A 142048-nucleotide genomic window follows, 5' to 3' on the forward strand; every position below is an offset into this window, starting at 1 on the left:
ACTGAACCTCACTGTACCCCAATTTATTTAATTAGTTAATTAGATTTTTTGGAGACAGGGTCTCTTTATGTATTTCTGGCTAACCTCAAAGTCTCTTTTATTTATTTATTTTTTGGTGGCATTGAGGATTTAACTCAGGACTTGTGCATGGCAGGCAAGTTCTCCACCACCGAGCTCTGCTCCTAGGAGTCCTGAGTTACATGCATGAACTTTGTGAGCCTAACTTAGGTGCCTAACTCAGGCACTGAACTTCTGACTCTGTGGCCCTGACAAGGCCAGGGAGCTGCTAATAACAGGGCCTTTAAAGCACAGCATCCACATACCCAGAGACCTTTCCCTGGGACATTGCTCAGGGATCTCTGGTACCCAAAGCGTGGCTGCCTTTCAGCAGGCTGACCCTGGCCCACTGCTGGGCTCTGTGTCTTTTCGGTTTGGCCACTGGATTCTGGTGCCTAAGGGTTTTGCTCTTTGCTGCCTATTCCTGGCCATACCCCACACTGCACTCTGCTCTGTGATTTACCTTTGATTTTGATCCTGTCCCCGAGACTCTTGGCCCCTGTCCTGCAGCCAGACACAGAGGACAACAGGCTCTCTTCCCTCCTTCTGGGGTCTCTGCAAGGCTGTACCGAACCAGGAGTCATACTGGGGACTTCCACGCCTGTGAGGCTTTACCATATTTGGCTTGGGGAAACACCATATGCTTCGTATCTGAGGTGCCAGCACCCTGTTCTTGGCTCGAGCTTGCTCATTCCAAATTTCTTAGGACTTCTTTGGGTGCAATGGAAATCAACTCTGGTTGGGCCTAAGCAAAACAGGAAATCTTTAGGAAAGACCCCAGAGGTATCCAGAAAATTTCAGGGCAGAGCTACTGCTGGGCCTCAGGCTAGACTGAATCCAGGGACAGGGCACTTAAGGACAGGCTGACCTCTCTCCCCTCTCAGCCCTCTGTTTCCTGTCACATCCTCCCCACTTGCAGCCCCGCCTTCTAGGATGTGCAGGGCCTGAGTTGAGAACTTCCAGTGGACACAGCAGCAGCAGGGTGTATATCCCTCACAGAGGCTGGCCTCACCCAGCACCCTTGGTCCTGAGTCAACATTCCTGGGAAGGCCTGCAATTAATATCGTTTCCATGGTGACAGTCACACTGGTGGCTGAGAGGGATGCTGAATGAGCCCTTGTCAGAGATGCAGAGGGAGAGTTGCTGCTTTGGGAAGTGAACTGCAAACGGCCGGGTTGAGTTGAAATGAAACAGTCCCGGATGTAGAGGGCTTGGCTCAACTCCATTCCATCGAACACATTCTCAGAAGCAATTTCTATAGCTCTTTGCCCTGAGCAGCTTCCCCTCTGATGTGGGTCTCCAACACACAGGAAGGAAAACACAGTGCCTGGTAAGGCTCTCCAGAATCCAGGGCTGTAGGCAGAGGGCCCTGCAGGTGCTGGGTGAGGGACACAGCCAGCCTGTCCCGGCCAGGTTAGCTCAGGGAGCCCCGCGCAGGGAAAGCGGCCCTGGAGCTGGGCCTTGGAGGACAGAGGACCGAAGGAGGCAGATGAGCGGGTGACTACGAGTGCCCCACCACTGGAAGGACTTCACCCCCTTTTCTTCTTTCTTGTCAGCCCCTGCCTTAGTTTCTTGTGATTATTGTAACAAAATGCCACATGCGTCGTGGCTAAAATAACACACATTTTATTGTCTTACAGTCCCACAGCCCAGAAATTAAAAAATGAGTCTTTCGGAGCTAAAATCAAGAGAGAGAACCCAGTTGGCCAGGAGGGATGCCAGGTCCTGGCCTTTTCCAGCATCTGGAGGTCATCACCATGCCTTGGCTTGTGGTCCCGAAGCCATGTTACATGTCACTGTAACCTCTGCTGTCACCCACCTCTTCCTTCCACCTTTGACCTCATCTCCCTCTTTTAAGGCAAGGACCCGTGTGACTCCGTTGAATTCGCCTGGATCACCTAGGACACTCTTCTCATTGCAAAACCCTTAACCCAACCCCACTAGCAGAGGACCTTTGCCATGTAAGGTGACATCGCCACAGGCGCTGGGGTTTGGGGTGCAGACATCTGTGGTGGCCACTGTCGGGCCTCATCCCATTCTTACTTTCCTTCTTTGCGGGCCGGACAGACTGGGGACAGCACGACCCTCCTGGAACAGGCACTGCTGGGTTGTGGAGGTGGTGGGAGATGGGCAGCCGGGGCTCTGTTTCTGCCTTCTTTTTTTTTTTTTTTTTTACGGGTACCAGGGATCGAACTCACGACTGCCTGCTTGCAAGGCAGGCGCTTATGCCACTGAGCTAAACCTCCAGCCCCCTATTTTTTCATTTTTTGAGACAAGGTCTTGTGAGTGCTGTTACCTAGTCTGGACTCAAACTTGTGATCCTCCTGCCTCAGCCTCCCAGAGTGCTGAGATTACAGGCATACTTATTTTATTATTATTACTTTTTTCAGTCCTAGGAGAGTTGACTGGAGGCTTTCACACTGAGCTACATCCCTTTTTATCGTTTTGAGGCAGGATCTCCCTAGTGACTAAATTCCCCAGTCTGGGCTTAAACTCGCTATCCTCCTGCCTCAGCCTCCCAGAGTGTTGGGGTTCTAGGCCAGTGCCGCCATAGGCAGCTTGACAGCTCCCTTGAATACAGGGCGGACTGTCTCCAGAGTGGGTTCTGACCTCTCCTGGCACAGCTGGAGACTTTGGGAGGTGCAGGAAAGCAGAAATGGGGTCAGGTGGATGGATGCAGAACCTCTTAGCCTGGCTCTTGGTTCTTTCTTTTTTTTTGGTACCAGGGACCAAACTCTCAACCTCACACTCACCAGGCAGGTTGTTTATGCCGCTGAGCTAAATCCCCGGCCCTCTTAGTTCTTGGCTTAAAGGCGGAGAGAGTCAGGGACTGCTCTCAGCAGTGGCAGAGTCCGAGCAGGAATTTGGTGGCCCTGGGTGGGGCCTGAAGAGGCGCTGGCAGCAACCAGGGCTGGGTGAGGTAGCGGCGTGTGAGTGGCGGCAGTGTTTGCAGGACCCTTTGCGGGCCTTTTCCATGGGTAAGGGGTGAGCCATGCTCCATAAAATAAGACCTGGTACCAGGTGAGCCTAGCAAGAGTGCAAGATGCCAAGAGGCCACCAGAGGCCAAGACAGTGGCGCCTCCTCATCTTGGGCTGGAACCTCGAAACTCTGAGCCAAGATAAACCCTTTTTTTCTGTCTGTCTGTCTTTTCTTTTCTTCTCTTATTTTCCTGAGACAGGGGCTTGCTGTGTAGTGCAGGTTAGTTTTAAACTTATTATGTAGTCCACGGTGGTCTTGAACTCACAGAGCTCCTATTGCCTCAGCCTCCTGAAGGCCGGCATTATAGGCTTGCACCACCACATCTAAACCTTTTCTCTTTATAAATTAACAATCTCAGGTGTTTTGTTATAATGAAAGAAAGGTGAATACCACATGCTGTCTGAGCTTGTTTTCCCTTTGGTACTAAGAATGGGGTTACCATTGTGCCAGTCCAAAATGTGGCCAGATGGGAGACTCTGAGAGCCCTCAGCAGGGACGAATTTAAGAAACCCTGATTCCTGGGTGCCCTCAGGAACCCTGGGTGGGGATGGAGTCCTGAATCACTGCCGCTCCCCACATCTTGTTGGCTGACTCTGACAGGCCCGACAGGGGCCCTGCCAGAAGCTCCTTGGGCATCACCAGAAGGGCAGGATTCTGAGGAGCCTTCTAGCTCCAGGTTCCTCAGAAAACAGACTCGGGCCAGAACACAGGAGAATGGAGAGCAGCTGCAAATCTGCAGTTAAAACCAGAGAGGTGCAGGGCGGAGCAGGTATGGGTTCCTGGGCACCATGGCATGGAGGAGCCCTAAGTGGATGGGAGTGGCTGCCTTTCTCTCTCTGAGGGCCTGGCTGAGCAGCTGTGCACTTCCTTCTTGTCTACTTTTTCTGTTGTTGTTGTCTTGTGTTTTCTGCAGGCTTTGCAATTTTCTTACCTTGAGCATGTATGAATTTTTTTTTTTCTTTTTTCCGGTACCGGGGATCGAACTCATGACCGCCTGCTTGCAGGGCAGGTGCTTATGCCGCTGAGCTAAATCTCCAGCCCCCGAGCATGTATGATTTTTGAAAAACAATATTTAAAAAAATTTTAAAGCAAAAAGCAGCTGGGTATGGTGGTGAAAGCCTATAATCCCAGCACTCAGGAGGCTGAGGCAGGAGGATCACTGCAAATTGAGGCCAGCCTGGTCGACAAAGTGAGTTCAAGGTCGGCCTGCACTGCATGGTGAAACCCTGCCTCAAAACAAACAAAAAGACAAAAAGCAAAAACATTTATGTTTTAGAAACAGAACGAAAAAAAAAAAGGAGAGGAGTCCCTGTCACCCTCTGTGGGCAGCTCCGTGGCTGTGTCTGTTTGTCCTCTGTCCACCTCCTGCAGGGCCTGGAGCCCACTGGGGCAGGGCTGAGAAGCAAGGACAGTGGCCCAGTGCCCAGGAGTCTCTAAGCCAGGAGGCAAAGATCCTGCACACAAAAAGAATGGACTGAAAAACAGCCCCAGAGGAGCGGAGGGAGGTGAGCTGCGGGAGGAGGAGGCTCTGCTTAATTCCATTGCACCAAGCCTTGTGCTCAATTATTACTCCTGAATTGGGCCAATTGCCAAATGAATGGCGAGGTCAGCAAGTCCTGGAGGAGACAGAGCTGGGACCTGGTGACAAGGAAGGCTGGAGGAGGACAGTTCTGAGCCCTCCTGTAAGCCGGGAGAGCTGGCCGGGGCAGGGCACTGGTGAGGTCAGAGGTGCCCACAAGCCCTGCTCCCCCTTGGCGCATTTGGGAGATGAGGAGGTTGAGATGAGCAGACATCTGGGGCGGGGCTTCTCCAGCTCTGCCGCCAGGGCCAGTTGTTTTCTTTCTAATTTCTAACCAACGACAGGCTGGTTCTTTCATAAAAGAGAATACATAAGAATTGCTAGAAAAATGAAAGGAAAAAGTGACAGGAAATTCAAGCCCAGATTTTCATTTTTTTCTGCAGTACTCAGGATTAAACTGAAGGCTTCACCTACTCTAGGCAACTGCTATACCACTGAGCCCATTTTCTTTTTCTTTTTTTTTTTTTTGTCTTTTTTCTTTTTTATCGGTACCGGGGATTGAACTCACGACTGCCTGCTTGCAAGGCAGGTACTTATGCTGCTGAGCTAAATCCCCAGCCCCACGAGCCCATTTTCTTAAAAATTTATTTTGGGACAAATTTTCCTTAACCCAAGCTGGACTGGAATGTGGAATCTTCCTGTCTCAGCTTCCCAAGTAGCTGGAAATATAAGCGTACACCCGCCAATGCTTGGCCCCAGTTTTTTATTATTATAAAATCAGAACAATAATTCTACATTATTTATAAAATCATCCTATCCAATTATGAGAGCAGCATCTAGCCGCCTCCTGTTGCTTCCTGACCTTATCTCCTTTCAGACCTGCAGCAAGCTCTTCTCAGAAGGGCGGACGCTGCACCGAGTGAGTGGCCCTGTGCTAGAGGGAACCCTGGGAGCAAGATGCTGGAACACTCAGAGAAGGAGTCCAGGCCCTGCTTGCGCTGGGCCAGCTCCTCCCTGTGGGGTGACTTTACTTATACCAGGAGGGGCTCCTGGGGCAGCGGCGGCCACGCTGGAGCCCTGGTGCATCAGTGATTCCTGGAGGAGTTTCTGTGTTTGTCCAAAATCCGGAGGAGGAGCTGAGCGCCGCAGGGAGGTTTGGGGGAGGGGAGGGAAAGGGAGGCCATCCCAGCCTCAGTTTCTCCCCTCTGTCCAATGGGCTGAGGAAGAGAAGAAAAAGGGGAGGAGGGAGAGAAACACAAGGAGGAGGAGGGAGGACAGAGGGAAGGAGGAGATGGAGGAGGAAGAGGAGGAGCAGCATCGTAATAATAAGTTCTCTCTATTGACTCACTTTAGCCTTTATATGCAGTGTCTTGTCTAATTTGCCCAAGACTGCGAAGGAGGTGTGAGTGTTGCTCCCATTCTACATAGAAAGAGTGATTTTTAAAATTTTATTTCATTTCATTTTGTGCTCTTTCTGCTCCACTGTATTGTATCTCCACGTCTATTTAATCTATGTATTTTTATTGGTACATGTTTGTAGCCTGTAAGGTAATGTTTGCCTCCGTCTCCCCACTCTCCTCCACCAGGGAAGCAGGTTAACAGACTGCACCCCAATAGCTCCGACTGAGAGGCCTGCTGGGCGGTTGTCCCAGTCACTACCCCTGAGGCTTGGCCAACTCAGCCACTGGGTGCCATGTAGGGTCTTGCCACGTAATAGTTTAGCCTGGCCTTGGACTCATGGTGTAGCCTGGGCTGGTCTTGAACTCGTGGCGATCCTCCTGCCTCAGCTTCCTGAGGGCTAGGATTGTAGGTGTGCACCGCTGAGCCCTGCAGTGGTTCAGGAGTTTTAAGTAAGGTGACAGAGATGACAGGTGGCGGAGGTAGGGAAATAGCCTATCTGCCAAAGCTCCCATTTGGAGCTATGCCTCACCTGAGCAGGAGAGTGGAGAGGAGAGGTCAGAGCAGAGCTCAGGGGCTTCTTTGGAAAGAGCTCTGCCTTAGGAGACAGAGGGAGCCAGGTTGGGGCTGTCATTTATTTGGGGCTGGGGCTGAGCTGAGAGAGGCCAACGTCTCCTTGGAACAGGAAGAAGCCCCCCCCCCCCCCAATCCACAAGTTGGCTCTGGACCTGAGCTCACCTGCAGGTTCTGAGCACTTGGTGTTAGCTTGTTTGATGACTTCTCCCTCTGTCCTTCTCCCTGGGGTAGGGACAGAGGCAAAGATAGGCAGGTGATCAAACTGAGGATGCCCCTCAGCCATCCAGCTGCAAAACGATGAGGAGAGATGTTAAACTTAGGACACACACACACACACACACACGTGGAGTTGTATGTGGGGTGATCAGGCAAGGCTCACGCAGTATCATCCAGTGCCTGTGGGTCAGGTCAGGAGGGTGATGGCTACACCGGCTACACCAGACACACAGAGGCTGAGGACATGTCATGCCTGGAGCTTCTGCTCCCTGCTTACCTCCCAGTGGGGGGTGAGGGGCTCTGGGTTCCAGTTTTCCCACCACTAACTATGTGACCCTGCTACAGAAGTAGTCCTGCCTGTTTCCTTATCTATAGTGTGACGGTCCTGGGCCCAGTGAGCTCTGAGAGCTCCCATGGAGCCCTGCCTCTGTCTGCAGAATGGGTGTATGTGTGTGTGTGTGTGTTCGTGCGTGCGCATGTGTGTGAATCTTCATGTTTCTTTGCCTCTGAGCACCATTTCAAAGAGTGACAAGACCTGCTACCTCCTGTGTTTTCAGGGTGCCAAATGAGGTGGCCCCTGGCCCAGGGCCAGTGGCTCCTTGTCCCTGAGGCCTGGAGCTCTGCCCTGACCCCCTCTTTGCTCCTCATCTCTTCCTCTTCAGCTTTGGGCCACGCACGGCAACAGACCTCAGACTCAGCCACAGCCTGGCTGAGCTCGCTGTTCAGGGCTGTTCAGCCTCCAAGCCACAATGCAACCTGCCTTCCTCCTCCACTCCCAGGTCCAACCTCTCCCTGTACTCTCCAGCCTGGAGGCCTCCAGCAAAGGCAGCACTGGGTGTTTCCAAGGTAGGCAGAGATGAGGGCGGGACCCAAGATGGCGGGCTGTGCCACAGATGAGGGGCTGAGGGGGAGTAGAGGGCCTGAGTGCAGGCAGAAGAGGAACCCCTGCTGCTACCCTACTGCAGGGCAAGCTCAGTCCTACCCTCCCCACCCCTAGGAGCCCCAAGTCCTACATCACCTTGAGTGAGGTGCTCTTCTATGGGGAGCTGTGTGGCTACCTCTGTGCCACGTCAGGCAGTGGCTGTGGGATTTGTGGCTGCCAGATGAATCTCCCTGGATCTGGCGGTGTCCCCCACTCAGAAGGCATGCACAAGTGGCTTTTGGATCAGTGGTGTCACTAGTGGCTCTATGCAAGGCAGATCTCTGGCCCTGGGGAGGAAGGGAAGGCAGAGTGTCTCCCTGACCTTTAGCAAGTCCTCCCTCCTTGCACAGGGAACTTTGAGGACTTCGAATGCCACTGACAGGAGGACTAACAAGCTTCCCAGCCTCCTCCTCGAGGGCAGCCAGTGTGTTTCTGTGCAGCTACAGTCTGGAGTTCTCTCACCCCATTAGAGAGAAACCCTGCCTCTGTCTCAGCTGGGAGCTGGATGCTCACTAGGTCTGCATTTTAGCACTGGCCCTTTCCTTCCCACCACCTAGTCCTGCAGGGTCAGCTGGTCACCACTTCCCCCAGGAGCTCTCTGGCCCTCCCTGGAGAATTGTCACTTCCTCCAAAGCCCTTGCTGGCTCTTTAAAAGGGGCCTGGCTTCCTTTGCACATTCCTTTGAAACTGCGTTGGGTGTTCCAGGAGGTGACTTCTTTAAGGGAGGATTCTAACCCTGGGCTGATGGACCTACCCACAGGAGATGGCTGTAGAGGCCCAGGGAACCAAATAGATGCAGACCTGCATATGTGTGGGTGTTGGTATTGCTTTTGTGTGTGTGTGTGTGTGTGTGTGTGTGTGTTTTTCGTTTTTACCGGTACCAGGGATCGAACTCACGACTGCCTGCTTGCAAGGCAGGCGCTTATGCCGCTGAGCTAAATCCCCAGCCCTGTAGGATCTTTTTTTTTTTTTTTTTTTGAGGTATTGCATTTTTATGGGTCAAATCTGCAACTTACATCAGGTTCTCTAAAGAGTCTTGACTTACAATGTATTAAGAGTTCTTTAAGAACAGGGACTTTATTTTAGATTTTTTTTTTTTGAGGCAGGTTCTCACTGTATAGCCCAGGCTGGTCTCAAACTCACAGCAATCCTCCTGCCTCAGTCTCCTGAGTGCTAGGATTATAGGTGTGCACTTCTATGCCCTCCTCCTTTAGACATCTTTTTATTCTCTGCAGCACCTCCTACCCAGGGCTTTATAAACAATACCCGTACACATGATGCCAGCCAAAGCTGTTTCTTTTGAAAGGTTATGGTCTCACACAAGTGGGCCGAGCATGTATCAATGGTGCCCACAGTAGGCAAAAAGTTTACCCACAGGCATTGCTTGGTGATAAACTGGCCTGGTCTGTAAATACATGTGAAATGCCCTGAAACTTTTTTTGTTTGGTACCAGGAATTGAACTCAGGACCTTGCGCTTGCCAGGCAGACACTGCGCTGCTGAGCTACATTCCCAGCCCTCCCAGAACTTCTTGGTAAGGCAGGAGAGCACTTTGCAGAGGCTTGCGCCATTAGTGGGTAGAGCAGCATTGGTGAACCTTTTAGAGACTGAGTGCCCAAACTGCTTATGACACTGTCGCCTCTCCAAGCACCCACATGGCCCCTGTGTGCACAATTATCTTGCACTTGGCTGCTGTTGTGATGCTGGGGTGATGTTGGGGTGACTTGGCTTGCATGGCAACAGAGAGGGCTCCTTGTGCCCAATGAGGGACGTGTGCCATAGGTCCACTACCACTGTAGGACTAGAGGATCTGGTAGATCAGGTGATGGGTGGGAGTGGTCTGTAGGTCCCTGTAGAGCCAGATCTATTGAGCTGGTGGCTACAGGTCTGGGCTAAGGGTGGGGCCTCAGGCAGGAGCTGGGTCAAAACAGGACAGAAATGCCAGGTTTGGTGGCGCATGTCTGTCATCTCAGCATTTGGGAGGCTGAGGCAGAAGAATCATTAAGTTCAAGCCAGCCTGGACTACATCATGAGTCCATGTCTTGAGGAACCAAAACCAAAACAAAACAGTGGTCTGTCCAAGCAAGCAAGCAAGCAACCAACCAACCAACCAACCAACCAATGGGAGAAGAGCAAAAGCAGCAGGGAGACTGCTTAGGGGAAACTGAGTCAGCAGAGAGAGTTGGAGTTTCTGAGGAGCAGGGTAATGGAAGTCAGTGGACCCAGGACCCCGTGACTGGAGGCTCCCCTAGAGGTGGCAGTGGGGATCTGGTCTGTTGCCTTCCAGGGCAAGCAGACAGGGCTGGGCTTTGCTTTAAGATGCCCAAAGGCCCTGTAGCACAGAGGCCTGCAGCACCCTGTGCAGGGCAAGCTCTCTAGTGCTTCCTGGAAATGAATGAAGGTGTTTTTTTTAGATTTATTAGTTGATGTTAAATAATAATAATAATAATTATAACTATTATACAAGTCTCGTTATGTAGTCCAGGCTGGCCCTGATTGTGATCCTCCTGCCTTAGGCTCTTGAGTTCTGGGATTACAGGTATGCACCACCCACTCAGGCCCTGTTAAATTCTTTCAATAATAGAAGCAGCTCTCCAGGGGTTAAGGCACCTGGCCACTGGGAAGCTGGGACCTGCTTCCCTGGGGAAAGGTACAGGCAGGCCCAGGGCTCCAGGACAGGCTCTACTCTCTTCCATCCCAGAGTGTCAAAGGACAGGTCCCAGGTCCCGGCTAGCTTGGGTGTGAGAAATGGGCCAAGGATGTCACTGGGTGGTGGGAACGTAAGGGATGCAGCTGGGTTAGGGGTGGGTGGAGTCACAGCTGCTGGTAGGAGGCAGGATGAGCTGATGGGGTTTTCTGTTAGTAGGCACGGCACACCCCTCATAAACCCTGATGGTGCTTGTGCTCAGAGTGACTCTGGGAGAGGCTCTTTCCCCTTTATAGCTGTGCTGCTTGAACTGGATGGTCTTAATGTGATTGGCTTGAGAGCTGCTTGGGAGATTAATAAGGCACAGTTATGTGTGTGTCTGGGTGGGTCACAGAGGAATGACCTTGAAATCTGGTCTCTCTACCCTGCTCTGCTTCTTGGCCACCATGGGCTTTGCATTCTTCCATGATGTTTTGCCTTTGGAACCAGGGACCATGGACTGAACCCACTGACACCATGAGCTAAATTAAAGCTCTCCTTTACATTGTAAGTGTTGGTATTGTGTTCACCAAAGGGAAAACTGATTAATACAGAAAATCAGTATCAGAGAAGTAGTCACTGTGATTATTGAACCTATGTCATGCAGAAACCTTTAGAACTGGTTTGCGGTAGGAGTTTGGTTAAGTCTTGGAGATGCAGGCTATAGAAGCCTTAGAATGATATTAGCAGAGCTTAGTGGGTGATTCCAGGCCCAGCTCAGAAAACCAAATATTGACAGGAATATGGACTGTACAGGCCAGAAGCTTCAGTTAGGAAAGAGGTCATCGGCAGTTGGACCAGAGGCCATGTGCGTTACACTCTGGCAAAACAAACAAACAAACAAACAAAAAATGGTTTTTGTGGGTATTCTTTGCTGCTTTTAGCTAGATTTGTGTGTAAGAATTGAAGGCAAAAAGCAGGACAGAAATATGTGCAAAACTTAAATTTTGGCCTAAAGGGAATCTTGTATGCCATTTGGGTCAAAGGAGGTGTGGCTGCTGAAGAGATTAAATATTTGTATAGGGCCTAGAAGAAAGATGCCTGGAGGGCAGTTCAGGAATCAGCAAGATCCCACCTATCACAGGTTCAAGAGTGCAAACAGTATAAACCCTTCACTTGAGAAGAGCCTCTCTGGAACCCTGCTTAAGAAGGGCTTCCTAGGGAAGGAGTTACCCAGGATTCTTTTCACTGTGCTCAGTCATCCAAGACTCAGAGGTGCTGCCACCATGGGCTAAGGGAATCTGATCACTGCTCCCCTGGCACCATCCATATGATGTTGGCTTTACCAGCAGGTAGAATGGAAGAGGTGTGGAGTCAGGGAGGCTTCAACTCAGATTTCAAAGGAAGGCCTGGCAGACCAGGCCAGCAGCCCCTGAGAGGGCAGTTTGTGAAGCTGTGGGAATGAGATGAAAGGGGCAATGGAGCCCCACAAGTCAGATGCCTGAAACATGGAACGTCTGCAGCGGGAAGCTATAGGCCATGAGCACAGACAGCCTAGGAGAGGCCATAGGAGCTGCAATCAGCAAGACCACAGCAGTGGGGCTGCCCAAGCCTTTTGGAGCTCCCACCGTACCTCCATGTGCCCAGGATGCCAAGTATGGAGCCACAGTATCTAATGTTTGTTCTCCTGGGTTTTGGTCTTGCTTTGAACCTATTGTTTTCTATCTCCTATTTGTCCCTTTTGGAATAGGAGTGTTTACCCTGTGCTATTACACCTTGGGATTATGTAAAGTGTTTTTGATTTTTTACAGAGGTTCACAGTTAAGAGTGTGCCTTGAGTCTCAGAAGAGATTTGGACTTGGACATTTTGAAAAGTGCTGGAACTGTTTAGTCTTTGGGGAAGGGATTAATGGGTTCCTACACTGTGCAAAGGATGGCTGTGAGATGTTAGGCAAAATTATTAGCTGCCATTGTGCTTATTTGGAGGTTAGACGTGGTTTAAGGGATATATTTGGGTATCAAGTGGACAAGGGGTGGAATGTGGTGGTTAAGATTGATCGTGTCAACTTGATGGGCTTGGGCACCACCCAGGGGGTTACTGAGATGCACTTCTAGATGTGCCTGGAGGCGTCCCACAGGAACGACCTTGGGGTCAGTATCTGGTCCCTTGTTGTCCTCTGCTTTCCTTCCTCCATGAGCTGAAAGTCCTTGCTCCACCACAGTGTTTTGGTGTCTGCTTTTCCCTTTGGGCTGGCTACCTCTGGAACTGCGAGCCCAATGAGACCTCTCCTCCTTCAAATTGTGGGTGTCAGCATTGTGCCTCAGCAACAGGAAAGTTGACTAATATAACAGGTGAGACAGTTAGAAATGGACATCAAGGGTTTTGCCCAAGGTCCTGCTGCCGGTACGCTCTGGAGCTGGAGCCTGGTTGCAGAGTGTGCCACACTCGCTCTCCTGTGCCATTGCTGCTTTCTCCTGAGGACTCTGGGAAGAGGGCAGCAGGAGCCCTACCTGTGGGTTGCTACCCTGTTGCTGAGCTGTTGGTCCTGGGTAATATTTCTTTCTTTCTTTTTTTTTTTTTTTTTTGTCTTTTTCATTTTTATCGGTACCAGGGATCAAACTCACGACCGCCTGCTTGCAAGGCAGGCGTTTATGCCGCTGAGCTAAAATCCCCAGCCCCCTAGGTAATATTTCAAGGCCTTGGTTTCCCTGCGTGAGAAACTGGGACAAAACAGAAAAAAAGCGGCCTTTGGCAGCTGGTTAGAGATGGACCTGTGGTTCTGAAATGGGAGTAGTAGGGAAGCCCGCCTGGGGCCCACCTTTGTAAGCTCATCGCCCCTTTTGTGTTTTCCCATCCTCCCTGGCATAAGCAGCACGGGACACCCTCCCGTGCCCTGTTCTCTAGGCTGTACTCAGGTTGGCTGGCCACAAACCTCAACTATGAGGAATCAAGCTTGAAGGACACCGCTGCCCTCTCCTGGCCTCTGAGAATATTGCATTTTAATGGAGAGGGGAGTAGCATTCAGGATCCTAGGAGATGCAGGGGGGAGGGAGTTTCCTGTGCCCCAGTTCTCAGCCTCAGACGGAGGTGGGGTATGGAGGCTGGCCCTGCCCTGGCTCCCGCCCTGCCTTTCTCTGCCAGGGAGGATGTGCTTTTGCAGGGCTGGCTTCTGAGCTGGGTCAGGGTCCAGGCCAGGCCTCGGACAGGCCCCGAGGCTAAGTCTACACTGCCTAGGCCTCAGCTCACACAGGGTGGGTCCCTTTCCCACCCTCTGCTGCAGAGCCTGGATCCTACCCAGGCCTGGCCAAGGACCCAGACCTGCTCCTTTCCAGCCAGCTCATTTCCCGGCACCGCCTGACCCTGGACGGGCTGTGACGGCTGTGGGAGCAGCTGGCCAGCATCAGGGATGTGGAAAGCAGGCGTCTGCTCAGCCTGCTGGCTGGTGGGGAGGAGCGAGGCACACAGGCTCAGCAGTCGTCGGAAGAGTTTCTGAATTACCTCTTGGCTGGGGACCAGAGGCCAGAGTGGCCCAGGCTGTGCTTGCTGGCCAGGCCTTGCAGAGCTTTCCGCCTGGCTCCAGGCCTCTTCGGCACCCCCTTTTTCTTCTTCCTCCCTCCTCCTCCTCCTCCTCCTTTGGGTCCCCTGCTTTCTGTCTCATATCCACAGTGGCTTCAAGTGGCAGCTTCAGCCCAAGGAGCACAAGCTCACTACCATTCACACATGGTGGGGGAGGCCACCTAGGGCCATAATGGGAGGGGGAAGGGGACATACACTCAGGTCCTCTTCTGACCTCTGGGTTCTTTGCCTACTACCTTTTGAAGTCAGGGCTGTTCCTTATCTCTTCTCTCTTCCAGAAACACACATCTGGCAAAGTCAAGAGGAGGCCTGGGCAGGTCTTCACCTTTACCAGGAAAGCTAGGAAAGTTGCAAGCGGGGTGCTGTTGGGTGAGAAGGCGCCCTCCAAGCCCAGCTCCCAGGTCCCCACACAGGAATGTCCTCAGCTAGACAGAACTGGCTATAGAATTGGTGGAGCCATTTAATAATTTAAAAAGTATTAAGAATTAAGGCAAGCATGGTGGTATCCATCTATGATGCCAGCACTCTGGGAGGCTGAGGCAGGAGAATTACAAGTTGGAGCCCAATGTGTGGAACTCAGCAAGAGTGATGAAAAAATTAAACATTTTTAAAAAGAAGTTTGTGGATGTAGCTCTGTGTGAAGGCCCTCAGTTTAATTCCTGGTTCAATTCCAAGGGACAATTGAGCAGGAAACCAAGAACTTATGTGACTACACCGTGCTTCCGTAACACTGATCCCGTACCGGAAAGTCTCCCACCCACCCTAACCCATCCCATGGACTCCAGGATGCCTTCGAGAGCACAGACTGTACCCCACAGAGCTCCTCACTTACTACTGTCCTCAGTGCCCTGCCCCAGGCTTTCAGGGAGACTGAGGCATGAGGGAGGCTGTGAGACTCCCGCTCCCCTGAGACTAGACCTGTCAGCTGCACACGGGCACAGGCCTGGTGCCCTTGAAGGTGTCGCGTGGAGGAGAAGGTCGGCCAGGGCTGCCAGTGCCGTTTTCCCTGTGGGCTGGGGCCAGGAAGAGCAGGGCTGCTTTGTCAGCTTCCTCTGTGGCCCCACAGCCAGCTCAGCCATGACCTAGAGGGTGACTGCGCTCAGGGCTCTGCGGTCCTCTGAGAGGAGGGGGGGCAGGCCTGGATCAGGGTCCAGCAGTGTCCTTCTATTCTGGAGATTTGCTCGATTCTGACAGCTGTGCCAAAGTCAGAGTACCTGGAAATTGCTGCTCTAATGCAAAGCAGGCCAGGCCCATGGCAGTGAGGAGGCAGCTGCCCTGCCTGAAGGGCACAGCCCACAGGCCACGCCAGCCAAGCCCTGACTGCTTCTGAAGCCTTCTCCCAGGCTCCCAGGCCAGCCCCAGGGTGCTGGGTCAGGGTCAGGGCCAGGCAGGGCCATGCGTTACTCTAGGTACTCTCATGGGTCCTAGGAGGTAGGGGCTGGCGTCACAGTAATGAGTTTCCTGCCCACTGGGCACTGCTGCCATGTGGCTCCCTGGCTGTGTCCATCCTTCATGAAGTCTCCACAATGGGGACATTTGGGTGACCATTATTTAATGTGCTCCTCCTTGTCAGGGCTCCGTGCTGCCCGTCCCCGAGTGGAGCTGCCACATGGGAGGTCACGGCTTCGATGTGATGTCCAGGGTGCAGCCCCGGTTGGTGTCACACACAACACCTGGCCCAGAACAGGACTTACATACATAATAAGGGAAGGAAGAAGGCGGCCACGTGGGCCAGTCCAACACCAAGCCCATGTGCCAACCACTGGGCGGCACTTCCTCCCCTTCTTTGACAAATTCTGAGAAGTTAATGAACGTTGGGGGCGGAGAACCCAAAATAGAGCCCATCACCCAGCCTGGGCTGGAAAGGGGGCAGCACCAGACTGGGCATCATAGAAAGAGCTTGGGGCAAGGGAGAAAGAGGCCCTGTCTCCCCTACTCAAGGTGTTGGGCAGGTCCTTCCTTCCGGGAGACCTCTAGTCCAGCTGCACCCTTGGCCCGTCATGCAGAGGTCCTGGGCAGCTGCAGGGTACACACCCCAGGCCAGCCGCTCTGCCAAAGCCCTTGCTGGACCTCGCTAATAGAGGTCCCCGAATGAGTGCCTGCCTTTCTCTGTCTCTGCCCGCCAGCACCCGGGAGCATCTGTATGGTGGAGACTCTCCTCCCAGGGCTCTGGCTTGCCCTGCGGCTGTCTGGGCCGTTGGCTTTCTCCCACCATTGCTGGTGGAAGCCAAAACCGTGTCTTAGGAAACCTGGCTGGCTCTCAGTTCCTTCCGCCCCATGTGAGCCAGCTCCACCTCCTGCCTGGATTACCACAATCACCTCCCAAAGGGTTTTCCTGAATCCCTAAGGGCTGATCCTTTAGAAGGCTGGAGTTTGCTGGCTTCTCTAGGAGACCAGGCGGGTCACCCACACCCATTTAACAGTGGCCTGCGAGGCCCCACCCTGCTGGCCGGCTTCCCCAGAATTCCTTCCCTGCCTGCCGCCTGCCGCCTCGCTGTCCTCAGATGCCCTGGGTGCTCTCAGCTCAGCCTCTTCTCCTCTGAGTTTCCCTTTTCACCCAGGGGCCGTCTGTCCATCCCCACTCTCACCCTTCCCCCCTCCCCAGTCTGCTCAAAACCACTTCTCACCTGTTTTACTGTATCCTTCCCCACCCCACCCCACCCACAGGTCTTAAACCTCCCTTCCTGGCTATTTTTTTGTACAACACAGGGTAAGATTTGTTCATTTACCGAATGCAGTATTTGGTGTCAGTTTCTCCTTGATAGATCACAAACACCTCAATGTAAGGGACAGACGTTTATCTTTTTTTGTGGACTACTTGTCCCAAACACATGCACAATGGCACTGGACACAGGGCAAGCCTTATTAAGTAGGTATTGAATTTAATTGAAATCCTTTCCCTTTCTCAGAAGATTTAATGCTATTTTGTTAGCTTTGGTTTTGGTTTTAGGGACAGACAGTCTCGCTGTGTAGTTCAGGCTGGGTTTGAACTCACTGTGTGGTGCAGGTTACCCTTGAATTTGAGATGGTTCTCCTGCTTCGGCCTCCCGAGTGCTGGGATGTCAGGTGTGTACCACCACACCCAGCAGGATTTATATTCTAGGGTTTTGATTTTCCCTTACTAATTTCAAGAAGAGGTGATTTCTTGAATGCAGTGTCCTGGGAAAGGCATTTTGAGGGTCATTAATTTTATAATTTTGAAAGAACAGTGAGTGAGTGAGGAAGGATGTGGCCCAGCACCGCCTCCCGCTGCCCCTCAGAGCAGCAGGTGTGGCCATGAAGCCTCCCAGGTGTGACAGACAGGTGTTCTTGGCCTGCCTGCAAAAATGGTGGTGAGGAGAGAGTCTGGGAGACCCAGACAAGGCTCCAAGCCCAGGACCTCAGGAGCCAAAGTCCCCTTCTCTCCTCCTGGGGCACAGCACACTGGGGGACGGCCAGGCAGGCCACATCCTGAGAAGCCACCACATTTGGACTTCAAGGCTCCTGGCAGCTGTGAGGCCCTGTCCAAGACCCCGTTGTGTGTATGGCATTGGCAGCTTAAAAAAATGTGTCAGCTGGTCATGGCAATGCATGCCTGTAATCCCAGGCCTCAGGAGGCCAAAGCAGGAGAATTGCTTGGGTAAGAGTACAAGACCTAAATGCAAAAAATAAAAAAAATTAAAAAAAAAAAGAGTACAAGACCAGCCTGTATACATAGCGAGACCCTGTCTCAAAAAATCAAAAATAGGGACTGGGGTTTAGCTCAGCTGCGTAAGCGCCTGCCTGGCAAGCACACGGTCGTGAGTTCGATCCCTGGTACCACAAAAATAAACAAACAAATCAAAAATGAATGAATGAATGTTTCTAAATCCCACACAGTCCCCGTAGAACCTGGATGGTGGGCCTGCTCTCCTGGTAGGTTGAGGGTTCTGGCCCAGGCTCCCCACTGTGACCTGTGGTGCTGAAGTAAATTGCATGGTTGCCTTTTGGGGGGCATTTGATGAGAATCTGATTTCCCTGAGCCAGTATGCTTGGTTTGCTTATCTAGAGTTCTTCACCAGGCCTCTGAAAGCCATGTAAGGATGGACGACCTGTGAGGCTGGCGCGCCCTCTGCTGGGAAAACAGAAGCACAGCCGGGAGTGGTGCGTTCCTGCGGGAGTGTCAGGCTCCTAAAAAGCAGGAGGTCTGGGGTTTACGTACCAGAGAAGTGCCCCCCCCCCCCGCGCGCGCCTTGGGAAATGGACGCAGTGGAGCGCACACTAAAATTCAAATGTGAGAATGCTGTTGTGTACCCGGGTTCCATTGCCCCCCAAGATGGGGGAGCACCTATTGGATGCACTGCAATTTTTGACGCTATGCACCCCACAGTTACCATGACACTCCACTGCTGGGGGCCCAAACCCCCGCAGGTCAGTCCCTGCTTCAGACTCCAGCTGCAAGTGGGATCCCCAAGATGCCTGTGCTTCTGACCACCCAGCTACAACCTTGGGAGTTCTTGTTATCTTCTCATTTTAGATGATTTTCTAAAATAAACCTAGGGACTTAGAGGCGGCTTTTGCTAAAAAGCACCGACTCCACTGCTGTCTGCAGATGCCCAGTGGGTAACCACAAACAGGATAAAGCTCAATATCTCGGGCCTTCATTTTCCGCCTGTCTCCTTTATTTCATTAACATTTAGTTAGATTCCTGCTCAGCTCTGCATGTGGACATTCTGATCACTTAAGGAGAATCTGATTAAAAACCGGTAATACGGGTTAATTAGCCCTAAATTTACCTTACGTTTCTTGTCCACCAAGCTGAGAGGAGTTAAGGTATATTTAAGATTTGCAGGGACATTCAGTGGTCAACTTTTCTGTTTTCTGGTGCCGGGGATGGAATCCAAGGGTTCATGCGTGCTAGGTAAGTGCTGTAACACTGAGCTACACCCCCAGCCTCATTTCAAATTTTTTGAGCCAGGTTTTCACTCAGTTGCTCAAGACTCTTCTCAAACCCATGGGCTACCACTCTCATAAACAGCTGTCAGCTTTTACGACATCCTGTGCTACATCCCTGGGGGCGGTGCCCGGAAGTCTCCAGCTACCGCCCTAAACCTGCAGTTACCTTGGGTTCCGAGAACAGCTGAGCCTCAGACAGATCAGCTAAGATACGACCATGTCCCTCAGGAGCAGTTTCTCTTGGGAACAGGATTGCGAGTTGAAGCCTTGACTTCTTCTAGCTAAATTCAGGATGAGAACTCCACTGGGTCCTTGGATTGGCATGCTGGGCAGGACTGCTGGGACTCTCCTAACACTGGGCACAAGCCCATTGGCAGCACTGTTCCTCCCATCACAGCTGCCTTCTGAAGCATGAGCCCAGGGACAGCCCGGTACAGACTCACACCATGCAAGACCTGGTGGGGTGCGAGGCTCTGCGGGATGGGGCACATCACACTCTGACCCATTAGCCTCAGCGCCCAGGGTTTTACTGGCATCTGATCAGGTGGCAGTGATTGAGGGTGCCCCCCCTTGCACCTTCTCTTGCCTGGAAGTCTAAGGACTGAACCCCCACCTCTAGTCACGGGATAATCTTTCCCGGTGACCAGCCCTCCTCCGAAGCTATCTAGCTGGTGCCTGAGCCTTCTCGTTAGCATAACAAAGACATGGTCACTCAGGAAATTCCCAGGGATTTTGCAGCCTTTTGACAGGATCTGGGAAAAAGGACCAGGTTGTTTTGCTTATTTTTTGGCAGTGCTAGGGACTGAGGCCAGGGTCTCAGGCACAGTAGGCAAGTGCTCTGCCACTGAGCCGCATTCCCAGCCCCACGCCAGCTCTCTTCTTTTCTGACCCTCTGCACAGCCACACTAGCACAAGGGCTGCCTGCCGGGTATCTTGGAAGCCGCAGCAGCCAGCTGGTTATCTGGTCCTGGTTCACCCATGCACTCCCCAAGGCAGTGACCATACAACAATGGGCCTCTGATTGTCACCCTGCTGTCCTTCCAGAAGTGAGACACCCCTGGGTTAGAGCAGCTTTGAGCCAGCTGCCTGTGGGTCCCCTCCCCTCCAGGATGTCTGTTTCCTGAAAGTGAACTGTTCTTTTTCTCTGGTTGGAGGCCACTGGCCAGAGGCCAGCATTCAGGACACAGGCAGGCCTTGCTAATCATTGCTTTCTTTTGTTTGAACAAAACAAATCCCAAGCCCCACTCAGCCAGGTAGGCTGGTGCACTGCAGCCTCTGCAGCTGCTCCCAAAGCAGACGCAAGAGGAAGCAGCAGCTGCCTCCCTGACCTGCAGGTGCCGGAGCCCGATGGCACCCTAGGCGCCACTGCTGCAATGATGCCTCTGGCCTGCGGGGGTCAGAGGGACCGCTGCGTGGCCCTCAACTCCTTGGATGCCTGCGCTTGAATCTGGGGTGGACAGCAGGCCGGGTCCCAGCTGCCTCCCCTGAGGTGTGGAAGGTGGGGTGCTCCCTAGCTGAGGACAGCAGCCAGGAGGTGGGTGGCGTGTCCTGCTAGGAGGTTGCACTGCCCAGCCACCTCCGCATCGCCTCGGGCCACTACCCTGCCTTCCGCTGATTCTTCTTAAGACCCTGGGCAAATCCTTCTTATCACACAAGTGTGAAGCCAAGGCCTGAGGTCTGGATGCCTCCCATGAAGACATTCTCAGGGCCCAGTGATTCATGTGCCAGAGAAGCGGCTGTTCAGTCCCTACTGTGCCCTGCTGGAAGCAGCTGAGTCTAGGAGACTCAGGAGCCATGCTGACTGCAGGCCAGACTCTGGGCTGGGTGTCCATATGAGTGGTTCCATTAAATCTTCACAGCAACCTATAAAGAGGGGTCCTGTCATCACCTCCACTTACAGATGGGGGAAGGGAGGGCACAGTGATGGTGGTTCAAGGTCACAGAACTGGCGATTTGTACAGCCAGACAAAACTCGAATCCGCAACTGTGAAATGCCGGGATTCACATGGGCACTGTCCGCACCCCTCCTCTACCCCTGCGGCCTCCTGTGCAGCGTCTGAGCAGCCAGGCTGGCGGGAGGGCACATTGGTCTGTACTTGGCCACAGCAAAGCATTGCAGCTTTCCTCCATGTCCCTCCTGTTACAGCAGCTAGCTGAGTTAGAAATATCATAGGCAGTCAGACAGGCTGGGCCCTCCAAGGAGCCAGAGCAGAAGTTCAGATACCTTGCAGCCTTGAAAGAGACAGTCCTTCCTGCTGCGGGCCAGATCTCAAGACAAAAGGCAAAGGAAATACAACCACATCCCGAGGATGGACAGTCCACATAGCTCTCTGTCACCCTGAGGAGGTCAGGAGTCAGCATCCCAGCCCCTACAGGAAGGGGCACAGCTGATAAGTATGCCTGCTTACTATGTGACTTGCTTTCCCATTTGCTCCTGATTTAATCAGTTTTACCCGGGCAAGCAATCTTATGGGTTGACCACAGTTCTGTTCCACTTTATGCCCATGTTTTGAGGTGTCCCCCCCCCACTTGGACCGGTTTTACTCTATAATAAAGTCCCTCGAAAAAAGAGTCTTTGGTAACCTGTTGGGAGCCGCGGCAGACACCGGTCGCCTTACTTGGCGGACGTAGGGCCTGTGGGTGGGAGCGGAGCCTGAGCTAGATTGCCCCTCCCATCGAGTGAGTCAAGTTGGCGCCTGCTTCCTGCCCCCTGATTGCGCTGGCGACTTAAACAACCCGCTCTGTAAGATAGTCTGCCTAGCAACAACTGATGTTAGCCAATCAGCCCGCATCGCGCGCTTTGAACTGATTGGCCACTGTTACCCTATAAAAGTAAATGCCTCTCCCGCCACAAGGGAGAAGCACAGAGAAAGCACAGAGAGAGATAGAGAAAGTCCACTGGCGAGAAAGGGCTGGTGGCAGAGAGGAGGCCTCGCGGGGCCCACGAGGAGACAAATAAAGGCAAGGTTGCACACCGCCAGACTTTGTCGTGTGTCTTTCCTGCCGGCTGGGAGCGACCCCGACATTTGGTGACCCGCTCGGGGACTGATCAACCCCGAGACACGGTGGTGGTGTGCAACGCTCCAGCGTGGTGCTGCCGGACAGGTGAGTTGGGGATAAGCCTGGGCTCTGGGTGGCGCGCACCTACAGGGCTTTTAGACTCCCCTCAGGCTCACGCGTAGGTGACGGGTTCTCTAAGTCACACGCGGTGAGTAACAGCCCTTAGAGGTTGAGGATGGGTAATTTACCGAGCGCGGAGGCGCGGCCCTTGGTGAAGGCCCTTAGGAAGCTTTTAAAAGCTAGAGACCTCAGGGTAGGTCAAAAAACACTGAAACTATTCATAGCAGAGGTAGATAGGGTGGCTCCCTGGTTTTTACCCACAGGGCATTTAAACCTGCCGTCATGGGAGAAGTTAGGCGGGGACCTCGCCTCGGCGGAATTGGGAGGCGATATTTCGCCGGCTATTCGCCCCCTGTGGAAAATGATACATGCATGCCTTGACTCCTATGCCGAGTTGCGCCGCGAATTGTGTGCGTGCGCCGCTCGAAAAAAGCAGAGAGAGGAGAAAGGGCCCCCGAGCGCTCTCTGGCGGGGAGGAGATAGAGAGCCATCCGCTCCGCCCTGGAGCTCTTTTCCAGAAGCGGCTCCCCGCCGAGAGGCCGCTACAGGGAACCCTCCCTTCTCTCAGCCGGCACAGGAAGTGACGCCCCGTTCCACTCTGTCTCGACCGCCGTCCTATGACGTTGCGCCGCGGGGCGGACGGTATTTTCATGGGCGGCTACTCTGCCGAGCAGGCTGAGAAAAACGCCGGTTGAGGAAACGGGGGCTGGGGATTTAGCTTAGCGGCATAAGCGCCTGCCTTGTAAGCAGGCAATCGCGAGTTCGATCCCTGGCAACGATAAAAAAAAAAAAAAAAAAAAAAAAAACGAAAAAGACCAAAAATAAAAAAAAATAAAAAATAAAAAATAAAAAACAAAAAGGGGGAGTAAGCCAAGGCCTGCCTCCAAAGGCGCGGTTATCTATGGCATGACAATGGATGGGCCCGGATCCAGTGGTTAGCTGGAACCGAGGCGCGGTTTGTGTTTTTCCGCAGGAACCGGGACGAAAACCACTGTGGGTCCCAGAGAGGTTGACGCGACAAGTCCCTCGACTAAAGATCAGGCCTGTTCCACCAGAGGCCAACCGCAGACCCAACAACAAGATGAGCCCTAAAAAAACTGCAGGACAATCCCTTTTTGGGGAGCCTGGAATGGCTTGCTCCCCTATGTTTTACCATTGTTAGGTCCCCTGTGCTCCTTGCTTCTGTTCTTACTTGTAGGACCATTCTTGCTCCGATGGGTCACATCATTTATTAATGGGTGCCTTGCGGCGGCCCGGCGTCAAGTACGCCTGGTTGCCCATGCAGCCCTGGCAGCAGCCCGTGATGGGCACAATGACCCCCAGGCCTACGCATGGCTCGCTCTGGCCTACGACCGGGTCTAGGTGTGGCGGGTCTTCCGCATTCCTTCCCTAATGACACCACACAGCAGGGTAGGTGAGTCAATGACGGGTAAGAGCGTGCCTCCCCAGCACGACTCGACCTAAGCCAGGCCCTACCCCATGGCGCACGAAAGCCGCTGGATTACTAGAATCTGACCAGATCTAGATGCCTCTCCGAGGGGATCACACGGAGGGGCATGAGTGCATGCCTATGTGCATCCAGGTTCCGTCCAGTTCACTCCTGGCCCTGGAAAAAGGACGAGGGTCTCAAGGCCTTGGCAGACCCGGGGGCGGCCGACCAGGGTCCAAGCCAAGGGCCTACGGTGGGCCTCAACACAGGGCATAAGCCTCTGCACTCGATCCAGGGCGGGCTGCGATGCATACATTCATTCAAAGTAAATAAATTAGGGGGAGATGTTGGGAGCCACGGCCGACACCGGTCGCCTTACTTGGCGGACGTAGGGCCTGTGGGTGGGAGCGGAGCCTGAGCTAGATTGCCCCTCCCATCGAGTGAGTCAAGTTGGCGCCTGCTTCCTGCCCCCTGATTGCGCTGGCGACTTAAACAACCCGCTCTGTAAGATAGTCTGCCTAGCAACAACTGATGTTAGCCAATCAGCCCGCATCGCGCGCTTTGAACTGATTGGCCACTGTTACCCTATAAAAGTAAATGCCTCTCCCGCCACAAGGGAGAAGCACAGAGAAAGCACAGAGAGAGATAGAGAAAGTCCACTGGCGAGAAAGGGCTGGTGGCAGAGAGGAGGCCTCGCGGGGCCCACGCGGAGACAAATAAAGGCAAGGTTGCACACCGCCAGACTTTGTCGTGTGTCTTTCCTGCCGGCCGGGAGCGACCCCGACAGTAACCCACTTGGGACTCCTTCTGTCTCTCTCTCAGACAAGCAGCTTTTTTTCTCTCAATAGGTATATTCTGCTCTTAACCTCCATTGTTCCTAAAATCCATTCTTTGGTTTTAGCGAACACGAACTCGTTCGGAACATCTAGTAGGCTGGGAGTTTCATTCCCATATGTTACTCCTGTTGGTCAGTCCGGCCTGGCCAGAGCTTGTCTGCTATCATTATTTATTCCTCTCTGGGCTCAGAAAGGGAGCCAGTGGAAAGAGTGCATTTAATGCTGCCCCAAGTCGCCGCAGAGGGGCCGGGAAGCATAGTGGTTAAGACCTCGGGGAGTCAAAGCCGCACCGCCAGGGGCTGCTTCTCGACATTGCCCCTCACTTGCTGGGGGACCCTGGGCAGGAGCTTGGTTTCTCCAGGCCTCCACTTTGGCAACTGTAAACAGTCGTCACTGCACGGAGTCTCCCGGGGGCCCCCCTCCTGGTGCTTCAAGATGCACGGAGCTGGGGATGGAGGACGGGCTGTCTGGAGGGCACTGCCAGTCTATGGAGCTCTGCCTGGGCACCTAATTTTCTTTCTCTTTGCAAGGATGCAATGGAGCCATCAGTAACCCTGAATCGTGATGGGAACAATTTGAACACAAGTGTGGCACGATCTGTCCAGGTATCAGCTGCTGGATCTTTGGGGCTCGGATGTCAGGCTGGGGTCTTGGAGCAGAAACTGTCGTGGGGGTGGAGGTCTGAAGAAGTGCACCGCAGACTTAGAATTCAGGGAACTTTTCAAAACGTCCTCGTTGGGACTTTTGGGGCTGACCTGCCACCTAGCGGCCACAGACGGAATGACTTCGGGTTTGGGCAGCTTTAGGGCTTGGTCACTCAGCCCTCGCTTACTTGGGGAGCACCCCGTGTCGAGGGGTGGCCTGCAGGGCCCGGGTTGGGGTGGGGGTAGATTTTAGCCCCTCGTGATCCGCATCATTTCCAAAATCCACTCAAAACAAAAGCAGGGAAGAATAATTGTTGTCTTTTCAATGTTATGTAAAAGGTGTTAAGTATTTTGGAAAAATATCAGTTTTATTGATCTGTAACCATCACAGGCCTGCAATTTGTTCAGTACACATTTGGATGCTGCATGGCTGCTTCTTCTGGCCCCCTTAATTCTTAGGGTCCCACCCAGACGCCAGCAGTTTTTGGATGCCTGGTTAGAGGCAGAGAACAGAGAGAATTTCGTGGATTATGAAAGTTTTGAAAGGTAGACAGGCCAGGTGTGCACAGAGCACTTAACGTGCCTATGAGTTTCTTGTTGCTTTTTTTATTTTCCCCATCCTAATTTTGATTCCGAGCCCCCATTTCACCACCTGGTTGATGGAAATGCACCTGGAGGAATACACGCAGGAGTGAGCCTTACGCAGTGCTTGTGTGTTAGGGGAACCCCTCTGACTATCTGATCCCGTGCCTGCCCTTGTTGGTATCCGGCCATTATTCCCAGCTACTGGGAGGCTGAGGCAGGAGGACGGCAAATTCGAGACCAGCCTGGGATACACAGCAAGATCTAGTTTCAAAATAAAGTTTACAATTGGATGAAGATATACATGGGCTAGGAATGTGATTAAACATGGGCTAGGAATGTGATTCAGTGCTTGCCTAGCATGTGTCAGACTCTGGGTTTCATCCTTAAAGCTGTGGGAAGAAAGAAAAAGAAAGAAAGAAAGAAAGAAAGAAAGAAAGAAAGAAGAATGGAGGGGAGATGAGAGGGAAGAATTCTGGGATGGATCAGGAAGTCATTTCATTGTTCCCATTTCTCAGGTGGAACCACTGAGGTACAAACTTCAGGTGGTGCTGGCCACAGCTTGGTGCCAGGTCTCTTGATCTCCTGCCCTGGGCTCCCTGATTGTGAACCCTTGGGATTTGCTTCTAATCTCCCCCCTCCTCAGTCTCGGTGTCCTCTGCCCCTAACCTCCACCCTGGAACACCTGCGTTTGTGCTCTGGCTTCTTCCTGGTGGCTCATTCTGCCCAGAGAGCCCACTACATTCCCAGTTTGTCTGTGAGGCTCTTTACAAGGTCTCCCAGAACCTGCCCACCAGTGGTCCTAAAAGTTGGAGGCTCGCTGCCCCTGCACAGGGTACACCACCAGCAGCCCCGAGGTGCCCAGAATCAAGCAGGATTTTATTCACTTGTGTGCAGCCCTGGCCATGGCACTTGTCGATTCTTCTCTCCTTGCTGCCACTGTCCCCCTTGCCAGGGGACTCCACCCTCACAGGGACTTTCGCACTCTGAAGGAACCGGCTTGAAAGGCCAGGGAATCAGGAGCAGGTCCATGAAGGTTCTTGGCTGATGGGGGAGACTGTTAGGTGGCTCAGGTTCAAAGAAGACATTTGGAAAACTGTCATCTTGGCAGAAGGTTGAATGTAGTTTAAATTCAGTGTCGGCCTGCGGCTGCAGAGTGATTTACACGACTGGCCTGGGATCAGAGATTTAAATTTTAGAGTGTGCATACTCTCTGACCAGCCATACAGGGTACACCCCACAAACCTGTATTAGGGGAATGCAGATGTGCAGACACTATACAGGTGGCTGTGCGTGACTGCTATTCATAGCAGAAAAATATTAGCTCCAATGCCCATGAAAATGAGATCAAATTGCGGGGTGGCTGTACCATGTGACAGTTAAAAAGTCTGAGATGGATCTAAATAGAAAGGTCACCAAGATGTGCTGTCAAAGGCAAAGCAAGTCCAGAGGTCTGATTCTGTTTATGTTCACACGCCTGTCCTGTGTCTGAAATAATCTGTATTAAGAGCACATGTGTGTGTGCTATGAGTGTACCTACCGTGTGCCAAGCAGTGCTCCAGATGCCCCACAGGCAGCATCTCCTTTGATCCTCAGAAACTCCTGAGCTGCGGTTACAATTATTGGCCCCATCACACAGAAGAGGAATCGAGGCACAGAGACTGACTTGGGGAGCTGGGAGCCGGGATTAGAACTCGGGCAGTGCGGCCCTGGAGCCCATGCTTTTTTTTTTTTGGGTACCGGAAATCAAACTTATGACCTCACGCTTGCCAGGCAGGTGTTGTGCTGCTGAGCTATATTCCCATCCCGAGCCTGTGCTTTAAACTATTCTCTTTCTTACACCTACACTTATGTTCCTGCATGCACATGCATGTGCACACACACACAGTTATGAGTACATGAAAAGGCATGAGACGCTCCCCTGAATTTGTCTCAAGAGCCATTTGTGGAAGCAGAATGAACTGGGTGGGGGAGACTTAAGAGGACCTTCATTTTCTTTTTGCTATTCATCTGTGGGTTTAGATGATTTTTTTTTGTCTTTTTGAGACAGGGTTTCACTATGCAGTTCAGGCTGGCCTTGAGCTCACTTTGTAGCCCAGGCTGGTCTCGAACTCGCGACGATCCTCCCACCTCAGCCTCCCAAGTGCTGGGATTACAGGCGTGAGCCACCACGCCCGGCTTGGATTTAGATTTTTATAAGGAGATAGATTTTTGTAACAAAAAAGGGAAAAGATTCACGCAGTTATAAAGCTACAGTTCTGCTCTTCCAGCAGACTCCACAAAGCCGTGCATGCATTCTTTTTTTTGGGGGGGGTCTTTTTCGTTTTTTTTTATTGGTACCAGGGATCGAACTCACGACTGCCTGCTTGCAAGGCAGGTGCTTATGCCGCTGAGCTAAATCCCCAGCCCCTCGTGCATGCATTCTAAGGGATGATTGGAGGTGGCCCTGAGACCCCTACCTGGGAACCTGGGAACCCAAGCCCCAGTTCTGCCTCTCGGCCACCTGACCCTGTCTGCACACTTGCTGGACTTGGCACCTGCTGCAATCTGGGCACCTCCAGGACCCTCCGCTGGCCCTCTTATTTGTCTCTATTGGTTTTGCCAGAGCCAGCTGAAACATCAATACCCTGGCTGGGAACTGGCACACACCCCAGTTCCTCTCCTCACCTGGGCAGGGCCCGAGCAGGTGCATCTCATCTCTCTCCTGTGGGTGGCAGCGCCTGCCTGGCCCCCAAGGCAGGACCACGGCTCAAGCTTCATTACAGGAGGGAGCTGCAGATGGCAAGGAAGGTGCACAGCGATGAGGCCACTGCACTGGACAGGCTCTCCCTCATAGAGCACAGCCTGGTGGCCCCAGGAACTCATGTGCACCTCAGGATCTCCTTGGAGCACAGGGGTAGGACCTGGGCTTGGGCTCACCTGAAGTTCACCATGCCCTTGGTCTCTTCTAGCTTCTTGATCAGATCCTTGACTTGGTTCCGGTCCATAGGGACCTTGTTTTGCTGAGGGCATGGATGAGAATGTTACAGAGTTCTCTGCTCACCTGTCTCCAGCGATGCCTGTAACATCTCTCTCCTCTCAGGTCTATGAGTAGCAACTGAGAGGTGAGAGCAGACCCAACCCACCACATGGGGGGATGCAGGAAGCTTCCATCCACAGGTCTTTCCCGGACTCCCCTCTTCTGGGGAGCAGTGAGGCTGGAGCTCAGGATCCAGGGGCAGCAGGTGGGCTCTCCTTTGGATCACGCAAAGTTCATCTTGCTCCCAGCTCTGAGTCCTGGCCAGGCCCTCTTGATCATGGCTCTGGGCACTGAGTGTCTTATTCACCCCTGCCTGGGCCACCCAGAAACCAGAATGTCCTCTCCTGGGACCAGAGCCCTCCTAGGATGCTCTGGTGATGGACCTTCCTGAGTGCATTTCAGGGGGCCTTGAGCATCTTCACTGTGTGGGGGAGGTGAGGGGAATGTGGGATTTCAGGCAGGATAGGACCACGGCCAAAGGTGGGGCTCCTGGGCCCCTTGGGTGGGACGGATGGGGCCACTCCTCCTACTCTCCTTCTCAACCTCCTGGTAGCAATATGCCACGGGGAAAGAGAACTCCAGGTTAAAGGATGTGGTATTTTGGGTAATCAGTGGCACTGGGCACACCTAGGGAAGGACTTGGGCAGGGGCTAAGGGAGGGCCTGGGGTTCCCTCTGGGTCAAGATAAAAGAGGTGAGTGTCCACAGCCAGTCCCAGGAAGCTCAGAGAAGTGTATTTCTGTGGTCTTCCCTGTTCTCCTGCTCCTCCTCCATTCCTTCTCTCGCACTCTCTTATTAGTACATGCTTGCTATGCCTAATAACATTCATCATAAGGAGTTGGTATATGTACATAACACACCTTAATTGACACAAACATACACATGCACACACACACGCGCGCATGCGTGTGCATGCGTACACGCATGCGCACACACTCAGAGCCTGCTGCTGCCAGGACCCAGCGCACCTGTAGCAGAGCTTTCCGGAACTCGCCCACAGGCATCTCCATCCTTCTAGCTGGGCTCAAGCTCCTGAAGAAGTCCACAAGTTTGATTTTGTGCTGGTCTGCATAGCTCTGCAAGAGGCAGGACATCCCTTATCGTAGCTGTCACTCCTCCAAACCCTCTCTTCCTTGAGGTCCCCTAAGCCACCACCCAGCCAGAGAGGCTGAGGGAAGAGGAGACAGCACTCAGAGCCACAGTCTCTCAGTGTTAGCATTAGCAGCTGCTGAAGATCTGGGCCAGACTGCAGGCCACCGGAGCTCCCCCTGCCCCAGCCCACTGAGCAGTGGCTCCATGCGGTCATCCACCCATCAGTTTAACAAGTCCATGCTGTTAGGGTGCCACAGCTCCACCGGGGTCGCCATAGTGACCTTCTCTACACACTTTCCTCGGTTTGAAGTGACCTCTATTAAGACCAGTTATAGACAAGCCCTGGGAAGAGTGGGTGAGCTGTTGGTAGCTCAGAGGTCATAGGAGCAAAGCACAGCCACGTCTGGTGTGGCTGGCCAGACGAGGGACCCTTAGGATCCTCATAGATCCCCACAAATGCACATGTGGAGAACAACTTTAAAAATAAAGTTTCAAGGTGGAAGGTATGGTGCATATTTAAAGTCCCGACGCTCTGGAAAGTTGAGGCAGGTGGACTGCAGATTCGAGCCCAACCCAGGCAGTGTGGCAACTTACGGGGTCCTGTCTGGAACTAAAACATAATGAAAGGACTGGGGATGTAGCTCAGTACAAAGGTCCTGGATTCAATCCCTAGTACTACTATTACAAAAGATTTTTTTCTTCCTTTTAAAATATTACATTGGAAGGCAATTTTAGATTAGTAGAATAAAGAAATTAAAAAATAATCCATAAATCTAATCCTACTATCTTGGCATATATTATCTATCTATCTATCTATTATTCATCTGTCATCTTTCTGCAGCCTCTATTTTTTTTTTTCTTTGTATTGGTACTGGCGAACTCACGAGCCCCTGCTTGCAAGGCAGGTGCTTAATGCCGCTGAGCTAAATTCCCAGCCCCAGCCTCTACTGTTTTACAAATGCACTATACTAATACAATATGAGAACTTTTGTTTTTGTTTTGTTTTGTTTTTGAGATAGAATCTTAGCATGTGGTTGAGGCTGGCCTTAAACTCACTGTGTAGCCCAGGCTGGTATTGAACTCACTGTGTACACTCTTTCTTTTTTCTTTTAGGGTACCGGGGATCGAACTCACGACCATGCGTTTGCCAGGCAGGTGCTTGTGCTGCTGAGATAAATCTCTGGCCCATGTATACACTTTTTCTTTTCTTTTCTTTTTTGTCTTTTTCATTTTTATCGGTACCAGGGATCAAACTCACGACTGCACACTTGCAAGGCAGGTGCTTATGCCGCTGAGCTAAATCCCCAGCCCCTGTATACACTTTTTCAACATCAGGAATATTCTTTTGGGCCCTTGTTTTTGTTTCTTTTCCGTTCCCATGCTCAAAGCCCCCCAGCCCAGTCCCTGCCACACTGGTGGCCACTCTCCAGCATCCTCTGCCTCAGGGAGTCCTCAGGGCGCATCTTGGTCCTCTGCTAGCCTTCCCACATGCTCTGTTTGGGAGACACTGCCTCTCACCCTACCGGGGTGACCAGCTCCGCTAGGTAGCCAGCTCCACTCTTCAACAGCCCCTGCGTCTCATCCAACTCAGCCAGCGTGGACTCCCCTCAGGCTCACTCTGCACGCTGTTACTGACCGCAGTGGCAGGGCTCATGGTGACCCTGGGCCCACTCAGGCCTTCCCAGCATGCTGTCCAGGAGGCACAGGCTGGAGAGCTGGGACTCTCCCAGCACAGAGTCTCCGTGGATCGGTGCACCGACACCTGGATGAGATGTGTGTGTACGAGGGTGGTGTGAGGGGTCTGGCTGGGAGAGGGGCAGCACGGGCAGCTGCAGTAGTGTCCGCAGGGGTGGGTGGGTGGGGAGTATATCTCAGTGGTGCAGCTTCCTGCTCAAGCGGAAGCAGCGATCATCTTTTATTTTCCTAAATAAATTTTGCTGTTTATTAATGAAACATCGACTGCATTCATGCCAGAGTAAAGGAATAACTTCAGGCTCAATGGTGTTAGTTTTGTTAGTGGCCTAAGTTGCTCTGATTGTATCCTTTTCAGTTTAGAGGTTTGGGTTTGGAAGATAGAATATGACTGGGATAAAAGCATGGACGGTGTAAAAGATTCAGCAACAAATCTGCTAGACTTCATGAGTGAGCTGCGTTTCTTCCCTTCCTCTTTTTCCCCTTCCTGTCAGCCTTTGACTTGATAACATTAAATAAAATGTTTTGCAAATAGCATTTCTCTGAACACTTCTTTTAAAAAAAATGTATTTCTTTTATAGCCCCTTGGATGGAATGTGGTTTTATCTTTGTTTGATTCCATTATTGTTATTATTATCATTAACATTATACACTAACACAATACCAGATGTTTTGCTATAGTTTTAGTTTCTAAGTGGAGCCTTTGAGCCTGATGATTTGAGAAAATCCTGTCTATGTTAATTTGACTTATCCTTGTTACCAGGGTTCTAGAGGTGCTCCTTCTACAGATGCTTTGCAGATTCTTGTCCTGAACAAAGAACTGGGCAAGACAAGCAACAGAGGTACAAAGGTTGTTATGGTTTGTGCCTAGATGTCCTCCCAAAGCCTTATGTGATCACGTTGGAGGTGACTGGATGTAGGTGTGTGATGCTGGGGTCAAGGGTGCAAAGCTAGGGTTGGTTCATGGTGAGATGCTAGAGTTAAGGCTGTCCCACCTGGGTGTAAGTGCTACCTGCCCTAAGATAAGGCAGATACCCTGGATAGGAGACAAGGGTCAGGAATAGGGCCACTGTTTGTCACTTGTGAGTTGCTGCCTCCTGCCTTAGGATAAGTGAATTTTTATTTTTATTTTTTTTGGTATTAGAAATTGTACCGATGGCTTTGGTGCTGAGCTACACCCCTAGCCTGTTTTTATTTTTAACTTGAAGGCAGAGTCTTATTATCTGACTGTTTGCCCAGGCTGGGCTTGAATTTGTGATTCTCCTGTCTCAGCCTCCTAGAGTGATGGGATTACACTTGCGTGTCACCAAACTCAGTCCTCATGACATCTTTTGCATTTATCCTTCACTTCCATTGTCATTCTCAGGCAAATTATTCCACGTCTAGCATTTGTGTTCTCTTTGGTTTCCCACTCCCACGCTGGCTCCCTAATCCACCAGAATCAAACTCCAACTCAGAGCAGGAAACCCGAGGAGGGCACCACATCCAGCCCAACCTCTCTCTCCAGTTTCGAATTCCAGGTTTCTCTGTAATAAAAGGAACCACATGGATCCTCCCCGGTATTCCTGTAGCTTTGGTCACTCCCCTTTGCCAATGCAGCTGGACCCCAGTCCCTTAGCTGGCAGCAACCCTTCCTAGAACACCCCCATGCCCTCTGGCTCCCAGAATCCTTCCGGCTCCTAAAGGGCCTCCCATCTGCTTTCTGCAGGGAGCCACTCTTTCCTGCCTGCCCAAAGCTACCAAGCTCTCTAGGTGGGATTCTCATATGTCTGCCCTCCTCACTTCTTTATTATTAGGTGATATTTTTTGCTGGTTATTACTGAACCGATCCTGCTTTTCCAACCAGACTGTTGCCCCGAAGGCAAGGCATATGTTTACACTGCACGCCTGCTTTGGTATTTACCCCATGGTTCTTTTTCTATGCCTTTCTTTCTCTCTCTCTCTCTCTCTCTCTTTCTTTCTTTCTTTCTTTCTTTCTTTCTTTCTTTCTTTCTTTCTTTCTTTGTGCCCAAACTGCGTGCACAGTGGCATCTGTGACTTTGGCTCTACGTTCACCACTCCCTTGCAAAGCAGGTTGCCCCTGCTTCCACCTGAAGCCATCAGGCTCTCAAACACACCAGATGCCCCTTGGCCTTCTAGAACTCTTCATGCAACAATAGTTTTCATGCAGGAGCTTTTTCTTTCGTTCTGGAAACTGAGGCAGACCAATGGAGCAGACCAATCAGGTCAGGGGCACACACAGCAGAACCTGCATCTGCACAACCTCAGCCCTGTTCGTCTTCCCAGATAGCACCCAGGAGTGGACGCCTTTCCCACCATGGACAATGAACTCTTTTTTTTTTTATTGGTACCAGGGATCGAACTCACGACTGCCTGCTTGCAAGGCAGGCGCTTATGCTTCTGAGCTAAATCCCCAGCCCCGAATCATGTTTTTTTTTTTGGCAATGAACTCTTGAGTGGCCCTGCTCACGGCTCTAGGAGGCGCAGCTCCCTTTTCAGGTCTAATGTTCTCAGATTTTTTCATAGGTACATCTATTTCCTGTGACTTTCAAGAGACAGTGTAAGACTGGAGCCAGGTGCAGGTTAGAAATAAAGGACTCAAATGTCTTTCTTTAGCTGAAATCACCTAACAGCCATCCCTATGGATGCCCTTACCAGTCATCCGAGAGACATTGCCAGACATTACTTTAAGAACTTTGGGGCAAATTAATTAACTAAACTTCCAAAGCAGCTCTACTTGGGCAGCTACTGTTGTTATACCCGTTTTACAGGTACAAAGGCTGAGGCCCAGAGCGCCTCAGTGAGTGGCCTTTGAGCTTACTGAGGGCCTTCATGGTAAACTCCATTCTGGGCCAAGCCCCATCCACTTCAGCCAGAGCTCAGCAATTCTCTCTTGGGAAGTCAGAAGCACTACTGGGGATCCTATATCCTCAGGGAATAACCCTTGTTATAAAGGTTTGCATAGACGCTTTGGGGAGGGAAGCGCTGGGGAGGCTGATTTGAGGCTGGAGGTGGAGCAGAAGGCCGCACTCACCTGGATCAGTTTCATGGGTCTTATCCGCAGGGAGATGGCTTGTTTCTTTCCGGAGAGGCTCTTCACTGTGTCGTACAGCACTTCCAGCTGCGGGTGGGCAGCGTATACCCCATCCAGGATTTTTGTAAACTGTTCGGTTACCAGCACATTCTGTAGCAGGGACAAATGGACCCTGGTGAGGATGCGGCCAATGTGTCATCTCCCTGTCCAACCAGACCACTCCTTGCTAAGATCAGAAGCTCTGTCTTTTCCCGTTTGTCTCGCACCGAGGCTCCTCGATTGGGATAGTTCCGATGCGTTAGAGCTTGTGGATTGTCTGTGGGTTTCCTACATGACTGTGGCCAGGTGTGTATGTTGAGTGCTGGTGGTTTATCACACGCTGCCAGCTCAGCTCTGATCTCAGATGGACAAGATAGGACTATCAAGTTGGGAGGCCGGTCCTCAAACGCGTACCCTGAGACGTCCATTTGGATGTGAGTGTAGTTCTTCAGGGTGGGTCCCCGGGGAGAACACCCCTCCTTTCCAACCAGCCTGCCGTGGCCCCAGCAAATGGGAGCTCTCCTTTGGAAGTGCCCTCAGAGCTGGTGGCATAGGGGGAAATGTCTCCTGTAAAACAGTGCGTGATCAAACCTGGCTTCCAGCGGCTTGCTCAACCTGTGCCAGCCCCTTACACGGGGTTCTGATTACATTTTGTTTTTTAAGATTTTTTTTTTTTGTCTTTTTCATTTTTTATCGGTACTGGGGATCGAACTCACAACCGCCTGCTTGCAAGGCAGGTGCTTATGCCGATGAGCTAAACACCCAGCCTCTGATTACATTTTGCCTTCTCAAATATTCAACTCATGCTTGCAGGACAAAGACTATGGACATTCTAGAGCAGGAGCAGGCAGGAATTGCAGGGCTCTTTAGACTTATGGCAGCATAATTGGCGAAATGACAGGAAAAGGCCATGCTGTGGTTTATTTCTTTTTGTCTTTTTCCTTTTTATCGGTACCGGTTATCGAACTCACGACTGCCTGCTTGCAAGGCAGGCGCTTATGCCACTGAGCTAAATCCCCAGCCTTTGTGGTTTATTTCTTAAGGGTCATTTATTGGAAACTTGGTGTCTGGGGTAGAGATGAGGGATAGTGAGATCTTTCAGGGCTGGACGCTAATGCAAGGTGGTAGGGTCACTGGGGGTCACTGGGTGATGCGTCTCTGAAGGGAACTGTAGTTCTCTGGGACTTCAGTCACAAAGGAGCAGGACTGGCCCCTCCCTGGTCTCTGTCCTGCTGTCCCATCCTGTGACCACCCCGTCTCACAGGCACTCCAGCCGGGGCCGGCCATCAAGTGATGCAGCCAGGGTGGATCACTTACAGAAATGTCAAGCTCTTCCATCACAGACTTGGGGTTCCTCTTGATGGCCAGGATAAGCAAAACAGCCCCATCCATACTTATAGGGTTCAGGAAGAGCTGTGGGAGGAGAGGTGAGACAGGAAGAGGCTGAGACAGAGGCAGGAGAGGCTGGTTTAGCACACAACTTAAACTTCTTCCCTCCTCTCTCTCTGCAGTTCTGTAGTGCTGAGAATTAAATGCAGGTCCTTGAACATGGTAGGCAAGTGATCTACCACTAAGCTACATCCCCAGCCTTTTTATTTTACTTTGAGATACAGTCTCATGGAGTTGCCCAGGTTGGCCTTGAATTTACAATCCTCCTGTCGCAGCCTCTTAAGTAGCTCGGATTACGGATACGTGCCACCACATCTAATTTGGGGCAGTTTCTTAATCTTATTCAGTTCAGGTTCTCAGGAGTCTCCTTGGTGTCACTGGGCACCGAGGCTGGGTATTCACATGACCTCAGAGGCACACACACACACACACACACACACACACACACACACGGAGGGGCATTCCCAGTTCAAGGCGAGACTACCTTCAGCACTTGGAGGGTCTCGTTGGACTCCAGTCCCCGGCTGAGCTTGGAGGCCCCATCGTTGCTGATGTTGTTACTGCTGACATCCACGTGGGTCAGGCAGCTGTTGAGTCTGAAGACCTCCCCGAGGGCCTGCGCCCCTTCATTGCCAAAGCCGTTCATGGACAGATTCAGTTTCTTCAGGGTCACGTTAGACTCCAGGGAGGGGAAGCAGCACTAGCATCAAGGTCACGTGTGGCCCACCCTTCCTACTGCCCCAACTTCTACAGCTCTCAGTGGTCCCGGGAGTGACAGATCTGCCTGAGCCGTCCAGATCCTTCCCAGCTGGGCTCAGAGACTCAAGTGGACTTGAGACTCCTTCCTTTTGGGTTCTGATCATTCCCTACTCTTCAATTAAACTGTCCTCTTGGAGTGTTCCTAAAGATACCACCCAGGTCTCAGCAGGTGGGATCTATACAAAGTTCAGATGCAGGAAATGCGGGACACTAGCAACTCAGAAAGCATCTGGGGAGAGCTCAGCGTGCCCTCATCAATGGTGACCCCGAGGAAGAGTCAAGATGGTGGCATGGGAGGCCCTGGTCACCCCCACCTGGGCTCAGCACCACCCCTCAGAGAGCACCTTACCCGCAGACCGCTGCACAAGGCCACAGCTCCCTGAATGTGGAAATGATTCCAGCTCAGATCCAGTGACTCGAGCCCTACGTTGATGCCTGGGAGGGAGAAGGGGGTCACCCCGGCACCCCTCACATCCAAAGAACTCTGCCTCAGAGTTCACAGGACTGCTCAGTGTCTCACGAAGTAGAACACTTGGGCAACAGTCTTCAGTTATTCATTTAAACACAAAACCGTGAGAGAATTCCCAGTGTTAGGAAAGATCATATTATCACAGGTGGCAAGTAAGTTGGCGCAGTCTACTTGGCAAAGATTATGTGATCACAGATATTTTTCCATTAAAATGTGTACTCCATCTCTGAGACTGCCTGAGTACACGCATATTTTACTGATAAAGGTAGACTTTCATCTGGTGGATTATTACGCAACCATTAAAATAAATGCAAATAGCATGGGAACCAACTTCTAGGGCATATTTACAGACATAGTATACCACCCCACACAGTGTCCTTTTTATCAAGAGCCTTGGTGGCAATAGTGACCCTGAAACTTGGCTCCCAGGCAGCCTCAGGGACGCCGTCAGCTGAAGGTGGGAGGCATCAGGCTTGTTGGAGATGTGAGTTCACATGGAGATCATTTTATTATTATTATTTGAAGATGATTTTGCTGGGTGCTCCACAGCACTGGGAAACTTCTCTATTTAAGCACATTACCGTCGTATTTATTTTATTTGGGAAGGGTGGTATTCTGGGATGCCACTGGCTATTCTGTGACGGCTTCTCTAAGGCATGTAAAGCAGAATGTGCCCTGCAGACTGGACACATTTCCATCCCACTAGGTACTGCCCAGTCCTCCACAGAGCCTTTATCTAGCTCCCAACTGCAGCGATGACAGTCACAGACTTTAAACCTGTGGCTTTGACAGAGGATGAAGGAGATCTTCATGTTGTTTTATTTTGCATTTCTTTAGTTGTGAGGTTGGGCAGTTGGATTTCTTCTTTCGTTGCCCATATTCCTTGGTTATACTTATATATATATTTTTTTGTTTAAGAGATAGGGTCTTAGGGGCTGGGGATTTAGTTCAGCAGCATAAGCACCTGCCTTGTAAGCAGGCAGTCGTGAGTTCGATCCCCGGTACCGATAAAAAGACAAAAAAAAAAAAAAAAAAAAAAAAAAAGACAAGAGACAGGGTCTTGCTATGGTATGTTGCCCAGGCTGCCCTCAAACTCTCAATTCTCCTCCCTCAACCTCCCAATGCAGCTGGGACCATAAGTGCATCACTGCAGCTGGTGATCAAAAGGATCTTTTATCAACAATCTGAACACTGATCTTTCATATTTATGCAAATGCCACAAATAAGCATTCCTTGTCTGTTGCTAGGTTTAAGGCTGTCCATAGTGTATAAACAAATATAACCTATATATAAGCTTTAATATATTGCTGCCAAACATATGATATCTTTTTTTAAAGATTGAGTCTTTCAATGCAAGAACAACTTACTAACTATATAGCCTATGCTGGCCCCGAACTTGGAGTGATTCTCCTGCTTCAGCCTCCCAAGTGCTGGAACTACAGCTGTGCACCACCACACTCAGCTATGAATTGTTTTTGTTGCAGTTTATTGTCACTGTGCCACATAGGCTCATCCTTGGTCTCCTTCAGGCCAGCAAGTTGTATCTCTGTATGTTCTAATCATTGGAAAGGTTTACTTCTCACATTTAGGTGTTTGCTTCAGTTAAAGCTCATTTTGGGGACACTGTCCAACACTTTTATAATATAAACATTCAAAATTAATTTAAAACTAAAGTGAGATTCAGCACTGATAAGTGAGCTTCCCCCAGCTCCCCCTCCCTTCTTAGGAACATACCTAACATCTGACCCAGGAGTTCCCCTCCTTTGTCAGAGAATTCATTGTGGCTGAGATCCAGCTTCTTAATTCGGTAATTGGACTAGAGGAACAAACAGGGGAAAGGGAGATTATTTTTCTTTTCTGACTGTAAATCTCTTACTCACTTATGCCAGAGAAGTATGCTGGGGGGCTTTCAGGTACCAAAAACTAGATGAGCCAGAGTTCATAGGCTGACAAACAATCTAAAACAATCTTTCTCTCCTGCCTTGTCTTTTTATTGTTGCAGTGCTAGGGATTGAACTCAGGATCTCACACATAGTGGGCAAATTCTCTACCACTGAGCTATATCCCCTGCCCTAAGGTGAACAATTTGTTAACTTTTTGTGTAATAGGTGATGGCTGCTGGGAAAATTTGGTGCCATCCTGAAAGTCTACCATTTGCTGCTTCTTTTGCTGGAATTAATAGAGGCCAAACATTCATCAGCTTCTTAAGCCATGTGGGTAGCCTTGTATCACTCTGACCAGAACAGTCCTCAGCTCACCCCAAGCCCTGAGGAGCACTCCCCTGCGACTCAGCTGCATCCCTGACCCCTTACCGACAGGGCTTGGCATAAGAGGGCTGCAGATTCCTCCTTGAAGTTATTTCCTGTAACGAGGGAGCTGTGTTAGCAATGCACTGCTGCTCACGTCATCACCTGATCAGTTTTCTTACCCTCAGAACAACCAGTCACTGGAAAGGTGGCAAGAAATTAAAGCAAATATGTAGACATAAGCAAGTAGGAGGGACTGTTTGCCATTTCCTTTAATGCTCCTAACTTCATCTGACCTTCAAGTATAAATACCTGTAGCTCAGAAAGAATGCTTAATATTTGGTTGTACAAACAAGTATATATTACAACTGACATTTCTTAGAAGAAAAAATAAGAGGAAACAAATATCTGAAGAAATGTTCTACTTAGTACTAAGTATTGAGCGTCTATTCAATAGATGTTCATCCAATAGTTCAACAACTTAATAGTAATACGGAAATATAATGATAATAATTAATATTATTGAATATTTTTTGCTAGATTTTTAAAAAGGCATTTTAGCTTTAAAATCCTCACAATCACTGTTTGACATGAATGATAAGATTGCTCTTAGAAAAACGAGGCACAGAAAGGTTAACCTTGTCTAGTGTCAAAGCTAGGATTTGGAGCCCAGCACTCTGACCTCAACAACCCTGTCCTGAACCATCTGATTGACAGACATCTTGCTAATAACCCTGTGGAAACAGTATAGGAAGGTGGTCTTTTGGCAGCGTTGTAACCTGTTACAGATTTCTTAAGGGGAAATTCAGAAATCAATTTTTATAAATCCACAGAAGTGGATAATCTTTGTATTCAGTAATTATACTTTTGGTGTTTATCTAGAAATACTAGAACATCTGTCCTTTAAAAGATGCATGTTCAAGAAAGTCATTTTTGAAACAGTAATTGAAAGATTGAAAGTTGGAAATGACCTAAATTCTCCCCATGTATAGTGATGTTAAATAACCAATGTTATATCCAAAACATTGAATACTACTCAGAAAATGAGTAAATCTATTTGTTCTTCATAGTAATTAATCTAGACCTGGGGTGGTGGTACATGCCTATAATTTCAACACTTGGGAGGCTGGGGCAGGAGAGTCCCCATGAGTTTGAGGCCAGCCTGGGTTCCACAGTGAGTTCAAAACCAGCCTAAACCACATAGCAAGACCCTGTCTCAACAAACAACAAACAACAAACAATAAACAAAAGAACAACAACAACAAGAAAGAAAGAAATCTAAGAAACTTGGACTAGTTTCTTTCTTTTTAGAGAAAATTTCTTTTTTAGAAATGTGCCACCTTTCTGGTGACACATAATATTTATATTAAAAAACATTCTGTATGTTTTCTTCTGGTTATTTCTAATATCTTCTCTGTATCGTCTTCCTTCATTTTTTCCTCTTTTTCTTCCTTGTGTACTGGGGCTTAACTTAGGGGCCTTCCCATTAAACTACACCCAAATTTTTTGAAAAAATTTGAAATAGGGTTTCATTGAGTTGCTAGGTTTCCCAGACTGTGTCCTAAGTGATAGGTTGTATGTTGTGTGTGTGTGTGTGTATATATATATATATATATATATATATATATATAGTGTGTGTGTGTGTGTGTGTGTGTGTGTGTGAGACAGTCTCCATATGTAGTGCACCCTGTCCTTGAATTCACTATGTAGCCCAGGCTGGCCTCAAACACATGATGATCCTCCTGCCTCAGCCTCCCAAGTACTGGGCTTACAGTCATGTACCATCATGCCCAGCTTCCTTCTCTATATCTTAAGGGTTTTTTCAGTGATATATCTGACTGTGGATTTTTAAAAATTTATCCTTCTCAGGACTTGCTAGGATTTCTGTATCTGAGAATTCTTCAATTTAAGAAATGTGTTGGCTATTATTTATTCAAATATCACTGTATTCATTCTGTTCTTTTGAAACTCCTATTAGCTATATCAAATCTATTCATTTTTTATATTATTTAATCTTTATGTTCTCTAAATTGTATCTGTTTATACTAAGAGGTAGATAAAATAGTTTCTTCTAATTCTAGTCACTTGTATCTAATATATTGTTGAATTTATAATTTCAGAAACTATGTGTTTTTTACTTGTTTGTTTGATTTTTTGGTACTGGGGATTGAACTCAAGACCTTGTGCTTGCCAGGCACTTACGCTGTTGAGCTAAACCCCCAGCCTTTTATTTCTTGATAATGTTGAGGGGAGAAGCCTTTAAAAAAAACAGTGATTTGCTCTCTTGTGTTTTACCTTGCATGGTTTTTTGTGTCCTTAATCCCAGAAAACATATTTGATGGTTGGGTATAAGATACCTTGTCTTGCCTATAGTTTCAGTTAAAGAGCGTTGCCTCTATTCAGTCTGGGTGATGAGTTACATTCATTATCTGTATCTGCCCGTTGTATGTCCTGGAGTTCTCAAAGTTCCATCCTATATTGCTTGTTGAGTTTGACAGCTCTTGTGTTTTCTTGTTTGCTTTTGCAGCTTTGAACTATGAAGCCATTAATGGGGCTTTATTTATGGGACTCTCAAGAGCCTGAGACCTCCAAAGGGTCCTATTCTCATTAGCACAAGACCATTTTTTATGTTCATTTCTTAGTTAGGGATTCCAGGACCCTGCAGATAGCATGAATCTGCAACCCTGAGTGAATGCAAGTCTTTAGGTACCAGAATTCTCATGTGGCTTTTCCCTCCAGGGCACATCCGTAGTGAACAGTTTTAAAATAGGTATATATCAGAGAATCCAGTGGAAATAACCACCATTAAACAGGATAGAATGATAGTGAGGTACAGTGTGTTTTCATAGAGTGGTCAGAATATTCCATCATGGGGCTGGGGATTTAGCTCAGCGGCATAAGTACCTGACTTGCAAGCAGGTGGTCGTGAGTTCAATCCCCAGTACCGATAAAAAAAAAAAAAAAGAATATTCCATCATGGAGGTGACATCTGAGCAGAGCCATGAGAAGAGAAGAAAGAGCAGAGGTCATGTGAGCCATAATCACACATCTGTGGGTGGAGATGCTCAAGAAGAGGAAAGAGTGTCCCAAAGCAGGTCAGAGTGGCTTGTTGAGGAAAGCAGGAAGCCGGTGAGGCTGTGGGGATGGAAGGATGAATGTGCAGCAGGAGGAAGATACAGTATTCTGGTCTCTGAGACCAGAGAGAGATGGTCAGGTTCAACTAGATTCTGGGTTCTCTCCGTTTTGCTTCTCCCACTCTCCCGGAGGATTCTCTGCCTCCATTCTGTGATCTCACCTGAAAGTTTAAGTTTCCAGAGTGAAGAAATATTTTTCTGGAGGAAATCTGAGATGATCTTGGCCCCCTCCAAACCCAGGTCATTGGTGGAAATATTCTAAAAGGCAAGAACACACTTGGCTAGGTACAAGTCCCGGTGAAGGGCACTCGTTAACAAATGAGGGCAGAGTGGGGCTCACCGAAGGAGCAGGGTTGGGGCTGGGGGAGAAGGCTGAGTTAAAGGATTAGATGGGTAAGGGTCACAGGAAGGGCTGACGGGAGGGAGGCAGGAAAACCTGGTCCCTGTCTGGCTTCTCTGGTGCCTGTCACGAGGCCTCTGTGTTGCTGATGTTGGTTCAGTGACACCCCGCTTCCAACCAGGTCAGCCCTGATGCTTTAATGAGCACATTGTTTTGTTTTGCAACACAAAGCAGCTTCATTGGGAGAGTTTGACTTTGGCATGAAACAATGAAAAAGTGAGCTTGCAGTGAACACTGTGTAAGTTCCATTCACCGATTCACAAAGGGTAATCCCTTTGCCAGAAGGGATAAAGTCTGACACAGTGTGTCACAGTCCTATCAGGCTAGTGGAGCAGACTTTATATAAACCAGCCAGTGTCATCTTATCTGGTTTCCTCCCTTTCTTAAAATTTTTATGGTGATAAAATCATATAACACAACATTCACCATTTTGGCCATTTTTAGGTGTACAGGTTATTGGTATTAACCAATGGTTGCACAACCATCACCAACATCTATCTCCAGGCATGTTGTATTTTATCAAATTACTTCATGCTTTTATTTCCTTTAGGGAAGTTTACTTTAAGACAATCGTGCAGAGGTGAATGTATCCATTTAGGGGCTAATGTGGTGCAGACAGAGTCAGTAGGATTTTCTGCAGCTACAGAGAACACAGGCCCCCGACCAACCTCTGGTGCATGGCCCTCCTTGAGCGGTCGCATCTAGAGGGGAGGAGCCTGCAGACTGGAGCAGACACTCTGAGGCTGACCTGGGCCTGACAGGGGATTGTGGCTTGGCTTGAGTGGGTGGCAGGGGGAGGCAGTGGGGCAGGCACAGCACCAGCTCCTGCAGATAGTAGTTCTCATGCAGCATCTCCACCAGGCTCAGAACGCCCTCCTTCATGATGCGGTTGTCTTCCAGCTCCAGTCCGATGATAGCTGTGTTGGACTAAGGATGCCACAGCGGAAAGGAGAAGTGGTCAGCTCCTCGCCCACTATGGTTCAGAACTCATCCTCTCACTTGAACAACCCAGTTATGGGAAGGTGCTATGGTTCAGGTGTGGCTGTGGCCCAAATGTTCATATGTTGGAGGCGTAGTACCCAAAGTGGCCATTTGAAGAGTCAATGGGACCATTAAGAGGTGGCGCCTAGTGGAAGGTCAATACTGACCCTTCCCAGTGTTCCAATCTCATCACGTCATCGCTTCCTCTCACATGCCCTCTGTCATTATGATGCTGGCCTCCAAGTGGCCTTCACCACAGCCAAGCTGATGTCAGTGCCATGCCCTTGAATGTAGTGAGTTAAATAAACCTATGTCTAAAGTGACCCAGCTTCAAGTGTATTGTTATAGTAATGGAAAATGGACTAATACAGAAGGCTTAAAGGTTCAGGCTAAGAGCACTGACGGAGTGCAGAGGACTAGGAGAGTGGCACAGAGGGTAAACCATCCCACGGAGTTCTGCTAAAACACTGTGCTTTTCTGGCAGAATCTAGAAGAGGGGCATTCATCAATTAAATACCTGAAAAGCAAGAGCCACAGGAACAGTAAGTAGATTCTAACCGTGGAGGAAAATGGATTGTTACCTACCGCAAGATGGAGGGAGCCTGGATACATTTACCAAGGGAACACAAGCATAAAGATTCTTGCAAAGAGGTTCTCTAAAGCATTTGCATTCAAATCCTGTCTAAGAGCTTTTCTTTTAGCTTAACTTAGTTTACCTGACACCGCCCCGCCCCCAACTGCCTTGCAGAGCTAGAGATGGGCTCCAGGCCTCACACATGCTAGGCAAGCACTCTACCACTGATCCTCTGATACTCTCTTAAGAAGAGGCTGTCTCAAGCCTGTTTGGAGGGAGCTGGACTTACATCTTTAGTAAATATCTAAATCAAGCTACTCTGCATTCCTCTTGAGAGCGAGATGAGAGGGAGTGATTCACATCACAGCATAAAAGACCAGGGTTAGCTCTAATCGGAGCTTTTGTTTTTTCTTTCTCCCCCTTGTTTTCAATCTAAATGGTGTCATAAAACAGGTACATCTTCAGATTCAAGAATTTTCAAAGCCAATCTGTATTAGGTAGTAACGAGCCTTAGAGCCTGTCTCCTCTCTCAGCAAAAAAGGAAATGTGACAGTTGGAGCTATTGTAATACAGAACGGTAAGCACAGGCTCTTGCCTTTGGCCCTTGGCTGGGTGTTTGCTTCCTAAATGGGAACAAGGTCCAGGACTATAGCAGCCTACTTCTCAGAGCTCAACGGGAGTGCATGCCCTTGGGGAAAATCATGGCCCCACTATGGCCCCCAAGAACAACCTAGGGTAGGTGGCCACAGAGATTGCCCTTTTAGGCTTCAAATGAATCTTGGGCCTGCCACTTTGTCAATCATGCAGGTTCCATGTGCTGCCTCCCCCAAGCACGCTTACCACCAGGGCTACAGCGATAGCCTTGGTACCGAGGGGGCCCAAACCGTGGTGGTTGAGATTCATGTACGGCTCTTCTATGTTCCGGAGGAAGTAAGAGACAGGCACCACATCCACTATTTTGCAGGCCTCCAGGTACAGCTCCTTTTGTCCAGTGGTGAAGGACTTCTCAGTATCTATGGAGAAAGACAGGGTGAAGTCAGCTTTGCCTTATCTTCCCTGTAGCATCAGGCAATATTTCTGATTGGAATGTCTTCTGCCAGGGATCTGTCCTTATGGGTCTATGCTCTAGATGCAAACACCAGTCCTACGGTCACCCAGTGGCTGGAGAGGAAAACACTGATCCCAGATAATGCTAAATGGGTGTCTTGCTTTGGATAAAATGTAAGGCCTCTGGTCTTAAGCCCAGGCTTTCCTATCAGAGATGAGTGGAACACCCACATCTCACCCTCCCAGGCTGGCTCATTACCAGGGATATCTGGAGGTCCTGTCTTCTGCCACAATGGGACAACCCCAAAAGGTAAAGACAGTAGGCACAGAGCTGGGGACTTTAAAATTTTTCCTCTTACTGATACTAGGGATTGAACTCTGGGATAGTCTATCACTGAGCCTCATCTCCATCCTTTTTTATTAGTATTATTTTTTTCATTTTGAGTGAGTCTCACTAAGGGACCCAGGCTGGCCTCAAATTTGCAATCTTCCTGTCTTCACCTCTTAGAGTGCTGAGATTACAGCTGTGTTACTGTGTCCACCTTGGAGGCTTTTCATGGTTGAGGAAATCTCTGTTTCAGTTTCAATTTGCTAAGACTTTTTGAATAGAGTATTGCCAAAGGAGATATGTACCAAGAAAAAGCCTATCCAAAGATGGCAAATCAGAGTCAGACAGAAAAAAACAATTTTGCACCTGAATGAGTCTCCCTGCTGTCATCCTTTCCTCCCCAATGACAAATCTAGCCCCAAATGACACATGTGATCAAAGATAAAGCCAGTTTACAGAAAAAGGGACTCTACCTCTTCATTTCCATCTTTTGGGTCTCTTATTTCTTAGACTTTAGACCAGCCTGACTCATGACCAACAGGCATTGGGTCTCCGTGAACTTGGGCCCCACAGCTGGTCCCCACTAGGCAAGTCCAGTCACTAGCCAAGCTTCTTGTGGTCAGCTGGCATCTACATGTGCATCTGTTTTCCCGTCAGATCCCAGGGCCTTTAGCCAATGCATACCCAACATTTCGAATGCAGATGAGAGCTTTGCTGGGGAAAAGACAACTTTACAGGGAAGCTGGTTTGGTCAGGACTCTGATCTCTTTTTAGAATGGCCACATGGCAAGATTTCTCAGCATCAAAACTGCTGACATTACTAGTTGGAAACTTCTCTGCTGCAAGGGGCTGTCCTATGCATTGTGGGCTCTTTGGTAATATTCCGTGGCTTGTACCCTCGAGGTGCCTGTGCCCTCTAGGTACTATTAGCAGTCCTTCATACCATAGTTTTCCAAATGTCCCCTGGGGTGTACATTTGCCTCTGGGCAAAACACTGTTGAAACAGAAACAGCCTGTGGTGTGTGAGCAAAGCCCGAGTCCATCCATCCATCAGCTTCTGCAGACTTACCTGCTGTGTGCTTCTCTCCTCCGGAAGCCTTCCTGCCCCTTCCCAGCATCTCTGTGCCAGCAGCAGGGTACCAGGAGCCAGAGCAGCTGAGCTCCAAGTTCTTCTCAAGATAGTGTTTTGGCAGCTGTTAGAGATTCTGGGGGCGTGGTGGGTGTTGTAAGGCAGCCCCTGTTTCATCCTTGGGACCAGTTCTACTCTGACCCTTCACGCTGTCTCTTTCTAGCTGTATTCACTGTGTTGTCACTTGCTAGAGATGAGATGGCAAGGAGGCACAAGACAGAGCAGGAGCCGGTGCTGTCCGCTGCCACCTCCTCCCATCAGGTAAATTTGGCTGTTGAAAGCAGCACGAGTGACAACTTTGAAGAGGAGGAAAAGTCAGAAAGAGACCAACAGGATGTCTGGGGATAGCAGGGAGGAGGTGTGTGTATAAGGGTAGTTGTATGTTTACTATGGTGGGGAGGTTTATAAGCGAACTCCACGTTCATAAGCTTCACAGTTTAATTCCAAGGTCAAAGAGCGCCCCCCCCCCCGGGTGGGGGTGGGGGGCTTTTCACTGCCTCTGCCTAAGCACAAGGGCACGGGCAGGAAGTGTGCCTGGGGCGGCCTGAGGTTGTCCCATCTGAAAGGACCAACATTATCCTCTCCTCGCTTCACAAATGTTCTTTTGGTACTTTTTGCTTTGGGAAACTAGGTGTGTTTTGGGGGGAGAAGATAGAGGTGTTTCGTGCAGTTCAGTAGGCTTAGATTTGTCATAGGCTTTTTGAGCAGGGGACAAACGGACTCTAAGGTGATCACAAAGTCACAAGATTTCAAGATGGGCCACAGAGACACTCCAGGGACCCAGAATACTGGGCATGGAGGGCAGATCAGGGTGGGTGAAGCTTGGGCTCAGCCAGCATGACTTGGCCAGCTTCTGCTGGCCTTGGGCAGCTCATATGAGCTCTTTAAGACTCAGTTTCCTATTGTGAAAAAGGCTAGTAGTAATCTCTTCCTCCTGGGACTGTGGAGAAATCGCACAGGATGCCACATGCGGAAATGCTTAAGACAAATGGGGAAAGCCCTGTGCGCTGGATCAGCTTACAGCAAGCTGATGTGGGACGCTCCACGAGGCAGGTCACAGCTGGCAGGTGCAGCTGCTGTCCACAGCCCACCTGGAGGAGGATGTGCTATAGAATCGTGCACTGGCCTCTGCCCTATCCCCTGCAGGACAGCTGTGGAATGGAACCAGATTTCTAATGGAACCAGATTTCTCTCCTCTGAGGGAACTGATGAGCCGGCTACTCCAGCCCCAGAGGCCCACTCTCACCTTCAATCTCCAGGTCCGTTTCTGAATCCTCCCAGGTGGGTTTCTCTTTCTCGACAGTGGGGGAAGCCTCGGCCTCACAGTAGAGCATGTCATCGCTGCTCTGGAGTGCTACCTCAGTCTCAGTCTCATCTGGAAGAAAAATTCCACTCCTTGACTCTGTGAATGACACCCTGGTGTTGGGTATCACCTGTTATTGAACTTCCTGGCTCCCCACTCCCTTCCTTTGCCTCCAAGGTGTAGGCTGTAGGCTGTGTTCACCCTCCAGCTTTGTGTGGCAGCCTTTCCAGGGTGACTCTGTTCTACAAATCCTTTCTTCCTGACAGTGCTGCCTCAGGGGGCTGTGTGGCAAATGCTCCCTTGTTTACCCCCGGGAGAAAACCAGCTTTCTCTGACCCCATTCGTGTCTGGGGCTTGTCTTGCTCATATTTTTCCCTTGAGCTGTTTCAGGGTCTGCAGGTGCTCTATCAGGTAAAAGAATGTGTTTCCAAGTCCAGGCTTCCTCAGGCTCAGAAGGAGATGGTGCAGGGGGAGGTGGGTAGGAACCCGGTAGGTAGGTACTTGAATCAAATGCAAAGTAAAGTGGATCAGCAGCAGAACAGGACCAGGACCAGGTGCAAGGGACAGAACTGGCTTCCTAAGAATTTGATCCAGTTTTTCTTCCTTCCAACCCACATGGTTTCTGTGACCAGAAGGAAATTTTCCTTAGGTTAAAATTCATTGAACTTTAAAATTAAAAAAAAAAATTAGTACATGTTTGCAATACATAATGAGTACATTCGTTGTGAGGAGTTGGTACATGTACATAACACATCTCAATTCTTTTTGTTTTTTGAGACAGAGTCTCGATATGTAGTGCAGGCTGATTTTAAACTACTGTGTAGCCCAAACTGGCCTCCAACTCACAGTGTTCCTCCTGCCTCCGCTTCTCAAGTGCTGGCATCACAGGTGTGCACCACCATGCCCAGCCTAACACACTTTACTTTTTTTATATCTCTCCCTGTCCTTTCTTTTACCCTTCTCTCCATCTCTTGGTCCTCTTCCATTTGCAAAAGATCTATCTCTGGGCTTCTTATTATTTGTCTTTTATTTTTGTCATTAATTTATTTATACCTTGGATTTCTCATAAGAAAAATCATGCCATATTTAAATTTGGATGTCTGACTATTTCACTTAGCATTACGGTCTCAAGGTGCATCCATTTTCCAACAAATGACTCAAATTATATCATTTTTATGGCAGAGTAGTACTCCATTGTGTATCAATACCACATTTTATCCATTCGTCTGTTAATGGCAGACATAGACTGCTTTCAAGACTTAGCTATAGGGGTTGTGCTGCTACAAACATGGGTATACATGTCTCACTGTAATATGGTGTCTTTAATTCTCCCGGGAAGATACCTAGAAAGGAAATAGCAGGTTCAGATGGAATTTCTAGCTTTTGTTTTTGGAGGAATCTCCATAGTGGTTTTCATGGTAATTATGCTAGTTTACATTCCTACCAACAACACAGAAGGGTTCTCTTCCCCCACAGCCTTGCCAGTATTTGTTATTTGATTTCTTGATGATAGCCAATCTTTCTAGAGCAAGATGGAATCTCAGTGTTGTTTTATTTTACATTTCTCTAATGGTCAGAAATGTTGAACAGTTTTTCAAATATTTATTGGGGATTTGTATGTCTTCTTCTGAGAAGACTATTCAGTTTTATTGTCTGTGCTTGATTGGGTCTTTTGTTTTGGGGGAGTGTAACTTTTTTATTTATGTATTCTAGATATTAGATTCTGAGGAAGAGCTGGCGTTCCCCCCCCCCATCATGTTGGTTTTCTCATAATTCTGTTGGTTGGTTGTTTTGTTGAAGCTCTTAAATTTGATATAATCGCATTTATTGATTCTCAATGCTATTTTTTGTGCAATTGGAGTTCTGGTCAGAAAATTCTTGGCTATGCCTGTGTTGAAGCACATTATCTATTTTATCTTCCAGAATATTATTTTTGTTTTACTATTTACATCTTTGATCTAGTTTGACTTTAGTTTACTACATGGTGAGGGATATGAGTCTAGCTTTAATTTTCTGCACGTGGATAACCAATTTTCTTGGCACCATTTGTTATCTTTCCTTGTGTGTATATTTCAGAGTCCCTTTGTCAAAAATCAGATGGAAGAATGTGCTTGAGGTTGTTTCTGCGTTCTCTTATTTTGTTCCATTCATACACATGTCTGCTTTTGTGCCAGGGCCATGCTGTTTCTATCATTGTAGCTTTCTAATATAACTTGAAACCTGGGACTGTGATGCTTCCTGATTTGCTCTTATTTTCCAGTATTGCTTTTGATATTCTGGTTCCATATGAATTTTAGGAGTGTTTTCTCTAGTTGTGTGATGAATTCTGTTGGTATTTTGATCATGATTACTTTAAATCTATATAGTTTTAGAAGTATCACCAGTTTGACAGTATTGGTTCTGCCTATTCAGGAACAGGCTAAGTCTTTCCATTTTTTTCTCATTCCCTCCTTCCTTTCTTTACCTTTTTTTTTTTTTGATACAGGTTCTTACTATATAGTCCAGACTGGATTTGAACTCACTATGTATCCCAGGCTAGCCTCAAACTTGTGGTGATCCTCTTGCCTCAGCCTTGAGAATGCTGATATTACAAGCATGTACTACTATTCCTGATGTGTCTTTTCATTTTGTTTTTTTTAATTTTATTTTAAAGAGAATAAAACCAAGCAAAATAAAACCAAATAAAGCCAATCAAAACAATGAAAGTGATATAGGACTTCAAAACAGGATAAAAGGAAATCAACAATTGTCTTGTTTCTAATTTTAGAAGAAAAAGCTTTCTGTTTTTCACCATTTAATATAATGATGGTGATAAGTTTGTTATAAATGGCTTTTATCAGACTGAGATAAAATCCTTCTACACCTATTTTCTTCAGTGTTTTTAATCACAAATAGGTGTTTTTTTTTTTTTTTTTTTTTTTTTGGTACAGGGGATCGAACTCATGACCCCATGCTTGCAGCAGGTGCTTATGTCACTGAGCTAAATCCCTAGCTAGGTGTTAGATTTTGTCAAAGGGTTTTTTCTGTGTCTGTTGAGATCATCATGTGATTTTTGTCCTCTTTAAATTACATATTATACTTATTGATTTGGTATGCTGAATTACCCTTGAAATTGCTTTTTTTTTTTTTTTTTTGAGACAGGGTCTCACTATGTAGCTCAGGCTGAACTTATAGTATAACCCAGGCTGGCCTCGAACTAGTGGAGATCCTCTTGCCACAGCCTCATGAGTGGTGGGATTACAGATGTGTACCACCATGCCCAGCTTGAAATTACTTTAATCAAACATATGTGCCTTGTGACACATGATGCTGGGGGGAGGAGCAGAGCTTTTCTTACATGGACCCCCCACACTTAATAGATATTTTTTCAATGGGTTTTTTTATTTGCATCCAGCCATGGGCTCCTGAGAGCCATGCCAGAGGTCGGAACTGAATCCTCTGGCATCAATAAGACTCAATGGCTTTGTTTTGAAATGATCCAAAAGAACATGGTCAGTCTTCTCTTTGGGTAGGTGAACATTTCTGGGAGAAGTCCCAGATTCTGGGATGGCAGAGTTCCTAATAAGTCCATGCATGACTATGTCTTAGTACTTGTCTATATACTCGAGCCCCAACATTTATTTACTAGCCTGTGAGACAAGGTCTACTGATGTGAGGGTGCAAGGATCATAGGTTTGGTGGTTTAGAGACATACAGCAGCTGAACTGCCAAACTGCCACAAATGCCCTGAAAATGTGATATTTCTAAGTTTCAGTTTCCTCATTGCTCAAACAATTTTAGGATTTTAGGGCATTCATCCCCTGGGATGCTGGTAAATATTTAACCACTGGCTCTCTAGGAAAACAGACAAACCAAAAAAACAAAACAAAACAAAAAAGCCCCAAAACCACATTTTGTTGTATAGGTCAATGAATATAGTGTAAATGTTCCCCAAATGACTGATTTCTAACTACAAAGGTGATGGCAGTCAGCTCACAAAATGAAAATAAAAGTTGGCTAGAACCAAGATGAGCATCTGCAGCATGGTACCCAACTGAATGGTCTCACTGTTTGCCCAGCCCTGAACCCAGATCAGTGTACACATTATCCTGGTTCTTAGTTGAGAGAACCTGGCAGAGAGAGAAGAGGCTTTGGGGCCCCATGGTCACTGGGTGCATGCTGCACTGCCTAGGAGGGCCCCAGAGGTGAGAGGGGGATGTCTTGTTCACCTTGTGTTTCATCCTCAAGAGGCTCGTCATCATCGTCCATGCTGCAGGACTCTCTCGAGGGCTGCTGCCTGCTTCTTGTCACCTCTCAGCTGCTTCCCTAAAAAGCCTGCCTGTCCATTCACCTCTGCCTCAAGCTGTGTGTCCTGGCCTCGACTAGGCAAATCCCAGGAGTGCCTGAAATCATCCCTCTGTCCCAGTGAGCTTTAGGGAGAGAGGGCTTTGGCAGGGGGAGGATGTGCATGGACTTGACTCCAACTCAGTCTGGGAGATGGAGTGACTTCCCCAGCTCATCAGGGAGAGTGGCCAGCTCTATGCCTGAGAGCCCTGTCGAAAGGATGCCCACTTGCCCGTAACTTTGTGACTTAGGAGCTATTTGATTTCATTCTCAACATTCTGTGACCTCATGTGGTCATTGTGATCCACGCAGGCGGACTTGGCAACGGTGGGTCTCCCGCCCTCTTGGTGGCTCTGGTGGCCAGTCATCTTTTTCTCACGTGACTGCTGGGGCCAAGCCCAGGCTTGGCTGTGAGTGTCTGGGTGCTGTGTGGGGACCTCTCAGTGAGGCCATATTTCTCTCTGAGTCAAGGCCAAAAGCGAAGCCCCTAATCAGTGACCGTGAAGAGCTACCACCATGTTCCTCTCTCAAGATGGTTATGGTTCAGGTACCAAGTATTTCAGTGATGGGTGAAGTCAGTTTTCTTCCACCCAGTTTTTCCTTTTTTGTTTTCCCCTTGGGAGGGCATCCTCCACTTAAGAGCTGAAGATCAAAAAAGCAAAGCACGACAGACATATGTTCTATCACTACGGTTTGTTGCTGCCAAAGCATTGCTCAATCCAAAGGATTGGGCTGCCTAAATTGAAACCACTCAGCTATCACTCTCACTCTTGGCTGTTCTCATTTGTGGTGGAGGTGAAGTTCAGGGGCAGTTTGCTGTCAGGAGAATCGGAGGTGTGTCTGTCCCTTCTCCATAAGCTTTCGGTGCATCGACGGTCAGGTCAGTGACTGAAGGGCTTGGGAATATGAAAATTGCTTTTGATCACTCAGAAGAATGATGCAGATCTAGAAGTCTGTGTAGGAAAAACATAGTTAGAATCAAAGATCCAAAGAAAGATGTACACATGAGATGCTATTCATTCCTTCAGGCCTTCTAAAAGTACTTACTTACTGAGTAGTGTGTTACAAGTCACTAAGGTAGGCACCACTGTAGAACAAGCATGAGACATGATGAAGACAGGGACCTTTCACAGGTATGTGCAATAAAGATACTGTAGAGTTTTCAATTAGCAATAATCGTGCCGCAGATAAACCTCATTGGCTACGATATTGCCACTGAGCAAAGCTTATACAGATACTGTAGATACTGACAGGGTGACCCATGGCGGGTCCTGGGCAAATTATCTATCTATCCATCTATCTATGTATCTATGTATCTATCTATCTATCTACCTACCTACCTACCTACCTATCGTCTATCTTTTTGTTGTTGTTGTTCGGGGGATTGAACCCATGACCTCACACTTACCAGGCAAGCACTTGAGATGCTGAACTAAATCCCTGGTCCTGAGCAAATATTTTTGATATTTCCTGTTCATATAAATGATATGAGTCACTTTAAAGCAACATAAGAGCACCAGCCTGGTGCTTCTGTCCCATCTGGTTCCAAGGAACTAATACTAAGAAAACTGGGGGATCCTGTCAGCTGGATGTGACTCCTAGAGATCCTCAGTGCATCTGGTCGGCCCCTCCCTGGTACAGAGGATAAGAGAGCATCATTAAGAGGGAAAAGAAGAGCTGAGTCTGGTAGCACACACTTACAACTCTAGAATCCAGTTGGTTGATGCAGGAGGATTACTGTGAGTTCAAGGCCAGCCTGGGTTAGATACTGAGCTGAAGGTTAACCTGAACCATATAGTAAGACCTTCTTTTTTTTATCAGTACCAGGGATTGAACTCACGACCATAGGCTTGCAAGGCAGGGGCTTATGCCGCTGATCTAAATCCCCAGCCTAAGACCTTCTCTAAAAAAACAGAGAGCCTAGGGAGGTGTTACATTTTACCAATTTCTTCATTCATGTTCTCCCCCCCACCCCCCGGATTGCACATGGCAGTTTTTATTGTCACGCTGTTAGTCTCCCCCAGTCTAGGGCACTCCTCAGTTTTTGCCTTTCATTGCCTTGGCATTTTTCAAAGAGTGCTGGTTAGGTTTTGTAGCATGTTCCTCAATTTTATTCCTCCCTCGGGGCAATGGCTGCCTTTGGCTCAGAAAAGTTTACATGCAGGCGATGTATTTCAGGGTTGGTGAGGAGAGTCCAAGAGCCAAATCTTGTCTGTGACTGTTTTTCTAAGTAAGTTGTGCTGAAACAGTCACAACTGCTCATGTGAGTGTTGTTTGTGGCTGCTTTCACACTGTCCTGGCAGAGATGGGCACTTATTATCTGGCATCAAATAGTCAAGGTCCAAGTTTTTCAAAGGAGAGAAAAGAGGAAAAAAAAAAATCAAAGAAAGCTGGCAGAAACCACATTTGAAGGCAAGATGAGGAAACACAACCAAAGAAACAAATAGATAAAGAAACAGTATATTGCATCAGTTGTAATAATAATTAGTTTTATGCAAGGGGTTTTTAAAATAGTAATTTTAAATCATGTCAGATTTCAGATGTGGGAGTAGTCTTTGAAAGCAAGGCACTTTCTAGAGGATTACATTTGCAAAATGGAAAATGCAAAGAAAATTCCTATTATGTGTCCATGTTCACAAGTTTGGATTTTTTTTATGTCTTGTTTACTTATGAAATGAAACTCCTCTGAAAGAATGATTTTTCCCACCCACTCAACATTCATCTACCCATTCATCCACTCAGTGTACTGAGTGCTCTGGGGTTGGGCTGTGTGCTGGGATAGAGGGTCACCTTCATAGACTATGCAGTCTACCGAGAGGCACAGATGATGAACAGTGTTGAATTTATAGTACGCAAGGATGCTGCAGAAGTTAAGAGGAGGAAGCTCTGGTCCACTTTCAGGGCATCGAGTGGTGTGTCCATATGAGGGTTGGCCATCTGGGAAGCTCCATGGAGATTAAGCGGTAACCAGATGAGGGCAGAGGGTGGGTGAATATCTGAAGCTGAGAAACAAAAAGCATCTATAAAGTCTCCATAGTATATTGGAGGAATCTCAAATTGTTGATGAGGTGGGAGTGCAGTTCTCATTGAGGGCAACTGGCATCGGGAAGGAAGCTTTAGGAAATGAGACAGGGAGGAGGGCAGAGGTCCACGGTGAAGGGCTTCCCATGCTGTGCTAATGAGTTTGGCTTTGGGTTTGTTTTTTGTTCCCCTGGTACTGGGAACTGAATTCTGGGCCTTTGTAGTGAACTATATCCCTATCCCACCACACACCTTTTTAGATTTTGAGATAAATTCTCACTAAATGCCAAGGCAGATCTCAAACTTACAACCTTCCTGCTTCAGCCATCCAAAGTACGGAGATCATAAGCATGCACTATCTCCTCAGGAAGGCTGGTGTTTTGATGACAGCAGGCTTTGCAGAAATGTTTTAAGCATTAGTGTTTCCTAATAGGGTTTGCAGAGTGGAACGTTTGCTCTGGGGACAGTGTGGACTGATGGAGGAGTGGTGGAAAGATATATAGAAGGTCAAACCGCTAGGATATATAGAAGATATATAGATATATAGAAGGTCAAACTCTCAGGAGAGATCAGATTAAAAAAGAGAGAGAGAAGAAAATGCAGGAGATCTGAGTAGCTCTACAGATGATTTGCTGTTCATAAAGAAGATCAAAGAACTGGGGCAGTGATGATTTTGTAGGATGATGATGGACAGAAGGTGATGAACACATCTTTGGGTGTGTTGGATTTCTGAGTTCCTCAGGGACAGCTGCTGGAGAGAGGTCTATTTGTAACAGAATTTATGGATCTGTGACCCAGGAAAAGGATTTGGGTTTAAAAATGAAAGCATGAGTTTTCAGTGTATGCACAATATTTTAAATCATTTCACTGGTGAGAAGAGGAAACCAGAGAGCAACCTTAGCAAAAAGAGAGTGGCCAAAGGAACAAAGTGAGGGACCTCAGCACAGAATGTGCACAGAGATGGTAGAAGCAAGATGAGGCTGTCACAGAAACCTAGAGAGAGCTACACCTGGGGTGAGTGTGAAGGGGGTGAGGAGCACGGGTGCAGGTGCGGACAGCTCTCTCCAGATGGCTGTGGAGGACAGGTGAGATAGAGGGGTAGCCAGGGCGATAGTCAGAGGGGCCATGGGGCCAAGAGAGGGTTCTGGAATACAGGAGAGACTGAGCAGGTTCCAGTATTGGTGGGAAGGAGTAATGCAGGAAAAGAAGGACAAGTGGAGGAATCACATCCAGGAGGGAGGAGAGATGGGATTCTGAGCCTGGTGGAAGGATGGGCCACTGCAGGAGAGGCCAAGTGGCAGGCGGGATACGGATGCTGGTCCATGTAGTGTGGAGTTTCCACTTGGTGGTTCTGTTTCTTTTTTATAGTGGATGAAAACAGGCAGGGAGGGAGTAGGGCAGCAAATCAAAGACAGACAAGAGCGAGGCCAGAGGAAGCAATGATGAGTACTTGGTAAAACTCTAATAAATACAAGAAAAAGTGCATGAATAAGTGTTTCAACTCCAGCTATTTTGGTACAATCTGGGAACACCTGAGACCTAGAAGAAAACAACGCTGGGTTCAGAGGAGCCAAGTTTCGAGAAGTGGGGGTGAGGTGGTTCAGTGATGAGTTGCAGACACACAGTTCTTTTCAGCCTGTCCTATTGGACAGGATGAGTTCTGTAGACAAGTACTGGTTTAGAATGAAAGTCACTCATCATAAGTCATTTCTAGCTATTTAGTACTTGAAATGTGGTTAGTCCAAATTGAGATGCGATGTTCACGCACAGCAAAAACAAAACAAAACAAAAGAAAAACCGTGGGATTTCAAAGACCAAGTATTAAAAAAGAATTAAAATATATCATTTAAGATATTGATTACTTTTGTTTGTTTGTTTTGTTTTTTGAGACAAGGTCTTGCCATACAGTTCAGGCTGGTCTTAAACTCACTATGTAGCCCAGGCTGGCCTGGAATTCATTTTCATTATCTTGTCTCTGCCTCCCGAGTGCTGGGGTTACAGGCATGTGCCACTATACCTGGCTTGATTACATTAAAAAAAAAACTACTTTTGGGGTCTGTAGGGCTAAATGAAACATCACTAAAATTAATTTTACTTGCATTATTTACTTAAGAGTATTTTTACTGTATATATGTAATATATATATGGGGGTGGCTAGGCAAGTGTTTGATGCTGAGCCACACCCCCAGACCCTACCATAAAATTTGCAATTACATGTGCAGTCCACATTATTTTTCTTTTGGACAGCACTGCTCCAGGCCTTGGTCAAGGTTCTCCGCAGTCCTGGAGGAGTCATTACGTTGCCTCCATAAACTGCACAGATGAAACCAAGTTCATAAGGGCATTGGCCTGTTATCTTCTATATATACTGTGGTCATAAAATTTGCGCTCTTGAGGGCCTTAAGTTTCCTGTGCACAGGAAATGCCCCTTCAAGAAAACATTTTAAATCCTCCAGAGTACTGTAGATCTTTGCCCCATTAGATAGGCTCTGTAACTTGAAACTATGCTCCTGACTGCAGTCATTGTTATCAAGATTAGGATAAGTTGAGGAGCTCATCCCTGTCTTAGATTATTTCTAACATGATGAGGCTGGAAACACTGCAGATGGTATATATATATATATATATATATATATATATATATATATTTGTCTTTTTCCTTTTTATCAGTACCGGGAATCGAACTCACGACTGCCTGTTTGCAAGGCAGGCGCTTATGCCGCTGAACTAAATCCCCAGCCCCAGATGGTATATTTGTAATTTTTCTTTTGCCGGGAAAGCCTGAGGTTGCCTCTCATCAGGCCAGCAACCCTCCATTGGAATCAGCCGATTCCATTCGGCAGTGACTGGCTTGCTTAGCAACGCTATATTGAAACCTGGAGCGTAGGGGTCTTATTTAGACCACAGTGACCAAAACTGATTTTTTGCCCAAGTTAAAAAAAATATCATAGTAAACAAGTGAGAGCTTCCCTGGGCCAGGTATGGTTAGGAAAGTGAGGTTCCAAGAGGTTAGGTAACCTGAAAGGGTTCCAGTGGTAGCAAGTGGCAGAGCTGGGATTTGAACTCAAAGTGGCCTAATTTCACAGCTTGTGATTCTCTCTTTGGCCCTATGCTTTCCAACATAGTTGATTGTGGGCCAGAAAACAAACACAGGGAAGCCTCACTTGGTTGATCTCGAGAAAAGCCTTTGAAGGACCATGGCATCAGCTGGCCTGTTGTACTGGGCCCACACCTGTGCTCTGCATAGTACAGCTGAGGCTGGATTCCTCCCAGAGGCATCTGAACTATACAACAGAATAACTTGGTGAGCGTTTGAAAGCCTCAATCCCACATCTGTGAAAGGTTAGGATACATACAAATATGTATTCTAAAAGCATTTTTCAAGTAGATAAAGAAGCTGTTACAAAATGATACACATAAGACTCCAGATAAGTACTTTGATGTAATATCCGATTTGGGACTTGGACCTCTGGGTACCAAACGCGAGGTGGTTACAAGGTGTGGTTAGGTGAACCATGTGTAAGGAATGGGCCTGACCCTGAGCTCCTCAGATGGAGCTGACATTTGTGGTTTCTAAGTGGCTCCTCAGCCTTCTGATTGCGGGACCTCTGATTAAAAGGGGATGGGGGCTGCTGCTGGAGGCAGATGCTGCCATCTTTGGAAGTAAAAGGTCACTGACTCTCCCCTTCCTCTTTTTAGCCCTTTTGTATTAAGATGTATCCAGCAGGTCCAGGATCCGGCGACTCCCCAGAGGGTTTCCCTGAACAACCAAGGCTCCAGCCACAAATTGGAAATCACGCTGAAAGTGGGTGTATTTCATAATCTTTCTTCTTCACAGAATGGTTGGGCATAAGATGGAGGGTGGGAACTGGGAAAGAGATGCTCAACGAGGTCTCTGAGAAACACAGAATTGAAGGAAGAACTTGGTTCAATCATGGATCCTCACAGCCAGCAAGGCACAGTATTAGGCACTAGAGAGATAACTCAAGGCAAACAAGCCACCCATCAGACAAGCGCCCGGGGCCTTATGGAGTCCCTTCCTTCCTCCCTCTCTTCCTCGTTCCATCCATCCTCACCTGCTAGACACCCTCTTTTGTCCATATTGGGGAGGGGGAGACCCATTTGGAACAGGTGGTGAAAAAGACAAAAATTTGTGCTGAAGCAAGGGAGGACTCAATTTATGACCTAGAATCTGAGCTGGGGAAACAATCATGACACGAGAGGAAAGAGGGGAAGAGCTGGCTTCTGCTCCACTCTGGGCTAAGAGCTAGAGTGTAGAAATTAGTTTTAAGAGGAACCTTAGAGAAAGCCCAGGCCTTTATATTGCAGAGGAGGAAACTGAAGAGCAGAAAGGGCATATGGTAGCAAGAAGGGAGACATGCAGCTGGCAGCTGAAGTGGGAATAAAACTGTGCTTCAGAATGGTACTATGAGCCTCTAGCGAGGTACTCAACTTTAAACCTGCGCACTTGAGCCGTAGAAGAGCTGCGGGTCGGCCGTTGCCATGGGAGCCCGCTCCTCCCACCTCCGGCAGCGCGCCCAGCCCTGAGATACCAATAAAGTTGTTGTTGAAGCGGGTGGCCCGAGGCCCGCGGCACACGTGAGCCTGCCGGGGCGGGACCTGGGCGGCGAGGGGCGTGGCTTGGCCGTGGTGGGGCGGGGCAAAGCGGAGGGAGACGGGGCAGCTGCGGACAGGGCCGGCGATGATTGCATCGTGCCTGTGTTACCTGCTGCTGCCGGCCGCGCGCCTCTTCCGCGCCATCTCAGGTACCGGCCCCGCGTCCTGACTGGCAGAGGCCCGGTCCGGCCTGCTGCTTGGGGCCCTGCGGGGAGGCTGCGGAGCGCCGCCCTCTCCACTAGGGTCTCTGACAGTGCCAGGGTGTGCGAGGCAGTCCTTGACCCGCACCACGGGACCGTGCGGGTCCCGCGAGGCCCGGTCTGCGACTCTCGTGGGCGAGCCCCCTTCTGCCGGTGGCCTGGTGACGTCGGGCCACAGTTAACGTGGACCGGGGCCTGGGCAGCCGACGCTCCCCGCCCCGCTGTGGGGTGCTCTGAGAGGTTGTGGGGTCGCCCGAGTCACTGCCCCGGGCGTCGGGAGGCTGGTACCGTGGCCGAGGCGAGTTGCCGTTTTCTTCGGGAGAAAGTGGCGGCCTGGGGGGCCGCTGGGCTGAAGTGCGGGGTGCGCCTGTCTCCCCGCCGCTTTGCGGCCGCCTACCAGCTGCTCCCGAGCCTTTGGCTGTGTATCTAGGAAGACATACGGTGGAGCGGGCGCCGCGGCCGCCGTTACTGTAGGGAGAGGAGGGAGGGTTATTCCTTTACTTTCTCATAACCCGTCTGCACTCCCTGTCCCTGGGCGTTGAAATTCCAGACGCTCTTTGGTGACCATCGTTTTGTCTCTGAGATCCTGCAGATTTCCAGACTCTTCTGCAATTCAGGGGACAGGATCAAGAAATATTTAGAAATAAGGGGACCAACTGCATCCCATGTTTTTTTTTTTTCTGGAACTTTACATATTGTATGTGTAATAATAGATGTTTCATGTATTTTTTATTATGTGTCTGCCACTAGACTGCAAGCTTGAGGAGGGTAGAGCCATGGACATTTGTTGGTTGCACCTAGTGCTAACTCTGCCTGGTATATGTAGATACTCAAAGAATTCGGAAATGTCCTGTGTGTCATACTTCTTAGGAATGGGAAGCCCTACAGAAATTCTTGTTTTTCAGAGAACTCAGCATATTCCTTTAACTATGTTGCTATGATAGCTTGGAGCACATCCAGTGTACAGTGGCAGCCATAGTGACACATACTAGTCCTGCTGCTTCCAGAATAGTAGAGTTCTAGGGACATTAAAGGAGACTCTCCTAACCCATACTTATATTAACTTTGCATATTTGGTTTTTAAATAACTTTTTTTTTCTTTTGGAGGCAGAGTCTTGCTATGTAGTCCAGGCTGGCCTTGAGGTCACTATATAGTCCAGGCTGGCTTTAAACGCACAGTGATCCTCCTGCTTTAGCTTCCTGAGTGCCAGGATTACAGGTGTGCACTATGCCTAGCAAAATGAGATTAAAAAATAAAAATATTCTGTTTTTGAGGGGCAAGCCAACACCATCTACAAAATTAGCTACATTTGAAAGCTGGTGACCTCATGCATTTAAGCCAAACAACCTCTGCCATATGGTATGCATACATAGGGGAGGTTTCAAGAGGTGGATAATTGGCAAGTCTCTGAGGCGCAAGCCCAACAACCCAGCCCCTGGGTTTAGAACAGAGTTTCTGTCTCAGCACTGTTGAAATTTTGGGTCAGAACATTTGTGGGTTTGTCCTGTGCATTTTAGGATGTTCAGCAGCATCCTTGTCCTGTAACTACCACAATTGTGACACCCATAAAAATCTCTAGACATTACTAAATGTGCCCTGAGTGCAACTCCTGCCCCCTACTGAAAACTACTGATTTAGAGGGGCATACATTGACACAGGCCATACACAAAATACTTAAGCTGTCTTTCAATATTTGAGCCATTTTAATCTCATGAATGTGGGTCATCATTGTGTATGTCATTTGTCCTGTGCTATAAGTAAGTGATTTAGTGTGGGGGGTTATTTGCCCTCACCGAAATACTGTGTTTGGGGTTCTGAACTTCTAATTTTAGATATTTTCCCACCTGCTTTGCCTGTTGGCTGTCATTTGTTGCTGCTGTAGCAGAGAGATGACAGCTGTCTCTTAACTGTCAGTTGTTGGCATCTTCTATTTCACAACTTCTGATGTGTTGGAGAATGGCAAAACAGATAATGAAATGTGTGAAAATTTTATGACTGGAATAATATCTTCGAGAAGAAGCTCAAGAACTTTTGCTAAGAAGTAAGGTGTATAAATTTTTGAGACTGTCTACTCTGGACTTTTTCTTTTGGATTGCACTCGTAGATTAGGGAGTTTTTATAGAGCTAGAAAACTCAGAGAGATTATCTACTCCAAACTTCTTTTGTCCTCATTTTATAATCAAGTCAAGCCTATCACTGTGGTGGCACACGCCAACCTCAGCACTCGGAGGATCACTGTGAGTTTGAGGCCAGCCTGGGCTACATAGTGAGTTCAAGGCCAGCCTGACCTATATAATGAGACTCTGTCTCAAAAAAATAACTGTAAGTCTGTCTGAATTGGAACACTGTGCAAGTTTAGGTAGTTTTAATTTTGGTACTAGACTGAACTTACAGTTCTAGTTTATGCTCAAGGATTAATTCTAATGCAGTATGGTTTTTAGAACCAGAGGTAGATAGGATTCCTTTTTGTTTTTTTGTAGTACCGGGGAATGAACTCACGACCTCATGCTTGCCAGGCAGGCACTTACACCTCTGAGCTAAATCCCCAGCCCCAATTCTTACTCATGTAAGGATTACATTTAGCTGGAGGAAGAGTGTGGGTAGTGTGATGCCATCTTTTTACAACCTGCTACTTTTGCTTTCCTCTTAGATGCTTTCTTCACATGTCGAAAAAATGCCCTTCTGGCGAAGAGCTCGTCCCCCCAGGTAGAGGGTAACTTTGCCATGGCCCCTCGGGGCCTTGACCAGGAGGAGTGTGAGGGCCTGCTGCAGCAGTGGCGAGAAGAAGGGTCGAGCCAGGTGCTGTCAACTGTGAGTGAGGATCCTCTTGCAGATAAGGCACTAGCCCAGAGCAGCTTGGCATTCCTGATGGATAATCCTGGAGAACAGGATGCTGCTTCAGAGGACAAGTGGTCCAGCAGGCAGCTGAGTGACCTTCGGGCAGCAGAGACCCTGGAGGAGCCTTTTCCTCAGGTGCTAGGAGAGGTGCCAGTGTCAGAGGTCGAGGCCCCTTTGTGGGCAGCTGTGCCTGTGCAGACAGGCTCCCAGTATGCAGACTGTGCTGTCCTCCCAGTTGGTGCCCTGGCTACAGAGCAGTGGGAAGAGGACCCTGCAGTGGTGGCCTGGAGCCTAGCACCCGAGCCAGTGGCCCAGCAAGAGAATTCCATTTGGTCCTTTGAAGGCTTGGGGCAGTTGCAGCCTCCCCCGATGGAAATACCATACCATGGTGAGTGTGACCACTACCTGAGTGGGCCAGGGTAGCCATCTGTACTGGAGGAGATTGTGTGGTGGGGAGCTTGGCCACCTGTGTGTTTTCCTGCAGACCTTGCAGTGTCAAGTATTTTTTTTTTTTTGGTCTGGGGATCAAACTCACACCTCGAGCTTGCCAAGCAAGCACTTACGCTGCTGAGCTAAATCTCCCAGTGTCAAGTCTTAAGAGGTCTTACAGATCACCCTGTCCAGCCCTATAGACTTGCAGATGAAATAAGAGATGCAGAGAGTAGCGAGGCATGTCTGGAGTCACAGCTAGGTAGCAGAAGCACAGACTGAACCCTAATTCTGATTCTCCACACTGTTGTATCTGCAGAGGTGATTCAAGGGCTTTCTGGGAGTAATATGGAAAGGTTTCAGGGTCTCTCTACCTTCTGGTTAATAGCTTCAGTTTTATTTGTATTACATATTGGGAGTCCATTAAAACTTGAAGAAAGTTAAGTGCCCCAAGCAGTTTTGAAATCCACCAAGCTGCCCCATCTTATAAATAGGGTTAATGATCAGAAAGTATACAAGGCTGAAGTTACTCTAGAAATTTCTTTAGGTTACTATGAAACACACCCAGTTAAGTGATTCTCCAGAGACTTATGGACATATCAAAAGTAAGAGATTGTCAGACAATGCTACTTTTGGAGCATCTACTGGGTGGTAGTTACTGGGGATGCAGTGGTGGACCAGTCAAGATGGTCACTGGCTTGGTGAAGCATGCTGGCTACTCTGAAGAATGTCTGTAGTATGCTGTTCAAATCACCAGAGAGGGATGGGGTGACAGGGATGATGGAAAAAAGAAACTTCAGGAATAATATTACTGAGTCAGGGAGGAGATGGGGTGGCCTCTGGATAACCTCGACTCATCATGCATGGGTCTCTACCTTAACTACTTTGCAGAAATCTTGTGGCGAGAATGGGAGGATTTCTCCACCCAGCCAGATGCTCAGGGTCTGGAGGCAGGCGATGGCCCTCAGTTCCAGTTCACTCTGATGTCTTATAATATCCTGGCCCAGGACCTGATGCAGCAGAGCTCAGAGCTCTATCTGCACTGCCATCCGGACATCCTCAGTTGGAACTATCGCTTTGCAAACCTCATGCAGGAATTCCAGCACTGGGACCCTGATGTGAGTAAAAGATGGGCAGGGCCATCTGTACTATTTCCTGATGCTTTCGGACAGTGAGTTCAGTGCCATATTCTTCAGATGATACGGTCCTGCCTAGGGCTGGAGCTTGTCTGCCTAGAGTCAGGGAGTTTTATGGCAGATGTTGTGTGTGCAGTTTCCAGCATCTTTATGCAGGGAGGGAAACTCAATGAATTAAAGGAGCGTGAAAATTTAATGCGCTTCTCTGACCTCCTTAGTTTAAGTCTGGTGGTGGTGGCTGTCTGGGGAGTCAGTTGTACAGGAAGTCTCAGTGTGACCCTACCTGAGATCTTCACAGCCTCCTCTCTGCCCTGGGGTGCCTGTTGCTGGGGAGTGGGAATCACATTCCAGCATTCTGGAGTGATTGGTTTTTTGTCAATTTCCCAGATCCTGTGTCTCCAGGAAGTCCAGGAAGACCATTACTGGGAGCAGCTGGAGCCGGCTCTGCGAATGATGGGTACTGCAGCTCTTTGGCCCTTTTTCCAGCCTTTTTGCTTTCAGCTCGCTCTCCTTACTTTTTCCTGAGGACTCCTTCCATAGCTTAGTAAACCCTCCGTCGCACGTGTGAGCTAGTTCTTTTCATGTGTGAGAAAGTCATGTTTTTCAGTTTTTAAAGTAGTTCTATTAACCATTTAATCTTCTAAGTAACGTGGGGCTGAGTGTTGTCTTCCCATTTTAAAGATAAGAAAATGAGGTTCTGAAAGTTTGTGTGACTTGCTCAAAATCATAAAACTACAAAGCTCTAGTAGGTTATAGAACCAGGATTCCACCTTGTCTGACTCAAGATTCTTTGCTCTTCCTGTCATGTTTGTTATACTGCTTCATACCCTTCCCTCCCTCCTTCCCCTTCCAGCCCTTCAGCCACCTGGTCACAGTTATAAGGAAATCTCTGCAGGACCTGGGAAGTATAAAGGAGAAAGGCTCCCCTTATTGAGCAGCAGGAACAGTACCTTCATGCACACAGCTTGGGCTGTCACACTGGTTGGAAGGGACTCAGACTTCAAGGACTCTGACTTATTTCCTCGATGGGGTTTTCCTTGTAGGCTTTACCTGTTTTTACAAGAGGAGGACTGGGTGTAAGATGGATGGCTGTGCTGTCTGCTACAAGCCCACCAGATTTCGTCTGCTCTGTGCCAGCCCTGTGGAGTACTTCCGGCCTGGCTTGGAGCTCCTCAATCGGGACAATGTGGGCTTAGTGTTGTTGCTACAGCCACTAGTCCCAGAAGGCCTGGGACAAGTCTCAGTGGCCCCCCTGTGTATAGCAAATACCCATGTCCTGTACAACCCACGACGGGGTGATGTCAAGCTGGCTCAGATGGCCATTCTCCTGGCTGAAGTGGACAAAGTGGCCAGGTTGTCAGATGGCAGCCACTGTCCTATCATCTTGTGTGGGGACCTGAATTCTGTCCCTAATTCGCCTCTCTACAACTTCATCAGAGACGGAGAGCTCCACTACAATGGGATGCCAGCCTGGAAGGTGAGGAGAGAGAGGTACTGGGAGGGGGACACACAGTGTAGGGAGAGAGTTAGGTGTGGGCATCAAGTTCTGCTTCTGTAGCAGGGACTCAGTTGGGCCTGTTCCGGTTCCCTCCTGGGTTCTCTTACGTTGCAAAGCTTGTGCCCAAGCCCAGAAGTTAGGAATTCAGGAGTACCACTGACATAATAAAAACCTGCCTGTTTTTGATCATTAATATACATTTAATTTACATATGATACATGGATCTTTGCAATAAAACCAACATGAAATAAGGCAAATGCCCTCTATTACCTAAATTCCCTGCCCTTTTCTTTTGGAGTCAAGTACAGTAAGTCCCCAACTAATGGATGAGTTCCATTCTGGGAGCAAGTTTCTAAGTAGGATTTGTTTGTAATCCAGCAAAGGGAGTCTTATGCAGTAACCCTGTTAATCTTATATTGTACACCTGTGAAAGTTTACTACTCAACTGTTCATAAGTTGGGGCCTTACACTAGTGACTGTTCTAAGCCTGGTGGCATTCTTTCAGATTGTTTTTCCATGCATTTACAATGATTTTTATGTCCCTGTGATACCAAGTCACAGTTTTTACTTACTAAGCACTTACTGTGTGCTATTTTAAGCACTTCAATGTATTAACTCAGTATTTTTCACTATTTTTATCATTGCTTTCATTTTATAAGTGAGAAAACTGAGGCACAGAGAAGTCAAATAATTTGCTTTAGACTACAGTGATAGTGGGGAAGCTAGGATTTGTAAGCAGGAGTCCTGGCCCCACGGCTGATATGTAGTTATCATATATATTTTATAAACATGATGTAGTTCTACATGTTTCATTTGTAGGCTGTTTTTTACATTCAACAATTTGCATATAAACTAACCCCTTTTAACTGCTGAATAGTGATAGTATAGATAGCTCATAGTTTTATCAGCTTGTGCTGATTTCTTTGTCTTGTCACTGAATCTTTGTACCTCTGTTGTGTCCCTACTGACCCAGCTTAGCTTTTGGCAGGATGTAGTGGAAAAAGGATAGAAAATAACTGAATTATTATTGAGCTTCTGTTTCAATGAGTTTACTCAAGAACCAGTAATGTCTTAATTGCTTAGAGCAGGGCTTTATCTTGCTCTAAAGGAACTGCAACTCAGGGAATGGGAAAAAGAATTTGCCAACAGCCTGTCACATGGGAGGCACTGAAACAATTCGCTTAAAGCCGGACAGTCCTGACTTTGAATCCTCATTCTGCCACCTTGGGCAAACTAGCTTGCTTGTTTCCTCCCTCCCCCTTCCCTCCTGCTTTCTTTTTTGTTTTTGTGGTACCAGGAATTGAATCCAGGACCTTTGCACTGAGCTACGTCTGAAGCCCTATTTATTTTTTTTTGCAGTTCTGGGAGTTGAACCCAGGGATTTTATATGGATATAATTCTCTATCCCTTTTTATTTTTTTTGAAACAGCATCTTGATAGTTCACTCAGGCTGGGCTCAAATTTAGAGTTCTGCTACTTCTGCCTTCCAGCATACTGGAGTACAGGGTGTGCCATTATGCTTCGCTAAATTAATTAACTTTTTCTTTCTTTCTTTTATATTTTTTTTCTGGTACCAGGGATTAAATTTAGGGCCTTCTCATTGAACTACATCCCCAACTTTTTTTTTTTTTAAATTTTGAGACAGAGTCTTGCTAAGTTGCCGAGGCTAAACTCAAACTTGTGACCCTCTGCCTCAGCCTCTCAGAGTGGTGGGATTACAGGTGCGCACTGCCATTGTTTAACTTTTTAAGCCCTATTTATTTCATCTGTATATTGTGGAAGTAATGGGACTTATATCAGATTTGGTTGTTTTGATGCATTAAATAAACACATGTAAAATGTTTTCTAAAAGTACCTGGTTAAAATGAAGCAGTAATTTGTAATAATTGTTAAGGTTCTTTTTTATTTTTTACTGTACACAGCTATTAAATAGCCATTAAATTTCAGGTCTGTTTTATTTCAGATGACATATTGAAAGTTTATGCCTTGTAAGGGCAGAGGAAATATGTCACTGCTCTGTCCTCATCACTGATAATAGTATCTTACACATAACTGGGATTCAACTATTCGTTGTTGTTAAATGAAATAAAGGGAATGTTGCTACCACATTAGAGTTATGCAGGTGACTGATGCTGTCCAATGTTTCCCCTACTGCATTCTGTCCATTTCCAGGCTGCTCATGGCTTTGATCAAGGATGGTGACATAGATACGGTAAAGTGCTTTGGTACATTTCCCATTTGCTTTGATCTTGTGGTTTCTTAATAGTAGGTTCAAGATATTCAGCCTTGGTCTAGAAGATCAAAAGATCAGGGTAAATGTCTTCCTTTTGCAAGTTGAAGTCCTTGAGAGTTGGTATTCTCTGTGGAGAACTGTGCATATTTTTCCAAGGTGAAACCTAGGACCACATGCTCATACAGTTCTATTCTCTTTGACTCGCACCTTACTTTCTTACCCCTCCTTCATGTCTCATGGACATTTCAGAATGTCTAGTGAAAAATGAATGCTTTTAACTAGCTCCTTATTTTTAACCTTCCCTTGAAACTCACGTGGCTTGCTTATATGTATATAGTGTGTGATTTTATGTATTTGTATTTGTCCATATGTCCCAATCGTGGGCTTCTTTTTCTATCTCATTTTCCTTATTCTTACCCTGCCCTTTCCTTGTAGGTATCTGGACAGGAAGACTTTTCCCATCAGCTTTACCAGCGGAAGTTGCAGGCCCCACTGTGGCCTACCTCCCTGGGTATCAATGATTGTTGTCAGTATGTCAGCTCCTGTCACCCGAAAAGATCAGGTGAGAACATGGCACGTTGTTGGTTGGCTGTGTCTTCATGCCCCATTTGGGAGAACGCTTGCTCCTCAAAGACAAGAGCAAGTGTCATCTCCTTACAGCAAGTTCCCCTGTTTTTCTCATTGTCTCTGCATGGCCACCAGTGAAATGAACAATTTTAAGTCAAGGCTTTTGGAAAAATCTGTCTGCAAAGCCAGATGGAAGATCCAGCTTGCTTTTCTTTCTTTCACTGGCTTTTACAGAGAGGCGTAAGTATGGCCGAGACTTCCTGCTACGTTTCCGCTTCTGCAGCATCGCTTGTCAGCGACCAGTAGGATTAGTTCTCATGGAAGGAGTGACAGACACTAAGCCAGGTAATAAGAACTAAACTTGCTTTTCTGTCATCTTTCTTCCTCACCTCTGACATTATCAGTTCTGTGGTTTCTTAGTCTTTTCTAAATATTATTCTCAGATAGGGGCTGGGGATTTAGCTCAGCGGCATAAGTGCCTGCCTTGCAAGCAGGCAGTCGTGAGTTCAATCCCTGGTACTGATAAAAAGGAAAAAGAAAAAAAAAAGTGCTAAAAAAAATATTATTCTCAGATCGCTTCTGGTAGTTAGTGTACAAGAAGGAAGGTGAATTGAGATCTGTGGCCTAGGATGCGTGGATGTGTAGTGTGATAAGAGCACAGGACCAGAAATCAAGAGCCTGGGTTCTTACCAGCTCTGACCTTGGGTAAGGCAGGCATGAAACATTTTTAGGCTTTGGTTGCTAATAATTAGCATGTATACAGCATTTCTAAGGGAGAAAATACACAGATAGTGCTTTAGAAGTCATAAGGTGACAGGAGACCTGGTTGTAATAAGGACTTGCTTCTGTGGAGAATTTCCAAGTGGAATGTAGCAAAGTATTCTTGACACTTTTCTGTTACCTCTGAAATCAACTCAGAGCAACAAAGAGGATAAAAAAAAAAAAAGTAAACTTCATATTGACAAATTAGTGGATCAGACGGGTTTTCTTTTTTTTTTTTTTTTTTAATTTTTATTTAAGGAGAAAAGAAAAGAAAAAAAAACAGTGAAGGGTACAAGTTATACAGATTTACAGAAGAAAAAAAATGCGCAGTAGGAAATCACTAGTTAATAGATTACATATTGCCATCTTAGAAATAATTGTTCAAGTCACAGAATTAAAGTTTGTAGAGTGGACCTTCCAGCAATGATACTGCAAACAGTTCTGTTCAATGATCCATTAGAACTCTGTGATATCATTTTCTGTCTTATACATTTAAATATACATGCAGTTATATAGTTTAGAGCATTTTCTTTTCCTCTCTTTTGTACAGTGACTATTACACATTTTGGGTTTCATTGCTCCCACTGTTCTTATTGCTTTTTTGGAAGAGAGTAAAACCAAATGTGACATGACAGAACAGAATCGGTCAAGTCAAAAGGGTGGATATAATAGATAATATAAAAACATAATACAAGGTGATCAACAATGGTTACCCTAATGCCTCCCGCTATTTCTAATAGAATTGCCTATATCGTTAGTTGTAATACTATTGAACAAAACCGTAAAGGATAAAACCGACAAAACCAAAACATTGGAGATATTGTAGGTCTTCAAAAGTAGATAGAAGTCAACGAGAATGGGCGTTATAATGAATCTCATTATCTTCTCAGCTGATGCCTAAACTTTCGAACCTGATACTATTCAGCAAAACAGAATAGAGGAACCTCAGTCAAAAACAAGATGGTGAGAGTAATACAGGGCTTCAAATCGAGAAAATAGAAAGTCAAAGTGGGTTACTATATTATATCCTGCTATATTTTTCCCTTTAATTAAATGGATAACAATAAAAAAGTATATAATGGAGTGGAGATTGAGAAAAAGAAAAAGAGGGCATAACAGCGAAACAGGGCAGATCAAAACATAACCTTTTAAGCAGAATAGTGTTTCACCACCAGATATTTCCGACTTAAAAATAGTTACCATATTGACTCCCTCCCTGAAGTCCTTGAGTACAACTTCATATACTGTAGCATTAAGTATATCAAAACAATGTAAAACCATTTAAGAGAATGACAGCATTATAGAGTATTTGGAATTGACTAACAGAAAATGAACAATGGTCTCTGTATAATCTCCTTGTCTTTAAAAGGTTTTTGCTTATACTAACGTACATAACAAAATCCAATAAGATACAACCTGGTTAGACCATTGGAGACAGAAGAACAAAAGCTAGATGAGACTTCAAAACAAGATGGTACTGAATCAGCATTACCTATTAAGATGTCATTTTCTCAAAAATAGCTGTTCCTATCATCCAATCTTCTCTGTCTCATTTCTGTTGAGCTCTTTTTCTGTCAGTAGCTGTCAGTTTGTCTTCTTCATTTTGTTCTCTGCTCCATTCGTTGTGGCCTCCCTGCCACTATTTCTGGGTTCTTTGTATTTTTCTTTTTTTAGAATATCCTGCAATACTTTCTGTAGAGTTGAATTGGTGGTTGCAAATTCCCCCAGTTCCTCTTTATCCTGGAAGCACCTCGTTTTTCCATCAATTTCCAGGGACAGTTGTGCAGGATATCTCAATCTTGGCTGGAGATTATTATCTTTCAAAGCTTGAATTATTTCCCCCCATGCTCTTCGTGATTTGATGGTTTGTGAAGAGAAATCTGCTGTAATTCTGATGGGTGTTCCTTTGTAAGTGATCTGTTTCTTGTCTCTTACAGCTTTTAATATTCTGTTCTTGTATTGAATTTCTGGGATTTTTATTATTATATGCCTGGGTGTTTCTCTGTTAGGGTTGTAGGTAGCTGGGGTCCTGTATGCCTCATACAGCTGAGTATCTTTACCTTTTGCTAAATTAGGAAAATTCTCCTGGATTATTTCTGTGAGTAGCTTTTGTAATTCATTTGTTTGTGTCCCTACTTCTTCTTCTATGTTCTTAATCCTTAAGTGGTGGCTCCTCTTATCATCTTCTTGTCTTTGTATTATTGCTGTTTGTTTCTTTGTTATTTTTAAGAAGTTTTTCATTTCATTCTCCCATATTTCAAGTCTGCCCTCCAGTTCAGATAGTCTGTCCTTAGTTTCTTTCAAGCTGTTATGCCAGTCTTGTATAGACTTATTAATTTCTTGATAGTCCCTTTGAACCTGCTTCACATACTCAATGCTTTCTCTGTTTTCTCCATCAAGCAATTCTCCCCTCTTTTTCTGTTCTTCCATTCCACCATCTGTTTTTTCCTGGGTGGTGTTTAGCATTTCTCTAACTATTCTGCATACTTCTAGCTTCAGATCATTGATAACTTCATTCCTGAATTGGTCTATGAGGCTCTCAATATGGTGCTTAATGTATACTGGTGCGGCGTCCATTATTGCCTGTTTCTCAGGATTGGGGGCCGAGGAGCTTTTTTTGTTGCTTCCCTTCCCCATATTTTTTGTTCCTTATAAAATGCAATCTTACAAAGGAGGCCCGGCTTCCCTGCCTGTCAGCCACAGCCTGATCAAATTGCGCTGGCTAGTTGTTCCCGCCCACCGCTACGCACCAGGGAGTCGGAGGAGGCAGCCTACGCGGAAGTCAGTCGCTCCTCCGGGCCATCGTCCGGCTCTGGGATCTGGGTTAGGCTAGTCTAGCCTAGAGAGTCCGCCAGCAGCGTCACTCAGGCCAGGCACTTTTCTCCAATCCCGTCCGAGAGGGGAATGGCGCCCAGAGAGATCTCCGCTAGAGTCAAACTGTGGTGGGGGGTCAGATTCTCACTCACCTCGCCACCAGTCAGTTTTCGTGTACACCTCTGTCCGTCCTTTTTTTTTTCGACTCCGTTCTCCCGTTCCCAGAGCTCGGCGCTCCCAGAGCTCGGCGCGTCTCTCCTTGCTGAGCCGCTGTGGAGATAGCCGGCCGCCGCACGGCGGGAAATCCAAACCGGTTTCCGATGGCGCGGAGTCGAGCCTCCACACCGAGATTTTTCTGTTCCTATTTTAGCGCCAGGACTGTATTCCAAGTTGGATTCTCTCAGCCCAGTTCGTTCCTGAGTCAGCAGAGCATATCTCTACTGATTCGTGTCTCCCTAGTCCGCATTATTTCTGGCCTCTGAGCCGAACCTTTCAGAGAGCCTCTGGTAGTTGCTGTTGTCTGTCCGCCATGTTCTCTGGTCTCCATCAGACGGGTTTTCAAACTGCCAGCCGTAGCACAGACGAGATGGCTACAAGAAGCTCTGTACAGTGTGCCTGGTGCTGCAGAAAGTATGGAGAAACTTATGTGGGGGGGTGTGGGGCTCAGGTAGAATCAGCAGAGTTCTTTTTCCCAAGGTGAGGAGTATACTGTGAAGCTCAAAAGCAGAATCCTCTTTTTTTTCAACAATAATGGAATGCATGGATTGTAATAGGAAAGTCTCTCTCTCTCTCTCTCTCTCTCTCTCTCTCTCTCGTTTTTGTTTTTGTTTGAGACAAGTTCTCACTATACAGTTCAGGTTGAGCTTGAGCTCACTTTGTAGCTCAGGCTGGTCTTGAATTTGCAATGATCAAACTAATGGTGATCATTCTGCCTCAGCCTCTCAGGTGCTACTTTAAAGCATAATCATAATCGGTTGACTTCAGACTTCTTAATGTTGATATTCATTTCTAGAAGCTGGACCAAAGCTTCAAGGAAAAAAGGTATAGCTTAAGATTTTATACCTAACCAACACCCCTTTGGTAGAAACTAATAGAAGAATACATAAAGGCAATCAAACACTGGCTAGGATATAATAATAAAAAGCCTAGAGGTAAGCAGTGAATTTATCTTACAGAGATTTAATTTCAATTGACGTTTTGCACAGAGCAGTGAAAATTTCAGTGGCTAATTTTTTTGATCGCGTAGCTTTAATATTGTCATGGCTGTTCCACAGGCAGTAATAATAATTGCTGCCATGTATTGAGCTGCTAATGTGCCAGGAACTGAGATAATACTTCTCTGTCAGTCAGACTCAGTCAGGAGAGCAATGGTGTGGTGGCTTTTTTGGGCAGAGTAGTAGTGATTTTTGAGACAGGGTCTCACTATGCAGTTCAGTCTGACCTTGAACTCCCTTTGTAGCCCAGGATGGCCTCATACTTAGTGATTCTCCAGCCTCAGTCTGTGAAGTGTGGCCTTACAGGCATGTGCCACCACACCCAGCCTTGGCACAGTGTTTAAGATTACAAAATCCTAAAGCTAAACGACTATGAAGTCCCACATAGAAAATTTTATATTAATAATAGATTAATGAAAAAAGCAGTGCTTTACTTGGGTGATACATTTAAACAATAACAAATTTTTTTTTATTTAAGGAGAAAAAGGAAAAAAACAGAAAAAGGGTACAAATAATACAAAATTTAAAAAATAAACAGTAAGAAATCACTAGCTAATAGATTACATATTCTCATCTTAGAAATAGTTGTTCAGGTTACAAAATTAAAGTATATAAAGTGGACTTTCAAACAGTGAGAGTGCAAACAGTTTTGTTCAATGATCCAAAAAACACTCAGTAATATGGTTATCTACCCTATACACTTAAACATATATGCAGTTATAACCTTTAAAGCACTTTCTTTTCTTTTGTACAATGACAATTACACATTTTGCGTTTTATTACTCCCACAGTTCTTATTACTTTTTTTGAAGAGAGTAAAACCAAATGTGACATAACAGAACAGAGTCAGTCAAATCAAAAGGATGGACATAATAGATAATGTAAAAACAAAATATAAGGTGATCAACAATGGTTACCATACTGCCTCTTGCTATTTTAAGAAGAATTGGCAGTTATAATAAAATTGAACTAAACAGTAAAGAATAAAACCAAAGCATTGGAGACATTACAGGATTTTAAAAGAAAATAATAGTCAACCGGAATGGGTGTCATAATGATTCTTACTGTCTTCACAGTTATGCCTATACTTTCGAACTTGGTACTATCAAGCAAAGCAGAATAGAGGAAAATCAGTCAAAACAAGATGGTGAGGGCAATACAGGATTTCAAATCAAGTTAATAGGAAATCAAAGTGGGTTACTATAATGTATCCTGCTATTTTTTATTTATTTTTCCCTTAATTAAAAAAATAAAAAGAAAAAAGTAATTAAAAAAAAGGGGATTGAGATAAAAGAGGGTATAACAACAGAACAGCGCAGATCAAAACATAACCATTTGAGCAAAATAGTGTTTCACCACAAGATATACTGACATAAAAATAGTTACCATAGTGTCTCTTTCCTTGAAATCTTTGAGTAAAACTTTGTATACAGTAGCATCAAACATATCAAGACACTATAAAACCATTCAAGAGAATGACATTATTACAGGGTATTTAGAACCAATTAACAGAAAATGAACAATGGTTTCTATATAAACTCCTTGTCTATAAAAGTTTTTGCTTATATTATCATATATAATAAAATCCAATAAGACACAACCTTTTAAGACCGATGGAGACAGAAGAATACAAATTTGATGGGACTTCAAAACAAGATGCTAAATCAGCACTAGCTATTATGATGTGTTGTTTTCTCCAAAATGGCTGTTCCTACCTTCTGATCTTCTCTGCCTCATTTCTGTTGAGCTCTTTTTCTGTCATTTGTTGTCAGTTTTCTTCTTCATTTCGTTTTTTCCTCCATTCATTGTGGCATCTCTGCCACTTTTTCTGGAATCTTGATATTTTCCTTTTTTAGACTATCCTGCAGTATTCTCTGTAGAGTTGAATTGATGGTTGCAAATTCCCCTAGTTCCTCTGTATCCTGGAAGCACCTTGTTTTTCCATCAATTTCTAGGGACAGTTGTGCAGGATATATCAATCTTGGCTGGAGGTTATTATCTTTCAAAGCTTGAATTATTTCCCCTACGCTCTTTGTGATTTGATGGTTTGTGCTGAGAAGTCTGCTGTAATTCTGATGGGTGTTCCCTTGTAAGTGATCTGTTTCTTGTCTCTGACGGCTTTTAATATTCTGTACTTATGTTGGGTTTCTGGAATTTTGATTATTATATGCCTGGGTGTAGCTCTATTTGGGTTGTAGGTGGCTGGAGTCCTGTATGCCTCATTTATCTGAGTATCTTTACCATTTGCTAAATTAGGGAAATTCTCTTGGATTATTTCTGTGAATAGCTTTTGTAGTCCATTTGTTTGTGTCCCCACTTCTTCTCTTATGTTCTTAATTCTTAAGTTATAGATTCTCTTATCATCTTCTAGCTTTTGTATTGTTGCTGTTTGTTTTTTTGTTATTTTTAAGAAGTTTTTCATTTCATGCTCCCATATTAAACAAATCTGCCCTCCAGTTCAGATAGTCTATCCTTAGTTTCTTTCAAGCTGTTATGCCAGTTTTCGATAGAGTTTTTAGTTTCCTGGTAATCTCTTTGAACCTGCTTCATGTATTCTATGCTTTCTCTATTTTCTCCATCAAACAATTCTCCCCTCTTTTTCTGTTCTTCCATTCCACCATCTGCTTTTTCTTGGGCGGTGCTTAGCATTTCTCTAACTATTCTGCTTATGTCTTGCTTCAGGTCATTAATAGCTTCATTCCTGAACTCGTCTATGAGGCTCTGGAGATAGTGCTTTATGTCTATTGGTGCTGTTTCTGCTATTGCATGTTTCTCAGGATTGGGGGCCGAGGACCCTTTCTTGTTGTTCCCTCTTCCCATATTCTTTTTTCCTTATATATAAGCATATATAGGAGGTCCAGCTTCCTTCCCTGTTGGCCACAGTCTGTTTGAATTGTGCGGGCTAGGTGTTCCCACCCACCACAGTGCACCAGGGAGACACAGACCTGGGCACTCTATGTCAGGCCACCCCTCCAGTTCAACCTACCAAAGGCTTCACTGCTAGGGCACACCTCCAGGCGCTGGGACCTGGGTTGGGCTAGCCTACTGGGTCTCAGCCAGCGGCGTCTCGCAGGCCAGGTACTCCCCACCAATCCCACTTGAGAGGGGGATATGTGGCTGAAGTCACTGCAATATCTCGTTCTGGGAAGTCTGCCCGGTCCGAGTATGTCCTCCACTGAAGCCTCCTTCTCTATGGAAGGGTCCCAATCTGCTCACTCACCGCAGGTCGATGCAGGGCACCCGGCCAGCCCTACTCCCAACTCCATTCAACACTTCCCACTCTTCGAGCTTTCGTGCCTCTCTCCCTGCTGTGCCGACCAGGACGCAACAGCGGCTGCAGGAAATTCAAATCGCAGTTGCCAGTGGCGCAGGGTCCGGCTTCCATGCTGAGACCTTATCTGTTCCTGCTGTGTCACTGGGATTGCGTTTCCAGTTGGTTTCTCTTAATTTAGTTAGTTCCTGGGTCGGCAAAGAATATCCCTCCTTTCCTAGAACTTCCTGCCCGGCACCATTCCTGGATTTCAAGTGTGGTTTCTCAGAGAGCCTCCGAGGCTGTTGCTATCTATCCACCATGTTCTTCCCTAATTCAATAAACAAAATTAAACTAAGGGCAATTAAACTACATACTGCCAATCACTTTGTAAGTGGAAAACAATCGTATGTGGAGGTAACACCCAGTTGGGTAACAGTGCAAAATGACAGTAGTGTTTTCACAATTGTGATTAAATTTGGGTGAATAACCACACCTTGTGAATGTATCTTTCCATTCATTTAGTGTCTTATTCAAAGGCAAACAGACCACTAATGAATCTCTTTTAAAAACTTCACGTTTTAAAATCTGTCTTCATTTTTAGGGGTGGAAAGGTTTAAGCGCAGTGCAAGGAGATCAAAGTGTGAGTTCTTTTTCCCTCAGAGGATCTGCTTAGGAATACTAACTAGTGCTATTTCCAGTTCAATACCAGAGTTACCCAAACTAACTGCCAGCGTGACTGTGACATTCACCTTAACGGGGAGCCTCTGAGTACAAAGGGAGATGCAGTGCTTGGTAGTGAGGGTTCATTTTCCCTACACTAGTGCTACTTTGTGCTGGAGCCTCCTATGTGACCCTCATGTGTAATATAAACACGTGTTCTCACACTTCCCAGCTCCCTTTGTGACAGAGCAATTTATAAGTAGGGTACTCATTAAGCCCCTTTCTTGTTAATTTTCATATATTAATGATTTTTTTTCCTAATCTGGATCTTAAAAACTCTTTCTTAGTTAAATTAGGCTGCTGTAATAAAATACCATAAACTGGGTAGTTTTTAAACAACAAAAATGTATTTCTCACAGTTTTGGAGGATAAGAAGTTCAAGATTAAAGCACCAGCAGAGGTGTGTGGTGATGGCTCACTTCCAAGTTCATAGATGGCATCATCTTGCTCCAGCTTTAGTATATGTGCTGCCAAAGTGAGCACGACATCGTCTTGCTGTGTCTTGATATGTTGGAAGGAACAAGGAGTGAACATCTTTTCTTCCCCACCAAAATAAAGGTGCAGGGATCTGCACTGATTGAGTGCAAACATGCATGTGCTCATGAGAAAGAAAACAGTGACTCCTTTTTTAATGTCTGCAAGGGTGTGAATGTTTTTATTCTCCACTAACTCCTGTGCTGAAATCCTCATCCCCAAAAGTGATATTATGAAGAGATGGCTTCTCTGGGAGGTGATTAGGTCAAGAACATGAAATCCCCTCGAATGGCCCCGAAGATGTCACACCTGCAAAATAAAGCAGGGATCTGGGATGACCAGTTGTCCATATTCTCCAGCTAGCCACCATTTTATTAGCCAGAGCAGGGGAGAGGGTAGGATGCTTTTCCTGGAAGTGTAGAAGCAGTGATAGAATGGGCAAGTTTAATATTCTCCCGAGTGTCTGTTGTAAGGCTCCTAATCCCACTCGAGGGGATTTCATGTTCTTGACCTAATCACCTCCCAGAGAAGCCATCTCTTCATAATATCACTTTTGGGGATGAGGATTTCAGCACAGGAGTTAGTGGAGAATAAAAACATTCACACCCTTGCAGACATTAAAAAAGGAGTCACTGTTTTCTTTCTCATGAGCACATGCATGTTTGCACTCAATCTTGGGACTGTGGATCTTTTAATAAAAACAAACCTTGCATCCAATTTAATGCATTATAGAAAAAAACTATTGCTACTGGATGATTTTTATAAATTGCTAGTTAACAAACTGTGCAAAAAGTCATACAGAAAATGATAATATGGTCAGTTTTCTAAACAGGACAGTCCACTGGCCTATATGTGGTATAGCTTAGGATCCTCTTCCCAGTCAAGTACTTGCAGAAGAACCTGTTTGTTTGGTTGCTATCAGTGCTGAATGGCCCCGAAGATGTCACACCTGCAAAAACAGCTGTACCTCCTGTGAGTACAGCTAGAGAGACAAGTAGAGGAGTAATGGGCAGAACAGTGATGTTTCTATGTAGTGCTACATGAAGAGCAGAACCTAGTGTTTTAAGATCCTGCTGGCTCCTTAGAGTTTTCACAGCTCTGGAGGCTAACAAGGTTGCAGCGGTAAAGGATGGAACCCAAAATGAACATAATGTTGTTAATAGTGATGCTCCAAATAATACTACATGAACAATCACAAAGTGAAACTATAAGCTACAACAAAAAAGTAATGAAAAATAAATGATAGTAAAGGACTTAATTCATCTTTCTCAGTCTGCAAGATATCAAATAGATAAAATGCAACTATGAATATAGAGGACATAAGTAATGTCTTGCGACTGGTTGCTACATATCAAGCTACACTCTGAAAGAAGAGAGGACATTTTAAAAATAGAGCATTGGGAAATTCTTTAGAATTGACCCTCTCATTAGACAGTAGAGCAGAGGTAGTAAAAATAGAAATTAGGAACACCTAAGAAAACTATCAATTAGACATGATTTAGGTCAAAGAGGAAAACTGAAATGAAACTAGAATACCTAACAAATAATAGTTAAAATATTGTATATTTATGGGATACAGTTAAAAGTTTTTATAGGAAATTCTGGACAATTTTATAGAGTTATATAAAATAACTTAAAACTCACCATCTATTATAGATTCTTTTAAAAGGAACCTACATGAAAGAAACAATGGATAATTCTTTACACTGTTGATATATTTATTTCAGTTCCAAAAATCAGCATCTTAAGGAAAGAAGTGCTAGTAGGATTCCTGTTTAAGTTAGGAACATGACAAGGGTATTAACTATCATATCTTTGGAGTTAACAGCTAACAGAATTAGAAGTAGAAAATAGAAATGTATCTCTCTCTATATATCTATGTATCTGTATGTATCTATATATCTATATCTATGTATCTATATCTATATAAAAGTGTAGCTGGGCATGATGGCCAGTTCCTGTAGTTCCAGCTACTAGAGAGACTGGTGTGAGAGAATCATTTGTGCCCAGGATCCAGCCTGGGCAACATATTGAGACTGTTTTTAAAAAATCCTTAAAGAAAATAGAAATGTAAAACTTAAAAGGATAGATTATTACTTCCTGATGATATTTTTATTTAATTGGTGATCCAAAAGAACCAACTAAAAACAGCATTAGCACTAAGATAATTCAGGAAAGTAGCTAGGTACAAGTTAATTTGTAGAAATCAGTAGCAGTCATGTATAAAAATCTGGATTTGTTAAACAATAATTGTGTAACTATCATTATAATCTAAGTGTAGATATTTTCTTCTCTCACAAAAGAAGCCCTAGACCCATCCACAGTCATTAATAATAAGATAGTTATACTACTGATTTCTCTGAGTTTGCTGAAGAGAGATTTGTGCTGGTATTATTTGGACAATTGAAGGCAGAGGTCTGGTGCTTTGGGTGAATGATTTGGGGATGACAATGCGCATGGCATGTACCATTGTTATCCCCTGATTAACGTGCTTTGAAATCGTTTTTGAAATCATGTTTGTTATCGTTTTTCTCCTCCGCCACCTCCTCCACCTCCTCCTCTCCTCCTCCTGCTCCTCCTCGTCCTCCACTCTATTTCTCCCTCTTCTTCTTCTTCTTTTTTTTCTATTTATTTTTGAATAAAATGGATTTAAAAACAAATAGATCTGGAGATGTAGCTCAGTGCAAAGGCCCTCAGTTCATGCCCTGGGGTGTAGTGGAGGGCTGCAAACAAAAATCCAGACTTAGGTGGCTTCACTGATAAATTCTGCCAAACATTTAAAGAAGAGATCATAAGTGTCTATCACAAACACTTTCAAAATCTAAGAAGAGGAGACATTTCCTGAATCATCCCATGAGATATTACTATCATCCCAAAACTAGATAAATATATTACAAGGAAAACTACAGGTCAATATCCTTATGAATATAGATACAGAATTCCTCAATAAAACACTAGCAAGTCAAGCCCAAGAAAATACAAAAATGATTGTATACCATGACAACGTAAGATTCATTCTAGGAATGTAAGGTCAACTAATCTAATACATCAAATTAAATGAATATTTAATGTAAAAAATCATATGATTATCCCAAAGTATACAGAGAAGACCTTTTTTTTCTTGGTTTGTGTTTTTTATTTTTGAGACAGGGTCTTACTATGCAGTTCAGACTGGCCTTGGGCTCACTTTGTATACCAGGCTGGTCTCAGACTTGCAAAGATCCTCCCACCTCAGCCTCCCAAGTGCTAGGATTAGAGGAGTGTGCCATCATGCCCAGCTCATGGAAGATCTTTGCCAAACCCAACACCCTCTGATGATTAAAAACCACTAAAAAAAAAAAGAATATACAAGAACATCTTCAAAATTTACATAAAGTCCACAATTAATATCATAATTGTGAAAGAATAGAAGCTTTACCCCTAAGATCAGAAATAAGACAGAATGTCACCACTTCTAATCAACACTGTAACAAAAGTTCTAGTTGAGTAATTATGGAAGAAACAAAATGCACCCAGAATGCAATAAAATAATACTATAATAACACGTTTTTTTATCCATTCCTCAGTTGATGGCATTTAGGTTGTTTCCAAGACCTGGCTATTATAAACTGTGCTGCTATAAAACATGGGTGCACATATATTACTGTGCTGTGATGTTTTTAATTCTTTTGGGAAGTTACCCAGAAGGGGAATAGCTGGGATGAATGGGACCTCCAGTCCTAGTTTTTTGAGGAATCTCAACACTGATTTCCATAGTGGTTGCACCAGTCTGCATTCCTACCAACAGTGAAGGATTCCTTTTTCTTCACAGTCCCTCTTAACATTTGTTATTGCTTGATTTCTTGATAATAATCATTCTTTCTGGGGCATTCTTTCTGGAATCTCAGTGTTGTTTTACTTTGCATCTCTTGAATGACCAGTGATGATGAACATTTTTTTAATCTATTTATTTGCTGTTTGTATTTCTTCATTTGAGAAATATGTATGAATCTCAGATGCTCAGTTTTAGATTGGGTCTTAGGACTTATTTGTTAGTTCTTTGTACTCAGTAGTAATCCTTGTCTGAGGAATAGCTGGTAAACATTTTCTCCCACGTTGTAGGTTCTCTCTTCTGTTAGTGGTTTCTCTTGCTGTGCAAAAGCTGTTCAGTAGACTGAGATCCCAGTTGTTGATTCTTTGTGATAGTTCCTGTGCCATTTGGGTTTTGTTCATAAAGTTTTTACTTACACCAATGTCTTCAAGAGTTTTACCACCTCTATCTTCCAGCAGATTTAATGTTTCTGTTTTAATATTAAGATATTTGATCCATTCTCATTTTAGGTTAGTACATAGTGAAAGATATGGCTCTAGTTTTAATCTTCAGCATGTGTAGAGCCAGTTTTTCCCACATCATTTATTAAAGAGGCTGTCTTTCTTCCAGTGAATGTGTATGGCACCTTTGTCAAAGATAAGGTGGCTTAGTGTGTCTGCAGTTGTTTCTATATCTTTTAATCTGTTCTATTGATCTTTGGGTCTTTTTTTTTTGGCAGTACCACACTGTTTTTATCATAGTAGCTTTATAGTATAATTTCAAGTCTGGAATTGTGATGCCTGCTATTTTGTCTTTGTTGTCCAGAATTGCGTTTGCTATGCTAGGTCTCTTCTGGTTCCAGGTGAATTTTCAGATTGTTTTGTCTAATTCTGTGAGATACGTTATTGAAATTTCGATTGGGATTGCATTGAATCTGTGTAACAGTTTTGGAAGTATGGCCATTTTCACTGTATTTGTTCTTTCTACCCAGGAGCACAGATATCTCTCCATTTTTTAATATCTTCTTTAATCTCCTTTTTCAGAGTACTGCAGTTTTCAACGTAGAGGTCTTTTACATCTTTTGTTAGACTGATTTCTAGGTATTACATTTTTTTGGGATGCTATTCTAAAAAGTATTGTTTCCCTTATTTCTCTCTCAGTGAATTTGTTATTCGTGTACAAGAAGGCTATTGGTTTTTTTAAAATTTTATTTAAGGAGAAAAAGAAAAAAAAACAGAAAAAGGGTACAAGTTATACAGAATTTCAGAAAAAATAAACAATAGGAAATCACTAGTTAATAGATTACATATTGTTATCTTAGAAATAGTTGTTCAAGTTACAAAATTAAAGCATATAAAGTGGACTTTCAAACAGTAAGACTGCAAACAGTTCTGTTGAATGATCCAACAAAACTCAGTAATATGGTTATCTATCTTATACACTTTTTTTTAATTTAAGGAGTAAAAGGAAAAAAAGAAAAAGGGTACAAGTTATACAGAATTTCAGAAAAAAAACCAGGAAATCACTAGTTAATGGATTACATATTGTCATCTTAGAAATATTTGTTCAAGTTACAAGATTAAAGCATATAAAGTGGACATTCAAACAGTGAGACTGCAAACAGTTCTGTTCAATGATCCAACAAAACTCAGTAATATCATGTCTATCTTATACACTTAAATTTACATGCAGTTATACCATTTAGAGCACTTTCTTTTCCTCTCTTTTGTACAATGACTATTACACATTTTGGGTTTTATTGCTCCCACAGTTCTTATTGCTTTTTTTGGGAGAGAGTAAAACGAAATATGACTTAACAGAACAGAATCGGTTAAATCAAAAGGGTGGACATAATAGATAATGTAAAAACATAACACAAGGTGATCAACAATGGTTACCATAATGCCTCCCGCTATCTCAAATAGAATTGCCTATATCATCAGTTATAATAAAATTGAACAAAACAGTAAAGAACAAAACCAACAAAACCAAAACATTTGAGACATTACAGGTCTTCAAAAGTAGATAATAGTCAACCAGAATGGGTGTCATAATGAATCCCACTATCATCACAGCTGTTGCCTAAACTTTCGAACCTGGTACTATCAAGCAAAGCAGAATAGAGGAGCATCAGTCAAAACAAGATGGTGAGAGCAATACAGGGCTTCAAATCAAGTTAATAGAATATCAAAGTGGGTTACTATAATATATCCTGCTTTTTTAAAATTTATTTTTCCTTTAATTAAAAGGATAAAAATAAAAAAATAATAAAATGGAGATTGAGATAAAAGAGGGCATAACAACTAAACAGTGCAGATCAATACATAACCATTTAAGCAAATTAGTGTTTCACCACAAGATAATCCCGACATAAAAGTAGTTACCATATTGTCTCTTTCCTTGAGATCTTTTGAGTATAACTTCGTATACTGTAGCATCAAATATATCAACACAATGTATAACCATTCAGGAGAATGACAGTATTACAGGGTATTTAGAATCAACTAACAGATAATGAACTATGGTTTCTGTATAATCTCCTTGTCTATAAAAGTTTTTGTTTATACTATCACATATAATAAAATCCAATAAGATACAACATGTTAAGACCTATGGAGACAGAAGAACAAAAGCTTGATGGGACTTCAAAATAAGATGATGCCAAATCAGCACTACCTATTGTGACATTGTTTTCTCCAAGATAGCTTTTCCTATCATCCAATCTTCTCTGCCTCATTTCTGTTGAGCTCTTTTTCTGTCATTAGTTGTCAGTTTGTCTTCTTCATTTTGTTTTCTGCTCCATTCATTGTGGCCTCTCTGCCACGATTTCTGGATTCTTCGTATTTTTCTTTTTTAGAATATCCTGAAGTATTCTCTGTAGAGTTGAATTGGTGGTTGCATATTCCCCTAGTTCCTCTGTATCCTGAAAGCACCTTGTTTTTCCATCAATTTCCAGGGATAGTTGTGCAGGATATCTCAATCTTGGCTGGAGGTTATTATCTTTCAAAGCTTGAATTCTTTCCCCCCACGCTCTTCATGATATGATGGGTTGTGCTGAGAAGTCTGCTGTAATTCTGATGGGTGTTCCCTTGTAAGTGATTTGTTTCTTGTCTCTGACAGCTTTTAATATTCTTTTCTATTATATGCCTGGGTGTAGCTCTATTTGGGTTGTAGGTGGCTGGAGTCCTGTATACCTCATATATCTGAGTATCTTTACCATTTGCTAAATTAGGGAAATGCTCTTGGATTATTTCTGTGAATAGCTTTTGTAGTCCATTTGTTTGTGTCCCCACTTCTTCTCTTATGTTCTTAATTCTTAAGTTATAGATTCTCTTATCATCTTCTAGCTTTTGTATTGTTGCTGTTTGTTTTTTTGTTATTTTTAAGAAGCTTTTCATTTCATGCTCCCATATTATAAATCTACCCTCCAGTTCAGATAGTCTATCCTTAGTTTCTTTCAAGCTGTTATGCCAGTTTTCGATAGAATTTTTAGTTTCCTGGTAATCTCTTTGAACCTGCTTCCACCATCGACTTTTTCTTGTGTGGTGCTTAGCATTTCTCTAACTATTCTACTTATATATTGCTTTATTTCCTTAAATACTTCACTTTTGAACTCGTCTATGAGGCTCTGGAGATATCACTTTATGTCTATTGGTGCCATATCTGTTGCATGTCTTCTGTCCTCCTTTTCCTTTACTTTTCCTGGATCAGTGTTCTCAGGATTGGGGACTGAGGACCCTTTCTTGTTGCTCCCTCTTCCCATACTTTTTGTTCCTTCCATACAAGCGTATATAGGAGGCCCAGTTTTTTTCTTTGTCGGTCACAGTTTGTTTGAATCTGCTGGCTAGGTGTTCACGCCCACTGCAGTGCACTAGGGAGACACAGACCTGGGCAGCCTCTGCTGGGCCCGCCCCTCCAGGTCAACCTACTGAAGATTTTACTGCTAGGATGCACCTCCAGGTGCTGGGACCTGGTTTGGACTAGCGGGGACCAGGTCTTAGTCAGCGGTGTCCCCCAGGCCAAGCCCTCCGCACCAATCCCGCTTGAGAGGGGAATATGTGACTAAAGTCACTGCAGCGTCCTGTTCCAGCTAGTCTGCCCAGTCCCAGTATGTCCTTTGCTGGAGCCTCCTACTCTATGGAAGGGTCCCCGTTCTGCTCATTCACCACAGGTCGATGCAGAGCTCCCTGCCAGTCCCGCCTTCAACTCCGTTCACTGATTCCCGCTCTCAGAGTTTTCACGTGTCTCTCTCCCTGCTGTGCCGATTGGGACGTAGCAGCAGCAGCAGGAAATTCAAATCGCGGCTTCCAGAGGTGCGGGTTCCAGCTTCAGCACTGAGATTTTATGTGTTCCTGTTGTAGCATTGGGATTCCATCCCCAGTTGGTTTCTCTCAGCTTAGTTCATTCCTGGGTTGACAGGGTATATCTCCCCTTCCTTAGGACTCCTCGCATTGCACCACTCCTGGATTCTAAGCGGGATATCTCAGAGAGCGTCTGTAGCTGCTGTTATCTATCTGCCATATTCCAAGGCTATTGGTTTTTGAGTGTTGACTTTGTAACTAGCTATGTTACTGAATTTTGTTATTCAATCCAAAAGTCTTTTGGTGGAGTTTTTGGGATCTTCTAAGTAGAGTATCATGTCATCTGCAAATAATTGTAATTTAATTTCTTTTTTTTTTTGTCTTTTTCCTTTTTATCGGCACCAAGGATCGAACTCACGACTGCCTGCTTTCAAGGCAGGTGCTTATGCCGCTGAGCTAAACCCCCAGCCCCGTAATTTAATTTCTTCCTTTATTCCTTTTATTACTTTTTCTTGTCTTTCTTTTCCTGGTCACTGACTGTAAGCCTGTCTTCAATATCTGAGATCCTGTCCTAACATTGGCCTAATCTGCTTCAAATACTTTCAGTGCAGTTTTTATTCTCTGGGATATCTGCTTGAATCTGCTTTATGGGTTCCATTTGTTTCCTATGCCATGCTTCCATAATTTGCTTATTTTCATCTATTTTTTAATCTGTGTCTGTTCTAATGTTATGAAGCATGGTGTGTTTGGTAATCTCTGTAGTTATCTGAGAGATTATTTCAGATTTCGTTTTTTACAGAGCCTCATTCAGTTGCTTTGCTGTTTCTACTTCAGAGAGACCTGGTGGGGTGCTTTTGGGTTGTCCCACTTCATTGCTTCCTGGGTTTGCCTTTGGTGAACTAGATGTCTGGGTTTGCATTTTGTTGTTTGTCTTTTCATTTCTTTTCTTTTTCTAACTCCAGGAATGATGCTTTTAAGTTGCCTGCGCTGGGTTGCTTTATTGGTAGTATTTAGGACACTTAGGTGATGGTTACTTCTCTGAGGTATGTTCCAGGTGTAGCTAGTTTTTGGATTTTGAGTCTGTTGGAAGATCTTACATCTTCAGTTTGTTGGAGATGAGAGATTTGGCCTACTCCCTGATTCTTTGGCACTGTGCACAGTGTTTTTTGTGACCCTTAGTTAATCTCAGTGATGGGTTATTAGACCACCAGCTGTTTTAGAACAAGTATGTCAATTTTGACTGTATTGGTACCAGTAGCATCAAACACAACCTAGAAAACAACAAACTGAGCTAACCCTTAATTTACAACTTTTTAACCATTATGAACTAGATTTGTGATTACAACAATATGTAAAACAAACCAGATAATTATATGCAATATGTAAGTCTGTAATGTGTCAATTTTGCCCTTGGGGTTAAAATTTAAAATGGATTAAGGAGAAAACAGAGAGGTAGAAAAAGAGAAAGAAAGATTATAAGTAAGGTTGGGGAACAAAGATGGATCCTACCAACTTGGGGAAACTGGTGCAGAAGACTGAAGGGAAAGATAGATAGAAGAGATAAAAGGTAGAACAGAACAGAACTACACCCACTAAAGGTTAAGAACCACTTTCACACTCATAAAAAAAAAAATAAAAAACCAAACAAACAAACAAGAAAAAACAAAACAAAAACGCACATGCATAACACACACACACACACACACACACACACACACACACACACACAAAACCAAACAGCCTGCTTGCAGGATTCTCTCTGGGTTCAGTAGTAGACAACCTGTGGAGACAGAGTCCCAAATCGTGCCCCTGTGTCCCAGCCACTGTTCCCCAGCTGGCCAGCGCTGCTTTATGGCAGAGTAGCAGATAACCTTACACGCCTGCCCTGAGACAGACTCACTGGGTTTGCTGAGCAGTTTCCACAGCTCTGTGCCCAGCTAAGCGCTGCTGGAGGAAGCTGGCAGCAATTTTGAGTCTGGGCTTATCCTGCCGGACTCCAGAATGGCTTCCGGCCAATCGCTGCCTCTCCTGTGAGAGGACTGAGTCCTCGGCACTCGGCCAGCCAGTGGATCCTCCTCCACTGCTGCATCTCTCTGCAGAGGCCTCCGGGGTCACCAGCCGCCACTGTCACCGTGACCACCTTGTTTCCCCAGATTCTGGAGACAGCTCTCGCGCAGTGCGGCCGGCTCTTGGGGAAGGTGCTGCCAGCTACTGCCACCTTCTTCACTGAAGCTTTTTTTTACTCTCTCTGGGCTCAGGTCACACTTGAGATTCGGGCTGGGTCCAGGGGACCCACTTCCTTCCTCCTTGTCCTCCTCACAATGCTATATTCCACCGTCGGGATGGTGACTCTCTGAGAGGCCTTTCTCTCTGCTGCTTACTGTTCCGCCATCTTCCTGGAAGTCTCCAGCTCGTTTTTATTTTTTGTTTTGCGACATGGTTCTGTCAGGTTGCTAATTTCCAAGGCTGGGCTCATACTGAAGACCTTGCTACTTTAGTCTTCCAGTATGCTGCGACTCAGCCTAATCAGGTTTTCTGTTGCTTCTTGAATCGGTTAACATAATTTGTGTCTCTCTAGGAGTTTGTCTATTTTATCTAAGTTACCTAGTTTATTTGTGTATAGTTGTTTATGTTATTTGCTTATAGTCTTTTTTCCTGATGTATGGTTGATAGTAATGGCCTCTCTTTAATTCCTGAATACAATAATTTGAGTGTTATTCTTGGCCAGTCTAGTTAAGAATTTATCTTTGTTACTCTTTTATTGTGGATAGGATCTATGGTAACGAAACTTTTGTTTCTTGATGCTGGTAATTTTAACTTTCTTTTTTCTTTATGTGTGTATGATGTATATGTATATGTGTATGTTTATATCTATGTATATACATATATGTAACTGCAGATATATACAAAGGACAACTAAGATATATAGTGAATATGTAAATTTTTAAAAAATTTATTCAATAAGAGACACATTGAATTAATCTCAGAGCACTTTCCCTTACTTTAAACACACTTATACTATCATTTTTGCCACTTAGTTACTCAGTCCTGCAAGTGCTCTTTCATGTCTCTATGAGGTGTCATCAAAAATATGGAGACTGCTGCCGCCAAGCGCCACCCAAGGGAAAGGAGGGCCTGTAAAACACTGTAGTGTGTCCTCATGCACCTTGCTCACTAGTTGTGGCACTGTGCAACTTCTGGCTCTTTCCTAAAGTCAAAATAACTGTGAAGAGGTAAACATTTTGAATTGATTCAGCACATCGTGGCAGCCACGACAGTACGACTGAAGACATTCAGGAAAGAGGACTTCCAGAGCTGCTTCATAGCTGCGGACACAACTCAGTGGACTGCACCTCCTGGCAAGCGCAAGGTCCTGAGTTTGATTCCCAGTACCCACAGAGCGGTTTCATAAAGTGGCAGAAATGAAGAGATAAATGTGACTAAGCAAGTAGGAATGTTTTGAGGCAGATTAATTGTAACGTCTTTTACTGCAATAAATTTTTTATATTGAAATATTTTTTTATTACACTGTATACACACAAACTCTCACACACAATAGATGGCATGTGATAGAATACACCACGAATTTGGTAACATTGGTTGCCTCTGGAGACAGGAATTGAATGGCAATCCAGGGATTAGTGAGAAGGACACATCACTGATTATTTCCCGCCACATTTTGATTTTTGTATTATGTGAAGGTATTCTTTAAAATAACCTAAAAACGTGCTGACCTAATGAAGACCATTGGCTATGTTAGAGGCCTGCGGGTTTTTTTTAGGAAGGGTCTTACTGTGTATTCCAGCCAGGCCTAGAACTCACTGTGTATCTCAGACGGCCCTGAATTTGTGGCAGTCTTGCCTGAGTATCCTGAATGCTGGGATTACAGTGGTCACAACCTGAGGTTCTTTTTTTTTTTTTTTTTTTGGTCTTTTTCCTTTTTATTGGTACCGGGAATCAAACTCAGGACTGCCTGCTTGCAAGGCAGGCGCTTATGCCACTGAGCTAAATCCCCAGCCCCGACCTGAGGTTCTTGACCTTGACTTATTTTCTTCTGTCACTGTTTTTCTTTCCCTTTGTAGGTCCTTCTGGACCAGTCTGTTAGAACAAGTTTCAGGGTGAAAAATTGTAATGCTGTGTTTCTGTCTGTGGATGATAAAAGCTTTTTATCTTTGGTCTACAGAACGACCTGCTGGTTGGTCTGAGTCTGTCGTTGAGGAAGACACGTCTGAGCTTGAGCCTGTCTTCCCCAGGTAAACCTCTCCGGTTCTCTTTAGTCTTCAGTTTAGCCCCTGCCTAAGGGTGTGAGAGAGATCCTTTGTGGTTGTCCTGAGGCAGATCTGGGGAGCACATTTATAACTCAGGCTTATAAGGGGCGTACAAATGCACAGGAGCCAGACGTGACTCACTCATGTTCTTGCGGACAGGAAGCCCATTTACTTCTTCCTTGGGAGTGGGGGTGGGGCACAGCCTTACGGCAAAGCTTCCTTTTCCTAGATGGGCACATTGGGTTTACTTTACCAGGTTGCCAATGGAGAAGGAAGAACAATGTCAAAGGGTCACACTAGTCTGATTTTAGCTAAGATGGCCAGCCTCTAATTAACATGGAAAAAATTTGTTGGGTTTCAGTCATTTGGGAGCATCACATAAAAAATCTTAATAAAGCTCACAGAAAAAGTGGTTAGAGGTAAATGTGATAACTTTTGTTGATTAATCTCTCCCCCTCCCATCCCTGTAGGACTGTAGGCACCATCCAGCACTGCCTCCACCTGACTTCAGTGTATACCCATTTCCTGCCCCAGCATGGCTGCCCAGAGGTCACCACAATGCCCTTAGGTCTTGGAATGACAGTGGATTATATCTTTTTCTCAGATGAGTCCTGTGAGAATAGGAACAGAGCTGGTAAGCTTGTTGGGCCCTCGAAGCCGCTTCCTGGGAATAGGTGAAGCATTTGGTGGTGTGGCATGGGCTGCTGAAACCTGACCTGGGTCTGGGGTCCTTAATATTCTCCCTGTAGGCCACCTACCTGCCTTCTTTTTTTACCCTTGAAACATCAGAGAGAGGTGGGTGGAACAGTCAGTCTCCATCCCTGACTTAAAGGAAATAGAGCACCAGGAGGAGATTAGATTTGTTGAGGGGCAGCTAGTCAATGGATTTGGTAAGGTTAGAGAGCCAGTGTTCCTTTCCCTACCCCAAACCAGCAGTCATAGCAGTTTACCACTCACTGATACTATCATGGGGTCTCTGAGCAAGTGCATGAAGTGGGCTGGGTGGGGCCAGCCAGGGGGATGTGGGTGGAGAAGACATGGTTCCCAGAGCCTGCCCTGCCTGCTGGACAGTATAGCTGGGGCTCTTCTACCCACTGGCTTCTGCTTTGTGCCCCAGATGACGGGCTGGTTCGAGATGGAACTCTCAAACTGCTGGGCCGCCTCTCCCTCCTCTCTGAAGAGATTCTCTGGGCTGCCAATGGCTTGCCCAACCCCTTCTGCTCTTCAGACCATCTCTGCCTGCTAGCCAGCTTCAGCATGGAAGTCACCGCCCCGTGACAGCCCAGGGGAGAGAGCTTCTCTACTGGAAGAGCTCACTGGATCAGTGACTGTGGAAATGCCCTGCTGTGGAAACTCACGTCCCTCTTCTCATTCCCTCCAGCGTGTCCACATTCTCGCCTTCTGGTCCCTGCCCTGCCCCAGCCTCTTCCTGATCCTGTACCACCTACTCAGTGGTCCTGGGAGAGGCAGAAGAAGCAGGGGTTCCCTCTTACCTTCATGTACCTGGTGCTCCCCTGTAACTTTAATTACCAGGGTTTGGGAGCTTTTGATCTTATTGGTTATTTGCTTTCAGGCTGTCTCTTGGGGGTACCTTCTGACCCAATCTTCCTCCTGTCTTTATGACCTCTGGGCCCAGCCCCCTTGCCGGGATGCACACAAGATGTGTGTCCTCTTGGGCTGGGGCTACCACTTTCCACACGGAGCTGTGGGCCTAGGGAGGGTAAGAGCGTGGCCCTGTGGCTGGATGTTGCCAGAAGGCAGCAGGGTGGGGGCCCTTTTCCTTTATCCTTTGAGTTCCTCTAGTCACCTTCCTGCCAGCCAGGGAAAATTGTTATCTGGGTTCTGGGAATGTACGGGCCTGGAAGCTGGGTGGGGGACAGTGCACCACCTGTTCAGGGAGCTCTTTGCCTCTGTCGCAGAGCTCCCCACAGTCCTGGCACATCCCTTCCCCCAGGCTGCCCTGAGGGAGACAGAAGTTTGAAACGTTGTGTCAGGTTCAGTGGGCTGGGGCCCTGGTGTGAAGTTTAAAACTTCAAGGACTAGAAACTTGTCTCACTGGACTCTGCGGCAGGGAGTGAGGTAGAGCCCTGGCAGGAAAGACGCCGGTACGACTCACAGAGTAAGGGGCCGCCTGTCTTCCTGTGCACACCCAGGAAGCAGCGTTCTGCTCTTCCCTCCTCTTACCACTTTAGACCTTACCCACCTCCCTCTCCCCCATCCCTTCCATGCTCTCTGCAGAAAATCTTGCCAGGTAGCTCAGGCCACACTTTCCCAGAAAAATGGTGGCTTTGAGTGAAATTAGTACTGAACTGTGGGTGGCAATGCTTGAGGATCGCTGTATCCAACAAGGCCCAGGTGGTGTTTGCCTCTCTTTTCCCTCCGCTGACACAGTGCCCTGGTCCCCTCGGGGACCCCTAGCCTGTACCACGTTGTCTGCCTGCCTGCCTGCCTTATTCTTTCATTGCTGAGGAGTGGCCTGGGCTGCTCCTGGGCCAGCGCTTTCCCTCAGTCTCCCTTAACTCAGAGGAGCTGCTGGCTCTGATCAGTTTGCCCTGCTGTTCTCCCCTCAGCCACCAGATGAGGCTGGAGGGAGTGGCTAGCAGGCTGAACAGTGGGCTGGAGTTTAATGTTCTTTCCTTCTTTTTTTTTTTTGAAAGCCAATGACCCTACTTGAATTGTGTATTCCTGGTTGTAAGTTTTCCATGCCTAGGTTTTGGGGGGTTTTCTGTGTGTGTATATTTTTTAGCTTTGTTTCTTGGGTCCTGGCATGAGCCTGTCTGAGCCCCAGGCCTGTCAGACCATACCCCACTGTTCACTTTGGCTCACGCTCTGTCTCTGGGCATCTCCCGAGATGGCCTCAAGGCAGTGTTCTCTTGGTCCCTAGGATGAGGGGACACCACTGGTGTCTTTTACCTGAAATGCAGGGTGAAAAACAGCCAAAGATGGCAGGGGCCAGAGCTTGACTTTTCCTTGTTTTATTTGTTTCTGTTTTGGAAATGAAATAGGGGTTTTAAATGAACATTTAAGCTGCACTCTGCAGTCTGCAGAACTGAGGCAACTTTTTCCAAATAAAGGTTTACCTTTCCTCATTGTTGATCTTTTCATTAGGACCTTGAAGAGACTGGGATTTTGAGAGTGGTCTGGAAGATGAGGTGGGCAGAGGCAGAATTGAGGAGCTTTGGACTTTGGGGTGGGGTCTCAAGTAAGGCTACTGTAATCTACCGCTGTTAAACTCCCTCTGCTGTAGGCCTGGAGGAACAGGATTTGAGTGAAGCTTCCTGCCATGGCTTTTCTGGGGTACCGCTCCCTTCTCTAGCCCTGTGTGAGCGGAGAGTGGCTCTAACCTCTTTTGTTATTCCATATGCTGCCCACAGGCCTCATGTGACCCAAACCACATCTTGGGAGGATCTATTTGGAAAGTGGGGAAAGCTGTGTGTTTTCCTGGTCAGAGCTATGGCAGCTGCATGAGGCAGGATGCATGTGGCAGATGCCTCTTGCTGAGTGTGTACTTCTGATCATCTGTTTTGCATTCTGGAGCCAGAGCTGAGCTGGGGGCCATCTGTCACTGGAAACATTTCTCTTCTTTGCAAAGCCCACCTCTGCTGGTTATTTTTGTCCTTTTCCAGCCTCCCTGTGCAATAAATTCAAGCAAGGTCGTGTGAAACCAGGTGTCTGCCTTACCTGAACAGATGATTAGACCCTATACTTGACCTCTGAGTCATTCTTTAGGAGTTCAGGTTATTTGAAAACCATCTGGTGTCTCTGATGTACTGCCTGGGTTGGGACCCATTGATTTCATAGAACATGTAGCTGGGGATTAAGAATACCACTCATCATCTTGTCCAGGTTGGTTCATGACTGTAGATAAATTACCCTTCTGCACTTCAGTTTACATCCCTTGGTGAAATGAAAATTAAAGTAATACTCATTTCTATTTGTAAGGAAGTTTCAGATCTGCTTTGTTTGTTCTGTAACAAGAAAGGGATGCTTAGACTTCCAGAGAATTACAGTAGGGGTTAGGGTAGGGATAGCAAGTCGTTTAGAGCTTTCAGTGACTACAAACAGTGACTGTAACACATATACTGTAGGTTCACCCCACTATGTTAGAAGGTAGGTAGTGTTCCCCACCTAGGCTGGATTTGGCCCTTGGGTTTAGAACTATTTGAAAGCTCCAAGCTTTTATTTTTTAAAAAAAAATTTTTCGAGACAGCATCTTGCTGTGCAGTTCAGGCTGGCTTTGAACTCACTTTGTAGCCAAGGCTGGTCTCGAATTCTCAGTGGTCCTCCTGCCTCAGCCCCACAAGTGCTGGGATTACAGGGATGCACCACGATGCCAGCCTGAAAGCTCCAAGCTTTGAGGTGTAGTCCCTTCCTGGTATGAGAGACTCCAGTTAACTTCAGTCATTTAACGTGGGCATGACACTGGTGTTAGCTGTTTACTCTGTGCTTCCACTCCCATTGGCACAGTGAATATACTACAGGGGGACAGTTCAGATTGTATTGTTACCACTGAGAAAGCAAATCCCAGAGCGGTAAGTTGATAGTCATGAGACTGCTTCATTTCTTACCAGCTTAAGTGCCACAACCCATGCAGCCAACTGGTCTTGAGGGGGTAACAGGAGAATAAGAAAAATCTAGACACACATTAAAAGGAAAGCTGGGACCAGGTGGTACTTGACTTCTCTGATGGAGAGGCAGTAACAGCCCAGCATGGTCTGTGTCTTTCTTTTTTTTTTTTTTTTTTTTTTTTTTTGAGACAGGGTCTCTATGCAGTTCAGGCTGGCCCTCACTGTGTAGCACAGGCTGGTTTCGAACTCCCAATGATCCTCCTGCCTCAGCCTCCCGAGTGCTGGGATTACAGGTGTGAGCCGCCATGCCCAGCTTGTGTATTTATTCTATACAGTAGAAACGTGGGGAAGCGTGCCATGGAGCTGAAGGTGCAAGGTCTCAGAGCTATCTGTGCTGCCGTTAACGGGGAGGAACACCAAGGCCAGACACTGGCCTTGCTCTAGTCTCAGCACCTTGTTTACGTGTCTCACCCCTGGCTCAGCCATGGCTCTGCTGCTCTCTACATCTAAGCATCTCTGAACCCAGCATTTCTGAGAGTCGGCAAGACAAGCTATCGCCTACCAGGGCGGACAAGCACCTGGCAGGAGCCTGGGAAGGGAACCTCAGAGGCAGCTTTAAGCTGGAGACCAAGAAGGGAAAGTTAACTAGGGTGCTGCGTGTTTTTGTTTGGCTTTTCTTTCCAGTTCCTGGCCTGGTGTAGCTATGAACTAAAGGACTGGTTTTTTGGCCACTTACATAAGGCACATTAGGCCTTTACTCCTCCCTGGGAAGGAGGGCCCACCTCCTCTAGTTTCCATTGGCACACTCCTACCCTCTCTTCTTCCAAGCAAGTGTGCAAAACTGAACTGTTGCAGACAAGCAGCCAGCCAGGTGAGAGCCCGGTGGGGTGCACGCTGGCCTGGATGGGAAGAAGGTGAATTTCATGTGTTTTAAAGGGAACTCTCTCCTCTGCCTCAGGCAGTTCCTATGACCTTAGGGCCTGGCCTCAGCCAGCTGTAGAGAGAATGAAGCTTCCACACTTAAGGTTCCTGGAGGTTTTGTTTCCCAAGACCAAATCCTTTCTGGCGGGGAATTGGAAGGCATCCATGTATTTGTGCACATTGTCCTGTGGGCTGGACTCAAGAGAACTATCACTGACCTGAGGTCCCCCATCTTCATCACCCGCCAGGCCTCAGCAGCTGGTCCATATATCCCCACTGGCAAACCCAAGGATTACCAGGCAGCCAGTGTCTGGGCCAATCTGCATAATCTGTAAATTTAACTGCTTCCCAGTAGCAGCCAAAATGCCAGGTTCTGCCAGATGGGGGCGACAGAGTTTCAGTCTCTTCACTTTCAGGGCTCTGAAGTGCTGTCTGCATCCAAAAGTCCAACTCAATTTACATGCACAGTTCCTGTGCCTGGATTGGACACTGCACTCAGCTGTTACTGCTGTGAGCTTGAGAACCAGGGCAGCAGGGAGTAAACCAACACCCTCTCCCCAGGAAGTTGAGTTCTGATCCTCCTGTGAGTGTGCTGTGACACTTCTGCATTCTAAGAAGATGGCCTAGCAGTGTCCACAATGAGCCTGCTGGGCTCAAGACACAAAGGCTTGCCCCAGCCCTCCCTCCCACAAGTGTTCCCAGAACCCTTTGTGTATGGGCTGTCTCATCAAAATGCCCACTGGGCCCCTTGCTGTGTTAGCTGGGCGTGGGGAAGGCTGTACACCCCAAGTTAGTCACAACTGTAATTACCTGTAGAACCTACAACAAAATTGCATCTACTTAATGGCATAATCAGGATTCCCACAGCCAGCCTTTCCTACCTCCAACTGCATGCCTTCCCCACAAACCCTGGTCATCACCACACTACTGAAAATAAGCTGTATTCAACTGTGCTTCCAGCGTGGGTTTTATAGAGGGGGACTGGCTGGCATAAAAAATTTTTTTTTTACAGGTCTGACTTTCGCTCCTAACCTAAATGGACAGCAAAGACTTGGGGGTGGGGGGAAAGGTTAGAGCTGGAAAATGATGTAGGGTCTTCAGGGATATTCCCTGTGAGAGTCTTGTTCCAATTGTTTGGGCTTGTCAACAGTTGAAAGAGGTCCAGAGCAAAGAGGGGCAGTGGAGAAGGGGCGTGGGTGGATGCAGAGACTAGGAACTGATGTGAAGGGGCTTCAGAGCCCTGTTGCTATGGTTTCCTGAAACAAGCTTGTCTTCTGTAAGGACACCCCATTCTTCCTTGCTCTTGATGGACTGCTGTGGGCTCAGGCAGGGAGAGCAGGGCTGCAGACACATCCCAGGGGCAGACTTGGGCCCAAACCTACCATATGAGGTGGAAGGAGCCTCATTATGGCTTAACAGAGATGCTCCCAGAGCTGCCTAAGATCTGAGTGCCTTGGGCAGCCTGAGAATCTTCTCTCCTGGATGTTCACAGGTCTTGGGCTCCACTCACTTTATTCAGGTTCCTTCTACAGCCAGTGAAGCTGATACCTGTGGGGGTGTGGTGGGCTCGGGTCCCAGCTCCCAAGGGAAAGGAGACAAGGCTTCACGTTGTGATTTCTGTCCAGCCCACACAACTGGAACTGGAGAGATTTTATTTGTTTCAGGGGAAAAGTGAGGACAGGAATGAAACAAAATGTGAGTGGGAAGGGAGGGGCAAATACTGCTATGAGGACAGGAAGAATGTCCATGACAACACAGTAGCCAGACACAAGGCTGGGGAGTGAGTGCCCATCACCAGGCCATGGCCAAGGACACCCAGGTCTCTCTCCTCTTATCAGAGTGGGGCAACCCGAGACCCTGGAGCACCATGGTGGGCAAGAGGGTCACATCGAGTGCCCTGCAGCTAGCACCGTGGCAGTCCTGCTTGCCTGAGGAAGCGGGTAGGAAGCAGACCTTCACCCCTTCAGAGCATGCCGTCTACCTGCTACACCATTAGTAGCTGGGTGCAGCGCGACCATCCTGCATTCCGAGGCTGGGGACACAAGGCCTGTGATGCTGCCTCAGCTAAGCCAGTCTGCATTCCAAGCAGGAAAAGCAGGTGCACATGCACGTGGGCCTCTGGACATTACCAGCAAGAGTTCCATGGACTCCTCGAGCCAGAGTCATGCCCAAGATGGAAAAGTGGAGCCTGAGGTGTCAAAAGGGCCAGAAACCAGACACACTGAACTTCAGGGCTCTTTCTGCTGCCTGGCATGGTGGCCCTATGCTTTATCACTGCCCACAGGGACCACAGTGCTGCTGCTTTCCACGCCTGGCCAGGCCTGTGAAAGGACGGGGTGGGTGGCATGATGGGTGAGTGTGAACGCTGTGAGGCTGTGGAGGGAGAGCACTGGCAGGCAGAAGGGAAAGCTTGCTGGGGCCAGCTTCCGGTGTTCTGCCCTGACACCCAGCACAGGGAGCCAGGCTTTGGCAGGACTCTGCAATATCTGCTCCCCTGGCCACCTCTACCAAGCAGCTTCCTCTGACCTCATCTTGATTCCTGTCATCGGTTTCCCCCCGAGCCCCGCAGGGGAAGAGGAGCTTGAAGGCAGTCCCGAGTGGAGGGGAGCTGGGTCACATCAGCCAGGCCTCTATCCCTCATAGGAAGTGAGATGAGGTGATACCATGGATGGTGACTAAGGCCCCAAAGCCCCTGCCTGCCTCCCCAGAAACCTCACAGCCAGGCCGGCCCCAGACAGCAGAGCCCATGTAAACAGCCCAGGAGGGGAGGAGGGTTGCTACATATGAAAAAGTTAAAAAAAACAAAAGCACCGCTGGTGTCCTGTGGTGGTCTCCACAGGCCTGAGGCCTCAGCTCAGGAAGGGTGAGTACCAGGGGCTTCCAGCGAGGGTCAGTGTCCTCCCAGACAGCAAGCAGGGTTAGGGCTCCACTCTACTCCCTTCTGTCATGGGCTCAGGAGCCTAAGGCAGCACCTAGGGCGCTGGGACTGGGAGCAGCTTCCTCCACGTCCACTGGTTCCAGCCCCTGGCTCTTTCTCACATTCCCCGCTGTACCCTGTCGTTTCTGGAAATTCCCAGAGGCATCCAGGGCTGTCTGCCTGTGGATGAGCTTCAACCAGAACAAGAACCAGAACCACAACCAGAACCAGGAGGAGTCTGAAGGTGGCCAACTGTCCTTGTGTTACGAGTAAAGGACCACTGTCTCCACTCCCAAAGCTGAGATGGGATAGTGAGTCACATGTAACCATGCACCTCATTGTTCTGGCCAGGGTGTAGCCTGAGGGCAGGTTAGGGACCTTCCCAGGGTGGCTCTGGCTGGGCCCTGCTGGGCTGGCTTTGGGCCAAGGACTGGTGGTCCGAGCTGCCAGCCTCCAGTGCCTTCCCTGCAAGCACTCTCATCAGCGAAGGTGTCTCTGCTCCTCCCTCCTCCCCTCCTCTGCTCCCAGGCCCATCCATCTCCTGGTAGGCTGAGCACTAGACCATCTCTGTGTCCTTCTGGTGGAGTCTCAGCTGCCAGGGCCTCCCCTTGACTGCTCAGCCCAGCTCTGGGGAGCTCAGAAGTATCACTTTCCACTACCCAGCACCGCAGTGGACTCTTCCCAGCACAGCTTCTGTCTCTACACCAGAGATTGCAAACTGGCATTCTTTTTACCTATGCTGGATTTTTACATTTTAAACAAATCATCAACTCTTACAAGTCAAGATTTCACACACAAATGCAGAGTTTTGGCTTTTGAAAAAACCAGATAATCTGGCTGCACAGGGCCTGGAACTGAGAGATGGCCATCCCTTTAGTGCGGTATGCCCTCTTGAGTGTGCCATGGTCCCCACCCAGTCCTGCCACCCACCTCTTGGTCACCTGCTGGCCCTGTGGGCATTTGAGTTTATAGTTTTAGTTCTGGTCCTTTATGGAAGCCCCCAGTCCATCTGCAGCCTTGACTGTGGCCCTGACTGATTCACAGCCTCCTGCTGAAGTAAAACCCTTAATGGCCACCTCATCCAGCTGCCCTTCCACGACCTGCATCTGCTCTCCCACTTCCTGACAAGTAGCCTTCTATGCTGTAGGAACTCACTCCTCCCAAGGCATCCTAATCCTAGCCTCCTTCCCACACCTTTCTCACTTACATCCCCAGTTCTTGGGCACTGTCCTGCCTTGGTGGCCACACTGCACAGCTGCCCTGCACTTCTCATTAACTGGATCTTCAGAACCTTTCCTCGAGCTTGGCAACCTCTCTACATCCTCAGGCCCAAAGGGGCAGAACGTGAATGACCCCATCTGTTCAGGCTCTTTCCAAACATGGCCGGCCCCACCATCACTATAACCACCTCCTAACTGGGCTGCTAAACCAGGGCAGTGGGCCCGGGGCAGTAGTATCTGGAAGGGGAAGAAGCCACTCCTGGCACTGCCAGGGGAAAGACCCAGGCCCAAGGGTTCCACCCACCCCATCATCCTGTGCCCACCTACAGCTCCCAAACTGGTCTGTCTGCTCAATCCCCAGTCATGCTGACCCAGTGTCTAGTTTTCTGCAAAGCCCAGACCCTCTGCAGGGAGCCCCTTGGGCTGCTGCAACAGGCAAGAGCAGGATGAGCCAGCAGACCCTGTTAGGGGTCTGGAACCCCCTCACCCAGGGTCCTCTCCCAGCTCTTCCACAGCCTGACTACAGCACAGGCTCAGCCAGTATGCTTGTGGGGCCACCATGGCCTGAGTTGTCTCCCTACTCTTGAGCAAATGAGGCTTGCACCAAGCTCCTGATTTAAGACCAACACAGACCTTTGCCAGGAAGATTCCTACCCTGCTTCCCTTTGCCTGGGTCAAAATTCTGTCAGGGCATTCTGCCCAATTGGAAAAATACTTCTACCCCCACCCCAGATCCTCCCACAGGTTGATGGGGCCCAGAAATAGCCTGTATAGGACACACTCAAATCCCAGAGGGGCACTGCCACAGGAGTACCAAGCTGTCCTCCCTTAGCCCCATGGCTCTCAGGTCTCTAAACAGTGTCCTTCCAGCCACCAGCACATCTATGTATCTTTTTCCCCCCAACATTTTAAACTTCAGTGGTAGCACTAAAAACCCCCAGACAAAACACTAACTGCCTCTTGGCCCAGAGTTAGGGGCTTGGTTCAGTGGAAGGGGAGCAGCATGAAGCTGAGCTGTCACACACCCTTCCTGCGGTTCCTCACACCCTAAGAGTATGACTGCAGCTGGGTCCAGCAGGTGGGTCCTGGTCTCTAGAAGCAGGAGGTCAAGGGTGCCAGCATCCACCTTCACACTCGAATCTGGTACCCATTGAGGTCTGGCATGGCTTTGGGCTCTGAAGGCTTCTTATCACCCGACGGCCTGCAGGACGAGCAGAGGAAACAGGAGGGTGTGGTGGTCAGAGAGTTGCAGGAGGTAGGAACAGTTATAGCCAACTGGCTCCCAGCACTCTTCTCCCAGGGGCCCTCCAAGGTGGCAGCTGAGGATGTGTGGAAGTGTGTTTCTGGAAACTGGCCACCCCGTGTGTCCTGAATGTGGTTCCTGCTCTTTCATAAGGCTCTTGTTCTTTGGTGGAGGTTAACCCATTCCATGAGAGTGATAGGTAATAGCTTAAAGTATAAATCTACCTGGGGAGTCTGTGACCTAAAGATAAATAAGTAAAATCTCTTAGATCAGAGTCATCAGTCATGCATGCCTGTAATTCCAGCACTTGGGAGGCTGAGACATGAGGATCATTGCACGTTTGAGACCAGCCTGAGCTACAAAATGAGTTCAAGGCCAGCCTGAACTGCACAGTGACACCTGTCTCAAAAAGACTAAAAAAAAGTCAACATTTAAGGGGGCTTTGATGCCAGAGGTCTGTTCGGTTCCCTTTAATTCATATCAGAAGTAGCTCCTGCTTGACAGTTACATTAAAAGCAAGAGTCAAAATCAGAGCAGGAGTTCTCATATTTTAATGGCAATTCTACCATCTAGACACAGATATAATCCACACACACTGGGGCAAAAACCATTTTCCCCAGCTATAGAGATCTGCAGGTCATGCTCAAACCCTCCCCAGGAAACTGCCAGAGAACTCCCAGCCCTGTTCCCACATCAGACTTTTTTTGGATCCTGCTGATCCAACACAGGGCAGCCAGAGACCAGCTAAGGAGTGTGTGCTTTGAGGAAATGGCACTGCCTCGCGATGGGCAATGTCAACACACAGACATCTTCTTTACCCACCATCCCAACTCACACCCCTTGGTAGGGAGCAAAACAGAGAAGGATGCAGGAGAGAAGAGAGGAGTGGAGAGAGGCATCCAGGAGAAGAGAGAGGAGGCCCAATCTCATTTCTCACCGCCTTTCGCTGCGACTATTCCTGCGGTGGGGGCTGGACTGCGCCCGCTGTGGGGAGGAAACATCCTTCTTCCGGTCCTTGGTGGGAGAGGGAGGGCCGGTCCCTTTGCCAATCTGGGTGGGGTGGAAGAATGAAAGCACACTCCAGAGCTGCCCAGAGCCCAACCTGCCCTGCTGGGAGCCACCAGTTCCTGAAGGCTGCCCTGGGCCGGTTAGGAAGCCTCAGGCAATATTCTCCCTCTACCAGTCTTTCTAAATCTACTTCCCAGGCACTAAGGCTGCAGGACAGCAGCTCCGCACAACCACTGGGCTGTCACAAGACTGTAAAACACCCCTGAGAAAAAGACTCATATACCCATGGAGGGTTCATGTGCCAGGTGGGTAAATGGCCCATGTCTGAGCTTTGGGATCTTACCAACCCCTGACTGCACTGCTTCTCTTGAGCCAATCAGAAGTTAGACTGATTGAGAGGGCTCTTACTGAGATAAACAAGGAATCATCTTTCATGCAGCATGATCAGCATGGATCAAGTTTCCCAAACATGGAATATCCCATGGGGAACTGGAGGGGGGTACATGACATGGGGACTACTCAGTGCAAAACAGGTTGGAAATGGTAGGCTAAGACAAGGTAAGTATTGGTTTCAATTCCAGATCTATCTGTGACATTAGAGACACAACTCCCAGCAGCAAGAGCCAGCGTACAGGGTTCCCCAGAGCTGACGGGGAGGACTAACTCAGAAGCAAGAGAGCAGTGCTTTGGTAACGCAGTCTGCTGCATCCTGCTTCCATCCTGGGAAGTCAGTGTCAGCCCACAAGGTTGGGCCCAGGGGGCTGGTCCGAATGAGGGAGCCCTAGCTCTGACAACACCCTGGGACACCACAGGCACCTGGGACCAGCCTCAGGAGGCTGAGCTCTGTTCCATCTGCCTCTCACTGCCTGTGAGTGAGTCTCTGGTTTCCTCCACTGGGAATGGACCCACTACCACTAACCACCTGCCTTCTGGCCTCTTAGGGCTGTTGAGAAAAATGGGACAGGAATGTGCTGTGGCTGTCTGGAGGGGCAGGGCCACAGAATAGCAGCCTTGAGGCAATGGAAGTCACCCCCAGCCTACAGGGACCCAGAGGAGCCCAAATTCTGCCTGCTCAAAGGCTCTGGAGGCCAGATTCTTAAGCCAAACAAAATTCCCAAACAAATCTCCAGACATCTGCTCATCTGTAGGGGTGAGTACAGGAGGGAAAAAGCCACTGCTCTCACTGTCTAACTCTCCTCTTCATCTGACCTCTGCCTGGTCCTTTATTGCAAGCCGGGGATTGAGTTGGAGCCAGGATGTAAAGGAGAAGCAGTGGCGGAGGCCACTCACTATATTATCCGCCTTTCCCCCGAAATGGGCCAGGATTTCCCACCAGCTGATCTTCACTCTAGTTCCCCTGATCTGAGTGCCACAAACCAGCCCTTCTCCACTGTCTAAGACCCACCACCATGCAAACCCAGTGACCCCTTCCCCTTCCAGAACTACCCCAATGCCTGCCTTAGAGGGTGCCCTCAATGAGAAAGACTGCTTAGGGAAACCCTGAAAGTCCTTGCTTGCTAGCTTCACACCACCTCTGCTGGCTGGAGCACAGGGTGAGATCAGGGAGGTAAGACCCCAGGGGAAGGACAGTCCCCCTGAGCTTGTTGGCCAAGGCTGACCTTGAGGCGCATATCGCGGGCATGGCGCTCTAGTTCTTTGCGGAAGTCCTCGCGGCCCAGCCGCTCCACGTCCAGGACCGAGTGCTTCCACTCAATCTGTTCCACACTGTGTGGGTCATGGGACACGCACTGGCCCAGCTTCACCTTCTTCAGCACATGCCAGCAGCGCCCATAGGCGGCCTCATAGTCCAGCACGAGCTCACTGAGCGTGCGGAAGGCCGGCGGCTTGTACATCAGGTCCTCGCGCCGGCTCATGCCCAGGGCGCCGTAGCGGCCCCCGAAGTTCACCCCCAGCACAATGTGGTGGAAGTAGTTCCCTGAGAAGTAGGTCTTGAAGCTGATGGGGAAGCGTTCCAGGGTGGGCATGCTGTTGGTGAGGTAACTGGTGGTCAGCCCCAGCTAAGGAAAGGGCCAGGACAGGTGCAGGGCCAGCACAAGGCATAGGAGTGAAATGGCACCACTGTGGGACGTGTGTGCCCATGAGACCCTAAACCCACAGCTCCTGAGTGCAGACACCACGGCTTGCTCATCTCCAACTCCCTGTCCTCTATCAGGCTTGGTGACAGGAGTGTCCAGTAAAGCAACCTTCTAGGAACAGGGCTCCCTGTGCTTAGTGGCTGCTGTGGTGACATCAAGCAAGGCTCTTCAAATTAACAGCTAATGAGGTATCTTGCTCCAAGCTGCAGGGCCATCAGAAGCCTGAGGCTGAGGCAGGAATGAGACACAGGCCCCCTCATCCATCTGCTACCATCCCTTCCTGCCATCCATACTCACTTCTCAGCCACACATCCTCGCAGATGCATTTTAATATTTTCTTTCACACATTGATGTCCTCACAGATGCAGGCTCAACTCTCACCGCCACCCCCTTCCCCGTCACACTGTTTGCTCCCTGTCCTTCAGACAGAACCAAGCTCATGGCCAAGGCCAGCGCTGCCAGGCCCTATGCCCATGCCAACCTCCCTGACTACTTGCCCCCCTCCCATCTGAGCCCCTCTGCACCAGCGCCTGTCTCGGGCCATTGTGCTCCCACCCCGGCTGGTTCCTCCTCAGGCCTCAGGCATAGCTGTGTTTCCTGCTTTGTAAGTTCTCTTTTTGCTATTTTTGACGCAGGGTCTCACTGTGTAGTCCAGGTTGGCCTTGAGCTCAATCATCCTGCTTAAGCCTCCTTAGTGTTGGGATTATAGCAGGAAGTCACTGTGCCAAGCTTGCTGACTCTTTTCTGAAGAAAGTCTGCTCCTCTGTCTCTTCCACAGCACTCAGCACAATCTGCCCTTTGGTGAGTTGTTCGTTTACCTGCTTATTTTCTGTCCCTCAGTAGAATGTAAGGATAGAGACCTTGGCTCTCAGGTTCTCTGATGTTTTTCCAGGGCCCAAAAGAGAGCCAGGCATATAACAGTTACTCAGTAAGAATTCCTGAATACATAGGTAGGATATAAATGGTTAAAGCATGCAGCAACTGTCACCCACAGGTGGTGTTAAGTATTCCTCATGCAGGCCTCACTCAACTGTCCTAATGATTCTGTGACAGGCACTGCCACTACCCACCTGGGCAGAAGACCTGAGGCTCACCACTTGCTTGGTCAATATACAGTAAGCAGCAGTGCTAGGTTTCCAGTCCAGAACGGTCTATCTGTTCATGCCCTCAGACACTGTATCATGTTCCCTCCAGCACCAAACTCATTGTGCAGTGCTTACTAAGCCTGATTCCTTGCCAGTGACCAGGGATTGAGTATATAAGAAATACACAGACTCAGAGTGCACTGGAAACGCAACAGGGCAATACAGTACAGTGCCTGCTGTACCTGCAATGACTGTGGGCACTGTGGGGGCCCCTTACCCAGATGGGGGTTACTCTCGTGTGCTTCCTTTCACAAGGCAACCAGGCGACTGCAGCCCGGGGTGGGGGAGGGGCACAGGGCTCCTGAAGCTGCACCTGTGTGGCTGAGGTTGGGAGCCTCATTTTGGTGCATGGCCTCGAAGGGGCCATGGCAGTGGCCTGAAGTACTCAGGCTGTCCTTTGCTTAAACTAGTAAAGGACCCTAAAAACAGCTCCTGGGAACGAGCCTGTCCTGTTACAGATGACAGCCACCACTGAGCTAGCACTGAGAGTCTGGGCGGCAGATGACACCCAAACACAGACTCTGTCTGCTAACAAAAGGTAGGTGCATCAACAGGAGAGGGACCTGGGGTCATGGCCCACTGGAGGGTCATGCTTCTCACCTTTGACCCTCACCTTCCTCCTGGGACCTGTCCCAGGGACAGAATCCTTGCTCCATGAAGCCCCTTTCTCTTCACTCCTCGCCATCCCGAATCTGCTCCTCTGAGGTCTGGGCCAGGTGGGCTGCCTGCCCCAGGTTTAAAAGCTGACGGGGATATGGGCAAAGGAGAGATGAAATGCAATTGGCTTTCCCCTGGTGAAGCTAAGTAACGGGTACACAGGTTTTCATTGTACTGTTCTGTCTGTATTGCTTAAATATTTTATGATAGGGCTGGGGATGTGGTTCAATGGTACAGTTCTTGCCTTGCATACACAAGGCCCTGGGTGGTTTGATCCCTAGCACCGAGTGCGCGAGCATGTGCGCACACAGGCGTGTGTGCGCACACACACACAAACACACGAAGATAAAAATTACTTTTTTTTTTTTTTGTCGTTTTCCTTTTTATCAGTACCGGGGATCGAACTCACGACTGCCTGCTTGCAAGGCAGGCACTTATGCCGCTAAGCCAAATCCCCAGCCCCTAAAAATTACTAACGAAAAAAAAAACAGGGGTGAGGCCAAGGTGCTGCTCCAGTTCCGACTGGGGGCCCAAGGGAGGGCATCCTCCAGGGGGTCTGTCTGTCCCTCCAGTAACCCTGCTGACCCAGTTGTGGGTCCCACCTCTGCCCTCATGTGAGGATAAAGAGCCCTCAGCTCTACTTCCAGGACCCCACGTGTCATCTCCACAGATCCCATGACCTGGACCCGCCAATCCTGGGGCTCCTTCCTGCTTCTTGGAAATGGCACAACAACTCATATTGTGCCCTGCGTCAGGATTCTGATAACAAGGTGCCTGTGTCTATGGGACTCCAGCAAAGCTGCCCAGCAAGCCTGGGAAGGAAGAACTGAGGACTCTGGGGGCAGTGAATCCCCAGGATCCCACCCAGTCCTTCCAGAGCAGGAAGCCGAGGCCTGAAGAGCCTGAGCTGCCAGGCCCCGCTCTCAGGGAAAGGATACATTCCCAGGATCACGGCTTCCAGGCATTTGATTGGCAGAGCCTCTTTGGTCATTTCCTTGGCCAGGTCCATCAGCCTGTGGGAAAGTTAGGGCTATGAGGACAGCGACTTCAGCTCCTTCGGGTGAGGGAATGTCAGGAGGGGGCAGGGTGGACCAGAAATGCAGGGAGGACAGAGTCCCACACCAAGCTGCCCGCAGTCTGGAGCCAGAGGGAGTGGGAGAGGCAGCCGCGATGATAAGGAAGCCCCCTCTCCTTCTGTCCCTTATTTCACCTCCTCTCACGCCTGGCTCTTGCCTGTGCCAAAGACTTGTGGGGGAGGGGAGCATGCACAGGAGCAGGACCTTGACAGCCGCTGTGCTGTGCTGTGCTGTGACTTTCTCTAACGGCTGTGGGGAGGTGGTGGGACCTCGGCACTGATCTCTTCCCTTCTGAGCACAGCGGACACTCTTGACCCAACTATGGCCTGTCCCAAGACCTTGTTGTTGACTACAGCTGCTTCCTGGCAGACTGAATAAATACGGAACCTCAGGCAGATGCTTTGAGCCTTTCCTGCCTGCTCTCTTTTTTTGGTCTTTTTGAGACAGGGTTTCACTTTGTAGTCCAGGCTGGCCTTGAACTCCCAGTGATCCTCCAGTCTCAGATTCCCAAGCATTGGGATTACAAGCTTATGCTACTATATCCTATCTCTCTGCTTGCTCTTGAATTTAGAGTTCAGGCCATTTTAACACACCCTGTCCCTGAAGTCCGGCTTCTCCAACCTCACCAAATTCTGCCCCAGGCCTGCCCTTGCCCAGGAGGGCTACTGGATTCTTCCACCCCACAGAAGGTTGGGGTGTGCCTCCAGCACACCGCATCAACTTAACAACAAGAACACAGCTGGGGTTTCAGGGAGGATGGATTCCACTCCGGACTTTGAGACGGGCAAGTGAATAAACCTCCTCAGAGCCTCAAGGTGCTCCCATCCCCTTGACTGGCTTTCCTCGGGGAATCCTCCCTTGTCCTCCTCTAGGCTCCCACTCAAAAGACAAACCATAGAGCTCCTCAGAGAATCCTACCCACCCAGGGGCACAGGCGCCTGGGGTGGAAGATGTGCCCCCTCGTACTTACCCTGTCAGAGGTCTGCTCTTCTTAATTTCAAAGAACTGTGTCCCTGTGTGATTGTACCTGCGGACGCTGGTTAAGGACTTCCTGGCATGGTCTGGAGGAGGGGGTCCCTTTTTCCTGCCCTGCCCCAGGCCTGGGGCCCAGCACTGCCAGGGTGCAGTCAGATAAGAATCTCACACAGTGCTCACTGTAAGGTAAGACACCATGGAGGGTGCTTCAGACTTGGTTCTCCCAGAAGGGAGAGGAGGGTACAGCTATGGTACTTGGCTCTTTCTCCTTCCTCCTCCCTTGGTCTCCCCTGGCCTCCTTCCTGTGATGGGAGGCTTTGAAAAGGCAGCCAGCACTGGAATTTCCTAGCAGCTGGAAACAGGCTGGAGGGGTAGGGGTCTGGCTCAGCCTCTGCCAGCTGCTCCGGGGACAGCCCTGCCCGCCCTGTTCCACAGCATCCCCACGGGCAAAGATAGGGGCTGGGTTGTTTCTAGTCATCAGCCTGGCCTCTCATTACTCAGGACCTGCACCCAGGCCTCCCATGTCAGACACCATCTGCAGCCAGGGACTGTGAGGACCCAGGACACACAGAGCTGTGCAGGCTGCAGGGGCCTGGAGGCACCCTATGCAGGGACATGGGGCAATCTGGATTCACAGCAGCTTTCTGCTGACCTTCAGGGAAGAAAAAGGTGAAGAGCCAGGAGAAAATTCCAAGATGTGGAAATTGACTCCTGCAGCATAAAATTCTCTCTCTCTCTTTTTTTTTAATTCTCTTTTTCTTCTCTTCTTGTTTGTTCATATGGGAAGGCAGTGCTGGGTATCAAACCAAGGACTGGATCCCCATGGTTTCAGGCAAGGTTGGCAAGTGCTCAGCCACTGGGCTACATCATATTCCCAGCTCTTCTGCTACCTTTAAGACCAGTGTCGTATGAAACCAGATTTTTACTTCCTCTCCTGGGACTGGAAAGATGATAGTGCCCACCACAGTCCCCCAGCTCAGGAGCCATTTCCCTCTCTTTGCCCTGATCACATGTCACACACAGCAGCAAGAGGAGGCTGACGACGGAGAGCCTGAAGCTGGTCCAGAAAAGACTCACGGGGCACACAGCGATGTCTCAAGGAAGATGGCATCTCCGGAGTTATGGAAGGAAGCGGCTTGGCTCCCTCTCCAATCTTGTCTGAAATGAACCCATTTGGTCGCTGGGTCTATCACACCAGCCGGTCAGAGGCCATGGCCCTGGACCAGAGAGGATACTGCAGCTCCCTGATGTAGCGCTGCACGGCTTCCAGACGTTCAGGGACTGGCATAGACGACTGGAAAGTAGGCACACTTGGTATGGGGATCTGGGGACACAGAAAAGGTTTCAGTCACAAGACAAAGCCTACATTGGGGGAACGGCTTCCCTTTCTCTGCTACCCTGAGCATCTTTCCCTGGCAGTCCCTCCTTCTGAAACCTTCTGCCAGGGCCCCATTCCATCCCAGCTCCACCCCTGCCCCATGTCAGGCTCTTCTAACGTGAAACTTACATTTATGTTCCAATTTTACACTTCTGTAGTAATTTTAGAAAAACAGGTTGACTCACCAGTTGTTTTTGAATTTCGAATATTAATCAACTTCAAAGCTTACCAAGAATTCCAGTATCAGGGTTAAGTTCATTTGGGTTTGGGGTTTGCTCTGGGCTGTGGTTTGGGAGTGGTTTGTTAAGGGCTTAGTGTTTCCAAGATGTGGGTCCCAGTGGGAGGCTACTAGGTTGTCTGGAGTCTCAGAAGAGATGAAAATTCCTCCCCGGTTGTGGTAAAGGGAGCAAGCCCTGCCCCTCCTCCTTGCTTTGGCTTCCTTTTTGGGATGTGATCCCTCTTCTCCAGCCATGATGCCATCTGCCACCGTCAGGCCCTCATCAGAGGCTCAAATGACTGTGGTCTTTCAGCCTCCAACCTCTGAGCTAAATAAACCACTTTTCTTCCTAAGTAGCCGCCTCAGGTGTTTCATTATCGTAACAACAGATGAATACACCGTGTTTCCAGTGCTAGATTAAAACTTGTCTTCTCTGTGTCCTACCCTCCGAGGGTGGTGTCATAGGCTCAGAGAGTGATGGCCCCGAGAAGGACGAACAGTCCTCAGCAGCAAGCGTTACCCACCCCAGCACCACGGGCAGATCTGCCAGGCTTTTCAAAGCACCAATATGAACTGTCAAGGAATACTCCAGCAGGCCAAAGTGAGGTACTCAAAGACAGTCTTGCTGTGGCTCTACCTGCTGGGGTCTGGGGGCTTTCGAGGGGTTTCACAAAGGCACTGCTGAGGCCTCGGGGTCTCCTTAATACCCACTTTTCCTGTCAGCTCTACACCTAAGCAATTCAGGTAACCAGACAGTCCTCACTGGAAGGGACTTTCCAACATCCTCCCAGATCTAGGGAGAGGGAGGAGTCAGCTGGGAAGGCACAGGCTGTGACTGCTGGGCTGCTGGGACTATGATGAGAAGCAGCGGCCCCTGCCACCGGCAGTCTCCAATTAGGAGGCCACTGTGCAGGTGTGGGTCCCTCCCCAGCCAGGAAGCCCAAGTCCTGGCAAACTGTGAAGCCAGAGGTACCAGAGGTGCAATAATGAGGGTCCTTTGGGGCTCCAGAACAGACTCCTGGGGTGAGCCACAGACTTCCAGGGTCAGCATAGCCCCTTGGGTTCCTCCTTTGGCCCCCATCACAGCCAGCTGTGAGGAGACCCTGGGGAGATCTCACTGGCTTGTCTTAGGGCCCTCTAAGGCTACATAACTTTCCTGTACCAACATGGAGGTCTCTGAGAGTTAGCCTGCAAGTGTAAGGGTGCTTGTGAAGGGGAGGGGCAGCAAGGAGCCAGCACAGGGTGAGCAGGAAGGGAAGGACTCATATATCCCTTCTTCCCATGACAGATCCAGCACTGGAGACACTGAGTCCCCAGGACAGTAACACAGCGCCATGGCTGTGACAGGGAGGGAAGTGACGTACGAGTTATCAGTGCACACTGGTGTCTGGGGTGTGCTGATAGTAGGGGACCATGAGACAGTGTTTGAAAGACACCTCCTCCCTCCAAAGGGCAGAGATACAGGAGGGAAGGGGCCCTGGTCCAGAATGGCAGCTAAGCAGATAGCCCTGCCTCCCCACGGTCCTCTCCTTCTTGTCTGGACTGTCCCTAGCAACCACAGGGCCCAGCAACTGACGTTTTTTGGATCTGGAGGCAGCTAGTTCCCCTTTCACATCACTCCCCTCCTCACAATGGTGCCACTGCTTCCCGTCACCCACAGAAAACCCACAGACAAGGGCTTCCCCTTCTTGCCTGAGTGGCCTGTGCCAAATAGGCTCCAGAACCTTCTAAAGGCCTGGGAGGCTTTGGAGGGGTTCCCCAGGTCAAGGATATGGGGTGGGGTGGTGGGACAGGTATTACAGGAATTCCAGATCATATATCCATTTGGTCTCCAGACCTCCTCAGAGGGAGGTAGGCCCATCCCTGCCCGTAAACTGGGGATCCGGGGACCTTGAGAAGCTTGACTAGCGCCTCCGTGAGGAGCACCACACAGGAAGGGAGCTGCAGGCCAAAACCATTTGCTGAGCTCACACAGTGCCAGGCCTGGGCCAGGGCCAGCCAGTCCCCACGAGACAGTGTTTTTGGGATCTGCCATCCAAAGGGCCCAGAGAGCACTGCTCTGTGGCAGTCATGGAAGTCCTGGGATTCCCAAGCAGGGCCTTCAAGGTCACTGCCACTCAGAATAAGGAGGAAGGAGCTGTCACCTCGTTTACCTCACCCCAGACTGAGGTCCACCTTTTCTCAGCACATTCTTTTGCATGCACACTCGTTCCCTTACAGGATTTGAGAGACTGCATCCAGATGATCAGGCCCCCAACTGCCACCTCTGAGACAGGAGCAGATAGTATTTCTTCCCTGTTGAGGGATGCGGTTACATAGGTTTGCAGGCAGGTGAGTGATCTCAGAGACAAGGAGTTCCTGCTGTCATGACTGAAGCCAAGGGGACCCCTTCCTCCAGGAACCCCAACAGCCTGCAGTTTTCACTGCAACCAGTCCTCTGGGCACAGCAAGGAGGCCCAGGGAAGGCAGGAGAGCCTGCTCTGGACACGTGACTCAGTATGCTCTAGAGGTGAATAGTACACACTCCGGAATAGACATACCGTCAAACACCACTCTGTGACTTCAGTGACACTCCCGAACTGCTCTGGGCATCACTAGTAAAATGGGCTGTATTACAGAACCAATCTTGTGGTGTGAATGAGATGCTGTGGATGCCTCAGAACAGAGCCTGGCAGGTAACAAAGGCTCAACTCCTGTCCACTGCCACCACTACTAGCATGTCCCAAAGACCATGGTCAGCACACACTAGCCCCAGCAATGGGATGCTTTTGGAGGCAATGTCCACATTCCCATCCTGTGGGCCCTTGGTGGCCAGAGTCACTGTTAGGCCTTTGGTAGCAAGGTTTAGGTACGGGGACTAGACTTACAAAGATGATGACAGCTTGAAAGAGCGAGGAGAGATTCTTTGTAAGGAGCATAAGCTGCTGTTGTCTTTGGGATCCTTCCAGAAACTGTGACCTTTTGCCAAATAGGCGCCAGAACCTTCTAAAGGCCTGGGAGGCTTTGGAGGGGTTCCCCAGGTCAAAGATATGGGGACATATCTTTTGAATATTGACATCTTCCCTGTAGAGGCTCTTTCTCCGAAGTGTTTGTGGGGTGGTCTGATGTGTACTGGGCATGAGTTAGAGCCTCACCTAATGAGGCACCACGAGCTTACATCATTAATTCTACTCAACCTCTGAAGCAGGCATTGCCATCATGCCCATTTTACAGCCAAGGAAACTGAGGGTAAGTTACCTTCTTCACTTACATGGTTTAAAGAGAACAAGAGTCTGAACTGTGATGGTGTCCACAGTGCTGTTTTTTAAATCATGCTAGCCCTGCAAGGCCAGGGTCTTAGCTGCCTGCAGGGCCAGGCAGGTAACATGATAGGGAAGAGGGGCTTGAATGCAGGGCTATGGCACACTAGGGGAGGAGGAGCAGCTCCCAGCCCCAGCTGCTGGCTGCCATGCGGACTGCAGATTCTCTGTTCTCAAATATTCTTGTCTCCTGAAACAATGCCAAAACTCCGGATGGTTACGTGAGAAATCTCCCAATTTTAACTGTTGGCTCAAGTGGTCTTTTAAAACGTAGCAGTCCCAACAAAACCCTTCCTGGGCCCACCCCAGTGCAACTCTGCAGAGGTACTTCTGTGTCAGCAGGGACACTTGGGAAGGGGCAGCCCACAGTCTGGCACCCAACCATAGCTGCTTTTCTCCAAGGACTCCCATCCCTTCTACTGCTCAGGCCTCCAGGGCTCCCCTCTATTCTGGAATGAGGTAAGGAAGGAACCTCATGCAGACTCATGTGACCTCTCGGAAACACTTCCCCATGGCCTCAGGAGGGGAAGTTTCAAAATTTCCAAGCCTGTCCACCCTACCATATTCCTGTCTGCCTTGACTTCCTCCTCCCCCACAAACAGCTTCATTCTTTCATCTGTGACTTTGCTATGACAAGAGGACCCCTTGGTGGGGAACTCACTGACGCTTTTTAGTTGTCAGGAGTGGTGACAATTCTGCAGAACGCCATCTGCACTCTTCTACGGCCTGGTTCAGACATAAGCAAGATGGCTTGCTCACGTGGGCCACGTGTCTGACTCTGGTCTCATTGGCATAAATGCTGACATCTAGTTTTTTTTCCTCATGCAGGAAGAAAAGGTGATGAACATCTATAACCAGTGTCGCTTGAAGCTTTACAGTTGCTTCAAAATATGATTTCTCTTTCATTCTTCACAATCTACCGATTCACCCCAATTTACAGATGAGAAAACTGTGGCTCAGGTGGAACGGGTTTATCTAGGGCCACCCACATGGCAGTAATCCAAACCAAGCCCATGTCCCTTATTTTGTTTTGTTTTTGGTGGTACTGGGGACTGAACCCAGGGTCTCAGGCATTCTAGGTAGGTAAGTGCTCAGATTTATCCCAAGGTGGGTAAAAATCAGAGCTGGATCCCAAAATAGATTATTTTAGAATGTTTAGCCCAGTGTTCATTTTAAGAATACTGGAAACAATGTCCATCGGTAGGAAACTAGCTAAGTAAATTACAAGTAAGTCAGTATAGAGGAAAATAATGCAGCCATTCACATTAATCTACATTTACTGCTCTTAGAAATACAGCCAGGAGATCAACCTTCAACCTCTGATTTTCTTTTTGTAGGCGCTATTTCCTGATGGCTCTATCAATAACTGGGTAAAAAACCAAAACAGGCCACTTGTCCAATGTCTAAGCCACACTAACTCCATTCTCCCCAGCCCCCACTCTTCTCACCTGAACAGGTGAGAGCAAGCACTGTGCTCTGCCCTCTGTCCAAAGGGCTCTGCATGGGGACGCTGCTTCTTCATATTTTTAAACCCATAATGTTTTAAATAACCTACTGGGCGTTTATTTCCATACAGCCCTGTCCACACAGCACAGAAAGCCTCAAACACCCTTTCATTCAACAAACAACACACCAGTGCCTGATCTGTGCCAGGCACACAGACCTTGGGGACAAAGATGAATGAGACAGCCTCTGCCTTCATTGGCCACACAACCGAAGGAATGCTATCGTGGAGGAGTAACAACCGACAAAGAAAATTATTTAACTCTACTCTTCTCCATTTCTCATTTTTCTTCTGTACTTTTACTTTCCCTGGATCTAGTGTCCAGCAAAGCAGAGGAGCCGGAGCCTAAAGATCCGGCCATGGGTCCCAACTCTACCACTTACAGGCCGGGGAATTTCAGACTTCCCTACTCAAGTTTTGACCTTTCTCATTTGAAAAGTAGAAACTCAAAGTGTACTTCAGTTGGGAGTACCCAGTAAGGTAACAGCATACAAATATTTTCTCAGCATACAAAGCCCTGTGTCTCCTGAGTCACTCATTTGTCCTCTCACAGTCTTCTGGCTTTGCAAATGTCATCAGCCAAAGGATGCCAAGCCACACTCGTGTGCTTTTTAGTCTATCTGTGGTGGTGCCCATAAAGCCTTGGGGGATATAGGCCTGTAAAGCCTTCCTTATCGACTGATCTCAACAGCAGCAGGTTCTGAGCAAGTGTGACCTGTCTGTACCTCTAAGTCTTAGCCTACCAGTGGTCCCCTACCCCATTCATCATAGGAAGAGTGCGGCTCTGCTCTTAGTCCCAAGGTCACCAGTTCATCCTGTGGCTCATTGCCCTGCTCCTCCCCATGCCTTACCTTGGGCAGGTCCGTGGCCCCACGGATCCGCTGCGCCACCTTCTCTCCATCGGGGTGGATCTTGGCCACGTGCTTCCACATCCGTTCCCAGGTGGCCTCATCCACAGGGAGCCCACCGCGGTTGACGAAGAAAGGGACGCCTCCATCTCGCAGGTCCTCTTCCCCTTCCTCCTCTGGCTCATCATCTCTCTGGGCTGAAGCCCCTTCGCTGGTCTCCAAACGCTTGACCCCAGCAGGGGCGGCGTTGGTGGCTGTGGCAGCGGCAGCCGGGACAGCACTGCTGCTGCCACCTGTGGTCACCTTCTTTCCCCCTGGCATCCCTAAATCCTCAAAGTGGGTGGGAGGACGTGTATCAGAAGGTGAGAAAAATGGGTGGCTCACAGAAGGCGGCCCACACACCAGCTGCCTCGCTAACACATGGCCAAGCAGAATGCAGGGTGCCTTTAAGAAGCCAGGGCGTGGTTCCTTTATAATAAAATACTACTTGGTAAGAAAAAAAAATCAGTGCATCAACCTGAAGTGGGGATCCTGGGGGTAAGTTGTCCGGGGTCAGCCTTCGAGGCCTTTTCTTTGAATAACAGAATAAAGAGAGCCCACCTCGGCTTGGCAGCCTTCACAAAGCACCCCCATCGGGCAGCGAGAACAATGACGGGCAGCAGTCTAGCGTGACAGAAGGGAGGATCGCCGGAGAGAAACTGAGGCCGGACAGTTCTAACGCGCGGTCGTAGAAAGGGAGAGCGCTGGCCACGCCGACCGGACCTCCCAGGCCCGGGTTTTGGAGAGGGCAAATTCCTCTACAAAACCCTCGCACGCTCACACCTTCGCGCGCGCCGCTGGGGGCGTCTGGACCGCGGGAACCCCAGGCAGCCAGAGCGCGAGTCTGGGCCCCCGGGTGGAAGGGCGGCGCCGGGGGGCGACTTCTCCGACGCGACGCGCAGCTGGCGGGCGCTGGCAGGGGGCGCAGCGACGCGCACATTCCACGCTCGCGTCCAGGTCCCCGCACAAAGTGGGCTTTGTCTGAGCCCCAGTCCCCTCGCGGAGAAGCAGGGACGCTGCGCGAAGGCCAAGGCCGGGGGCCCCGAGACCCCGAGGGTCCCCAGCCGCGCGCGTCTCAGAGGGCGCGCGGGGGGCAGGGAGCGCAGCGCGGCGCCGGCGGGGCCATCGTGGGCCGCGGACGCCCGGGCTCAGCGCGCCCGGCTCCGGCCGCGGGGGCGCTGCTCCCGGCCGGCTGCGGCATGGGCGGCGGCGCGGCCGGGCGCGCGGAGGATGCTCCGTGCCTCTCGCCCGGCTCCGGCGGCCCGGCTGCAGGAGGGGCGGAGGGACCGCGGGGCGGGCGGATGCAGCGGCAGGCGAGTGACAAAGCGCGGGCGAGCGGCCTGGGAGCGCGGAGGCCACGGCAGATGGCGGCTCCGCTAGTCCGCCAAGCTGGGGCCGCCCGCGCCCCCGCCGCCCCAGGGCCCCGCTGCTGCCCGCCGGGTCCCCAGCCCGCCGCCACCGCCCACCCGGCTCGACTCCGGTCCGCGCCGCGCATGCGCTCCGTCCCCCCCTTAAAGGGCCAGCGCCTTACGCCCGTCCTCCTCCCGCTGCAGTCCCTGGGCCCCAAGTTACTCAAGGATGCTGTGGGCACCCGCACTATTCTCACCTTTCTCTCAGGGCGCAGTGAAGTCGGCGCGAAGCTGCCGACGAAGTTTACAGTGGGCCACACAGACCGCAAACTCCAGGGAGATTCCAAGAGCGGAGGAGTTTCCTGAAGTGGGGGACAGCGCTCCCGGGGCCCTCCGCGTGTGGAGAATCCGGAGCCCTGGCCGGGAACACCCGAGTTGTAGGCCGGGTTCAGGGCTTGTTTTGCTCTAGGAGTTCCACACTTTTCATAGACCTCCACTTCTCCCTCTGTCAGCTGAGGTGATGACACTGGGTGAACTGAGTTGCTCCTAGCGCGCATTCCTGGAGGGAGGATATCTGGAGGTTGGGAGTTACCTCTGGAAACCACAGGATCAAAAGTCATCTTGCTTCACCAGGTTCCCTTAGCGGAGAGCTGGTTCCAAGTCCTCTCCCCTGAACTGGGCTTTGGACACCAGGCCCCCACAGACGGGACTGGAGGGAGGGATACTGCTCCCCAGAGTCTGGGACTAGGAAGCAATGATTGGGGTGACTCAGTCTGGACCAGAAAACGGTGAAAGTACACTTAGCTGTTTGGTGTGACTCCTGGACTCCAGGACTCAGCACAACCCTCTCCGCTCTGTTCCCTGGAGCTGTAACCCATGGAACCTGGAACACAGGGCCCACTGTGTGCTTTGAGACCTTTCCTTCGCCCTGCCAGTAGACACTGTAGTTGTCTCCAGGGGGAAAATGCAGATTCCTGGAGGTGAGAGATTGGATGTTGAGTGTCTCCCAGGGGCCCATTGTGGAAGTCTTGGTCTACAGGGAGGTGTTATTGGGAGATGATCGAACCTTTGGGAGGTGGGGCCTTATGAGAGGGCCTTATGTTGGGGGACATTCCCTCAGGAAATTTTGAAATCTGAATGAGATTTGGGAACCGGGGCTCTCCCTTGCACTCCGGGCTTGGGTGGTGTTCCATGCTTGCTCTGTCCTGCACCATGGTGTGCTGTCCTAGCTGGGGATCCGATATTATGCACTGCCCATCTTGAGCTAGAACCTCCAGAATGGCTGGCCAATTTCTGTTAGTTGTCTCAGATATTTAGTTACAATAGTGGAAAGCCAGCTAATCTACTTGCCTCCAAAGGGCAGATTCGTATTTCTTAGGTCGCTGCATTTGAGATGCTGAGGTTTCCATACCACAGTGGGACAGAAAAGACCTTAGAGCAGGGACGGTGAGACTTTTAGAATGAGCACCCAAACTACAGCCCCAAACCCACTTATTTATTACAAAATGCCAACTTTGCAATTAAACCTGAATTCCGAGGTTTGGGTTTAGAAACAACAACTCATACATTAACATCTTTTGTCTTAAAAGAAAAAGAAGTGACACTTGCACCATCGGTTTGCCAACATTGCCTTAGAGAGACCCTGGCTCTCGGTCTCCTGTCTGTTCCTTAAAGTTTTCCCTGTATCAGACTTTCCGGGTCCCTGAATTCTAGTAGCAACATCTTACTGCCTCTAGGAAAAGAAATCAAAAATGCTTAGTGATAAGGAAGATTCAAGGATTCACAGATCTCAGGTCCCTTCTTAAGCTTCTTGGGGCAAGAAGACTCCTAGCATGTAAACATCACTAGAGATACACAGCTGCCACCCTCTTAATGTATAACTGGGGAAACTAAGTCTCAAATAATAATTTCCCCAGGTCCACACATCTAACAAGTGTCAGAACTAGAAATTGCACAAAGGTCTTCCTTTTTCAGACATGTACTTTCCAATTCTTTGTCTCTTGTGTTAGCTAGTATGAAATATGCTTGCAGGTTATTTATCCTTCCTTTCAAAAATCCAGTCTGATCCCCTTGGCCTTGAGTGTTGGCTGAATTCAGGAACTCAACTTTAATGAAAAGGAAGTAGTGGAACTGATGCTGTGTGACTCTTAAGGCTAGGTCACAGAAAGGAGACAGCTTTCTTTCTCAGGAGATGCTGGCTGTCTTGTTGGGAGGAAGCCCAGGCCACATGGAGAAGCCATAGGAGGGCCATCTGGCTGATACCTCCAACTAGGCTCTCAGCCAGAATCAATCACCAGATCGCCAGTGAACTGAAACCTCTGATGATTCCAGCTGGGGCCTTTGGGTCTTGTAGCCACAGTCCCAGACAACTTCACTGTGCTCTGTCTGAATTTTTCCCTTACAGAAATCGAGATAAGTAATTATATTTTAAGATAGAAAACTGTGAGGGCTAGTTTGTGTTGCATCATTATATAACTAATTCTGTGGATTTCCTAAAAATGAATAAATAAATAAACTTGGGGTATTCACTCAAACATTGAAACAGGAAGCCCGTATGGAGCACGGTCTATGTGTCTCACTCTGTGTCGACACAGTAGTGGATGAGAGGGATACAGTCATTGCCCAAGTAGAGCTTCTGGTCTACCAGTAGAGGAGATGGTTAGATATGATTCCCATCAAGTCCTTTGCCTGAGAGTTCATATGGAAAACTATGAACTTGCCTACCCCAGGGTGGCTTCCCTGTGGAGAGGGGATCTGGGAAAAGAAGAAATGAGTAGAGTAGAAGGCAGAATGGAGGCTAAAGAATTTTCTGGCAGGTGTGCATAGAAAGGGGAGGAGACGTGTACCAGGCAAGTGGACATGCCAATAAATTAGAAAATGGTGAAACTGGAAAGGGATGTGTGTATCTCAGTCTCAGCCAAAAGCTCAGGGGAACAAGTAACTCCCCGATGTGGCATAGACAACAGGTGAACTGGGGTAAGTTCCTGGGCCCTTGTGTTTGGCCTTCTTGGCTCCTCCAGGCTTATGTCCCGGGAACAGCCAGGTCACAGACATTTGAGATGTCTTTGTTTGACTCAAAGCTTTTATGACCATTATCTTTTTCGCTGACTTCACAAAAACTCTGGAAGAAGTTAGGATGAGCATGATTTCCATTTTATAGATGAAGAAATGATGTACAAGAGAAGTTAAGCAATGTCCCTAGTCTAGGAGTGGTGCATCAGAGCTGCTGGATACCAGCGCCCTTGATTATGACAAAAGATGGAGATGATCAAGCCTAGCTCTCATCAAATATTGCTGCTGTAAACATTCTCTGGACTCGTCTTCTGGAAACAAATACACACTGTTTCAGAACATGGACACTCATTGTAATCCCTTCTGATTCATTTTCTGTATCTGTGAACCTGAAGCTAGAGTCTCCTTCCCAGACTGGAGAGTCCGGCTGATTTAGCTTGGGTCCTGGGCCCATCCTTTCATGGGTGAGGCAACTTCACTCATTGCCTGGCTATCACTGCAGGTAAAGGAGACAAAGGGCTCCTCCAAGAGTGATGGGAAACTGTCAGTAAAAGAGGCGCATGGTGATACACGGGTATAGCTGTGTTGATAAAAGGCGGACATTTCATATATATACACTACCCAACACAGTAGCCAAAAGTCAGATGTCATTTCAACTTAAATTTGACTTTGAATAAAATTTAAAATCTAGTTTCTCAATCACACCAGCCACATTATTAGCTCTCATAACCACATTTGGCTCGTGCCTACTATAATGAACAGAACTTTTTCATCTTTGCAAAAATCCCTATTGAACCATGCTACATCCTTTCATTTTTTGTTTACTTATTAATTATGAATGTGGGAACAGCAAAAAACAAGCTGAGTCATAATCTTCGCTCCTGTATTCAATTAGCATATGGTAAGTGTCTGCTCTGAATGGGTGGTTGTAGGCCCTGGGGTGCTGGGAGGGACCTCAGAGATCTTCTGGTCAGATGAAGCTCATTCCAGAATCACCAAGGAGCACTCAGTATACTACTGAAAACTCGGTCCTACCCAGCAGAGACAGTGATGAAATTTATTGGGAGTGGGGCTTGGTACCCAGAGTTTAGGAACTCTCCCCAGGTGGTGCTAATATGCCACTGGGCTTGTGAACCACTGCATTGTGTTCTCTCCCGGGAAGCAATGAGCTCTAGATAACCTGAAAACCTGGATCCAACCTAGTCTGGATTCCTCTCTAGGGTTCCTAAGATAATTCTCTGTGCGTTTGGCATCTGTCTGAACTGTGTGTGAAATTCCTAGGGGAGAACAAGTTTACTATTTTTCCTTAATCCAAGGAGAATCCCATCTACTCCAAACGAGATGCCAAACTTCTGGTTTGGAGTCCAATGTTCAGTGCTTCTTTCTCAGACTACTCATGTATTCCATTTGTGATGCAGTCTAGTGGATGACAGCTCTATAAAAATGACTGCCCTTTCCTGAGTTCCTGGTTTAGGGCAGTTGCTTCACACACAGTTTCATTTTAACTTGGGGACAATCTTGCAAAGCAGGTATTGCTGACACCAGTTTACACATAATGAGCTGAGATTCATAGATGTTAAGAATTACAACTTGTCCAAGTTCGCACAACCAGGATTCCAGAGTTCCCTTAACCCCGCTCTACCACTCTGTCCCTCCCTCATGAGGCTCAGAGTGTAGGGTAGCTGCCAAGCAGCTCTGCCTGCTTTGGATCCATACCGGAAAGAGCTCTGTGCAGGTGAGATGCAATCCTTGCTTTGTGTGCCAGTTGAAGTCACAAAGCTGATATAAACTCGACAATTGTCACCTGTGCTCAATGAGAGTCCTGAAGGCCTGGAGCAAAGGGGGAATTTGGGGATAAGGCAGGTGAGGGGATTTGGAGTAGAGTTCTTTCTGTTAATAATTATTCCAGGATTCCTTTTCCTAAGGGATTTGGAGGAGGCAACTGAGAGCACTGTTGTACCTGGAGCAGTTGAGTGCTCAGACACCTAGCAATTACGGTGCATTCTTGGTGTACACATTATCTATTCTTGGCCTGGATTCCTGAGGGCTGGCAGAGTGTCTGTGTTGCCATGTATCTTTGCAATCTGAGTCTCTGCCTGATATTTCCTGGGTAGTTGGCCTGGCCTCCAGAGGCCGGGAAGGGGCAGAACACATTGCATCCATTCCAAAAGACTCTAACACAGTGAGATGGCACCTCTGCTGTTCTCTGGGGGCCACCTTGTACAACAATAGAAGATCCGCTCTTGTCTGTGTACCATTCAGCAGGTCTCTGTGACAGCAAAGCCTGAATGGTGCTATGTAGAGCGAGAACAGAATGTCACAGCTGGAGGAACTTTTAAAGATCTCCTTTCATAAATGGGAAACTGAGGCTCAGAGAGGTGACAGGACTTGAAGATTACACAGGCAGCTACTGATAGGATCGTTTTTGAATTTAGGGTTCCCTTTTCTCCTGACTCAGCCTGCCTTCCCTGATGTGTCCTCTGGCAGGGAGAAGCTGCTACTAGGGGGCCCCTTGAAAGCTCTGCAGTAGAGAGGTCTTTCCGTGTTTGACCCAGTTATGGCCTAGCTTGTGGTCATGGGTGTCTATGGGTGGGTGCATGCATAGGGAGGGCTTTTCAGCCTGGAGGCCTGGACTGCAGCTGCCACTCCACTGCAGCCTGGGGCTTCTCATGGACTGCAGGGTTCATCTGCACTCAGCTCCTTTCTGGACTCTGTGAGCTCAGCCTGCAATTTTTTTGCTGATTTTTTTTTTGTTTTGTTTTCAGTCCCTACTGTCTTTCAAGGGTTCCACAACAATCATGAACTGCCACCCCAAGGTACAGGCACTTACCTGTGCTTACCTGCAGAGTGGCAATGTGGTAAGGACTTCATAATTGTGAGCTCATAAAGCCTCAGAGGAAGCACACCACCCTAGAGGAAGGTGTCCTTGTCATCCAAGTCTAGGGTTAGGAGGGGGAAAATACATACTCAAGTTCAAAGCTCTCTAAATAACACGGAGGCAGAATTTGAATCTCAACCTTGCCTTGTCTCTTCTTTTAATCATTGTGCTGTACTGCCTCCCCAGGATGCTCCAGCATGCCACCCTCCAGGCTTTGTGTACCTAGTAATATGGTCACAGGACTGATGGGCAGCTACAGACCCCAGGAGGGCTGGTAAGGGGTGCAATGGTAGACGATAGGAGAGGGATGTAGTTAGAATGCCTGTTTCAGCCATCAGGTGCACCAAGGCAGGGAAGACAGTGTTGGGGGGCTCGTCTCCTGATGAGGGGCAATTATCTAGCTTGCATGGGATTCAGCAGTGAACAGGGCAGAGTGTCCAGTCAGGCTGCAAGACAACTGGGTGACATATGTGCCCCAGCCAGGCCCACAAAGGCCTTTGTTGGTGCATCTGCTCACAGTGACATAGCACTCTATTATTGCAGGAGGCAAAAAATAGACACAGTATTTGGGATTGGGTCCTGAGGTCATGTTTTCCTCTTCCTCATCCCTCTTTCTGGGGTCATAGCCCTGTAGGGAAAATTACTTATGAAGCTTGGGGGTTTGCCTTTCAGAACATCCAGACCAGCAGGTGCAAAAGCCTGAGATGACCCCTGCAAGGAAATCTTGACATTCTTGTTCTGTCTGGCTCACAAAGGCCCCTTGTTCACTCACACAGGGAGTGATAGGACTGCTAAGCAGGTCCCTAGAGATGACGGAGAAAGATAGTTGGCCTGTTCTCACCTGTCACAGGCAGTGTGTGTCAGGGACTACACAGGGGTCAGATTCCGAGGTTTCAACTGAGACGAGACTAAAGTGGTGCCTTTTAGCTGGGATTATAGTTATGTGCCACTGTGCCTGACTTAACGTGGTATCTTGACAGTGGTTGGTGGGTACGGGAAAAACACCTTCTCATAGGGTGCATCAGAAGAACTTGGGGCTCCTAATGTTAACAATAGGTTCAGATCCTTCCCTTCCTGATCTTGGGCAGGCCAGGGTGCCCCTCTCCTTTCTTTAAAGCCCCAAGTCCCAGCCCCAGGCCTTCCTATTGGGTAGGTCTGGGTGGTGTCTGAGATTCTGTGCTTCTCACAAGTTCCACATGATCCTATGACTGGTGGGACTTCACTTTGAGAATCACTGTGCTGAAGTATAATCTTCAAAGGAGTTGAACTATCCCTCTCATACATGTATAAAGTTGTTCTTGTTGCTAATCAGTTGAGGATTCTTTTTTCCTTGATTCAAATGGGAATCATTGGCAAAGTACAGCTCTGCTAGCATTGCTAATGTCACCAGATGACACCAGATAATGCTGGATGCTTACGGTTGACACAGCCAGCTTCTATTACTGCCACTGCTGGCCACTGCCATGTGGCGCTGACTCGCTTTGGACACCACAGGTCGACTCTATCAAGTGCCGATCTCTGCTGCTGATCTTTGTTGGCTCCTGGTTTCTGGAGCTCTTCAGCGCTAACAGCCCCTGGTCTTTACTGCTCTTTCTTTTGAACTGATCACTCTAGCCATATTACTCAGGGTAAACATCCTCAGTAGACTTACTGGGCCTTGGGAGCCCACATTACACAAGAAACAAATCATCAGCAGGTGTACAGGGCCACCAAAGTGAGTATTCTAAAAATAAAAGGCTTGTGCTGCAGCGTGAGGTGTCAGTATACTGGAGAGAGACTTTCTAGACTAATTTCCCCAAAGTGCTGAGAGTGTTATCTATTTAGCAGCCGCAGGGCTGTGATTGGTCCACATAAGTACAAGACTCCATGACAGAGCTGTCATAGTGGAGATTTAGTGAATACACAGGGCTGAAACCAGGAAACTTTCTGGAAGGCAAGCTATGGGGGTTGGGAATGTTAACAATAGGTCCAGATCCTTCCCTTCCTGATCTTGGCCAGGCCAGGGTGCCCCTCTCCTTTCTTTAAAGAGGCAGCAGCAGTGTCTGAAGTGGTTGGAGTGGTGGAGGGGTACAGCACATAGAGAGTCCAGATGCACCCATGTTGGAGTGAACTGGAGCAGAGTAACCGCTAGATCACCAGGGAGGACACTGAAGCAAGTCCCAGTCCACTGGGCAAGGGGGAGCAAAGGGAAGGGACGGGGAAGGATGCAATAGCTGCCAGTATTAGAAAGATGGGAGAATCAGGCCTTTTCATCTGTCTGGTTATGGTTTTGATTTAAAATGAACCCTAAAGCCTCTTGTGTTTGGAAATGATCGGATCACAGGGTGGTATAGTGACTTACCATAGGAAAGTGAGGTCTGTTCCCAGCAGTCAGTTACTTGGGGCATGACCTGCAAGGGTTTCTATCCCTCTGCAGACCCTCCCCTATCTTTTGGCTTCCTGGGTGCCATAAGGTGAGCAGCTCTCCTGTGCTTAGGCCTTTCCACCATTGCCATGGCTTTAGAAACCTCCACAAACCGTAAGCCGAAATAAATCCTCAAGCAAGCTGGGGATTTAGCTCAGCGGCATAAGCACCTGCCTTGCAAGCAGGCAGTCGTGAGTTCGATCCCTGGTACCTATAAAAACAAAAAAGACAAAAAAAATTTAAAAAACAAACAAACAAACAAACAAAAAATAAATCCTCAAGCTGTGAGTGTTAGGTATTGTGTCTCAGAAATGAGGAAAGTGATTAGGACAAAAGTGAATTTTGCTAAATATTTTATTTATTTGATGCTAACTAATGAGGGAACCAGAAAAGTGTTAAAATCAGTTTAGGGAAAAACTTAAAGAAACATACACAGTGGGTGTTCAAAATATGGTGAATATTTAAACTAATAAAACATTTATTACTGTAAAGGACAAATTGTCATTAATCTCACTCAGAACATTCTCCCTCACTTTGAACACACATATCCCATCATTCTTTCCAGTTGGGAAGCAGTCTTGGAAGTCCTCTTTCATCAGTGTCTTTATGAGATATGATCAAACATAAAGTTAATAATGCTGCCAATGGCCATCAAAGCGGAAGGCAGGCTCCTAAAAACACTGTGGTGTGTCCACAGCCACCTTATCCACTGGACCTGGCACTATGCAACTTCTGGCTCTTCCCCAAAGCCAAAATGACCACGAAAGGCATTTTGGATCAATTCAGGACATTGAAGCAATGATGATTTACAAAAGAGTATTTCCAGAAATGCCTCAGAAAGTGGCAAGAATGATGGTATAAATGTGTTCAAAATGAGGGGAAATATTTTGAGAGAGATTAATGTCGATATGTCTATTACCATAGTAAATTTTAAAAATGTAAATATTCATTGTGTTTTTTCAATTGTGCCACGTAAATCAATGCTAAAATGTATTTGGTGGGGACACAGACGTGAATAGCCTACTTATTCTAGTGGGGTTACTTTTCTAAAAGTACTTATATCTCTAGTAGACACAATTCATTTGCATATTGCTTTCTCTAGCTTCCTGACCATAAGGTGAGCAGTTTTTCAGTTGCTATGAGCCATGATGTGCTGCCTTGCTGCTGGCCCAGTGGCAGGGGGGCCAACACACCATTGACTGCAACCGTCAAAGCTGTGAGCCAAAGGGAACCTTTATTCTTTATAAGTCATTTATCTCAAGTACTTCATTATATGGCCAGAAAGCTGACTAGCACACATATTTATGGATGATAATGATTTGCATTACTTTCAGTTTACCCCTTCTCAGTAGTCTGGGAAGAAAATGGTCAACAATGATGGTTTAGTAAATTGTTACTCATAAAATAAAAAGTAGAGGGCCTTTGCAGCTATCCAGCCCTACATCATCAGTCTATTTCAACTGAACTTTGGGCTTTATAGGATTATAAAATAGCCAGACATAAATGGCTGGGCAACAAAGCAGTCAACTGTGGTGTTTTGTATCTCAGTTGTCAAAGAGCCCCATAGATCATTTAGAGGACTTTTAGAACACATTGCTGGGCTCCACCCCCAGAGTTATTGCTACTTTGATCTGGGAGAGATCCAAGAGACTGGTGTGGACTGATGCAGGGATGGAAAAATAGCAAAGTCCTTCTCCTTTTTGTGTTTCGTGAGTAACACTAATTTCCCACAGCATCATTCTTAACCATTTTCTTCTCCAATCTAATGGAAAGGGGGAGGAGATGAGAGCTGGCAGTGTCCAGGTGATAGGGCTGGGCTGGTGGAAGAGGGTGCTGCGAAGGGGGAGGGCGCTGTGAGGCTGGGCTTAGAAAAGGGTGTGGGAGCTTCCATTTCAGACTCAGAAGGAACCAAAAGCTAGGATGTCCCTTCACCAAGCACCATTCCCAGGAGGCAGCCTGGTCTCGCCATCCTTTATTCTGTAACTGTGGATTCCTGTGAAGATGGCAGAGAGGCAGCGGGGTGTACAGGGCGCAGTGCCCACCAAGGGCTGGTCTAGGTGTGGGAGAAGCTTCTGCCACAGTTTTGGGAATTCATCCACCGAAGAAGACCTTATACCAGGTGTACCAAAGCCTTGGGTTTTGATGGAAGTATGAGCTTTACGAGATCCTAACCATCTAGCGGCTCTTGGATAAAACTTGAACTCTGAGAATTTTAGTTCTTAGCATTTATTCCAGGCTGGTAATCCTCTTCTTGGCCTCTGATGTTACTTCTTTGGGTGTCTTGGTTGTGTAGCCTTAGAGCTTTGGTTAATCATAGCTGTTGGCAAGGATGCCTTAAAAGCATGCAGACTTGCTTTCCAAAATGTGTTCAGTGATGCTGGTGAGAAAGAACAGTTCAAATTTGTATAAAGTTTTAATTTTACAAAGTGCTTTCCCCAGCCATGATCTCATTCAATCAGTATCTGTAATGTTTGCCCATAACAATAACCTAAAATTTATCATGTACCTAGAAATAAATCTAACAAAGCATGTACAAGACCCATTTATTGAAAATAGTACGTTATTGAAAAGAATTAAAATCTAAATCAGTTGAGGGCTAGACAACGTTCACAGATTGAAAGACTCAAGATTACAAAGCTATCAGTTGTCTGTAAATTCACCGTTAGATTCAATGCAATCCTTATGAAAATACTGGCAGGTTATATTTTGTGGAAATTAACAAGCTGATTTCTAAAACTCATATGGAAGTTCAAAGGGCCAGGAAATAGTAATGACAGTCTTGAAAGGAAGATGAGAGGAAGATGTACACTAGAAGGACCAAGACTTAGTATAAATCTGGAGTGCTAGGGCAGCGTGGCATTCACCCTCTTTAAGTTTTACTTATTTTCAAAGCTTTGAAGACTGGGGCCCACTGGACTGTGGACCTTGGGAAGCTATACGGGGGGCAGTGATCTCAGCAAGGCTGGAACATGTCTTGGCATAGGTTTTATGTTCATGGAAGCCGCCAGTGATCAAGGGCCATGCCTGGAGTTGGAGGCAGTTCATTCTCCATATAGCAACGGCGGACTCCTTTGCTTCAGACTGTGCAGTGGCTTCCCATTTGAGTAAGGAGACAGTGCTAGATCCTTAAACATACTTCAGTACTCCTCTATGTTCTGGCCTCTTCCTGCCTCTACAGTTTACTGTTTGCACTCTCCAAACATTTTGGATACCTTCTGCTCCTCGAGTGATTCAGACTCTAATCTCAGGTCCTGGGCATGACTGTGTCCCTCTGCCTGGTGCATTATTGTTCCTTGATTGGACAACTTCTACTTACCTTGCATTTTGAGGTTTAAACTTACATCCTTACGAGGGGTGACATCCTTAGATTGGTGCAATCACTGCCATACACTCATGGTGCATCCTTTGTTCCTTTCTTCCAAAATGACCTCCTCTCTCTCTCTCCTTCCAGTAACACAAGAATGGGTACTATCTGTCTTGTGTACCACTCTGTGTTCTGCTGCTAAAAAACTGCCTGGCTCAGAATAGATGTTTAATCAACATTTATTAGCCATATAAATCAATACGAGTATATACATTTTAAAACACATATTTCAAAGACTGACTTTGTAAAATCAAACCCATTAAGTCTTACCTAACTTCACCTTTTGGCAAAGATCACCAGTTTATGATGCACTGGTGCATTGTTCGAAACTCTAAAGGGCTTGTTAGTGCCTTCCTATAGTTACCAAAACCTGTCAGCCTTGTCCAGATGCTTGTCAGACTGGGTGAGAGTGTGGCTGGAGCAGGGCCAGTCTTCTCCACCCTCAGGAAAATAAGGTCAGTGACTTTCTGGTGTCTTCTTTATACAGGAAGAGCATGGACCCATTTTTCTTGGTAAGCCAGGGAACTGTTTTGTCCAGAAAACCAGAGACTTTGTCCCTGAGTTGGTCCTGGTAGAAAGGCATCTGGTGGGCTAGGCCAGCAGCAGTCCCTTGAGAGTCCATCTGTGCCCAGTGGAAGGCATTGCCTCTAGAGGCTACATCTGCTCCTAGCTTTTTGTGTTGGTCTTGCCTAAAGTAGGCTGTGCAATTATTGTAACCAGTTTCTTTGTTCAAATTGTTTTTCATTAAAAAATAAATCTTTAGTATTGAAAATTTAGAAAATACAGGTAAGAAAAGGTCAAGAAATAAAAAATCAAGTAATGGCAGAGAATACTTTATTTTCTGTTAAAACCAGAAAGATGAATGTAATAGCCATAATGCATAACAATGACTATAATGTGGGTTGTATTCATTTTTATACCAATGCAGTTATATGTAGTTTTCAACATTTTTTTTTTTTTTTTTTTTTTTTTGGTCTTTTTCCTTTTTATCGGTACCAGGGATTGAACTCACGACTGCCTGCTTGCAAGGCAGGCGCTTATGCCGCTGAGCTAAATCCCCAGCCCCTCAACATTTTTTTTTGAAGAAGAGTTCTGCAAAGGTGGAAGTGTCTAAGGCCCATAAAGTTCATAATGCAATTGTGGCACAATCACTTCTAATAGTGTGTGTGTGTGTGTGTGTGTGTGTGTGTGTGTGTATACTGTTGCTCTGCCTGAACCCTGTGTAATAAATAATTTTACAAAAATGTGATCAAGTTTCGTTCAGAGTATTATGGGTTTTTAAATTTTTGTTTGTTTTTTTTTTGGTACCAGGGATTGAACTCACGACCTTGTGCTTGCCAGGCAGGCACTTATGTTGCCTGAGCTAAACCCCTGGCCCCAGAGTTTTATGTTTTAAAAATCAAATAATATATTATTCATGCCTTTCTGTGTTATCAAATGTTCTTGTAAAATATATTTCTTTAACTGGCCATGGTGACACATGCCTGTAATCCCAGCACTTAGGAGGCCGAGGCAGGAAGATTACAGTAAGTACAAGACCAGCCTGCACTACAATAGTGTGTTCAAGACTGGCCTGAACTCCATAGCGAGACCCTATCTCACAAAATATATATATATTTTTGATGTTTTATTTTTCATTATGAAAGTAACTTATACAACACCTTTCTTAACGCTCACATATTGTTCCAGTGAGTGAATGTATTTAATATACTGAACTAACTTGTTTTTGATGTTTTGCTGTTAGGAATGGCACAACAGTGAATGTCACCAGGAAAACCAGTGCAGTCAGGATTATTTCCTTGGAATCATTTCCAAGGAAATCTGATACTGAGAAACTTAAAAATATCATCCACAGAATAAGCTGCTCTGGAATACTGATTATTTGAGGTCAATGTACATGAAAAAAGGCAGGTGAAAGAGAAGCACTCTAGACCAGACTGTTTCTTAAATGCGGGACGCAGCGTTCCCATGTGAGAGAGGCCTTCCTGTAGCACAAGGAGAACGACGCTCTTATCAAAAAGAAGTTGAGGCCAAAGAGAATCATACATAAAATCTTGCAGATGAGCTCACACTCCTAGTCACGTCTCTGCATAACTACCTTGCCCACACCCTTTGCCTCATCCCATTTTCATAATTTACTGCTTTGCCCAATTCAGTGTAGAAGTGTTCAATTTTAACTGCATCTTTGAGCCTTCATTTCCTTCTGAGACCTGCCATGCCACACGAACTGGTAAGAAGGAAATGTTTATGGTTTTCTTCTTTGATTTTTCTCTGCTGTATGAATTAATTTTCAGGCCCAGCCCAAAACCTTTAAGATAGTAAAGGTAAAAATTTTCACCCTAAAATAGATTATACTGAATTTCCCAATAGAAGGGTATGTGTGCCATGTGGGCCATTTGTGATGATACCAAAATATGTCCTCGGATCTTATCTTACATTTCTTTGTATCCTTTGGGTCAATCTGGGTTTCTGCCCCTGTTAATTTGGCAGAAAGTTAAATGCTTGTGATAATTGGAAATCCTGCTCCCCTCAACCAGTGCTCCACCTGCCCTAGGTTGTACAAAGTTCTTGAGCCCTGAGGTATCATCTGGGGCACTGCTGAAACCCAGATACCTGTATCACAGTTTGGCACATCCCCTTTTGGCTCCTCCCCATGCTAAAGCTACGTCACATTTGAGGCAAGGAACTCCTGGGAGGTTTCAGATCCTTTGGTGCAGGGACTCAGCATCTTCGCGTAAGCCACATGGTCACCTGATCTTTCAGATCTGCCTCGGAAGAGCTGCACGGCCCTTTCTGTACACTGACGGAGTCTCTTTTCTGTGCCTGGCTGCCCTTATTCCCTTGTTCACACAGGACACGTCTCTTCACTGCATTTCCTCAGGTTTTGCCCCAGCAACAAAGAGCAAAGCAGGCATTGACCTGAAGCTCATTTACTTTCTACTTTGCAAAATCTTCAAGGGGAGCAATTCCAAACTGCCTGCTTAAAATCAGAGAAGGGGCAAAAATAGGAGAGAGCAAGCTCAAAGTATAACTTCAAATGATTCTATTGCAAATGGAGTCACAAAATGTGAATGTTCACAGCCATACGCTAAAAGGAAGACTCTTCATGGTAGCCAGTGAGCCAGCTTCAAGATGCACTGTCGTGGCGGTGGAGGAGATGCAGGGCTTGGTGGGCATTTAAGTAACTTCTGCATTGCAGTAGCAAATATATGTGCCACAGATGCATGGTTAGGCTGAAAGGACTGTTTCCTTGTTCATTTTTTTCTTTTTTTTCTCCTTTGGAATTGGTGTTTTCCAATGTTAATGTGCATATACTGGACATTTTACTTGGCTTAAAAATGTGTGGTGCCTGGGCCTGGTGGAGCATGCCTGTAAATCTCAGTACTAGGGAGACAGAGGCAGAGGGGGGTCACTGTGAGTTTGAGGCCAGTTTGGGCTACACAGTGGGTTCAAAGCCATTCTGGAATACATACTGAGATCCTGTCTCGAAACAAGCAAACAAATACAAGACCCTCCAAATTTTAAGAAGAGTGTGTGATGTAGAGAAGGTAGGATTTTACCTCTGCCCTATAAAGGTTTTTCAGCTGGGCCTGAGAATGAAGCTGGCATGTGCATTGATTTTCTGTAAGTTTTTATGTGGCACAGGAGCCTTCGTGAGGAAACAAAGACACGAAGATGTGGAAAGGTGCCGTTAGAGTTGAGCACATACTGACAATACCAGTAAGTTGGAGACAGTGGCAAATTATAAAAAGTAATTATGTGGAAAGGCTAAAAGAAGGTAAGAGGTGTTGTTTATTTGTTGTAGTGCTGAGGGCTGAATCCAAGGTCTCTACAGGATTCTCTCCATCTGATAGTCCGTTATGGAGGGTAAAGAATGTTACTTTCCGCTTTGCATGCAAGGGGCATTTTTCACACGGGAATTTTACATCCTGCTCTTTCGAAAGGCTCTCTGGGTATTTTGCAGGTGCTTTTAATGCAGTCACTATAACAGGCAGTTGGCAAAAGTGTATGGTTTTGAGAGGAAACCTTGTGTTTTCATTTCTGAAGCCTTTGTTTTAGATTTGCCTTAGCTACACCTGTGTTTCTTGCAGTTTCTTACAAGGAAACTTCCTTTCCATAGTCAAAATATTTCAAGTGGAGTTATTTTCAAATACAGGGAAATGCTTGAAAGCTCTGTTAGTGCAAAGAACATTGTTGCATGGACAGTGGTTGAAACAGTCATTTCCTGTGGGCAGCCTTCACCATTGAAACAAACTTTGATTTTGGTTACAACTTTCTTCTAATAGGTCCCCAGTCATTTGCTGTAGAGCTCGGTAGTTAGGTTTTTTGTGCTTGAACAATAAAATGAGCTCAGGCTGGCTTGGCTAATATTAAGAGGAAAGCTATATATGTTAAGTGTTGAGGAGCAAATCCTTTCCAGCTGGGCTACCTGGATCTGCAGTCTTCTGGTGCTGCGAGCTGAATCTTCAGTAATGATCTGACTGTTCTGGGTCTTAGTTGCTGCATTTATAGAACCGAGGTGGTGGCGTTATTTACTTCCTATGATTCTTATACTTATTAATGTATTAAGAAGAACTGAGAGATGGCTAAATGTTAGTAGGGGCTGTGGTTTAGTGGATCGTGTGTATGCATGTAAATTTCTTGGTTTTGATCACTATACTATGATTATCAGTGGATATAGAATGTTACCAGTGGGTTTAGCTGGGTAAAGGACACTCGGGAACTTGCAGTGTTTTTATGTGTACTTCTATGTGAGTCTAAGATTATTTCAAGTTTAAAAAGCACGGAGAGGACTCTTACTTGGTTTGCAATTCATTGAAAAAGATTTGTCATTGACAGGCAGGGGTAAACTTTCTGAAGGTAAGGACCATGCCCCCTGCATACAGCATTGTGCCTGGTATATAACAGGCTTTCATTACATACTTATTGACTGAATAAATAAAGAAAGTGGGATGCTGAGCACCTTGGCCAACAGAAGCCAAAGCATGAAAGTAGATAAACGCACAACCTCCTGCATTTGGGGCTGGGAGGAAAGAGGCAAGTTTTGGTGGAACCCTCAATACATGTGCCCACAAATCTACCACCCTGTGAGAATCAAGTGGTTGAGTTCATGCCTGGGTTGATATGGGACAACAGCAACAGGAACAGGATGGAGAGATGATTCTCAAACTCAGTTAATTCCTCAGACGCAACCCAGATCCAGAGCTGATCACAAGAATGTGAATGAGTCGATATTATCTGGTTCTTGGGCTGAGCCTGTAACTTTAAGAAGTAAACAGACCATCTTCTTCTGCACTCAAATGTTAAATGGAATGACAGTTATTTTAATGATGTTTAGTCTGAAGAATGCTGGAGTGATACTTTTTTTTCCCTAGAAAATACTAAGAAACAGATAAAGAGGGTCAAATTCATGAAAATTCTGCTACTGGCAGGTCAGGATCCTATCACCTAAGTGACAGGCCTATCAGCGCATCTCAAAGTTGGAGCTACAAATATTACTTGTGCTTTGAAATGTTCTAGAAATTGACAGACGCTTTGCTATATTGGTGATTCTGAGAAATGCAATGGATTTAGTTGTGAATTAGGCTTCTCTGTTATAGATAATATTAAATCAGGTCTTCACATGCTTCTCAGGCAAAACCTGGAAAAGCTGAATACATTTCCCAGGAGTTATTCACAATGCCTGACTTATGTCCTTTGGATATAACATATAGTCCAATTATTTTGATTTAAAGTCCTTTCTGTAGAAGTCAAATATTTATAATTCAATATTTTACTTCAATACACATATCACTGGGGATGGTAGAATTTGTTTTGTTTTTTGTTTCTGTTGATACTGGGGGTCAAACTCATGACCTTGTGCTTGCCAGGCAGGCACTTGTGCCACTGAGCTAAATCACCAGCCCCGGGATGGTAGAATTTGTAACAAATGCTCAATTGCTCATAGGAATAGATGGATCTATGTCTTAGCTCTCCAGCTAGACTTTGGTCCTTTGAAACTATAGACTGTGTGTAATCTCCTCCTCATATACTAGATTGCTTCCTAAAGAGTTGGTGTGCAATAAATTTTGACAGATTTTTAAACATAGCTATTTACTGTATTCTACATAGTACTATAGTCTTACTAATCAGTAACTTTTCTAAACATTTATAAAAGTAATATATATTCTTTACAACAATTTCAAACAGTCCAGAAATTCATAAAGAAGACTAAAAATCCATCGTGATATCATTGTGTGGTGATAACACTACTGACCATCTTGATGTTATTTAAATTTATGAGACATAACCTAGACTCAGATGTTTTTCTGCAGAAGAGGGGCTTACATATTTTTGATAATCTGCTTTTTTCTTTTTTTCTGATTTTCTAAAGAATTCTTGTTGTTACATATGGAGCAACGTCATCATCTTTACTGACGCTGTTACCAACCAGTAGATGATTCTTTGGCTCCATGGGAATTAGCAAAGTGCAGCTTCCTTAACTGCTCCAGCTGTAAAACCACTGGCTCCCAGCCATTAGCGTTACAGCTCTGGGTTTTCAGTTATCCCTATCACCTCTGTGGAAATGAAAGCTAACCCTTGGCTACATCTGGAGCTCGCTCAGCAGCCTCTGCTGGTCTCTGCTGATCCGAGCCTGACATTTCCAGTTTCTGCTGCAGATCACCAAACCTGGTAGCTGCTATTGATTGCCACTGGCCATCGCCTCCAACTGATGCAAGTTGATGCGCTGGTTGTTTCCAATCAGTTGCTTCCAGTCAACACCATCAGTCTCTGCTGATCTCTATCACTGTCTCAGGAACTTCAGGTTGTCAGCTGCTAGTGTTTACAGCTCTTTTAAATGAGACCTACTCCCACTCTAATCCCAAGTAGATCTATAGGGCCTTCTGAGCCCACAATCGCAGAGAAATAAATAACAAGTAGATTTCTGTCCTGTCCAACACACTTCCTGTCCCCTGGCTGGCTTCTCAGAGTGGCAAGATGACATCAAGCTGTCTTCACACCCTCTCATCCAAAATCAAAGAGGTAGGCAAGGCAGCTCTCCTGCCTCTGTTTTTGTGAAACCAGAGTGAGGCTTTATCTGGACGAGGCCTGTGCTGCAATGTAGGGGGGAGATCAGTGCCTTGGAAGGAGCTCTCCTGGAAGAACAGGAGAGACGCAAGGAGAGTGGTGCTGGTATAGGGCAGCACATAGGCAGGGTCATTTGAGATTGGTAAATTCTGCAAATGGAAAGGGGACTGAGATGGAGAGAAGGAGGATGGAAGGGAAAGGAAGTATAAAGGATTAAGATGTATTACATACATGTACCAACTCCCCAGGATAAATGAAATCCTTATATACCACAAACTTGCACTAAGAAAAATTTTTTTTGTCTTTTTGAGACTCAGTCTCTGTAGCCCAGGCTGGCCTCGAACTTGCAGCAATCTTCTTGCCTCAGGCTCCTAAGTGCTGGGATTACAAGTGTGTGCCACCACACCCAGCCTAAGAAAAGTTTTTAAAAATTAAAAATAAAAAGTCAATGTCACTGGCTGGCTCAAATTCAAGACTGTTGACTGGTCCAAATTCAAGGCTCCTGCAGGTAGCACAGACACCTCCTGGAGCAGGACAGCCATAGTTATAACTGTCATTTAGAGCAAATCCCTTTCTGGTTGTCAGTAGGGAAAAGGGAAGGGTCAGGCCTTTTCTCATCTATCTTATTTTATAAAACCCATTTTACATATAGTATATAATTTTAACTCACTGTTGAACATTTGGGTTATGTCTTACTTCGTTGTGCTGTTATAGCAAGGTAGCTGAGATGGAGTAGTGCATGAGGACATTTATGTCTTACAGCTCTGGTCTGGGAATTTCAGGTCAAAGCATTGGGCGTCCTTACTGGTGAGCTCCTTACTGCACCCTCACAAGGTCAAAGGTAGAGAGACAAAAGGAAAAAACTATGTGAAGCTTTGTATGATGCATTAATCCAACCACTAGAGCTCAGCCCTGAACCATCTCCTAAAGGCTCCACCTCTTATCACGATCACATTGGCAACAGGAATTTAGAGAGATACAGACATGTGAACCATGGCAGGGTACTTCCACATTTTCTCTATTATTTGTTACAGTTCACTGGCTATCCTGTGAACAGATTTTCTTGGGAAAAATTCCCAAGAGTGAAATTTCTGTTACTTTGAGTTTAAGCCTCGATCATATTCTAAGTTGTTTAATTTTGAAAGATGTTGAACACCATACATGTGTCTGCTCCCCCACTTTGACTGTAAGCTTTCAGAAGAGAAGGAAGAGGTCTTACATGTCTCCATATCCTCCACCAATCCTACTACAGCCTGGAGCATTAAAAATGCTTTTTCTGCAAGTTGTAGAATATCTGTATAAAAACAGCTTAAAGCAAAGAGCCATTTACTTATGTCAAATTCTGAGGGAGTCTGGGGATAGACAGTTCAGGTAGTGGTGCAACAGCTCAGCAGTGTCCTGTTCTTCCCTTTCCAACACACTTCCTGTCCCCCGGCTGGCTTCTCAGAGTGGCAAGATGACATCAAGCTGTCTTCACACCCTCTCATCCAAAATCAAAGAGGTAGGCAAGGCAGCTCTCCTGCCTCTGTTTTTGTGAAAGAGGAAAAATTTTTCTCAGAGCCACCTAGGCTCCTTCCATCTCATTGGCCTAATTGGGTCACAGGACTCCTTCTAGCTGCAAAGGAGTCGGGAAAAGCACATTTTGGCATTTCATTTTCTACACGCTGTTATAAAGGATTGCTATAAATCTAAAAAAGAAAAACCCTAACAGTTTCATGAAGGTTTGTCTTCAACAGACTGTGGAAAATACTGACTCATAGTGTACTGCAATTGAGGTGACTTATGGAGGGACAAGTTTAAAGTTGAAGGTTGGTGATTTTCTCCTCCAAAGGCAGTCCATGCTTCAAGACAAGGCAGTGGATGTCTGTTGAAGTCCTCACTACATCCTCACAAGGTGGAAAGTCTCTGCCTATGGGGGTCTCTGCAAATCTAAATCTGAGGATCTACATTAAAGTGAGACAACAGCACACAGTCCTCCTGGACCCCCTATGACAGGCCTCCGGGCAAAGTGCAGGACCAAGAGAACCATCCCCCCACATGCTACAATTTCACAATTAGTTATCCATTTTCTTTTTCTCACCTCTGATTTTCCCTTCCCTACAAACCTCCCTTCTGTCCTCTCACCCATTTTTCTCCTAAACTCTTTATGCTTCTTTTTGAGTTTTTCTTCCCTTCCCTCTGTTGAAAGGATAGTCCCCTTAGGCAGCAGGAAAGACTGGATTCTGAGACCTGGCTGGCAGCTGACAGAGGCCAGGGAGCAACCGCAAGGTCACCTGGGGTCCTGGCAGCATCCCTGGAGGGAGGAAGTGAGGCTGTTCTTGCATCCTGTCTCCTCCTGGCAGACTTGCCTGCCTCAGCTGCCTCTGGGCCCTTGTTCCTAGGGAGGGGTGACAGACCATGCCCTGCATGCCCCTTTGCTGTAAGTACACTCTTGAGCCGAAGACACTTTACAACACCAGATGTAAGAAGGACATTCTCATCTGTTGCTGAAAACAGGAGCAAACACTCTTATGTGGTTGATGCCTTCCTGTGCCAGGAGAAAAGAAACATTCTTTGAGTCACTCAGAAAATACTTCATTTCCTGGGAAGACTGTGGTGTCTCTCACCCCACATCCATTGGCCAAGATTGCTCTTTGTTAAGAACCATAGGCAGGAAATGGTTTTCTTCTTTCCCCTAAGACCAGGGTGTATTAGCAAGCAGACCGCCCCCATTTCTGGAGAGGCTGACCAGGAGGGGAGCAGAGACTCTATCCTCTTGACCCACTTTTGGGGAGAAATCCTGGCAGCTCCTCCATTCTGCTGTCTGCCCCTGTGATTTGTAGCAGCGGCTTCCCATGGGTCTAAATGGTGCCAAGACCCTCGTGCTGCCAGGGCATTTGGTTCTGGTTATTGGTCACTCTTTGGCTGCCCTTCAGACTTGTCCACAGGCCCTAGGAAGGCATGGGAACTCCGCTGGGGTCCTGTCAACACAGGTTTGCTCTCTTGGGGATCTGCTGTGGGCAGCCCCAGAGCTTAGCCTGAGAGCACAGCAAGGACCCATCCTTTCCATTTTCTCTCTTCCAACTCAGACCCAGGAAAAGCCTTTCTTGGCCAACACATCTTTGTATTCTTTTCTTCCCAAGAAGACCTTAAGTGTTTAGACCTCAGGGCTTGGAAGATGGGAGTTCTTGTGTTCCTGCTGCTGTCTTCAGGAAAGGCTACGGGAGCCCAGGATCTGCGTTTTTATAAAAAGGATGGACACAAAAAGGGCATAAATCTCTAAACACTGTGAGCCCTTCTGATCACTTTTCCCATGGCACAGTGCCCAGTGCACAGCAAATGACCACTGAAACAAAAACAAGCAGGCAAGAGGAAGAGCACACGCAGGACCCTGTCCCAGAGCTGAGTGAGGACTTGAGTCCCATCCCAGCCTCTGGCTGAACTCCCTCCGATGACCTAATCCATAAAGGAAGCAGGGTGAGATCATTTCTGGGTTCCGTCCAGCCTTGACACTCTGAATTTTGTGTCTACATAGGAAAAAGAAAGAATGCTTACGCTTTCATCCCACTGAATTTGAGCACTGAAGAATCCACGTCCCCCTTCCCTGGAAACTTCAGTCTCACACACACGGGTGCCCCTAGATACATTTCCCTTCTGTCCCCAGCATCACCAGTGCAACCTGTTCCTGAGGCCAGGCTGAATTTATTGTGGGGCTCAGTGACTTCCCACCGTGGAAGAAAGCTGAGAGATGATGGGGACTTTGACCTCTGGTGTGAAGTGTCACTCGGGGTGAGGTGGCTTGTTGGCTGAGGATTGGTGCCGGGTGTGGTGAGGGCTGAAGGGCTGGAAGACCTCTGGCTGGTAAACTCCCTTTGGATGCTTCTTACTGAAGAGACCTGTGTCATTCAGGAAGTTCCCGGAGGATGGCAGTCACTTGCAACTCTTTCCTCCTGGGGTAGTGTCCTCTGGAATGACGGTGAATGGATTTAGGTAGAGTCGTGGGTGGTCTGAGTCTCACCCCAGCCACCTGTTGTCTGTCTGAAGGACACTCTGCTCTGGTCCCTCGAGTCACCTCCAGCAAGTCTGACACTCTTGGTCAGAGTAAGTTTGGCCTAGGGAGGCCAGAAAAGATGAGCTCGGAACACTTGGTCCACTCTCTCCCTGCAGGGCCGCTTTCCTCGCCTCCCGCCAGGCGCCTTCTCAGCCGCTTTCTCTCAAGTTGGGTAACAGTCTCTCCCTTTTCCTTCCGTGCCAGCTTCTTTGCTGATTTCCCTCAGATTCCTCATTTCCAGGGGCTGTGCTGCTGTTCTGAAGGCATTCCTGTCACATTTTATTTTTAAAGGCGATTACGAGTGCTATTGGAGCTTAGTACAGAACTTGAAAAAAATAATAAAGCTCTCATTTTTCTCTCTTTCTTTTCGTGGTGGGACTGGGAATTGAACTCAGGGATGCGGTACCACTGAACTACCTCTTCAGTCCTTTTTTTTTTATTTTTGAGATAGGGTCTCACTAAGTTTCCTAGGAAGAACTCAAACTTGTGATCCTTCTGCCTCAGCCTCCTACAGTGCTAGGATTATAGGCTTGAGCCACTGTGCATAGCTTATTCATTTTTTTTTTTCTTTTTTGAGTGTGGGAACTGGGAATCGAACTGAAGACCTAGCACTTGCCAGGCAGGCGCTGTGCCACTGAGCTATATCCCTGGCCCAACTTACTCATTTTTTAAAAAATACATTGTCTTTCTATAAGAAAACAACATCTTTTTGTCCATTCATCAGTTGATGGCATTTGGGCTATTACCATAGAGAAGGATGAGCTGAGGTGTTTCTAGCTGAACTGATACACCTTGAGTCCATACTTCTTCTTCTTTTTTTTTTTTTGTACGGGGGATTGATTGAAATCATGACCGTGGGTTTGCCAGACAGGTGCTTATGCTGCTGAGCTAAGTTCCCAGCCAAGTGCATATTCCTAAGTGAAATAAATTGGTTACATTTATGTAAATACCACATTGTTTCTCTGGTGTGAGAAACCGAAAGTTTAAATAAGAACTAGAATATATAATAGGCATTGTGAAAGAGGAAGACAATGTTCAGATGGGAAGGAGAACTAGGGAGTGGGGTGGGGGGGAAGAAAAGGAAACAATGGAAATGAAGCTCTTATAAATAGGGAGGAAGGGGGGGTAGGGAAGTGGGGGGAAAGAATCAAGATATATCATACACAGAGACAAATTCCCTATGATAAACATTATCTTTATATATACCTAAAATGTACCAATGGACATTTAATTAAAAATGAAAATATACTTTTAGCTAAGGTGATTTTCAAAGAAATCTAAAATCTTGACATTATAACAGACACAAAATGAACACATTAAGGATTTTACTTAGTCTAGCATTAGTGAAAGCTAGTAAGATAGTACAGCCAGTTCAAACGAGAAGTCAAAAAAAACCCCACATTTATATGAAGTAAAGCAGTGGGGTTACATCTTGATGAATCCATTGTAAGTTAAAAAAAATTTTTTTTTGAGACAGGATCTGTCTAAGTTGCCCAGGGAGGACTTGAACTTGTGATCCTCCCCTCTCTGTGTCCTGAGTAGCCAGGAGAACAGGTGTACACCACCATGACCACCTCTCAAATGCATTTACTCTACCTAACCTACCAAACAGCCTTTCTTAGCCTGGCTTACCTAAAACACGCTCAGGACACTTACGTTAGCCTAAGTTGGTCAAAAGCATCAAATAAAAGTTGATTTGATAATAAGTTGTTTGACTGTCTCATGTAATTTTTTGAAGATTGTGCTGAAAATATAAAACAGAATGGATACATGGGCACCAGTGATACAGACATTTTTAGACATGGTGAAACATGAAGACACAAAATACAATATCCAAATAAAACTGGCAGTACCATCTACTGTCGAGTATTTGCTGTGTCCCCTGGTGATGGTAAAGCTTCCCAGGAGCTACAGCTCATTTCTGCTGCTCAGCACCAAGACAGAATGTTCCACCACATAATGCAAGCCTGAGTAAGATCAAATTTTTAAGCGCAGCTTCTACTGAATGCATATTGTGTTAGTACAGTCATTTACACTATGGATAGAATACAGAATCATCGGTCAAGCTATTATGTGTCTTTGTTGGTCAGGAAATTGGCTTTTCTCTTCGGTTACAAGGAGCAAAGTCAGCTGAACCTCTCTAGGACACAGTTATTTGTGTACCTATAAGCAAGAATTGTTTGTAATGCTATCAGTTACCTAAGGTTTGTAGATTTGTAAAATAGCTCAAAGACACTGAAAGGCCTGAAGCCCCATAGATCACATTTCCGTCTCTGAAGGGTGATTCAACGATGCTCAGTTGTCCTCTGAGTGTAAGTTTCTCCACACAACATTTATTAAGCAC

General features: G+C 47.2%; 3 protein-coding genes and 1 pseudogene across 4 annotated transcripts; 1 reads left to right on the forward strand and 3 right to left on the reverse strand.

The window, feature by feature from the left end:
* Window positions 1-26156: 26156 nt before the first annotated feature.
* On the reverse strand, window positions 26157-52603 carry Lrrc74a (leucine rich repeat containing 74A). The gene is made up of 15 exons (XM_063240901.1): window positions 52238-52603; window positions 47973-48101; window positions 45063-45235; window positions 43487-43594; window positions 42429-42525; window positions 39200-39249; window positions 38622-38703; window positions 36768-36853; window positions 36144-36338; window positions 35588-35683; window positions 34232-34381; window positions 29382-29489; window positions 28315-28397; window positions 28063-28167; window positions 26157-26569 (listed from the first exon to the last, which is right to left on the reverse strand). Exons 1-14 carry the CDS (start codon window positions 52275-52277, stop codon window positions 28155-28157), a joined length of 1410 nt encoding a protein of 469 aa, XP_063096971.1. The 5' UTR covers window positions 52278-52603; the 3' UTR covers window positions 26157-26569; window positions 28063-28154.
* Window positions 52604-53497: 894 nt separating this feature from the next.
* On the reverse strand, window positions 53498-53579 carry LOC111757590 (U4 spliceosomal RNA; annotated as a pseudogene).
* A 5476-nt stretch (window positions 53580-59055) lies between these two features.
* Angel1 (angel homolog 1) lies at window positions 59056-94152 on the forward strand. Of its 2 annotated transcripts, none has more exons than XM_063241105.1 (10): window positions 59056-59178; window positions 62842-63417; window positions 64350-64576; window positions 64982-65051; window positions 65638-66071; window positions 68761-68887; window positions 69127-69237; window positions 90404-90473; window positions 90959-91122; window positions 91606-94152. In XM_063241105.1, the coding sequence occupies exons 1-10, from the start codon at window positions 59088-59090 to the stop codon at window positions 91764-91766; spliced, it is 2031 nt and encodes a 676-aa protein (XP_063097175.1). In that variant the 5' UTR covers window positions 59056-59087; the 3' UTR covers window positions 91767-94152. The 2 variants fall into 2 exon arrangements, with proteins under 2 accessions (XP_063097175.1, XP_003472490.1); XM_003472442.5 differs by lacking the exon at window positions 59056-59178 and adding an exon at window positions 60025-60139.
* A 3433-nt stretch (window positions 94153-97585) lies between these two features.
* On the reverse strand, window positions 97586-116627 carry Vash1 (vasohibin 1). Its single transcript, XM_003472441.4, has 7 exons — window positions 115564-116627; window positions 109550-109638; window positions 108310-108366; window positions 107202-107276; window positions 103985-104366; window positions 102295-102407; window positions 97586-101315 (listed from the first exon to the last, which is right to left on the reverse strand). The coding sequence occupies exons 1-7, from the start codon at window positions 115879-115881 to the stop codon at window positions 101243-101245; spliced, it is 1107 nt and encodes a 368-aa protein (XP_003472489.1). The 5' UTR covers window positions 115882-116627; the 3' UTR covers window positions 97586-101242.
* Between the last annotated feature and the right edge of the window lie 25421 nt (window positions 116628-142048).

The sequence above is a fragment of the Cavia porcellus genome, unplaced genomic scaffold, assembly GCF_034190915.1.
Source record: "Cavia porcellus strain 051 isolate PalLab524CR breed Dunkin Hartley unplaced genomic scaffold, mCavPor4.1 scaffold_31, whole genome shotgun sequence".
NCBI classification, from domain to species: Eukaryota; Metazoa; Chordata; class Mammalia; order Rodentia; family Caviidae; genus Cavia; species Cavia porcellus.

Coding starts and splice junctions, on each gene's coding strand:
- Angel1 (XM_063241105.1), top strand. CDS start 59,088: ATGTATCCAGCAGGTCCAGGATCCGGCGACTCCCCAGAGGGTTTCCCT. Junction 63,418..64,349: donor GATGGAAATACCATACCATG/GTGAGTGTGACC, acceptor ACTACTTTGCAG/AAATCTTGTGGCGAGAATGG. Junction 64,577..64,981: donor TCCAGCACTGGGACCCTGAT/GTGAGTAAAAGA, acceptor TCAATTTCCCAG/ATCCTGTGTCTCCAGGAAGT.
- Vash1 (XM_003472441.4), bottom strand. CDS start 115,881: ATGCCAGGGGGAAAGAAGGTGACCACAGGTGGCAGCAGCAGTGCTGTC. Junction 109,639..115,563: donor GGGCCACGGACCTGCCCAAG/GTAAGGCATGGG, acceptor CTGTGTCCCCAG/ATCCCCATACCAAGTGTGCC. Junction 108,367..109,549: donor CGCTACATCAGGGAGCTGCA/GTATCCTCTCTG, acceptor CAGCGTCCGCAG/GTACAATCACACAGGGACAC.
- Lrrc74a (XM_063240901.1), bottom strand. CDS start 52,277: ATGGACGATGATGACGAGCCTCTTGAGGATGAAACACAAG. Junction 48,102..52,237: donor TCTTGAGGATGAAACACAAG/GTGAACAAGACA, acceptor TTTTTCTTCCAG/ATGAGACTGAGACTGAGGTA. Junction 42,526..43,486: donor ACTACTATCTGCAGGAGCTG/GTGCTGTGCCTG, acceptor CTTGCCTTTTAG/AATATTTCCACCAATGACCT.